We start from the raw sequence: 144,179 nt of genomic DNA on the forward strand, positions 1-144,179 counted from the left end.
TTTTTTTCCGTTGTTCAAAAATGTATCTTGCTTTATCAAAAGTAAATCACAACTAAAATAATTGTATTCTGTACTACAAAAACAAATCAGATAGTTCGCTAAATCGTTTTTCCCCGAGAACAATTATTATTACTTTTTTTCTCTTAAACTTATTTAAATCTTGATTGCAAGTTCAGAAAGTCTCACTGTGGCCGGATTTGCGGGTACTAGTACCCCATTACCTGTCCTCTTTGGTTGCGGTAAAGTTATTTTGTTTATCACAAGATGCTATATTTGTGTTACCTGATCAAAGAAATAAATTCTTTCTTTTTCTTGCTTTTTGTTTTTTTAACTAATCTTGAAGTACTATTACAAAAGTACCTAAAAACAGCTTTTACTTTAGCTCACAATTCTTGTTACAGTTGAAGAGGAAAAATATCGTTTAATAGCTAAAATACAATTTGTTGTCTTTCAATTTCTTTTTAGTATTAAAAATCAGAGTATATTTTTCCGAATAATTTTGCTCAACTTTAACAAAGATGTCACTTCATTCAAAGTTGCGTACAACAAGATTTGTTCTTGATATCTGTATAAGAAGCAATAAAACTTTGACAACTTTGTTTGATGGAAACAAGAAGTTTGAAGAACCAAAATTTTTTAAAGAGTTTTTCCATCAACTGTGAAACAACAAAGAGACTTCATTTTTATCAATACAGTTTTATCAATTTGAGCTTAAAAACGTTTGAATATACAGATTAAATCAGAATATTCAAAAGTGTCCAAAAATTAATCGTTATAATGGCATATCTTGCACGACCAGAACTAGCTCTGCTATATGACAGAAGCTCGAGACTGTTGTAAAATTGCAAAATGATGTAATTGACACAATATAGTCAAAACAATAAGTTTAAATATAAAAGAAGTAAATTGTCTTTGTCAACACTGAGTTCTCGAAGCTTGGAAACGTTTACTACTTTGTTGTTCCAACCCACTTTAGTTGGGGAGGAACTATATACCCAACTGGGTTTTTTTGTTCAGACAAATTTGGCCGATTGATATAATCATCGAAGAGAGTTGTGAGTGGAAGCATAAGAAAGCCCCTCCAACGTAGAATATGGAATTAATTTTTTTTTCAATTTTTGATTTTTATGAGGAGTTATCGAGACTTAAAGTTTCGTGGATATTAGACGTAATTCAGCTGTTTTTATTCACATTTTCGGTACTTTTGACCAATGTTTCGTCGATTTTGATAAAAATATATTAAATTTGTTAACTGTAGTATTAATGGTTTCATCTCTAAAGATAGAGGAGGGTTGATGAACTGTTCGATCAGAGTTTTTGGCTAAAATGAATGCTAAATTTTTCAAAATTCAGACCTTTTCCATCAAAAGTGAAACCAAATTAACTTTCTTTAGCCCCCTGCTTTAAATTTGCTGGAAACAGACATCTTAAAACTGCGGGCAATTTCTCCTCAAGCTCACAAGAGGATTAGTTGAACTCCCGCTGGCTTTAGGAGTTTTCTGGAATTATAATTTTGATAGTTTTTTTTTTGCAAATTTCAAATCGATTATTATACAAAATGCGTAATTTATTTTCGACAAACTGAAAAACTGTGTATTAAAATGTGTATTAAAACTGTGTATACATTTCGCAATCATTTGAACAGTTGAGTGTTTTTAAACACGCAGCAATATCTGGGCTGATTCTGATCCCAACATGAATCCTTAGGATGAATGTTTTTAGATTTTAACGGGACACACTTTTTTTTTTAATATTTCCGCTATGTAAATGATTCTTATGCAAATTCCTGACAAAAATGTCAAATCAGGGCTTAAATGAAGACATATAAACTTTAATATAATCAAGGCCAACCAAGATTATATTATGGTTTCAGAGTTTAATTCATGGCTTTGACGGCTCTGACCAATTGTTCTCATAAAAATTTTGTGGACACCTTAAATTTTGCATTCATTTGTCTTTTTTTAACCCAATGACTTAGTGTCCTCAATCGAAGATCCAGTTAAGTTTTCAGGAGGTATAATGAACCTAGACAACTCTTTCAGATGGTATCTAATGTCGATTATGACTTTGAGTATATTTGTTTTAAGAAATTATCGGTGATTTTTTGAACGTTGCCACAAATTTAGCCATTTCTCTCAACTTCGAACGGATTCTCAGTAAAAAACAGGCGGAATCCAATTTCCTGTGAATTATAAATTAATGTTGGTAACGGTTTTAAATTCAATTAATGGTTTCTTTGTTTTGATACTACACGTTTTCTTTTTTAAAATTATTTTTTGAGCATACTTGCTTATTTTATGAGTTCATTTTTTTCCTTTTCGAAATATCACGTTTATGACAAGACCAATTGAAGGAAAGCATAAAATGGAAAATGCACAGCGTCGGAACAAGGCGTATCTGGAAATTTTAACTTTTTGTTGAATACTTTAAGGTTTTTGGGCTGAGACAGTTATCTCGTAAATTTTTGTGGGTTTTTTGGTTTTTGCCTATGTTTGTCTTTCTTTTTGTTGTTGTACGCCGTAAACTTGTTATTGATAAGTCGCAATTGCTCCCCCAAGAAAAATAACGAAAAACCTGGTTATATATATTTCAGCTTATAGCTGTTTGTTTTAATGTTTTTCAAATTAAAACAAAAAAAAATTTAAGTCTGTTTTCTGCTTTCCTTTTTGTCGCCATCTGACTCAATCTCAATAATAAAAAGACTCAATTAGTTTTGTTGATTCAAAGTTTTTTTAGCGTGGCTATACGATGTGACTAATTGCTTCGACCATTTAGTTTCATAAAGTTTCCCAGATTTCTATAGTGTTCATTTTTTGGGTTTCTTTTTGTTGTCATGTCTACATAGTCCTTTTATGAGGAGCACATGTTGATTTTAGGATGATTAGAGAGTGATGATTTACAGTTCTTTCAGGTAACATCTTATATTTAGTGTGCCCTGACCAGAGTGAAGTGGTAAAATTGCTTGAACTTTTGACTTTTTTATGTATTTGTTGTTATTTTTTTGGTATCGTGACTTAGTCTTATTATTAACAAGCTCAATTGGCTTACTAATGTGTTGCAACCTATTTCATCTCTTTTGTTGAAATTTTAAGTCTGACTTTTGAAATTATTTCTTTCAAAACATATTTGGGTTTTTGAGCTGCATTTTTTTAACTATTTTTTTTCGGTTCATAGCTCTAAGACCGTCACAACCCAATTTCAGTGAGCAATAGTTTCTTTTAAAAAATTTTAACTTCAAACATTTGCTTCTCGCTTTTCTTACTGCTGTTACCACGAGATTTCTTAAAATGTTTGAGGTTTTGATATGTTTGTACATTTTAAAGGATTTGTTATATTTTTTATTTATTACAATAATCGTTAGTTTCATTGGTTCTTAAATTTTGCGCAATTGAACAGTGGATAATGATATCCATTTGAGATATGAATGATTATTTTAGTATTTTCAGTGGATATCTGAGTTGATTTCAGTGGACATTAATAACTGTGAAGTTAATTGTTCTCAAAAATACACACGTCTTTTTCAACTTCTTTACTTTTCTGTCAACCTGTTAACCAGTCGCATAGAGGACAGGTCCCATATCTTTTCTAATGAAGTATAGACTAAACTGTTTTGTTTAGGTTTTTTCTGATGCGAGTTTGATTGTGTTATAATTTTTTTATTAGACATCAATTAATGTTTTTTTTTTTATTATTGTCCTTACTAGTAGTCCTATTATCAACAACTTTCATCGAACTTCTATTGTGGCATTATTGAATTCCATTGGTTGTTTTTTGAACGATATGTATGTTTTCGAAAGTTTTCTATCTCTTCATCATTTGGTAGCCAATTAAGTCAAGGATGTGGATGAGCGGGGTCAGAACATTATGTGCGTACGCGCATTACCGAGCCTCCTTATTCTGCTCTAAAATATCGGAGAAAAGGCAGCGTATAGGTTAATCATTCCTGGCAGATTGATGAAAAATAGCAAACAATGCTTCCCATGACCACAATTCGGGTCGAAACAAGAACCGAAATTAGCAATGGTCATTAGAACCGGTAACTAAGAATAATAAAAAATTCAAATACCGGGCATTTAAAACTTGTTTTATGGTTTTTTAAATAGTTTAGGTTCATCTTAAATTGTTTCACTTTCACGGTTCATTCAGGCTTTTCTGGGCGACTGAGGTTAAAAACATGTCTCAGAATGAGGGAAAACTAAAACTTACCAGCATAAGACGTAGAATAAAACAAGTCTAGAGAAATTGTTTAACACCTTTCAAGTGAACTGTTGAAAAGGCGGAAGAATTAGATATGACATTGGTTAGACAAAAAACCACAGCAGTTCAAATCCTCAGATACAAAAACATTATTGCCTATCCTGAAAAAAATTACTTGATCAATCAACAAATGACCATTGGCAGCCAAACAGACAAAAAGAATCTGGAAATTAAATAGAAATAGAATTGAAAAAACGTGCAACTGTCCAAAACTTCCAAAATATACTTGAGGTATTTGTTTCGAAGAGCAAAATTTCCCATCAGAAAGAAACGAAAGAACTCGAGAACAGAAAAAATAGCAGATATAAAATACTGCTTGACTTACCAGAAATACGCGCGCAGAAATGGTGAAAAATTGCAATGTCCAAGAAATTAAGCAAAAAATACTGAAGCGATAACGTTCTTACAGCAAATGACTACATAACTATATTTGTGTTGCGCAGTCTTCCCATCACCGCAATTTCCCGCATCAAAAAGTTACATTGGCTACTTCAATAATTTAGAGATCTTGATAGAAAACTCAAAAAAAATTGACAATTGACTTCAATTTCTTGTGTTTAAATTACCAGTGCCAAAACAGATACACAAACACACATTAACATAGCCGACAGATTGCCAGAAAACAGCCGCTATACACGCTTTTGGCCTTCCATGAATTGAAACAACTAAAGAAATAAGATAGAACAGATTGACCTCCAGTACTTTAAACACTAGACTTGAGACACTAGACTTTTTGGTTAGATTCGGACTGTAACTTTTATGAGACAAAGACACCCTATAAGGAAAAAACCCTAATTGAGCTTTTTCAAAAATTATTATTCGAAATCAAAAACTCAAGAATCTAATACTCAAGAATTACAGCATATACGTTTGCACAACTTAGATACACACTATTGACTATTCATAAAATTTAAAGTCTATCAAGCGAGTTCAGAAGTTATTTCTTCGAGTGACTTAAGTCACGCAATTGACCTTAAAGCACAACAAATGACATCACGCACACAAATTATAACTGCAAAGCAGTAAAATCACTGAAATCGAAAAAGTCAGTTCCAAGACGTCAGGTCGCAAGTATCGTATATGGGGACGGCGAATTTAAAAGATAGCCGGAAGCACTCCGGAAACGAATCGAAGTAGAAAAGTGACCATCCTCATTGACCACATAGTTACACTTAGAATTTCGAAACACCAGGAACAATATTAGTAAAGTATCTGACAAAAACTGATACACAACCTGAAAATTAAATTTTAGTGGCAACTCCAGAAAGAAACTAGTGGTAACGGGACCTGTTATACAGATAGTTTGCAACAGAATATTAACAATTGACAGAAAACCAAAAAAAAAATGGGTTTCATAAAAAGAAACTCGAAAGGGAAGGATGACGGACAAAGCCGTAAAGTAGAATTATCTAAAAACTCTAGGCAATTTCCGAACTATTAATATGAGAAAACATTAATTCCATTCTCGCGTAAATCAGTCACCCAACCAAAAATTGACTGGAGTAATAAACCACAAATTAAAATATAAGAGAAAATTAGCAACTTTGTCTGATTCAATAAAGTGATATCTTCCTTGTTTTCACAGTTCTTCTCAAACATTTTTCGGCAAACAATGTTTACAACCTTTTCTTCCAACTCAGTCACTTATCTATAATAAGGGGAGAAAAATCAATTGACTGTTTGGAAACTGCTAAGAACAAAAAAATGAAAAATTAAAATAATATATGTTTGAGAAAATTGCCATGACTAAATTTGAACTGTCCGTTCATAGTAGCAGCACCTAAAAAGTAACTCACATCTTAGAATTAAACGACAAAAGTCAGTGCAGGAAGAATAAGGTCAGAAGAATGTCAAAGACCATAAAAACATATTCAAAAATCAGCAAAAATTTGCTCCAATTTAGCAAACTTTCCTCAAATTTAAAAAACTATCATTCATAACGAATGACTCGACCACAAAACTGCTACAACTAGTTTCAACCACACGACTCCAGAAAAGTTATAAAAAATTCTAGAAAGAAAAAATGCTAGAAAAGCTTAAAATGGGCAAAATGGTAAAAATTGAATCTAAAAAAGTAATATTTACTTCAGACGGTCAAGATTGCTCCCAAACACACAGACAATTATGAAAAACACGATTGATAGGAAAATTGCAGTCTACAAAAAGGAACTGCTGTGAAAAGAGCGCACGTGATCATAAAAATTCGCTCGCTTTGCAAAACTTTTTTCACACTAATTTTTTTCGCTTTCTTTGAAAAAAAATAGTATAAACAAAAAACCTTTCTCTACATCTCTCTGCTCTTCGATTTATTCAACTGTTTGATCTAGAAACTTACTTTACTTTTCACAATGCCGCGTTGACTTTTTGATTTAAATACACTAAAATAATCGATCAAACAATAAGTGCATATTTATTTAGCAATAATGGCTGAAAACATGTAAGTTTCAAACATTAAACGCCGAAAAACAAATAAGTTTTTAATTAAACGAGACTAAAGCACTTGCTGTGCACATAAAGACTTCTCCTACTAAAAAAAGAAAAACAAAAAAACAACAAAACAAAGAAAAATTTGACGAAAATTGTAAAAAAAACGGATTAGTATGTGTTTTACAATTTTATAAAAACAAAATCCTCACGTTTAAAAGAATTGTTTAAAGCACGCATTGCCAAACGAACATTGCCATATTTTTTGATTTTTCGCAACAGTTCCCTCAAAGATTCAAAAATGAAAAAATTAACGGAAAAAATCCAAAAAACAACTAATTGAGAAATAATTGCCAATTTTAAAAAAATTGCCAATTGAAAAGAATAATAGGTTCTGCAAAACTTTCTGGCATCAATTTCAGAAAGTTAAATATTAGTGCAGCATCGATCCAAAACCATTTCTACAAAAAAACAAATTAAGACTAAAAAAACAGCCAAATGGACGAAAACCATGTTTCAAATCTGTTATCTATATTATATGCGCCGTTCTATCAAAAACATTTTTGAAAGTCATTCATTGAACGCAGCGCATGATCAAAAAACTTTTCTCGCTCAGCAAAAATCTGTTCAACATGAAAGCCTTTCTGACGTTCGCTTTTAGGTCAAAATGCCGCATGAACAACCCTACTTCCTGTAGCAAACAAAAGACCGATAGAAAACCAGTACTCCTCTTCAAGTCATAAAAAATCCACGATGTCCTCAATAATAGCCACTATCGCTTCGCGGCTATTAAAAAGAAATTCGTAGTGGCGAAAAACGACTACAAACTGATCGGTTAATGACCCATTCGTAAGAAAACGAACAAAAAATCGCGTTGGGATAACTTAAAACTCGCCTTTTATCCTTAATTTGAGGCCCGGATCTTTTTCGGTGGTCTCTCCACCAGTACAGTCCAAATTCTTTCATTGTAATAGAGGCACCATAATAGGCGGCTCAGAAGATGAATTCGACTATTAATCACTATTGGATCTTTTCCGTTTCTGCCCCCAGTACGTTATGCACGCCCCAGTTACAGATCATGTGCCATCAGATAGTAAATCATAATGTAAAAATAAGGCATATGCGTCTTGGGGGTGCAAGTATTATGCACCGACTAAGCTGTGATAGGCGGGGGGCACAAACTGAAAAGATCCCAGGGTTGAATCTGCAGCTTGCGAACTACACAAAGATAAACGCACTGACAAAACCAGCACCCATATATACTTCACTAATAAAATGTTATAGTCATTTTAATTTTCCCCAAAAACTCAGATCGGGCCTAGTTTCATAAATTAGGATACGCCGAGACTGGCCACGAGTCGGTTGCAAAAACACCACAAACATCATCGAATCTCTAAGGCTCTTAATTCATTAATTTGTTCACTCTGCAAATTATTTTAAACTCCTTTAACAACAGCGCTCCATTCGGCACTTAGAGAACTTTGAAGCTTAATTGAGTTTAGTACTTCTCTTTCATGTTATTTGATTAGTATATGCAAAGTGATAACTTCCTACAAAGAGTGGGCGATATGTTTAGCTTAGAATAAATACCCAGGTGGGTTTAAACTGCCCAGCATTCAGTGGAAAGAATTAAAGTGATATCAAAATAGTCAATTTATACTATACAAACATGCTTTTCTATTAAATATATTAAACATAAACTAGTACTTTGCAAAAGATATCAAACTACATTAGAACTCTTTCCTCAATAACCTTAAAACTTCTCATATTAACAGTCAATATTAACTAGAGAGCACAAATAGAAGAGAGATAGAGTTATAAACCAGTTAGTTAATCCAGATCTCTGAAGCAATAAATTGTCCAGTCAAAATCTTGTAGCCAGGGCTAAATTTCTATTGGGATATGAAAAGGTATTCGCTGAACTTGTTTGCGATCTGTTGTTGTCTACCATAAAAGTATTATTAGCATTTTGCATTCCAAAACCACCATTGCTCTGGTTAGGGTGTCCAAAGCCCCCTCCTTGTATGGACACAGGATTACTGTTATGACTGCTTATAGTCAAATTACGCTGGAACAGCTCCGCGTAGTCCAGAGGTTGTCCGTTAACTTGCCCGACCGGGTACAAAAGTAGCTCATTTCCGCTGGCCGAAACTGGTTTTGTCCGGTGGTAATTAACAAGGTCAAACAAGCAATTGTGACGTTTCATGTTTAGCCCAAAAAATTGATAGGTACCGTCGTGCTTGTCGATAAGGAAATGTTTGCAACGTCCATCGGATTTGTACGAGAGGGTGTAACCAAAAATTTTCTCGCTCACTCGGATTAGAAAAGAGCCGACTGGTAGGCTGGCAAGCAACTGTTCAGCTCTGTTGCGGTTGATGATACCTGAAATGCACCAGAATTAAAATATCTCATTCGAGAAGAGCAATCAAAATACGAAAATTAATTGGCGTAAAAAAAACTGCATTTCCACTCAAACGGAGGGAAGTTGGGGCCATAGACCCTACTATTGCAGTCCTCAGTGAGGTTTTGAATCAAAATAATAGTTCTAGAACTCTAACACTACTTGAACTTAGTCCTGCATACAAAACTGATTATCAATGCAAAAACATAGCCAGTTGGATAAAATCTGCAAAATTGGTTCAAATTTTACGCTTAGTTCCAAATTCAATTTCAGACACTATTGTCTTTCATGCCATATAGCCAAATAACTATCTAGCTTGGATGACCTCTATTGAACGCAAATTGAAAATCAAATTCTCAATTTAAAGAATTAATAATAGATTGTAGCGGTCAAAGCAAAGTCATGCATGCTCAAAAAAACCTCGCTCAAAAATGCTCATCACACGATTGACCTAAAAAGCCATACAAAATACAGTAACAAAAGACGTCATGCGATTACAAAAGAACTAAAAACAGCCCTTTGATCTTGAAATTAATGAATACAATACTTAGCACCTTAAACTTTCGCTGAGCTTCCGTTCGCTGAGCTTCCGTTCGACAGCGCAGGGCCAAAACGGACAATCCCCAAAAAAAGAAACCAGTTTCGAACAGTTTGCAAGGAACAAAAATTCAAAGAAATTTAGTTTCGAAGAAAACGAAACATTATCTTCTCCAAATCGATTTCTAATAAAAAGCTAATCAATTAAAAACATCTTCAGATTGGTAACAAAATTGGACTGAGTGTTTTGTTTTTGAGTCAGCTTTAATCTGAAGAATATAAAAATCACAAAAACAGTAACAGAAATGCAGTTCTTTAAAAATTTAGAGAGCCAATCCGATTCCAATGTTTAAACTCTTCAAAAAAACAAAAAGGTTAGAAGAGCGCAACAGTAATACGATACCTCATGTAGTTTCAATATGCGTCTTCGTGAATTGGCAAACACTCGTTAAAATAAGTAAATACTAAAATTGCATTCTACATGTTCCAGTCTGTTGTTTTTTTTTGGTTTTATATCAAGTGACGCATCAGTATCAAAGTTTAATAGGTTCAAATTAGGAAAAAGTGACGAACCTACAAACAGAGAAAATCCAGACAGAAGTTTTGCAGTCTAAAGTAAGTAGCAGTAAATTGAGTTCTAGGTTAAAAAGTTCAATTTGCCATCTTTTAAAGTAAGTATTTGCATTATTATTTCAAGAGGCTTATGATAAAGTTAAACATTTTTCAAGCCGAGCTTAATTTACTGCTAATAGCGGATGACTGGCAACTTCGAACTCGCCTTCTTCCGTAAGAATTTTGGTTGAAAATAATTGTTCGAAAAAGTAATGCAATCAGACGAAAAAAGTGGAATGAAAATAAAAGATCGACAGCTGGTCGAAGACACTTGAGATATGGCAGAAAGATTGTCAATTGAAAACACGACCGACTAACATCAGAATAGCTGCTCTCGAACGACTAGTGGGAGCTCGAATCTATTAAGCTATTGCAGCCTGCTTCAGTTGGGGAGAGGGAGTAACTATATTGACCAAGGGGGCTTCAAACGACGTCAGTAGAGGTTAATATATACCACTATAACCACTAACAAAAGTGAAAAAACAATACCACCAATTTCTACGCAATTTTCATTTGAGTTTCAGTAGTCAACTGATATCATGAACTCTCCGTTAACTAAAATTCCTGATTTGACGGCCGCTAAATGAAGCATTGCTTGCAATGCTCCATTACCTAAATTATAGCACCACCTATTCTTAATTTAAGTTTCCTGTTGTCACAGGCCTACAAAACACTTTCAAGAAACTCGAAATGACAAAAATACAGATATTAAGAAATGAAAAAAATATAACAGTTTAAGATGTACAACTTTCCAGTACAAAATGTTCAGCAAAGAAGCCGGAAGAACTTGCAGTAGAACGCTGAATTGACACATACCGAACTCACACATACCAATGTTACTAATTTGGAGAGTGCAATATCACATGTACTAAAAATGAAAACAAACGCAATATTTCCTTTAGATAAAAAATTGTTTTTCTTTAAAAAACAATGTGAAAAAGAGAAAAATTGACGGACAAAGTAATTTTATTCTATGTGTTAAAAACGTTCCAGTTTCTTCTGCAGTTTCGTTACACTAAATAGGGCGACGTCACCTTTTAAAATGGAGAACAATAAGCTTGAAACAGATATTTGTTAGAAGTAAACAGTTATGAACTTTGATAACTCAACTCATAAACTCTTTGGAAATTGAATCTTAGTGCCCGGGCTTAATTGGTTTATCAAATCTCTTAATTTCCTTTTTTGACCCTAACACTATTTGCATAAAACTACATCCTGCAATCCCTAAGAACAGCAAAACATTGGTATTAACAAAACAACCATTATCAGTTTTGTTTGGTAAAAAAGGGACAAAAAGGACGCCAAATGAAGGCAAGACTCAAAAACTCACCGAGACAAATTTCAAAACGGTATACACAAACATAGCCGGCAGATTGCCGGAAAATAGCCGCCGTTGATTCCAATAAGCATGAATGGGATTGGAAAAATAGATATTGAAAAAAAAAGATTTTTGTACAAAAACATTTTTTTAAGTCCGATTTATTTTGATGGCATTTCGTAATTGAACATACTTGTGTTTCTTAGAGAGAGGATACAGGGGCTACTATCAATACCAATAAGCATTAGAGATGGTAACTAAGACATAGGAACGACGTTAAAATAGCGGGCATCTAAAATTGGGCTTTATGGGTTCATCCCGTTTCTATTTCTGACTTCAATTTTTTATACTGACTCTGTTCATTTTGAATTGCTTTGCTGAGCAACTGATGTTCAAATTCACTTCTAGCAGAATGATAGAAAAGAAAAACTAGCTTAGAGAAGTCAAAAAGATTTCACGCCAAATGTCGAAAAAGCGGCAAAATGGTAAAGCGAAAAAAAGTTCGACAAAGTAAAAAAAAATAGGAGCGCTATAATAGCCGGCTGAGAAGATGAGGGCGGCTATTAATAACTAAATAACAACAACAGCCAAAAGTTGATCCCGATTCGTCGACGACAGTTACACCGACTAGAAAGCCCATGAGAACATTTGTTTTTGAGTTTAAACAAGGCCACAATAAAAGCAACAAAAACCCAAAAATCAACTAATTATTTTGAAAAAAAAAAAACAGTTTGATGTTATAAAAGCCGCTGCCATGAACTCAAGGCATTAATTAGATTCATTTATAGACTCATTTGCATGCAATTGTCAATTATGTGCAATTATCTAATCCATGCAATTGTCAATGTGAATAATAGAAAAGACTAAAAAAAAATTGGAAGACTCAAAAACATAGAACACTCAAAACGTCATAGAAAGCATTAGCTATGAACTGATTCGATTATGAACAATTGATTCAATTATTCAGTCTTCTTTAGCAACTGATGATTGATTCAATGATTAATCAGATTGGAAGATATAAAAAACTACAAAACTCACCAGCAAAATTTGCAAATAGTTTATGAAACAAAAAAGCCAAGGTGATGAAAAAGACGAACATGAATTCAGGCCGCTTATTATTGCCTCATTAGCAAAAGATGAGAACTTCTATTAATGAGACTCAGTGATAACACAATAGAAACAACAAAAATTGATCAAGACTAAAAAATAAATTTGGGAACAGATAATTTTGAAAACAAATGACAACGTAGTTAAAAATTTAGCATATCAATTGATACTGTTACATAGCTTCCATAACGCCTCATTGGAGAGCTAATCAGACGAGTCATTAATTAGACTAGGAAACGTTGCAAAAAATACAAAATAGGACAAAACAAAAAATTCACCGAAAATTTATTACTCTCTTAGTCATGTAAACCATTCACTGCCCTTTGATGATTGAAAAAATACAACTATGCATTAAAAGAGCACATGAATGAACTTTTGAAATAATTGGTCTAAAAGAATGAGCAGAAAAAACGGAAAAGAAAAGTCAAATTGAGCAAGTGAAGAAATCACGCCGCAAACCTACTCGCTTTTGGAACCCTTTACTACTTCTGCGTGATTAAAATCACCACTCTAATTTGACTTCTCAATGACACGAAAAGTCGATAAAAGAAGAACAGATCGGAAAAAAAGGCAGCATACCAATTCAATATGAATAAATTGTATAAAAGGAGAGCTCTTACTTAAATAATAGCCTTTGAGCCTGACGGCGGCTATTGATGGTACAAAACTTTTCTATGGTTAAAAAAAAACAAAACATTTCTAGCTCATACTTAATTGCAAAGAACATCTCAGTCTACATGATAGTTTCAATCTATTGCCAAGAAGTCAAAGATCAAACTAACACATTGAAAAATTCATCCAACCAAAACTTTTTCCAAAGCATCCAAAAAAAAACTCATCCAACAATAGCAAGGAGTAATGTTGTACAAAATAGTCAGATACAGAATAAAACCAGGCAGATTTCCGGAAAATAGCTGGCATTGACCCCGATAAGTTTCGAAACAAGAACAAAAAACTGATATATTTAAACATAGCCAGCAGATTGCCCGAATAGCTGCGAAATAGACGAGCGTGTCGTATAATAGATATAGAAACAGATACCGATGTAAGTTGAAAAAGTTATCGAGGCCGCTCAAAAAACAATGTAAAAATCAAAACAAAAAAGCTTGTTGAAAATGGTTGCGCAGAAGCCTTTTCCTTTTCAATAGGAGCCTTAATTACAAATATGAATTCCTTTGAACTTGAACTATATCAAATTAAACTTAAGTTTTAAAGTGCCAAAGTCAGTTTTTTGAGTGAGGTAAGATCAAAATCTTATCACACAAATGAACTAAAATGTACTAAAAATGAACTAAAAACTAAGCTTTGCTGTGTGAGCAAATGTAAATTGAAGAGCGTCAGACGACGAAACAAAAAACCAAGAGCATCGTAATATAGATCCGCTTTGCTTACAACTTCATAGCTATAAAAAATTGAGTGATATTTTGATTGATTTTGTAGTTATGCGCTCTAATTCTTAAAAGAGAGGATACAGGGAAAAGTATGAATACCAATTATCATAAGTGGCAACTAAAAGTAATAACAACAAACTACAAATTAGGGACATCTAAATCTGAGATTTTAGCATTTATCCCGGTTCTATTTTTGATTTCGTTTTTCGATATTCAATCCGTTACTTTAAGACTACGTTGCTAAGCAACTGCCGCTCAAAAGCATTTTGAGCAGAATGATCCATTCTGCTCGAAAACCAGCCTGGAGATGTCAAAAATTGTACCCAGAAATTTGAGCGAGCTGTGAAACAACATCAAGCAATACTAATTTTCGTTTGAAGAAGAACCGACTAATGTCCGGCAAATTCCTATCAAACGACACGCGATTCAATTTAATTCAAGGTCAGTAGCTTAGATAAAACTGTTTTTACGATTGCACGAAACTTTACCTAGTGGAGGGATTCGAACCCTCGACCTGAGTACTCGACTGAAGTATTAATCACTCAACTATCCATCTCTTGTGATTGCCTAAATACCCTTCGTTTTCTAATTATATTGGTCAAATTGCGCAGCTCTTATTTACAGAACGAGAAAAACAACTACTGAAACAAAAAATTGTGGCACAATAAGTAAGTTTACAGCGCTTACTCAATTGCGAAGCCCAGTTTCTTAGTCAACACAATAAGTGTCAAGACCATTATGAATCGATTGTTGTCCAAAAATATTTCTAAAGTGCGAACTACTTTTAGTTCATTTCTCATTGTTAGACATACTGTTTCGCAATGAGAGGATATAGGGGCTGATATGAATGCAAATAAACTTAGGATAAACAATAAGAGATAAAAACTAAGGCTAATAAAAACGAGGTTTCGGTAACCGGGCGTCTAAAATTGTGCTTAATGGATTTATCTTGTTTCTAATTTTAATTTTATTTTTAGACGCTGACTCTGTTGAATAAAGTTTGTTTTGCTGAGCATTTTCTGTTCACAAGCACTTTGAGCAGAATGATAGAAGAGTGAAACTAGCACAGATAAGTCAGAAAAAATTTAACGCATAATTTTTAAGCTATAAACTAATGCAAAGAAAAAAATTGTCTGACGTAAAAACTTACGAGCACTATAAAGTAAAACAATTACAAGACGTTTAAATAAACTAAAACTGCGGAAACGTGAAGAAACTTGCAGACAAAATGCGAAACCAACCAATTTTGTGAGAGATTTGTCCTCAGCAACTGAACATATCAACATAGCCGGCAGATTGCCGGAAAATAGCTGCCGTTGACGCGCTTGCTTCCCATCGGGATTGAAACAGAAAAAAAAGAAAAAAGACATCTGACCGTCTGTTTTTTTCTGTGTCAAATTTTTTAACTGGTTTTTTTTTCAGTGACAAAAAGAGTTCTACTTTGGCGTGCAGTTTCAGTAGGATTCCAAACTGTACATAACTCAGCTTCTAAACTGAAAGCTAATAAGCTTAATACCAATGTCAGCTAGCAAACACTCTAATGAACTTTGATAACCTCATTCTCAATGACTTAATGACCGGGCTTTATCGGTTTATCCTGTCTTTTGATTTTTGACTTTGACAGTATTCACCACATCGCGTAATTGAATGAGTGAAAGAATTTAAAATCCGTTCGTTTGAAACAATGAGTGAAGTGAGTCAAAAGTCAAACGTGAAAACCGTGAATTATGTAAAGTTAAAAACGTGATCAAAAGGCAAAGCATTTTTTAAAAAGGAGAGCGCCTAAATAATAGCCGTTGAGAGGCTGATGGCGGCTATTATAAAATAGCGATTAATGACTTGAGTTGAATATACGAAAACCTAAATTAATTGAATATAGTAGAAAAGTGTGGGGTCCAAAATTACCCTTCGTAAGTACAAAATTTTCCTTCATACAATGAAGTTCCACTCCGTCAGCAGCTGGGGTTAATTCTGCATTTAGAGAAAGTTTCACCTGTTAATCCCGTTTCTTTTGACAAACTCAAGCCACTCAAACGAGGAAAGAAGGATGTAACGGCTGCTCTCCTATCAAAGTCAAGGAAAACTTTGCACCGCCCAGTTCGTTTCAGCGGTTTCAAATCTGTCCGGATATTGTGTTTTTGCAGTTAACTTTTGTGAACTGTATTATCCGCTATACTGTACAATACCGTTGCATTACTTGTTGCTCTATTACTCCTGATAACTAATTGCTCAGCTTTGCTGTATAACAAACTTGTTTCTCTCAGGATAACAAATATATTCAAATTGAAACAATCGATTTTTGCTCGAATTTTGGTTAATAACTCAAGTTATAATCCGAAATTGCAGAATCCCCTATGTTCAGCTCTATGTAACTGTCCTAGCTACTGGTTAGGGCAAATAATTTCTGTCTCCGATTCCTTAATGTTTTCGGAGAGTTTTTCCCGATAATCAAATTTTTACAAAAGTAACCAAGTTCGCACTTTGTGCTTTTCAGCGCACTCGATTGCTCAATAACGCAATCAGTGAACTACACTAGGCTCCGTTAAAGCCGGTAAGAGAAACTGACTTTATGCTTTGCACAAAATTTCTCTTACTTAGGAACTTCGTTCCTCAGAAAGTTTGAGACTCTTTTCACAAGTCAAAGTAAATTTAAAACTGTACAATCACTAATATGATCTACAGAAAAAAGACACGATAACAAGTAATTTACCGATCAAAAAAGTGTGCTTCAATACGCACTGTATGTCAGTTTAATATGACCAAAATTGCAAATTTCAACTGATTTTTGGTAGTTTTTCAAGCTCCTTTTATGCTGCTAGTCACGTGGATTTACATGTCAAATTCAACTGTTGATTGGTTGTAGATAATAAGGTCGACAGAATGTGAAAACTTTTCCATAACGTCACTTTTCAGTGTAAATTTGATGTCATGGGAAATTTGTTAACCATGTAGAAGTTTTGTCGAATATTCTGTATCAATAACAGGTTGATTCGCAATCCAATCGCAAAGAATCTGATGCAATACTCTTAAGTCGTAGTATTGTTTAGCTGGTTGTTGAGGTAGTTCGAGTTTGAGTTATCGTTTGACTTCATGAATGACGATTGTGTACTAATAAAAGTTGCTAAATATAAATGTTGAAGAAATTGAACAAATCTGTATGGCTTCAGTAGAATGTAGCATTAAATTTCGCTTGTCACGCTATTCTAGCTTTAATGCTCGAAATGACCTTGAAGCGCTATTCAATTTGGTGATTGAATTAGTAAGCTCAGCCGCCACAAAGGACGAGATAAAATAGCAAAATTTCTCATAAAAAACACAAATTTTTACAATTAAAAGTTCCAAAATTTTCTCGAGAGTAATTAAAAGAAAATGTTTTAACTAAAGGAAAAGACTGCTATATAATAAGAACGTGGAATTATCCTATAAAAATCTGTCAAAATCAAGCCTTTTTAAATCGAATCTTCGATGAATTTATGCTCATGAAGCCAAAACCATCAGAAAAGGCTTGATAACCAATTCCTTTAAATGCAGGAAAAAAATAACACGGTATAAAACAGAAAATTATAATAAAACTTCTACTGACAGCTCAAATGGTTTAAAAAAATCAAAAATCACTGCTTTCAGGATTTCACATGACTAATAAACTTTGCTCACTGAGTAAAAAACTTTTCACATCTCATTGTCTTGCTCTCTCTCAAAACAGAGGCATGAATAGAATATCATTAACTCTTCTGTTTTTAAATTTTCCTCAACAATTTACTGTAAACAATTAAATTCAACGTCCAATTCCCGTTTCAAAACCACTCTACCAATATTATCAAACACAGTCGGCAGATTGCCGGACATTAGCCTCAAAAAAGACTTGCGGCACTATAAGCGAAAGATATTCTGTTTTTAATTTATCCAAAACTTCATCTTTTGAAATTAAATTTTAAACGCTAAGGTCTTTCAATTAATTTAGCCTTGCATTATAACCCTTGGATGACCCCCTATTCAATTTAACTTAGTTTTCATTCTTAATTTAGATTTTAAAACCGAGTCATTTTATTGAGTGAGGTAGGTCATGTACGCTAGGCTCAGCTCAAAATGTTTTATACATCTTTGGCCTATAAACCTATTCAGAATGCATTAAAAAATGACGTCACGCACAGAAATTGAACTGCAGAGTAGTAGAAGTCACCGAAATAAGTGGTACTTTTACTTCTTGGCGAGTGACCAAATGGTCGTAACAAAAAAACGAGCACAACAAATCAAAAATGCAGCAGGACATGTCCTGAATTGAAATCCAAAGAATTGAACTAACGACCTGAACATTAAAACCAACGAGACTTGTCACTGATCAGAATAAGTGAAAAAACAGACACAAACAAATATGCGCAAAACCTATACATGCACCTTTACGACAACACATGGCCTCAAGGTAATATAAAGGAGGAGCGAGCTATCAGCTAAAGACAAAAAATTAGCTGACACAATGCCTCATTATAAAGCCACTAGGACTCTTCATTAACAGGACTAGCTACTAAAACAGCAAAAAGAACAAAGGGTAATAATTATATAAAAATACAAAAAAAACAAATAATGTCGAAGTCAAACAAACCATTAGCTATTAACTCAAAGAATTATTTAGATTCACTTATTAGCAACTGATGAGACCTTTGTTTTACACGATTAATGATAAGATAACAAATACAATTACAAAAAAGGTGATAACTCAATAATTCACTAATAACTTATGACCACGAATACGACATTATTTGTTTCCTAGTCTCAAAAAAAGTTCTCAGTTGGTGTGTTTTAATTTTAAGTTGGATTCTCAAACTATACTTAATTCACTTTAGCTTAAAACTAATGCTAGCTAGCGAAGGAAATTAAAACATTCCCGGCAGATTTCCGGAAAATATGCGCCGTTGAGTCCCATAACAACGCTTAGGATTGAAAGCAGAGAAAAAAATAATGAAAAAAATGACATTTTTGTAGAAAAACAATATTAAAATGAGAACTATTTTAATGTCATTTTGTAGTTGAACATACTACTGTTTCATATTGAGACGATACAGGAGCTAGTATCAATACCAATAAGCATTAGAGATGGTAACTAAAACTTAACAGAACCCAGTTCGAATAAAAGGCATCTAAAAATAAAATCTATGGGTTTACCCTTTTCTATTTTGATTTCGATTTCGACGAAGCAAAAAAAATGGGAGCGCTATAATAGCCAGCTGAGGAGCTGAGGCGGCTATTAATAACCCAATGCACTATGACTTAATGACAAAAAATAGACCAAGCACGGACTGTGAATGGATTGGGAAAACAATTTAGAAAAAATTCAATCCAAAAAATTGAAAATCAAAGTGAAATTGCCGCATGTGAACAAAAAACAAGTATCGAGAAAGCGAATTTTTGTTCAAACACCGTTTTCTCACTCTACTTTGAAATTAGAGCGAAAAAAATTTTACACCGCAAAACCACTCGCTTTTTCGCTCCACTTCCTGTTTCGGCGTGACCAAAATCACTACTCCAATTTGACTTCAAAAATCATAAAAATGTGTGAACAGATCTTAAAAACAAGACAGCGCCCATATACAATTCAAATATTTTTGAATTGTAAAAAGGAGAGCGCCTAAATAATAGCCATTGAGAGGCTGACGGCGGCTATTAATAAAAAAAAATAAAAAGAAAACATAGCTGGCAGATTGCCAGAAAATAGCCGCAATAGATTCGTAGACCGGCAGTCTAAAAAAAAACAGTAAAAAGACAGACCAAAAAAATTCGTCTTTTCATTGAAGGCTGATCTGTTATATTTTGATTAAAAATCGGTATAAGTTATTGCTGCCTCTATTAGCTGATCTCAAATAACCTTCATTTAGAGTTACACACACCCATTTGACCTTATCTCTTTGAATTAAAGTAAATAAAAGTCAATTTCAAAGTGAGGAAGTCATTTTTGAGAGTGAGGTAAGTCAAGTGTGACCAAAAATTTAATCACGCGCATGAACAAAAAACTCGCTCCACTAAGAGCGAAAAATGACGTCACACATGCAATTCAGTTGAAATTACATGAACGAATGAACAAAAAGTGGCTGTGACGTCATATGGTCGTAACAAAAATCATGACGACGAAATAAAAAAAACCAAGAGAAGGCCAATAATAGCCCCAGCTATCGCTGTGCGGCTATTAATCAATAAATAGACTTTAAAGAGCAGAGACTTCATACCTACTCGAATTCTCGCTTTACTGCTCCGCCGTGACTTATATCAACTCAATTTAATTTCTCACTGACATTAAAATGTCGAAAGCTGGAGCAGTGAGAAAATAGCCAACTAACGTAGGGCAAATTGCTCTCAAACAACCGGCGAGCGGTTGGCTTCGGTAGTACCCAGCTGGGGCCTAGAGATGCTTGCATTGGGGGGGGGGGGGTTCACCCGATGGGAGCGCTGGGGGGGGGGGGGGGGGGGGCAAACTGCCAGGTGGAGGGTGGACTGGCCAGGTGGACTGAGTGACAGGGGTTGGGTTACTGAGGTGGGGGCCAAACTTTTAGGATTAAAAACCGCCCTTCACACCATGAAATTGTCTCCTAAAAAAGTTTTGGTGAATCGCATTCTTAGAGACCAGTGCGGAAGGCTCTAAGAGATCTTTACGCCCTCCGCAAGTTACCTGTTTATCCCGCTTTTGAGGACGAAAAGTCAAATGGGTCAGATGAAAAATCGGGCAAGAGAAAAATCGCATAAAGACCACAAGACTATAATTGCTAAACTTCGTTTGAGGAAAATTAAAAACCACTCTTCAGATTTTTTTAAAAAAAATTTGCTTAGACTAATAATATCCTTGCTATAGGTTCGTGGCGATTTAAAAAAGACGCTTTGCCTATACTCCTCTTCGAGTCGTAAAAATCTCCATCACATCTCCAATAAGATAGTAGCCCACCTACCTAGTAGCCCGCCTACCTTGCGAATCGAGATAAAAACACTAACCATGGAACCAGAGACAAATAGCACCTGACTCTGGGTCACATCCCGCTCTCTGGTCCAGTTCCTCTCTCTGGAACCATTGGATCACCTCCTGCCTGTTCTGCGGCCCTGTCGCCTCGTCACTCTTGTCCGAGGAGAGCAGGAAGGCACGACTCAGGGGAACGGGCCTGTAAAAATTAGGAAGCTGTTTACAATTGTGCTTTTCCATTATCCGTCATATTGTACGGTGACGTTTACGTTGACTACAAATTTTGCTCGATTTATCTCGACAGACATTGAAAAGTAGTTACCAGTATCTGGTAATTTTGTTTTCAATTATTTTATCAACCTTTTTTCCTTGACTCTAAGATTAAACTCAGTTCTGACAAGCCAGCTTTTCGAAGGCTTTAATTAAAATGTATCGTGATAAAAACAGTTGAACCATTATCTCTCACGTATGCCAAAATTTCAGATAATTTACTTTCAAGCGTTAGTTGCCAAGAAACTGGTCAGTAAGAAGTTAGCAAAAGATATAGAAAAGATTAAAATACCACTCGTTAGTAGCTGTAAACTTTGCAAGCTCTCCCTGACAAGTCTTCAGTTGTCGCAAGCAACGTCATATCGAAATCCTCCCGAAGGTTCCGATGTTAGTCAACCAGAAGTAAAGCGGTGAATAAATCTTGTAATACGGGCAGTTACATAAATGGTTAACTATCAACATCAACGCGTCGAGTCAACTCGATGTATGTTAACGATCAGAAGGTTAAAACAGACTAGCGATGTTTAAGCCAGTTACAATAGAACGATAGTTAAAATAAAATGGAGTTGATATCATCTGAGGCGACAACTGCTTTGAGGGCAAATAATCAGTTTGAAGACAGGATTTGAAGTAGCTCTAAAATAAACACACAAACACGACATGAGAATCGGTTAGTTGAAATCAGGGTTTAAATTGGTTAAAATCAGATATCAGGTGAGTCGAGAACGAGAAAGCTATCAGTTTTCCTAATCATAAGAAAAACTTCCGTTAAACGCTGTGTAAATTTAACCGTCAGCTTCTTTCCACTTCTAAGCTTTTATTAACCTTAAAGACTCGTTCGACAGTAAATGTAATTTTCAATTTGCACATAGACTGCAAAGTTTCAAATTTATTAGTTTCGAGTCAGGTAAGGGTTGCTGTTAGCTTAATGTAGAAAGCCATCTTGCTTGAAATCCATTTAAAGCGCTCAGCTGTAGTTCGAAGATAATTCTTAGATCTCAGTTATTACCAAATATGAGAAGCCAAACCACATATTTACAGATAACTCTGAGACCCCCCTAACTGAACCTACTCTCAGCGCGGCATTGCTTCACAAGATAATAGAAAAACTCGAACATACCCTTTGTTAAGAATAACTTATTTTGGGTTACCATGTAAGCATAGAATTCGAAACTTCAGAAGTTATTTTTTTTCAAAATGTAAGCCCAATAAAAGCTGTACACAAAATACAATCACTCAGAAAAGCATAACAGTATTAGAAAGTCAAGAAGCAAAAGGGCATGATTAGAAGACATTGACATTGATAGAGTTAAGAATAAAAATGAGACCGATGGTTGGGTTTTGAACTTACAGTTGTTCATTGATCACACGTCTTGCCATTTCCCGATAGCGTTCATTCTCCCGTTTCAGCTTTTCATCTTGCTGTTTAGCTTTTCGCTCTAAAATGAAATCAGAAAAATTTTACAATAACCGACACAAAGTCAAAGACGAGCTAACTCCTTGAAGATGAGCGGTGCCAGAGCCATAGTTTCCTAGGAAACATTATAGAAACATAACCAGCAGATAACCGAAATTGTTGCGAAGTAGACTAACTTATATAGATAGAAGCAAACAAAGAATTGAGTTGATGGAATTGCTTTTACAACATATACCAAACTTTTTTTTTACAAAATACATAGCTTTTTCACTTTGTTCGCTATACTTTCTCATTAACAACCTCCATTATATACAATATCTTAAATAATCTTGAGAGATATAGAGTAGTCACAATATTAGAGTTGAAAATTCATTTAGAGTGAAGAAGTCACTTGTGGTCCCTAAAACTCACGGTCAATTAGTTCGAGAAATGATCTCACGCCGATAAAAGCAAAAAGAGCATTGACAGAACGGCGTAAAAATTGTTTAACAAATATGAGTCAGGTGACGAAAAAAAAGCAAAGCACCAGAATACGTTCCGAACAAATTCAAAGAATTTTCATGGAGCAAACAAAAAGCCCTCTGAATGACTAAAAAACTTTGATCAACAAACTGGAAAACAACTGGATAAATATGTCAAATTGCCGCACGTGAATAAAAAATCAGCAAAAACAAAAGGATTCTTGATCAAAAATTTCACACCGCAAAACATATTACTTTCACGCCCAACTTCCTGATTCCGCGAGATCACAACCAGCACTCAATTAATAAACATACCCGGCAGATTGCCGGAAAATAGCCGCCGTTGATTCCAATAAGCATGACTGGGATTGAAATAACAGAAGATATTGAAAAAAAAAGATTTTCGTACAAAAACATTTTTTTAAGTCCGATTTATTTTGATGGCATTTCGTAGTTGAACATACTTCTGTTTCTTAGAGAGAGGCTACAGGGGCTACTATCAATAACAATCAGCATTAGAGAGAGGTAACTAATACTTATAGGACCGACGTTCAAATAGCGGGCATCTAAAATTGGGCTTTATGGGTTTATCCCGTTTCTATTTGTGACTTGAATTTTTTATACTGACTGTTCATTTTGAATTGCTTTGCTGAGCAACTGATGTTCAAAATCACTTTTAGCAGAATGAGAGAAGAGAGAAACTAGCCTAGAGAAGTCAAAAAGATTTCACGCAAAATTTTGAAAAGGCGGCAAAATGAGGTAAAGCGAAACATTTTTTTATTCGACGAAGTAAAAAAAAAAATAGGAGCGCTATAATAGCCGGCTGAGAAGATGAGGGCGGCTATTAATAATTAAAATATGTTCTCAATAGGTTCACAGATCTCAAAAACACAACCAACTTAGGTTGGGCGAAATGCTCTCGAACGACTGGCGAGTGGTTTACTACGGTAGTCGCTAGATTTAGCAAAACATAGCCAGCAGACATCCAGTACAGTTGCGAAACAAACTGGCGTGCCATAAAATAGATAGCAACAGATACAGAAGATGAAAAAAAAGCTATTGCCGCAACCCAAAAAACTAATTCAAATCTCTAACTCTATCACTGAGAACATTTTGAGGTGCAACGCAGATGTTCTCGCACCCCAATCCTAACGTAAGAATCAAAAGCATTAACCAATAGGCTAACAGTTCCCTTGTTACAATTCATCTTGTATTCGATTTTATTTTAGCAACAGACAAAAATATAAAAGCATGCAATATAGGTCACGCAAAAAGCAACAATCAAGCGTGACCAAAAAGAATATTCTAGAAATGTAAAACGAAAAAAACGTCAGACGACGAAACAAAAAACATAACCGGAAAACTCTTGAAATACAATACAAAGAAGTACATTAACTTATGATCTGACAATTAATTTCAACCTATTAGAAGTCCAATAAGAACTGTTAGTTTTGATATTGAGGGTAAGAAACAAATCTTCAAGATCAACAAAACAATCAAGACAAAAAATCAATCAAGACGGGGTCCCTTAATTCTCATTATCCACCTGTCATTAAATGTTATTGAAACCTGTCACCAATGATATTCATGATACCACAAATAAGAACGAATTTCTGCAAATAAATTTGCTGAAACTTTTTGAAGAAGTCTGCAAAGGCAAAATCTACAAATTGAGAGAATAACTTTGAGTAACTGAATCCTCATTGTCAACCGACGAGACGTGCAATTATTGAGATTGAGGAATAAGACAGCAATAAGTACAACAGATACCCGCAAAACTCAAAAATTCACTTAAATTTTTTAAAAACGAAAACGTGATTTAACTTTGTGACTTAACAAAGTATAAGTCATAGAAAGCAAAATCTATGAACCGAAGACTATTTGCATTAATTGAAATATTCTCAGCAAACATAGAGACCTGCCAATAATGATACTGAGCGATAAGACCCCAAAGTTGACAAAAAAAACAAACATACCTCAAAAATTCGGCAACATTTCTGGAGTACAATTAGTATCGAGATCATAGAGAGCTTAAGATTTGCAAAAACAAACTGATAAAACTAACCGCTAGTATTAATCAATGAGACCTGTTCCTAACAAGATTAAAAGATAGGAAAACAAAAAACACACTCCCAAAACTGAAAAAAACCGCTCCAAATTTTGGATAAAAAGTTATGACAAAGTCATGAAAAATTAGAGCTATGAACTCTAAACAGTAATTAGGTTCCTTTATGCCTTTTAAGCAATTTATTCAATTTTTTAAAAGTGGGCAAAGCCAAAATCAGAACAAGTTTTAGCTGCCTTTTGATTAATTCAAGCAAATACAAATAGGCGCAATTAGAACATGCATGTATCATATTAAAACCGCTCAAGGAAAAGAAAGGCTGAAAAAAGGAGTGAAATTGACGCACGTGAAAAAAATTCCCTCTCAAAAATCGAAAGTTTGTTTAAACACCAATTTCTCACTTCACTTGAAAGATAGTTGAGAGAAAAATCAAAACTTAAACCTACTCAATTTTTCGCTAACTTTACTACTTCAGCGTGACTACAATCACTACTCTAACTTGAATTCTCACTGACGTGAAAAAGCCAAAAAAAGCATGGACAGATCTTTAAAAAAGGACAGCACACCAATACAAAAAATACTTTGAATAATAAAAAACCAAGGGCACCGCAATATAGCTCCACTCAGCTTATAGCTTTTCAGCTATAATAACTTCAGGTTTGGAACCGGGGGTCAAGGTGTGACACTTTGAGCTGTAGTTTTCAATTTAACTCAAAGGGTTTTTTAGCCACGTCAATGATTTACACGGCTATCACTGCAAAGGTTTTTAATACTTGTCTAGAAAATGTATATTTCGTGAAACAAAATTTTTTCGCGTTTTATAAATAATGCTTGAAATGTTTAGAAGTAGAGTACGAGTAGTCTTTATACTCCAATAAAAAGCAGCTTCGCTAACACATCTGAGGAACGCACTGAAGTTGGAAAGCACAGAACGCACTGAAGCGGAAAGGGCCCGACTAAACTCACCACTCTAAATTGACTTCTCACTGAAGTGAAAACGCCGAAAGAAGTGTGAATAGATCCTCAAAAAAGACAGAACACCAATACAATCCAAAATACCTTGGATTGAAAAAACCAAGAGCATCACAATACAGCTCCACTCAGTTTAGAGCTTCGCAGCTATGATAACCTCAGGTTTGGAAGCGGGGGGAGGGGCAAGAAAATTTGGGAGAGGGTCAAGATAGTTTGCATGTGTGTGAGTTTAGTCGGGCCCTTTCCGCTTCAGTGCGTTCCTCAGATGTGTTAGCGCATCTGCTTTTTATTGGAGTATAAAGACTACTCTATTTCTAAACATTTAAGCATTATTTATCAAACGCGAAAAAATTCTTCGTAACAAAATATAAGATTTAAAAACCCTTGCAATGATAGCCGAGTAAATCATTGACGCGGCTAAAGAGCACTTAGTTGAGTTAAGTAGAAAAAAAACATCTCAATATGTCATTGATACCCGAGCCAAAATTATGCACTAAGTTATCGCTAAGCTAGACTGCGGGGGTGGTCAAACTTTTAAGACTAAGAACCGCCTCCTCACTCCATGAAATTGTCTCATCAAACCAGTTTCGGTGAATCGCATACTTAGAGACTAGTAAGGCTTTAAGAGAGCTGCTCGGTCACTTAATGCCCTACGAGCACTACCTGCTTATCCCATATCACTACCTGTTTATCACTACCTGTTTATCCCACTACCAGCTTCACACCGTTCACTCATAAATATTTTAATCCGCAAAATTGGAGAACTCGACTACCATATAAACATTAAGTACCTCCAAAAAAAGTGTTTCACTCACCGCTTTCTTCCCAATCTGCCTGAAGTTTGTTGGCTTGTTCTTCGTCTCTGATAATCGACTGACGCAGAAACCGTTGCACCATCACGTTCTGCTTCGCAATCTAAACAAAGAAATTCACCTCAGACAATGATCTCGTCCGTTAATTTCTTGTTCGCTATACAGATCTGTATTATCTCAAACGACAAATGATAATGCCAGAAAATTCCACGAAATGAGGAATTTTTCAATTGAAATTTGTCATGCATAAATGGTACCTTTTGTGATTCAACAAACTAGGTGTAAAACAATTTCAGAAGATTGTAATTTCCACTCATTTTTACCGATATTTCCACATAATGAACTGAACACAGAAAAACAGATTCAAAAGTGCTAAAACCTTACCAGTTGGGATACACTAGCATCCAGGTTGATGGAGGTCAGAGGAGGTGTTTCGCTTCCAGGACTGTTGGGCGAATAGTTTGGTGGGTTCAGGTGTGGATACGATTTCATGTTCCTCGGAGGCACAATCGGCTTTCCATTTGGATGCGGCACCACGGGAACCGAGTTATGGGGCGGTCGAGCGTACGGGTTTGTTTTAATTTGCCCAGTTGAACTGTTAGCGGTCCGGTTCAAGGATGAGAAATTGCTTCCTGGGTTTGAAGATCCCGTCTGGTTGAAGTCAAAGGTGGAGTTGCCGCCGCTCGAGCCATTTTGCGAGCTGTTGGAAGGCGACAAGTAGTTCCTCGGAAGAGGCGTCAGGTTGTTGGACATGTTTGAGCTGACAACCAGGTCAGGCGATTGACGATATCCTCCAGAAGCCCTCTGCTGACGTTCGTTGTTTGCTAAATTATCGCGAGGTGGTGCATAGTAAGGTCTCGTAGGGTTGTTTCCATTGTATGTTGGTCTATACATGGGAGGTTGAACCGGTGCCGGTTTGTTGTAGGCGTTAAACCTTCCGAAATTAGCCTCAAAGTTCATTTGAGGGTTGTTTACTTGATTCGGGCTCGTTACATTGTACCTCGGCGTTTCAATAGTAGTTGCGCGCGTATCAGTGACCATTGGGAAGTTGAACTCATCCGATGCAGAATCACGGTTTCCAGTTAGTGGCAACATAGGCCTGTATAGAGGAATAGCTGGAGCTTGTTGTACATTACGACTTTTGGGCTGGAACTTAGCGGAAGGGCCAAACATGCGCATTCGCTCTTGAACGGAGCCCAAATTTTCGGAAACGACAGCTTCAGAACTTGCTTGAGAACCAGAGCTGGGTTCAATGACATCAGATGATGCTGTGACGTCACTCTGGACTTCAGAGTCCAGTTGAGCAACTGGGAAAGGCATGTTCTCGTCACTGGAATCTGAGACATTTTGATTACTGACCGATTCCAACATTTCCAGATTATCATCCCGATCAACAGGAAACTTCCCATCTTCATCTTCCTCGTCGTCATCGTCAACAAAATTGAAGTCATCCTTTTCTTCAATTTGATTGGCTTCGTTTTCCAAAGTAGGAGTTAACCGACTTTCAGAGTCAAGTGTTATGTCGACACTTTGTCCTGATGAATGATTGGCATCTTGTTCAGAAAGCGTTGAAATTGAAATAGTTGAGTCTAGAGGCAAGACCTCTGGAACCATTGCAGCAGATACGCTGGTTTGGTCGATCACGTCGGGTACCCTTGGAACCGGTTCTTCGACTCCTTTTTCTGCCTCAGAATGTACTGGGATGGAAGCTTGCTCGTCAACAGGCACTATATCCAAATTTCTCATATCTGTTTCCTTCGAAGGAGCTGTTGTTTCTTCAAGACCCTTTTCAATGCTAAACAGAAAAGGCGCTCAAATTTAGTGTGCTTATTAATCATCGAAAAAGGTACGTTTTATGCAGACTCACAATCAATTTCAATCTATAACAAACAGGATCTTCATAAAAATTTTAAGCAACATGTTTAACAATGGCGGCAGCATAATTTTATAGTTAAGAAGGAGGCTCGGTAATGTGCGTTTGCATATGTTTCGACACTGCTCATCCACATTTTTAACTGACTGATTTAATTAACAAATGGGGAAAAGATAGGAAACTTTCAAGATAGGAAACTTTCATACCGCTCAAAAATACCGCGTTTAAAAAAATCGTTATAATCTCATTGTATTAAATAATGCCAGTAAATGCATTAAATAATTCCACATTAGAGGGCCGGTGAGACTACGAAAAAGACAAACAGCAAAAGACAAAGTTTGGTTTCGGTCGTAGCCAGTTGGGATTGAGAGATACTAGGGGGCGGGGGTAGTGCGTGGAGTGGAGGGGGTCAAGCTTTTTTTTTTGGGGGGGGGGGTTTAAAGTTGGTAGGGCTAGACGACGAGGGTGGTTTAAATCGCCAGCTGGAGGACGGACGGACGGGAGGCGGCATGTTGGGCAAGGGATCGGGGTTAGAGCGGGCGCGACTGAGGGAGGGTGGTCAAATTGTTAAGATTAACAACTACCCTTCACATAATGAAATTGTCTCCTCAAAACAGCTTCAGTGAATCGCATACTTAGATACTATAGCTGATGAACAGACTATCGGAATAATATATCGGATATCGAACAACTGCTCTACGTACTGTCAAGGCAAAAAAGCATATCGTAATGGCCCGGCAAATCTATGTGTATTTGATAGCAGGTATTTTGTTTGAGTCGATTTTCGGCTCAGATCGGTCACCGATACGTTTTCGAAACATAAAAATATTAGGCCTAAAAGGAGCGCAATCGATTTAGTTTATTAACAGGCTCAACGAAAACTATGTTAAACGAGCTTTTTCTGAGCTCTCTACGTATAAAGGAACGGATATAAGGCTTACATGGTTAAGAGATTACGTAATAAAACTTTCTCGCTGAGTAGACTGTTCATTTCATTAAACAGAGCGTTGCTCATTTTGCTATTTACTCGGTAACAGATACTAATAAGGGGTAAGTCTCTCAGAAAGCTGCTCAGCCACCTAATGCCCTTTGTGCTTTACCTGACTGTTTATCCCCCTTTTTGAGGATAAAGTTAATAGGGCCAGACAAACATCGTTCAAGCTCAAAGTCACATAAAAAAGACCAAAGGACCAAATTCAAAATTCCATTGTACTTTATTGTACCAAAACCAACAAAATTTCAAAAAATCATAAGACGCATAAGATTTCAATTAAAAACTACTTAAGAGTAACTCGTGTAACTGATTCAGGTGTAACTCTTTAGGAAGCCAATGACATCTGTTATTAGTGAGACTAAGTCACTAGACAACAAAACGAAAGCAAAGAGTGAAGCCACAATAAAAATCAAACAATTTATAAACAGTGTTGAAGCTAACAAAATCACAAACAATTAGCCGAAAAGATTATGCATGTTGATCTCACATGGAGGGTGACAGACTTCCAAGAACTGCTTTCCAGAAAATGAAATTGCCTCCTCAAAAGTTTCTCAGCGACTTATTTCCTTCCAGGTTTTACCTGTTTAACCTTTCTTGACAAAAAGACAGACGTTTGAGTGCAATTATTGACTCACTCAACACTCACAACTCTCTACAATGAATACATCGATCACCCAAAACTGACAACAAAAAAGCAGTTGAGCGCATAGTTTAGCCCTAACTCACTTCGAAATTCTCAAGAAAAATGACAACAAATTATGAAAAAATCAGCTGGACAAACTTCTTTTTCCGACCCACACAGATCGATATATTTGACGTATAAACAATTGACGAGTGGTACCAGAAATCAATTCGAGCGTAGCAAATTTCTTCAACATAAAGGTTTTGTGAATTCCGTCTTCTTCGAGAAGTATTCAAGCTGAAAAATTTTGTGAACATGGGCACTTGTCACAATAGTTTTCTCCTACTTCTTGGGCAATTTTTGTTGACAATGTTATTTTTGGCAACGTACACAAAAGATTTCAACTATTTTCTTAAAAAAATTTCGTCTTCTAGGAGTTCTGTAGTTTGGTAATAACCGGCTGCTAATTATAAATAAATTTCACTTTTTCCGTACTCTTCCCACAAATTTTGCTACATTTTGTTGCAATATTTCCAAAACAGAGCAGGCAGATTGCCAGAAAATAGCCGCAATACCTTTGCAGATCTGCAGTCTCAACGAAAACTGCAAAAAAGAGACAGCAAATTACTCTTTTCATTAAAGGCTGAGATGTTATATTTTGATTAAGAATCTGTATAAGTTATTGCTGCCTCTATTAGCTGCTCTCAAAAAACATTCCTTTAGAGTGACACATTCACTTGACCTTATCTCTGTGAACTAAAGTGACCTTATCTCTGTGAACTAAAGTGAACTTATCTCTGTGAACTAAAGTGAAGAAAAGTCAGGTTCAGAGCGAGGAAGTCATTTTTACGAGTGAGGTAAGCCATGTGTGACCAAAAAATTAATCACTCAAAAGAAAAAACTCGCTCTACTAGCTCAGTTGAAATTGCATGAACGATTGAACAAATAGCAGATTAGCAATGGTTGTGACATCATATCGTCGTAACAAAAATCTTGCCGATGAACTAAAAAAAAACATAGAAGGACATGTCCTGACCTATAATTCAAAGAACTTTCATTAACTAAACACAAAACCAGACATTGAATGTACTATTACTTGATCAGGAATACCGTTCAGACAAATATCCCGGCAAAAAACTAAAACACAATAAAAATCAAAGCAAAAACGCCGCATGTAATAAAAAAACCACTAGCGAGAAAGCGAATTTTTGTTCAAACACTGTTTTCTCACTCAACTATAAAATTAGAACGTAATGTCGCCACAAAACCACTCGCTTTTTCGCTCCACTTTTGCTGTTTCGTCGTGACCAAAACCACTACTCCAATTTGACTTCAAAAATCATGAAAATGTGTGAACAGATCTTAAAAAAACAGGGCCCAAATACAATTCAAATTCTTTGAATTGTAAAAAAAATAGAGCCAATAATAGCCCCAACTATCGCTGTGGGTCTATTAATTAACAAAAATTAAGTTTCTCCATTAAAATAACATAGCTGACAGATTGCCAGAAAATAACCGCAACAGCTTCGTAGATATGCAGTCTCAAAAACACCCAGACCAAAAAATCCTTTTTATTAAAAGCTGAGATGTTATATTTTTATTAAAAATTTGCTTATTCTATTACTGATTCTATTCAATACTCTCAAATTAGATTGACACACACTCACTTGACCTTATCTCTTTAAAACAAAAGTTCAGAAAAGTCAATTTTAGAGTACAGAAGTCATTTTTGAGATTGAGGTAAGTCACGTGTGACCAAAAATTTTTTTCACGCAAATGAAAAAAAAACTCGCTCCGGTAGGAGTGAAAAAGGACGTCACGCACGCAATCGCCGGAAAATAGCAGCGGTACGGGCTTGTGGCCTACCATGAATGGAAACAACTATAGAAAAAAGATTGACAGATCGACCACCAGCTTATTAATAGACCACTAGACTTTTAAGTAGTGCCAACTTTATATGCCCTAATTCTTGAGTAATAGAGTCCTGAGTTTTAATATCAATTATAAAATTTGAAAAAGCTCCATTAGGGCTTTTTCCTTGTAGAGCAAATTTGTCTTATAAAAATGACAGTCCGAATCTAAGATACATTTGCTCTACAAGGAAAAAGCCCTAATGGAGCTTTTTCAAAATTAATAATCGATATTAAAACTCAAGACTCTATTACTCAAGAATTAGGGCATATAAAGTTGGCACTACTTAGATGCACACTATTGACCTTTAATTAGTAAATGTTCATAAAATTTAAAGTTCAATAAGCCAGTTCAGAAGTCATTTTTTTGAGTGAGATAAGTCACGCAATTGAACTAAAAGCAGAAATGACGTCACGAACACAAACTTCAACTGCAAAGCAGTAGAAGTCACTGAAATCATTGAAAAAGTCAATTCCAAGCACTCAGGGTAAGACGAAACAAAAATCTGTTAGACGAAACAAAAAAACATAGCAGGACAAGTCCTGACGCACAATTCAAAGAATTTTCATTGACTAAACAGAAAAGTAGACCTAGAACGGACTATGAATGGATTGAAAAAACCATTCAAAAAAAAATCTGATCCAAAAATCGGAAAAAAAGTAAAAATCAAAGTGAAATTGCCGCATGTGAACAAAAAACCACTACCGATAAAGCGAATTTTTGTTCAAACACCCTATTCTCACTCTACTTTAAAATTATAGCGAAAAAAATTTCACGCCGCAAAACCACTCGCTTTTTCGGTCCATTTCCTGTTTCGGCGTGACCAAAATCACTACTCCAATTTGACTTCAAAAATCATGAAAATTTGTGAACAGATCTTAAAAAAAAGACAGCGCCCCAATACAATTCAAATTCTTTGAATTTTAATTAGGAGCGCAATAATAGCCGCCTTGAATTGCTGGCGCGGCTATTAAAAAAAACCAAGAGAAAGCCAATAATAGCCTCAGCTATCGCTTCGCGGTTATTAAAAAAGACGTTTGCTGAATTATTTCGTCATTTTCTTTTGCTTAAATAAAAAGGCTCAATTTAAAAACTGCTTTTTTCATTAAAATGTGCGTCAAATTCTCCTTTTTTGCCACACATCCAAATTATTATTGGTCATCTTTACAGGAAAATCGGCTAAAGTTAGCTATTTTAAATAATCTCCAAAATAAGCCCATAAGTACAACTAAGCAGATTTACAGACATAGTTTGTTCAATTTGATACAAATTTATTTTTTTTTAGCTGTTTTGTGCTACCTGTTAGCCAGAAAAGCTATTTTTTAAAATATTTTTTAAACAGATTTTATAAGCTTTTTAATTACAAAAACTGATCACCCAATGCTGTTTATCCCACGATAGCATTCAAGGCAGCATCACTTAGGTTTCATTTGGAAATATTATTCTCGGATGTTTTTTGTATATGTAAGTTAAGAGGTTAGCTATGAGAGAAGGTGACATCAAATTTAACTTTGAAATTACTCTATCTTTGCTTACCTGCCCTTGTTCACACTCGGCTCTGTACTCTGTTCACTTTCCTGTTGTGCAGGAGCCGCATTATCGGGAATCGCCACTTCAGGTTGAGTTGGGCCGACTGCGGCGAGGAACTGCTGTCTTTGTTTTTGCTGTCTTGCAACTTCCATCTCAGCATATTGAAGCGCATACTTCACCCAAATTTGATCATAATTCTCATCGCCAGGCGCATCTCCCATCACCCAAACCCACTCATTGCCATCTCTCCCTTTCAGGAAGTTAGTCTTTCCTGGAAAAAAGTTTAGTACCATACAACATAAAATTTTGGGTGCTATCGTATGGAATGTTTAAAGACTACTGGGAACTTAGCTGCTATTTAAAATATTTAACGATCTTATTAGTTAGAGGACGAAAACTTTAGGACTCTCATTTTCATAAAATTGAAGTAAACAATAAAAAAATCACTTAGAGCATTTATTCATATAAACTATTTAATTGCTAAGGTGTTCGCCAAACGTGTTTCCGAAAACGGTAACTTATTATGTTTTTTCCATCTCAGGTGAAGAACGCCAAAAAGCTCGATGAATTATTTAGAAGTCACTTTAAGCATCAAAAATAGCAGCAGTTATTTACTCAAAGCTAGCTACTCAGTCATTCAGAAGAAAAAGCTATAACAACATTTTCTGAAGAACACTCAATATATTACAAGTGCTGAACAGCAGAAATTACAATAACAAATGCAAAAAGATTCAGTAAATTAACGAAAAATTACTTGTTTCTAAAAACAAAAACTAATTTCATTGTTTATAAAAATGCGCAAATAATTCAAACATTATGACCCCCGAATACTCTAATGAATCCAATAGGGTTACAAATTTTTTCAATGTGACGACCGCCTTGGATTCAGTACTCTATCATATTATCATTAAACTTGATTTTGAAGAAAAATTTTAAGCGTTTTTCTTCTTATTTAACGGAGTGATGTATGTGTAAAATTTGATGATTCAACTCTTCGAAAACTCCGGTAACGTCTGATGTTCCTCGGTTAAGTGTCAGGATGTTCCTCATTTGTCAAGGAGGGAAAAAGTGAACAAATTGGAAAAAATTGAACATTTTTGTCAGTGGCATCGCAGTAAAAAAACCGTACAAACTATATGCCGAAATTTTTAACCAAAGCATACAATACAATTTGAGAAGTCGACAAATAACCTTTAGCATTTCTAAGGGCATGAAAAGGAACAACAGAATTTCAAATGCAGGCAACACTCACAATCACATCGGAATTTCGAAAACAAACGGTATCTGACAAACGCTAACGAAAACGTAAGCTAACAGTTGGAATCAACAAACTCACCAAAACTTTACCTCAATAGATAGTCAATAAGAAGTATTAGTTTTGAGACTAAGCGATAAGACCACAAGAAATTTAAACAAAACAAAGGACTCAAAAACAATTGTTATTTTTTTGAAAAGAATCAGCCGAAATCATAAATGATTGCTATGAACCCATGCAACTACTTATATTCACTTATCTCAATGTTTGTGCAACCAGCGAAACCTGTGATTAATAAGATTGAGTAGTAAGACAACAAAAAACCCAATACTTGCAAAAACTCAAAAATTCGTTAAAGTTTTCGAAATGAAGAATGTATAAGTCACAGAAAGCATTAGCTACGGACGGAAAAAATATTTCTTTACACATCATAACCATTATCAACCGATACAATCTGTCGTGAATAAGGGATAAAGCAATGGGTTAAAAGTACTAGACAAAGTCAAAAACCATATTTAAATAAAAGCCTATATGTCATCAAAAACAATAGCTAATGACAAACATAGCTGCCAGATTGCCAGCAAATAGCCCAAAAATCTTCGTAGATCTGCCGTCTCAAAAAGAGAGTAAAAGACAGACCAAAAAGAAACTTATCCTTTTCATTAAGGGCTAGGTGTTAAATTTTGATTAAACATCTATTTAACTTTTTGATGTTTCTATTAGCTGCTCTCAAAACAACCTTCCATTAGAGGGATATACACTCACTTGACCTTATCTCTTTGGAATAAGAAAACTGAATTTCAGAGTGAGGAAGTCAATTTTGAGAGAGGTGTCACGTATGACCAAAAACTTAATAACGCGAATGAACAAAAACTCGCTCCACTGAGAGTGAAAAATGACGTTACGCATGCAATTGAGTTGAAAATGCATGAACGAATGGACAAAAAAGCAAATTTGAAGTGACTGACGTCATATGGTCGTAAAAAACCTGACGATATAAAAAAATACAAGAGAAGGCCAATAATAGCCTCAGCTACCGCTTCGCGGCTATTAAAAACGATTGATCCGATTAATTAAGGAATCGTTAAAAACATCAAGTTTGTCATCAATGAAACTAACATAAGACAAAATGAGCAAAAACTCGTAAAACTCAACAATCCGATAAAAAATTCTTGAAAACAATTAGTTTCAAAGTTTAGAAAGAGAACGAGCTATGAACTAAAACAATGTAACCGAATAAAACAACGCCTATTAGCAACCTATTAGACCTGTCCCTGAATAGAAAAAAATAAAATCATCAAAAAAAACAGTGAAATAAATACTAGCAAATATCAAGAAATCAATTAAAATAGTGAGTACAAATAGCGTCAAGTCATGAAAAGCAACAGCTGCCTGTTGATGAATTCAAGCAAACACAATTAGGTGGAAAAGAACATTTGCACAATATTATTAGCCTTAAAGAAACACTGAAATCAGAAATCACATCGGCACAAAAGCAATAATCGTGAAAATGATCGACCAAAAGAGGAAATCTCAAAAGTCCGATATAAGACAGTATTGAAATCAAACAAAAAAACTAACTGTGGAATCAAACCATTAATTAGCTTCTTTTATATACTCATCACTAAGAAACGAGACCTGTCAATAAGTAGTAAAAATAATAAAAGCGAAAACAAACCGAATAACGTAGGATGAATTGCAATCGAACGACGGCAGGGTAGTTTAATTTAGGAGTGTAGCTAAGAAATGTATTGTGGGTGCAAAAACTGTATTAATGGTACAAACCCGGAGAGCCACTGACCTGCAGGTTGGCAGTCTAACATCTTATGCATTTAGGTAGAATGGCTTTGATTGCCTTTCGCTTACAAACGCGTCTACAAACGAGCTTTCAGATCGAGAGCAACTACAACAAAAAAATACGACAAAGAGAAAGTCACAAGGGAATATTGTTCTAGAACAAAAACACAAAAACCTTACAACAAAAAAACCCAAAAAGACAAGAACGTTTATAGTAATAGCTTCAAACTTCGTTCAAGAGCAATTTAAAAAAATACGGCCAGAAATCAAAAAAATTACTAAATAATTTGACAACAAATGGTTTCAAAGTCATAACAGCATTAGGCGCGGGGCTATGAGCGATTGCGAAAAAACCCACCTAGTGTACCTGTGTAACACGTTAAAAGGAATCGGAGAAAAACTCAGGGATTTAACGCACGTGGAAAAAAATCGCTCAAAAAGCCAAAAACATGTTGACACAAACAATCACAGCTTTAGGGAGAGAGAGAGAGAGAGAGAGAGAGAGAGAGAGAGAGCGAGAGTTAAAAAACACATTGATATTAAAAAGTCAAAAAACAAATGTGAAAAAATCTTACAAAAAAGCCGAATCTCCGGAATAAACTCAAGCTAAAACTTACATTAGTCAAAATAAACAAAAAGAAAATAATCATATTTGGCCTAACACCAAATGAACCTTACCACACACTGTACTTTTAAAAATTTTTCGTATTAACAAAATTTATCAAAAAAACTGAAAAAAACATAGCTTTGACAGAAAATAGACCCAAGAAACTCGCTCCACTAAGACTGAAAAACGACGTCACGCATGCAATTGAGTTGAAATTGCATGAACGAATGAACAAAAAGCAAATAGTCGTAAAAATATCTTGACGAATTAAAAAAAATCCAAGAAAAGGCCACCCTCAGCTATCGCTTCGCGGCTATTAAAAACGATTGATTCGATTAATTAGGTAATTGTTAGAAACATCAGGCTCTTCATCAATGAAACTAACAGATAAAACAACAAATTGAGCACAAACTCGTTTATAAAAGAGTACAAACGGCGAAAATAAAAAATCCGAGAGAAGACCAATAACAGCCTCAGCTACCGCTTCGCCGCTATTGAAAACAATTGATTCGATTAATAAAGAATCGTTAGAAACATCAGGCTTGTCATCAATGGAACTTACAGATAAGACAACAAAAAGAGCACAAACTCGTAAACCTCGACAATGCGATAAAAATTTAGACCTTTCACTGATTAGATAAAATCATTACAATAAGTGAAACAAATACTAGCAAATATCAAAAAATTCATGTAAAATAGAGTACAAATAATGTCAAAGTCATGAAAATCACTAGCCAAGTATCAAATCATCAATGAGATTAACTTAAGCCGCATTAACAATCAATGAGGCCTCTCATTAATGACAATAAGTGATAACACAACCAAACGATTAGGAAAAAATGGGTGAAAAGCAAATAATCACTAACATTTCAAAACGAATACTGTCAAAGTCATAAGAAGCAACAAATGCCTGTTGACGAATTCCAGCAAGTACAAATCGGTTGGAAAGAACATATGTACGATATTATTAGCCCTAAAGAGTCACTGAAATCAGAAGTCACATTGCCATAAAAACAATAATCGTGAAAATGATCGGATCAAAACAGCATTAGGCACGGGTTTATGGGCAATTACGAAGAAGCTCAATTAGTGTACATATGTAACACGTTAAAAGCAATCGGAGAAAAACTCAGGGACTTGCCGCATGTGGAAAATCACTCAAAAGCCAAAAACTTGTCCACACACCAAACTATCACACAGCTTTAGAGAGAGAGAGAGAGAGAGAGAGAGAGAGAGAGAGAGTTTAAAAAACACATTGACATTACAAGTCAAAAACAAGTGTGAAACATCTTAGAAAAAAAAACCGAATCTGCGGAATCAACTCAAAGCTAAAAATCACATTACTTAAAATAAATAAAATTAATTACATTTGGCTTAGCACCAATTAAACCTTACTCGCCAAACACTAAATGTATTTTTATAAATTTTTCGTATAAACAGATTTCATTAAGAATTAAAAACAGCTGACAGACAGCCAAAAAAAGCCCAAAAAAAACTTGCTCCACAAAGTCAAAAATGACGTCACGCATGCAATTGAGTTTAAACTGCATGAACATAATAAAAAAAAATCATGAGAAGGCCAACAAAAGCCTCAGCTATCGCTTCGCGGCTATTAAAAACGATTGATTCGATTAATAAAGACCTGTCAATAAGTAGTAAAAAATAGTAATAATAAAAGCGAAAACAAACCGAATAACGTAGGATAAATTGCCCTCGCACGACGGGTGGGCAGTTTAACTTAGAAGTGTAGCTTAGAAATGTATTGTGGGTGCGAAAAAACTATTAAGGGTACAAACCCGGAGAGCCACTGACCTGCAGGTTGGCAGTCTGACACCTTATGCATTCAAGTAGAATGGCTTTGATTTCCTTTCGCTCACAATCGCGTCTACAAACGAGCTCTCAAATCGAGAGCAACTACAACAAAAAAATACGACAAAAAGAAAGTCACAAGGGAATATTGTTGTAGAACAAAAACACAAAAACCTTACAACAAAAAAATACCCAAAAAGACAAGAACGTTTATAGTAATAGCTTCAAACTTCGTTCGAGAGCAATTAAAAAAATAGGGCCAGAAATCAAAAAATTTAAACAATTCTGACAAAAGGTTTCAAAGTCAAAACAGCATTAGGCACGGGTTTATGGGCAATTGCGAAGAAGCTCAATTAGTGTACATGTGTAACACGTTAAAAGCAATCGGAGAAAAACTCAGGGAATTGTCGCATGTGGAAAATCACTCAAAAGCCAAAAACTTGTTCACACACCAAACTATCACACAGCTTTAGAGAGGGGAGAGAGAGAGAGAGAGAGAGAGAGAGAGAGAGAGAGTTTAAAAAACACATTGACATTACAAGTCAAAAACAAGTGTGAAAAATCTTAGAAAAAAAACCGAATCTCCGGAATCAACTCAAAGCTAAAAATCACATTACTTAAAAGAAATAAAATTAATTACATTTGGCTTAGCACCAACTAAACCTTACTCGTCAAACACTAAATGTATTTTTATAAACTTTTCGTATAAACAGATTTCATTAAAAATTGAAAGACAGCTGACAGACAGCCAGAAAAAAGCCAGATGCATTCAAGTAGAATGGCTTTGATTTCCTTTCGCTCACAATCGCGTCTACAAACGAGCTCTCAAATCGAGAGCAACTACAACAAAAAAATACGACAAAAAGAACGTCACAAGGGAATATTGTTGTAGAACAAAAACACAAAAACCTTACAACAAAAAAATACCCAAAAAGACAAGAACGTCTATAGTAATAGCTTCAAACTTCGTTCGAGAGCAATTAAAAAAAATAGGGCCAGAAATCAAAAAATTTAAACAATTCTGACAAATGGTTTCAAAGTCAAAACAGCATTAGGCACGGGTTTATGGGCAATTGCGAAGAAGCTCAATTAGTGTACATGTGTAACACGTTAAAAGCAATCGGAGAAAAACTCAGGGAATTGTCGCATGTGGAAAATCACTCAAAAGCCAAAAATTTGTTCACACACCAAACTATCACACAGCTTTAGAGAGGGGAGAGAGAGAGAGAGTTTAAAAAACACATTGACATTACAAGTCAAAAACAAGTGTGAAAAATCTTAGAAAAAAAACCGAATCTCCGGAATCAACTCAAAGCTAAAAATCACATTACTTAAAAGAAATAAAATCAATTACATTTGGCTTAGCACCAACTAAACCTTACTCGTCAAACACTAAATGTATTTTTATAAACTTTTCGTATAAACAGATTTCATTAAAAATTGAAAGACAGCTGACAGACAGCCAGAAAAAAGCCAGAAAAAAACTCGCTCCACAAAGTCAAAAATAACGTCACGCATGCAATTGAGTTTAAACTGCATGAACGAAATAAAAAAAACCATGAGAAGGCCAACAAAAGCCTCAGCCATCGCTTCACAGCTATTAAAAACGACTGATTCGATTAATAAAGACCTGTCAATAAGTAGTAAAAAATAATAATAAAAGGGAAAACAAACCAAATAACGTAGGATGAATTGCCCTCGCACGACGGGTGGGCAGTTTAATTTAGGAGTGTAGCTTAGAAATGTATTGTGGCTGCAAAAAATCTGCATTAAGGGAACAAACCCGGAGAGCCACTGACCTGCAGGTTGGCAGTCTGACACCTTATGCATTCAGGTAGAATGGCTTTGATTTCCTTTCGCTCACAATCGCGTCTACAAACGAGCTCTCAGATCGAGAGCAACTGCGAAAAAAATTAAAAACTAAAAACAAAGTCACAAGGGAATATTTTTTTAGAACAAAACACAAAAACGCGAAAACAAAAAATTACCCAAAAAGGACGAACGTTTACAGTAATAGATTCAAACTCAGTTCAAGAGCAATTTAAAAAAACACGACCGAAAAATCAAAAAACTTACTAACAATTTAAACAAATGGTTTCAAAGTCAAAACAGCATTAGGCACGGGTTTATGGGCAATTGCGAAGAAGCTCAATTAGTGTACATGTGTAACACGTTAAAAGCAATCGGAAAAAAGCACAGGGACTTGTCGCACTTGGGAAAAAATCATTCAAAAACCAAAAATTTGTTCACACACCAAACTATCACACAGCTTGAGAGAGAGAGAGAGAGAGAGAGAGAGAGAGAGAGAGAGAGAGAGAGAGAGAGAGAGTTTAAAAAACACATTGACATTACAAGTCAAAAACAAGTGTGATAAATCTTTTAAAAAAACCGAATCTCCGGAATCAACTCAAAGCTAAAAATCACATTACTTAAGTTAAATAAAATTAATTACATCTGGCTTAGCACCAATTAAACCTTACTCGCCAAACACTAAATGTATTTTTATAAATTGTTCGTATAAACAGATTTCATCAAAAATTGAAAAAAACAGCTGACAGACAGCCAGAAAAAAGCCCGAAAAAAAAACTCGTTCCACAAAGTCAAAAATGACGTCACGCATGCAATTGAGTTTAAACAGCATGAACGAAATGAAAAATACCATGATAAGGCCAAAAAAAGCCTCAGCTATCGCTTCACGGCTATTAAAAACGATTGATTCGATTAATAAAGAATCGTTAAAGCATCAGGCTTGTCATCAATGAAAATAACAGATAAGACAACATAAAGAGCACAAACTCGTGAACCTCAACAATGCGATAAAAAACCGACTAAAACAACGCCTATTAGCAACCTATTAGACCCGTCCCCAATTAGCTAAAATCAATAAAAAACAATGAAAAAAATACTAGCAAATATCAAAAAAATTCATTTAAAATAGAGTACAAATAGTGTCAAAGTCATGAAAACCACTAGCCAGGTTTCAAATCATCAATGAGGTTAACTTGGCCCGCATTAGCAATCAATGAGGCATCTCATTAATGACACTAAGTGATAACACAACAAAACGACAAAAAATGGGTGGAAACTAAATGACAACTAGTATTTTATATCAAATAGTGTCAGTCATAAAAAACTACAGCTGCCCGTTGATGAATTCAAGCAAGAACAAAAACGTGGAAAAACACATGTACGATATTATTAGCCCTCAAGAGACACTGAAATCAGAAGTCACATTGCCACAAAAACAATATTCGTGAAAATGATCGACAAAAAGAGGAAATATCAAAACTTCGATATATGACAGTATCAAAGTCAAGCGAAAAAATTAACTGTGAAATCAAACCATTAATTAGATTCTTTTATACTCAAGACTAAGAAACCCGGAGCTCACAGCCGAGTCTACAAACGATCTCCCAGATCGAGAGCAAATACGATCACAAAAAAATACGAACTAAAAAGAAAGTCACAAGGGAATATTGTTTTAGAAAAACACAAAAACGCTACAACAAAAAATAACCCAAAAAGGACGAACGTTTACAGTAATAGATTCAAACTCCGTTCAAGAGCAATTAAAAATACGGCCAGAAATCAAAAATTTTACTAACAATATTAGCAAATGGTTTCAAAGTCAAAACAGCATTAGGCGCGGGTTTATGGGCGATTGCGAAGAAGCCCACTTAGTGCACATGTGTAACACGTTGAAAGCAATCGAAGAAAAACACAGGGATTTGTCATAATTGGAAAAAAAATCACTCAAAAGCCAAAAATTTGTTCACACACCAAACTATCACACAGCTGGAGAGAGAGAGAAGAGAGAGAGAGAGAGAGAGAGAGAGAGAGAGAGAGAGAGAGAGAGAGTTTAAAAACACGTTGACTTTAAAAGTCAAAAACAAGTGTGAAAAAATCTTAGAAAAAAAACCGAATCTCCGGAATCAACTCAAAGCAAGAAATTACATTACTTAAGTAAAACAAAATAAAATTAATTGCATTTGGCTTAGCACCAATTAAACCTTACTCGCCAAACACTAAATGTATTTTTATAAATTTTTCGTATAAAATACAGCTGACAGTCAGCCAGAAAAAAGCCCGAAAAAAACTCGCTCCACCAAGTCAAAAATGACGTCACGCATGCAATTGAGTTTAAACTGCATGAACGAAATAAAAAAACCATGAGGAGGCCAATAATAGCCTCAGCTATCGCTTCACGGCTATTAAAAACGATTGATTCGATTAATAAAGAATCGTTAGAAGCATCAGGCTTGTCATCAATGAAAATAACAGATAAGACAACATAAAGAGCACAAACTCGTGAACCTCAACAATGCGATAAAAAACTGACTAAAACAACGCCCATCAGCAACCTATTAGACCTGTCCCTAATTAGCTAAAATCAATAAAAAACAGTGAAAAAAAGACTAGCAAATATCAAAAAATTCATTTAAAATAGAGTACAAATAGTGTCAAAGTCATGAAAACCACTAGCCAGGTTTCAAATCATCAATGAGGTTAACTTGGGCCGCATTAGCAATCAATGAGGCATCTCATTAATGACACTAGGTGATAACACAACAAAACGACAAAAAATGGGTGGAAACTAAATGACAACTAGTATTTTATATCAAATAGTGTCAAAGTCATAAAAAGCAACAGCTGCCTGTTGATGAAATCAAGCAAGAAAAAAAACGTGGAAAAAACACATGTACGATATTATTAGCCCTCAAGAGACACTGAAACAACAAGTCACATTGCCACAAAAACAATATTCGTGAAAATCATCGACAAAAAGAGGAAATCTCAAAACTTCGATATAAGACAGTATCAAAGTCAAGCGAAAAAACTAACTGTGAAATCAAACCATTAATTAGATTCTTTTATACTCAAGACTTAGAAACCCGGAGCTCACAATCGAGTCTACAAACGAGCTCTCAGATCGAGAGCAAATACGATCACAAAAAAAATACGAACTAAAAAGAAAGTCACAAGGGAATATTGTTTTAGAACAAAAACACAAAAACGCTACAACAAAAAACTCCCCAAAAAGGACGAACGTTTACAGTAATAGATTCAAACTCCGTTCAAGAACAATTAAAAATACGGCCAGAAATCAAAAATTTTACAATCTTAGCAAATGGTTTCAAAGTCAAAACAGCATTAGGCGCGGGTTTATGGGCGATTGCGAAGAAGCCCACTTAGTGTACATGTGTAACACGTTAAAAGCAATCGAAGAAAAACACAGGGACTTGTCATACTTGGAAAAAAATCACTCAAAAGCCAAAAATTTGTTCACACACCAAACTATCACACAGCTGGAGAGAGAGAGAGAGAGCTTAAAAAACACATTGACATTAAAAAGTAATAAAACAAGCGTGAAAAAGTCTTAGAAAAGCCGAATCTCCGCAATCAACTCAAAGCTAAAAATTACATTGGTCAAGTCAAACCAAAAAAAATTAATTCTATTTGGCTGTGCACTAATTAAACCTTACTAGCCAAACACTAAATGTATGTTTATAAATTTTTCGTTTTCACAAATTTGGTTAAAAACTGAAAAAAACATAGCTGGCAAATTGCCAGAAAATAGCCGCCAAAAAATCGCTCCTCAAAGAGTGAAAAAGGACGTCACGCATGCAACTGATTGGAAATTGCATAAACGAATGTATAAAAAGCAAATTCGGAATGATTGTGACGTCATATCGTCGTAAAAAATCTTGACGGCGAAATTTAAAAAAAAAATCCAAGAGAAGACCAATAACAGTCTCAGCTATCGCTCAGCTGCTATTAAAAACAATTGATTCGATTATTAAAGACTCGTTAAAAACATCAGGCTTGTCATCAATGAAACTAACAGATAAGACAACAAAAAGCACAAACTCAAACCTCGACAATGCGATGAAAAAATCTTGAGAACAATTAATTTCAAAGTTTAGAGAGTGAACAAGCTATGAACTAAAACAATGTAACTGACTAAAACAATGCCTATTAGCAACCTATTAGACCTTTCACTGATTAGATAAAATCAATACAATAAGTGAAACAAATACTACCAAATATTAAAAAATTCATTTAAAATAGAGTACAAATAGTGTCAAAGTCACGAAAAACCACTAGCCAGGTTTCAAATCATCAATGAGGTTAACTTGGGCCGCATTAGCAATCAATGAGGCATCTCATTAATGACACTAAGTGATAACACAACAAAACGACAAAAAATGGGTGGAAACTAAATGACAACTAGTATTTTATATCAAATAGTGTCAAAGTCATAAAAAGCAACAGCTGCCTGTTGATGAAATCAAGCAAGAAAAAAAACGTGGAAAAAACACATGTACGATATTATTAGCCCTCAAGAGACACTGAAATCAGAAGTCAAATTGCCACAAAAACAATATTCGTGAAAATGATCGACAAAAAGAGGAAATATCAAAACTTCGATATATGACAGTATCAAAGTCAAGCGAAAAAACTAACTGTGAAATCAAACCATTAATTAGATTCTTTTATACTCAAGACTTAGAAACCCGGAGCTCACAATCGAGTCTACAAACGAGCTCTCAGATCGAGAGCAAATACGATCACAAAAAAATTACGAACTAAAAAGAAAGTCACAAGGGAATTTTGTTTTAGAACAAAAACACAAAAACGCTACAACAAAAAATTCCCCAAAAAGGACGAACGTTTACAGTAATAGACTCAAACTCCGTTCAAGAACAATTAAAAATACGGCCAGAAATCAAAAATTTTACAATCTTAGCAAATGGTTTCAAAGTCAAAACAGCATTAGGCGCGGGTTTATGGGCGATTGCGAAGAAGCCCACTTAGTGTACATGTGTAACACGTTAAAAGCAATCGAAGAAAAACACAGGGACTTGTCATACTTGGAAAAAAATCACTCAAAAGCCAAAAATTTGTTCACACACCAAACTATCACACAGCTGGAGAGAGAGAGAGAGAGCTTAAAAAACACATTGACATTAAAAAGTAATAAAACAAGCGTGAAAAAGTCTTAGAAAAGCCGAATCTCCGCAATCAACTCAAAGCTAAAAATAACATTGGTCAAGTCAAACCAAAAAAAATTAATTCTATTTGGCTGTGCACTAATTAAACCTTACTAGCCAAACACTAAATGTATGTTTATAAATTTTTCGTTTTCACAAATTTGGTTAAAAACTGAAAAAAACATAGCTGGCAAATTGCCAGAAAATAGCCGCCAAAAAATCGCTCCTCAAAGAGTGAAAAAGGACGTCACGCATGCAACTGATTGGAAATTGCATAAACGAATGTATAAAAAGCAAATTCGGAATGATTGTGACGTCATATCGTCGTAAAAAATCTTGACGGCGAAATTTTAAAAAAAAATCCAAGAGAAGACCAACAACAGTCTCAGCTATCGCTCAGCCGCTATTAAAAACAATTGATTCGATTATTAAAGACTCGTTAAAAACATCAGGCTTGTCATCAATGAAACTAACAGATAAGACAACAAAAAGCACAAACTCAAACCTCGACAATGCGATGAAAAAATCTTGAGAACAATTAATTTCAAAGTTTAGAGAGTGAACAAGCTATGAATTAAAACAATGTAACTGACTAAAACAACGCCTATTAGCAACCTATTAGACCTTTCACTGATTAGATAAAATCAATACAATAAGTGAAACAAATACTACCAAATATTAAAAAATTCATTTAAAATAGAGTACAAATAGTGTCAAAGTCATGAAAACCACTAGCCAGGTTTCAAATCATCAATGAGGTTAACTTGGGCCGCATTAGCAATCAATGAGGCATCTCATTAATGACACTAAGTGATAACACAACAAAACGACAAAAAATGGGTGGAAACTAAATGACAACTAGTATTTTATATCAAATAGTGTCAAAGTCATAAAAAGCAACAGCTGCCTGTTCATGAAATCAAGCAAGAAAAAAACGTGGAAAAAACACATGTACGATATTATTAGCCCTCAAGAGACACTGAAACAACAAGTCACATTGCCACAAAAACAATATTCGTGAAAATCATCGACAAAAAGAGGAAATCTCAAAACTTCGATATATGACAGTATCAAAGTCAAGCGAAAAAACTAACTGTGAAATCAAACCATTAATTAGATTCTTTTATACTCAAGACTTAGAAACCCGGAGCTCACAATCGAGTCTACAAACGAGCTCTCAGATCGAGAGCAAATACGATCACAAAAAAAATACGAACTAAAAAGAAAGTCACAAGGGAATATTGTTTTAGAACAAAAATACAAAAACGCTACAACAAAAAATTCCCCAAAAAGGACGAACGTTTACAGTAATAGATTCAAACTCCGTTCAAGAACAATTAAAAATACGGCCAGAAATCAAAAATTTTACAATCTTAGCAAATGGGTTCAAAGTCAAAACAGCATTAGGCGCGGGTTTATGGGCGATTGCGAAGAAGCCCACTTAGTGTACATGTGTAACACGTTAAAAGCAATCGAAGAAAAACACAGGGACTTGTCATACTTGGAAAAAAATCACTCAAAAGCCAAAAATTTGTTCACACACCAAACTATCACACAGCTGGAGAGAGAGAGAGAGAGAGCTTAAAAAACACATTGACATTAAAAAGTAATAAAACAAGCGTGAAAAAGTCTTAGAAAAGCCGAATCTCCGCAATCAACTCAAAGCTAAAAAAATACATTGGTCAAGTCAAACAAAAAAAAATTAATTCTATTTGCCTGTGCACTAATTAAACCTTACTAGCCAAACACTAAATGTATGTTTATAAATTTTTCGTTTTCACAAATTTGGTTAAAAACTGAAAAAAACATAGCTGGCAAATTGCCAGAAAATAGCCGCCAAAAAATCGCTCCTCAAAGAGTGAAAAAGGACGTCACGAATGCAACTGATTGGAAATTGCATAAACGAATGTATAAAAAGCAAATTCGGAATGATTGTGACGTCATATCGTCGTAAAAAATCTTGACGGCGAAATTTTAAAAAAAATCCAAGAGAAGACCAATAACAGTCTCAGCTATCGCTCAGCCGCTATTAAAAACAATTGATTCGATTATTAAAGACTCGTTAAAAACATCAGGCTTGTCATCAATGAAACTAACAGATAAGACAACAAAAAGCACAAACTCAAACCTCGACAATGCGATGAAAAAATCTTGAGAACAATTAATTTCAAAGTTTAGAGAGTGAACAAGCTATGAACTAAAACAATGTAACTGACTAAAACAACGCCTATTAGCAACCTATTAGACCTTTCACTGATTAGATAAAATCAATACAATAAGTGAAACAAATACTACCAAATATTAAAAAATTCATTTAAAATAGAGTACAAGTAGTGTCAAAGTCATGAAAACCACTAGCCAAGTATTCAAATTATCAATGAGGTTAACCTAAGCCTCATTAGCAATCAATGAGGCCTCTCATTAATGATAATAAGTGATAACACAACAAAACGATAAAAAATGGGTGGCAACCAAATAGTCAATAGTATTTTATATCAAATAGTGTCAAACTCATAAAAATCAGCAGCTGCCTGTTGATGAATTCAAGCGAGTAGAAGATCGTGGAAAAGAACACATGTACGATATCATTAGCCCTCAAGAGACACTGAAATCAGAAGTCACATTGCCACAAAAACAATATTCGTGATAATGATCGACCAAAAGAGGAAATCTCAAAATTTCGATAAAAGGTAGTATTGAAGTCAAGCAAGAAAAACTAACTCTGGAATCAAACCATTAGTTAGATACTTTTATACTCATGACTAAGAAATTAGACTTGTCAATAAGTAAAAAAAACAATGATACAAGCGAAAACAAACCGACTAACGTAGGATGAATTGCCCTCGACGACGGGAGGTCCGTTTAATCTGGGAGTGTAGCTTAGAAACTTATTGTGGGAGCAAAAACACTGTATTTAGGGTACAAACCCGGAGGGTCACTGACCTGCAGGTTGGCAGTCAGCCATCTTACGCATTCAGGTAGAACGGCTTTGATTTCCTTTCGCTCACAATAGAGTCTAGAAACGAGCATTCAGATCGAAAGCAACTACGATCACAAAAAACTACGAAATAAGAAAGTCACAGGGGAATACTGTTTTAGAACAAAAACACAAACACTGCATAAAAAAAATTACCCAAAAGGGACGAACGTTTACAGTAATAGATTCAAATTCCGTTCAAGAGCAATTTAGAAATTACGGAAATCAAAACCAGAAATCAAAAATTTACTAACAATTTAAACAAATGGTTTCAAAGTCAAAACAGCATTAGGCGCGGGTTTATGGGCGATTGCGAAGAAGCTCACTTAGTGTACATGTGTAACACGTTAAAAGCAATCGGAGAAGAACTCAGGGACTTGTCGCATGTGGAAAATCACTCAATAGCCAAAAATTAGTTCACACACCAAACTATCACACAGCTTTAGAGAGAGAGAGAGAGAGAGAGCGAGAGAGAGAGAGTTTAAAAAACATAGACATTAAAAAGTAATAAAAAAATGTGAAAAAGTCTTAGAAAAGCCGAATCTCCGCAATCAACTCAAAGCTAAAAATTACATTGGTCAAGTCAAACCAAAAAAAATTAATTATATTTGGCTGTGCACTAATTAAACCTTACTAGCCAAACACTAAATGTATGTTTATAATTTTTTCGTATTAATAAATTTGGTTAAAAAACGAAAAAAAAAACATAGCTGGCAAATTGCCAGAAAACAGCCCCCCAAAAATTGCTCCGCAAAGAGTGAAAAATGACGTCTCACTTTGCAATTAAATCGAAATTGCATAAACGAATGAATAAAAAGCAAATTTGGAATGATTGTGACGTCATATGGTCGTAAAAAAAATTGACGGCGAAATAAAAAAAAAATCCAAGAGAAGACCAATAACAGCCTCAAATATCGCTTCGCCGCTATTAAAAACAATTGATTCGATTAATAAAGACTCGTTAGAAACATCAGACTTGTCATCAATGAAACTAACAGATAAGACAACAAAAAGAGCACAAACTCGTAAACCTCGACAATGCGATAAAAAATTCTTGAAAACAATTAGTTTCAAAGTTTAGAGAGTGAACAAGCTATGAACTAAAACAATGTAACTGACTAAAACACCGCCTATTAGCAACCTATTAGACATTTCACTGGTTAAATAAAATCATTACAATAAGTGAAACGAAAACTAGCAAATATCAAAAACTTCATTTAAAATAGGGTACAAATAGTGTCAAAGTCATGAAAATCACTAGCCAGGTATTCAAACTATTAATAAGGTTAACTTAAGCCGCATTAACAATCAATGAGGCCTCTCATTAATGACAATAAATGATAACACAAAGCGATAAAAAATGGGTGGAAACCATTTTATATCAAATAGTGTCAAAGTCATAAAAATCAGCAGCCGCTAGTTGATGAATTCAAGCAAGTACAAAAACGTGGAAAAGAACACATGTACGATATTATTAGCCCAAAAGACACGCTGAAAGCAGAAGTCACATTGCCACAAAAACAATATTCGTGAAAATGATCGACCAAAAGAGGAAATCTCAAAATTTCGATATAAGGAAGAATCGAAGTCAAGCAAGAAAAACTAACTCTGGAATCAAACCATTAGCTAGATACTTTTATACTCATGACTAAGAAATGAGACAAGTCAATAAGTTAAAAAAACGATAAAACAAGCGAAAACAAACCGACTAACGTAGGATGAATTGCCCTCAACGACGGGAGGTCCGTTTAATCTAGGAGTGTAGCATAGAAACTTTGGGTGCAAAAAACTGTAATAAGAATACAAACCCGGAGATTCACTGACCTGCCGGTTGGCAGTCCGACATCTTATGCATTCAGGTAGAACGGCTTTGATTTCCTTTCGCTCACAATCGAGTCTACAAACGAGCTGTCAGATCGAAAGCAACTACGATCACAAAAAACTACGAACTATGAAAGTCACAGGGCAATACTGTTTTAGAACAAAAACACAAAAACGCTACAACAAAAAAAATACCCAAAAAGGACGAACGTTTGCAGTAATAGATTCAAACTCCGTTCAAGAGCAATTTAAAAAAATACGGCCAGAAATCAAAAAATTTACTAACAATTTTAACAAATGGCTTCAAAGTCAAAACAGCATTAGGTGCGGGTTTATGGGCGATTGCGAAGAAGCCCACTTAGTGTACATGTGTAACACGATAAAAGCAATCGAAAAAAAGCACAGGGATTTGTCGCACTTGGGAAAAAATCATTCAAAAACCAAAAATTTGTTCACACACCAAACTATCACACAGCTTGAGAGAGAGAGAGAGAGAGAGAGAGAGAGTTTAAAAAACACATTGACATTAAAAAGTAACAAAACAAGTGTGAAAAAGTCGTAGAAAAGCCGAATCTCCGCAATCAACTCAAAGCTAAAAATTACATTGGTCAAGTCAAACCAAAAAAAATTAATTATATTTGGCTGTGCACTAATTAAACCTTACTAGCCAAACACTAAATGTATGTTTATAAATTTTTCGTATTAACAAATTTGGTTAACAAATGAAAAGAAAAACATAGCTGGCAAATTGCCAGCAAACAGCCCCCCAAAAAATTGCTCCGCAAAGAGTGAAAAAGGACGTCTCACTTTGCAATTAATTCGAAATTGCATAAACGAATGAATAAAAACCAAATATGGAATGATTGTGACGTCATATGGTCGTAAAAAATATTGACGGCGAAATAAAAAAAAATCCAAGAGAAGACCAATAACAGCCTCAAATATCGCTTCGCCGCTATTAAAAACAATTGATTCGATTAATAAAGACTCGTTAGAAACATCAGACTTGTCATCAATGAAACTAACAGATAAGACAACAAAAAGAGCACAAACTCGTAAACCTCGACAATGCAATAAAAAATTCTTGAAAATATTTAGTTTCAAAGTTTAGAGAGTGAACCGGGCAATGAACTTAAGCAATGTAACCAGCTAAAACACTACCTATTAGCAACCTATTAGACCTGTCCCCGATTAGATAAAATCATTAAAAAAACTGAAACAAATATTACCAAATATCAAACAATTCATGTAAAATAGAGTACAAAGTGTCAAAGTCATGAAAACTACTGGCCAAATATTCAAATCATCAATGAGGTTAACTTAAGCCGCATTAGCAACTAATGAGGCCTCTCATTAATGATACTAAGTGATAACACAACGAAACTATTATTAAAAGATGGGTGAAAAGCAAATAATAACTACTATTTGAGATCAAATAGTGTCAAAGTCAAGAAGCAACAAATGCCTGTTGAAGAATTCAAGCAAGTAGAAATAGGTTGGAAAGAACATATGTACGATATTATTAGCCTTAAAGAGTCACTGAATCTCCGGAATCAACTGAAAGCTAAAAACTACATTAGTCAAGTTAAACAAAAAAAATTAATTATATTTGACTTAGCACCAAAATTGGAATGATAGTGACGTCATATAGTCGTAAAAAATTTTGACGGCGAATTTAAAAAATCCGAGAGAAGGCCAATAACAGCCTCAGCTACCGCTTCGCCGCTATTGAAAACAATTGATTCGATTAAAAAAGAATCGTTAGAAACATCAGGCTTGTCATCAATGAAACTAACAGATAAGACAACAAAAAGATCACAAACTCGTAAACCTCGACAATGCGATAAAAATATAGACCTTTCACTGATTAGATAAAATCATTACAATAAGTGAAACAAATACTAGCAAATATCAAAAAATTCATTTAAAATAGAATACAAATAGTGTCAAAGTCACGAAAACCACTAGCCAAGTATTCAAATTATCAATGAGGTTAGCTTAAGCCGCATTAGCAATCAATGAGGCCTCTCATTAATGACAATAAGTGATAACACAAAAAAGCGATAAAAAATGGGTGGAAACCAAATAATCACTACTATTTTATATCAAATAGTGTCAAAGTCATAAAAATCAGCAGCCGCTAGTTGATGAATTCAAGCAAGTACAAAAACGTGGAAAAGAACACATGTACGATATTATTAGCCCAAAAGACACGCTGAAATCAGAAGTCACATTGCCACAAAAACAATATTCGTGAAAATGATCCACCAAGAGGAAATCTCAAAATTTCGATATAAGGTAGTATCGAAGTCAAGCAAGAAAAACCAACTTTAGAATCAAACCATTAGTTAGATACTTTTATACTCATGACTAAGAAATGAGACAAGTCAATAAGTTAAAAAACAATAATACAAGCGAAAACAACCCGACTAACGTAGGATGAATTGCCCTCGACGACGGGAGGTCCGTTTAATCTAGGAGTGTAGCTTAGAAACTTATTGTGGAGCAAAAACACTGTATTTAGGGCACAAACCCGGAGGGTCACTGACCTGCAGGTTGGCAGTCCGCCATCTTAAGCATTCAGGTAGAACGGCTTTGATTTCCTTTCGCTCACAATCGAGTCAACAAACGAGCTTTCAGATCGAAAGCAACTACGATCAAAAAAAACTACGAACTAAGAAAGTCACAGGGGAATACTGTTTTAGAACAAAAACACAAAGGCTACAACAAGAAAATTACCCAAAAGGGACAAACGTTTCCAGTAATAGATTCAAACTCCGTTCAAGAGCAATTTAAAAAAAATACGACCGGAAATCAAAAAATTTACTAACAATTTAAACAAATGGTTTCAACAGCATTAGGCGCGGGTTTATGGGCGATTGCGAAGAAGCTCACTTAGTGTACATGTGTAACACGTTAAAAGCAATCGGAGAAAAACTCAGGGACTTGTCGCATGTAGAAAATCACTCAAAAGCCAAAAATTTGTTCACACATCAAACTATCACACAGCTTTAGAGAGAGAGAGAGAGAGAGAGAGAGAGAGAGCGAGAGAGCGAGAGAGAGAGAGAGAGAGAGAGAGAGAGAGTTTAAAAAACACATTGACATTACAAGTCAAAAACAAGTGTGAAAAAATCTTAGAAAACGAATCTCCTGAATCAACTCAAAGCTAAATTTTACATTAGTCGAGATAAACAAAGAAACAATTATATTTGGCTGAGCAGCAATTAAACCTTCTCGCCCGACACTAAATGTATTTTTATAAATTTTTCGTATAAACAGATTTCATTAAAAACTGAAAAAAAATAAAGCTGACAGTCAGCCAGAAAAAAAACCCAAACCAAAAAAAACCTCGCTCCACAAAGTGAAAGTGACGTCACGCATGCAATTGAGTTTAAACTGCATGAACGAAATAAAAAAAACCATGAGGAGGCCAATAATAGCCTCAGCTATCGCTTCACGGCTATTAAAAACGATTGATTCGATTAATAAAGAATCGTTAGAAGCATCAGGCTTGTCATCAATGGAACTTACAGATAAGACAACAAAAAGAGCACAAACTCGTAAACCTCGACAATGCGATAAAAATTTAGACCTTTCACTGATTAGATAAAATCATTACAATAAGTGAAACAAATACTAGCAAATATCAAAAAATTCATGTAAAATAGAGTACAAATAATGTCAAAGTCATGAAAATCACTAGCCAAGTATCAAATCATCAATGAGATTAACTTAAGCCGCATTAGCAACTAATGAGGCCTCTCATTAATGATACTAAGTGATAACACAACGAAACTATTATTAAAAGATGGGTGAAAAGCAAATAATAACTACTATTTGAGATCAAATAGTGTCAAAGTCAAGAAGCAACAAATGCATGTTGAAGAATTCAAGTAAGTAGAAATAGGTTTATTAGCCTTAAAGAGTCACTGAATCTCCGGAATCAACTGAAAGCTAAAAACTACATTAGTCAAGTTAAACAAAAAAAATTAATTATATTTGACTTAGCACCAAAATTGGAATGATTGTGACGTCACATGGTCGTAAAAAATCTTGACGGCGAAATAAAAAAATCCGAGAGAAGACCAATAACAGCCTCAGCTACCGCTTCGCCGCTATTGAAAACAATTGATTCGATTAATAAAGAATCGTTAGAAACATCAGGCTTGTCATCAAGGAAACTAACAGATAAGACAACAAAAAGAGCACAAACTCGTAAACCTCGACAATGCGATAAAAAATTAGACCTTTCACTGATTAGACAAAACCATTACAATAAGTGAAACAAATACTAGCAAATATCAAAAAATTCATGTAAAATAGAGTACAAATAATGTCAAAGTCATGAAAATCACTAGCCAAGTATTCAAACTATTAATAAGGTTAACTTAAGCCGCATTAACAATCAATGAGGCCTCTCATTAATGACAATAAGTGATAACACAAAGCGATAAAAAATGGGTGGAAACCATTTTATATCAAATAGTGTCAAAGTCATAAAAATCAGCAGCCGCTTGTTGATGAAGTCAAGCAAGTACAAAAACGTGGAAAAGAACACATGTACGATATTATTAGCCCACACGACACGCTGAAATCAGAAGTCAAATTGTCACAAAAACAATATTCGTGAAAATGATCCACCAAAAGAGGAAATCTCAAAATTTCGATATAAGGAAGAAGCGAAGTCAAGCAAGAAAAACTAACTCTGGAATCAAACCATTAGTTAGATATTTTATACTCATGACTAAGAAATGAGACAAGTCAATAAGTTAAAAAAACAATAATACAAGCGAAAACAAACCGACTAACGTAGGATGAATTGCCCTCGACGACGGGAGGTCCGTTTAATCTAGGAGTGTAGCTTAGAAACTTATTGTGGAGCAAAACCACTGTATTTAGGGTACAAACCCGGAGGGTCACTGACCTGCAGGTTGGCAGTCCGCCATCTTAAGCATTCAGGTAGAACGGCTTTGATTTCCTTTCGCTCACAATCGAGTCTACAAACGAGCTTTCAGATCGAAAGCAACTACGATCACAAAAAACTACGAACTAAGAAAGTCGCAGGGGAATACTGTTTTAGAACAAAAACACAAACGCTACAACAAAAAAATTACCCAAAAGGGACGAACGTTTACAGTAATAGATTCAAACTCAGTTCAAGAGCAATTTAAAAAAATACGACCGGAAATCAAAAAATTTACTAACAATTTAAACAAATGGTTTCAAAGTCAAAACAGCATTAGGCGCGGGTTTATGGGCAATTGCGAAGAAGCTGACTTAGTGTACAAGTGTAACACGTTAAAAGCAATCGGAGAAAAACTCAGGGGCTTTTCGCATGTGGAAAATCACTCAAAAGCCAAAAATTTGTTCACACACCAAACTATCACACAGCTTTAGAGAGAGAGAGAGAGAGAGAGAGAGAGAGTGAGAGAGAGAGAGCGAGAGAGAGAGAGAGAGAGAGAGAGAGAGTTTAAAAAACACATTGACATTACAAGTCAAAAACAAGTGTGAAAAAATCTTAGAAAAAACGAATCTCCGGAATCAACTCAAAGCTAAAAACTACATTAGTCGAGATAAACAAAGAAATAATTATATTTGACTGAGCAGCAATTAAACCTTACTCGCCCGACACCAAATGTATATTTATAAATATTTCGTATAAACAGATTTCATTAAAAACTGAAAAAAAAACAAAGCTGACAGTCAGCCAGAAAAAAACCCAAACCGAAAAAAACTCGCTCCACAAAGTGAAAATGACGTCACACATGCAATTGAGTTTAAACTGCATGAACGAATGAACAAAAAAGCAAATTTTGAAGTAATTTTGAAGTCATTTGGTCGTAAACAAATCTCGACGAAAAAAAAACCCATGAGAAGGCCAATAATAGCCTCAGCTATCGCTTCGCGGCTATTAAAAACGATTGATCAAATTAATAAAGAATCGTTAGAAGCATCAGGCCCTTCATCAATGAAACTAACAGATAAAACAACAAAATGAGCACAAACTCGTAAACCTCAACAATGCAATAAAAAATTCTTGAAAATATTTAGTTTCAATGTTTAGAGAGAGAACCAGCAATGAACTAAAGCAATGTAACCAGCTGAAACAACGCCTATTAGCAACCTATTAGACCTGTCCCTGATTAGATAAAATCATTAAAAAAACAGTGAAACAAATACTAGCAAATATCAAAAAATTCATGTAAAATAGTACAAAGTGTCAAAGTCATGAAAACTACTAGCCAAATATTCAAATCATCAATGAGGTTTACTTAAGCCGCATTAGCAACTAATGAGGCCGCTCATTAATGATACTAAGTGATAACACAACGAAAAGATTATGAAAAGATGGGTGAAAAGCAAATAATAACTAGTATTTTATATCAAATAGTGTCAAAGTAATAAAAATCAGCAGCCGCCTGTTGATGAATTCAAGCAAGTACAAAAACGTGGAAAAGAACACATGTACGATATTATTAGCCCTCAAGAGACACTGAAAGCAGAAGTCACATTGCCACAAAACCAATAATCGTAAAAATGATCGACCAAAAGAGGAAATCTCAAAGTTTCGATATAAGGCAGTATCGAAGTAAAAAAACTGTGGTACAAAAACATTAATTAGATTCTTTTATACTCATCACTAAGAAATGAGACGGGTCAATAAGTAAAAAAAATTAGTACAAGTGAAAACCAACCGACTAACGTAGGATGGATTGCCCTCGAACGACGGGAGGGCAGTTTAATTTAGGAGTGTAGCTTAGAAATGTAATGTGGGTGCAAAAAAAACTGTATTAAGTGTACAAACCCGGAGAGCCACTGACCTGCAGGTTGGCAGTCTGACATCTTATGCATTCAGGTAGAATGGCTTTGATTTCCTTTCCCTCACAATCGCGTCTACAAACAAGCGTGAAGATCAAGAGCAACTACAAAATTACAAACTAAAAAGAAAGTCACAAGGCAAAATTGTTTTAGAACAAAAACACAAAAAACGTCACAACAAAAAACTACCCAAAAACGACGACCTTTTACAGTAATCGATTCAAACTCCGTTCAAGAGCAATTAAAAATAAAAACACGGCCATAAAAAATTTACAAACAATTTTGACAACAAAGGGTTTCAAGGTCATAACAGCATTAGGCGCGTCATAACATCATTAGAGAGAGAGAGAGAGAGAGAGAGAGAGAGAGTTTAAAAAAAACATTGACACTAAATGTGAAAAAACGAGTGCAAACAAATCTTTTTAAAAATCTAAAAAATATATTAGTCACGTTAAACCAAATGAAAATAATTATATTTGGCTTAACACCAATTAAACCTTACTCGCCCAACACTAAATGTATTTTTTATAAATTTTTCGTATTAACAAATTTCATGAAGGAAAACAGTGAAAAAATAACAAAGCTAGCAATTTGCTAGAAAATAGCCTCAAAACTTGCACCACTATGAGTGATAAATGACGTCACGCATTTAATTGAGTCGAAATTGAATAAACCAATCAACAAAAATCAAATTTCAAGTGATTGTGACGTAATATGGTCGTAAAAAACAATATAATACAAAACAGGAGAAGGCCAAAAATAGTCTCAGCTATCACTCGAAGCTATTAAAGCGATTGATCCGATTAATTAAGGAATCGTTAAAAACATGAGGTTTGTCATCAATGAAACTAACATAAGACAAGAAAATGAGCAAAAACTCGTAAACCTCAACAATCCGATAATAAATTATTGAAAACAATTAGTTTCAAAGTTTAAAGAGAAAATGAGCTGTGAACTGAAACAATGTAACCGAATAAAACAACGCCTATTAGCAACCTATTAGACCTGTCCCTGATTAGATAAAATCAATCAGATAAAAAACAATGAAATAAAAACTAGCAAATATCAAAAAATTCATTTAAAATAGTGGGTACAAATAGTGTCAAAGTCATGAAAAGTAACAGCTGCTTGTTGATGAATTCAAGCAAGTACAGAAACGTGGACAAGAACACATGTACGATATTATTAGACCTCAAGAGACACTGAAATCAGCAGTCACATTGCCACAAAACCAATATTCGTGAAAATGATCGACCAAAAGAGGAAATCTCAAAACTTCGATATAAGATAGTATTGAAATCAAACAAAAAAATAACTGTGGAATCAAACTATTAATTAGCTTCTTTTATATACTCATCACTAAGAAACGAAACCTGTCAATAAGTAGTAAAAAATAATAAAACTGAAAACAAACCGAATAACGTAGGATGAAGTGCCCTCGACGACGGGAGGTCCGTTTAATCTAGGAGTGTAGCTTAGAAACTTATTGTGGGTGCAAAAAAACTGTATTAAGGGTAAAAATCCGGAGAGTCACTGACCTGCAGAATGGCAGCCCGAAATCTTATGCATTCAGTTAGAACGGCTTTGATTTCCTTTCGCTCACAAGCGAGTCTACAAACGAGCTTTCAGATCGAAAGCAACTACGATCACGAAAAACTACGAACTAAAAAGAAAGCCGCCAAAAATTAGCCAAAAAAAGACGAACGCTTACAGTAATAGATTCAAACTCCGTTCAAGAGCAATTTTTAAAAAAATACGACCAGAAATCAAAAAAATTACTAACAATTTTAACAAATGGTTTCAAAGTCAAAACATCATTAGGCGCGGGTTTATGGGCGATTGCGAAGAAGCCCACTTAGTGTACATGTGTAACAAGTTAAAAGCAATCGAAGAAAAACACAGGGATTTGTCGCGCTTGGAAAAAAATCACTCAAAAGCAGAAAATTTGTTCACACACCAAACTATCACACAGCTTGAGAGAGAGAGAGAGAGAGAGAGTTTAAAAAACAGACATTAAAAGTAAAAAAAAAGTGTGAAAAAATCTTAAAAAAACGAATCTCCGGAATCAACTCAAAGCTAAAAAACTACATTAGTCGAGATAAACAAAAAAATAATTATATTTGGCTTGGCAGCAATTAAACCTTACTCGCCAAACACTAAATGTATTTTTATAAATTTTTCGTATAACCAGATTTCATTAAAAACTGAAAAAAACATAGCTGACAGTCAGCCAGAAAAAAGCCCGAAAAAAACTCGCTCTACAAAGTGAAAGTGACGTCACGCATGCAATTGAGTTTAAACTGCATGAACAAATGAACAAAAAGCAAATTTGAAGTAATTGTGAAGTCATATGATCGTACACAAATCTTGACAAAAAACCCATGAGAAGGCCAATAATAGCCTCAGCTATCGCTTCACGGCTATTAAAAACGATTGATCAAATTAATAAAGAATCGTTGGAAGCATCAGGCCCTTCATCAATAAAACTAACAGACAAAACAACAATATGAGCACAAACTCGTAAACCTCAACAATGCAATAAAAAATTCTTGAAAATATTTAGTTTCAAAGTTTAGAGAGAGAACCAGCAATGAACTAAAGCACTGTAACCAGCTAAAACAACGCCTATTAGCAACCTATTAGACCTGTCCCTGATTAGATAAAATCATTAAAAAAACAGTGAAACAAATACTAGCAAATAGCAAAAAATTCATGTAAAATAGAGTACAAAGTGTCAAAGTCATGAAAACTACTGGCCAAATATTCAAATCATCAATGAGGTTAACTTAAGCCGCATTAGCAACTAATGAGGCCTCTCATTAATGATACTAAGTGATAACACAACGAAACGATTATGAAAAGATGGGTGAAAAGCAAATAATTACTATTTCAGATCAAATAGTATCAAAGTCAAGAAGCAGCAAATGTCTGTTGACGAATTCAAGCAAGTACAAATAGGTGGAAAAAAAACATTTGTACGATATTATCAGCCCTAAAGAGACACTAAAATCAGAAATCACATCGGCACAAAAACAATAATCGTGAAAAAGATCGACCGAAAGAGGAATAAGACAGTATTGAAATCAAAGAAAAAAACTAACTGTGGAATCAAACCACTTATTAGATTCTTTTATATTCATGACTAAGAAATGAGACCTGTCAATAATTTTAAATAATAATACAGGCGAAAACAAACCAACTAACGTAGAATGAATTGCCCTCGACGACGGGAGGTCAGTTTAATCTAAAGGAGTGTAAATTAGAAACATATTGTCGGTGCAAGCAAAAAAACTGTATTAAGAATACAAACCCAGAGAGTCACTGACCTGCAGGTTGGCATTCCGACATGTTATGCATTCAGGTAGAACGGCTTTGATTTCCTTTCGCTCACAATCGAGTCTACAAACGAGCTTTCAGATCGAGACCAACTAAGGTCACAAAGAATACGAACTAAAAAAAATTCACATGGGAATATTGTTTGAGAACAAAAACACAAAAACGCTATAAAAAAATTACACAAAAAGGATGAATGTTTACAGTAATAGATTCAAACTCCGTTCAAGAGCAATTTAAAAAAAATACGACCGGAAATCAAAAAATTTACTAACAAGTTAAACAAATGGTTTCAACAGCATTAGGCACGGGTTTATGGGCGATTGCGAAGAAGCTGACTTAGTGTACATGTGTAACACGTTAAAAGCAATGGAAGAAAAACACAGGGATTTGTCGAGCTTGGAAAAAATCACTCAAAAGCAGAAAATTTGTTCACACACCAAACTATCACACAGCTTGAGAGAGAGAGAGAGAGAGTTTAAAAAACAGACATTAAAAGTAAAAAAAAAGTGTGAAAAAATCTTAAAAAAACGAATCTCCGGAATCAACTCAAAGCTAAAAAACTACATTAGTCGAGATAAACAAAAAAATAATTATATTTGGCTTGGCAGCAATTAAACCTTACTCGCCAAACACTAAATGTATTTTTATAAATTTTTCGTATAACCAGATTTCATTAAAAACTGAAAAAAACATAGCTGACAGTCAGCCAGAAAAAAGCCCGAAAAAAACTCGCTCTACAAAGTGAAAGTGACGTCACGCATGCAATTGAGTTTAAACTGCATGAACAAATGAACAAAAAGCAAATTTGAAGTAATTGTGAAGTCATATGATCGTACACAAATCTTGACAAAAAACCCATGAGAAGGCCAATAATAGCCTCAGCTATCGCTTCACGGCTATTAAAAACGATTGATCAAATTTATAAAGAATCGTTGGAAGCATCAGGCCCTTCATCAATAAAACTAACAGACAAAACAACAATATGAGCACAAACTCGTAAACCTCAACAATGCAATAAAAAATTCTTGAAAATATTTAGTTTCAAAGTTTAGAGAGAGAACCAGCAATGAACTAAAGCACTGTAACCAGCTAAAACAACGCCTATTAGCAACCTATTAGACCTGTCCCTGATTAGATAAAATCATTAAAAAAACAGTGAAACAAATACTAGCAAATAGCAAAAAATTCATGTAAAATAGAGTACAAAGTGTCAAAGTCATGAAAACTACTGGCCAAATATTCAAATCATCAATGAGGTTAACTTAAGCCGCATTAGCAACTAATGAGGCCTCTCATTAATGATACTAAGTGATAACACAACGAAACGATTATGAAAAGATGGGTGAAAAGCAAATAATTACTATTTCAGATCAAATAGTATCAAAGTCAAGAAGCAGCAAATGTCTGTTGACGAATTCAAGCAAGTACAAATAGGTGGAAAAAAAAACATTTGTACGATATTATCAGCCCTAAAGAGACACTAAAATCAGAAATCACATCGGCACAAAAACAATAATCGTGAAAAAGATCGACCGAAAGAGGAATAAGACAGTATTGAAATCAAAGAAAAAAACTAACTGTGGAATCAAACCACTTATTAGATTCTTTTATATTCATGACTAAGAAATGAGACCTGTCAATAATTTTAAATGATAATACAGGCGAAAACAAACCAACTAACGTAGAATGAATTGCCCTCGACGACGGGAGGTCAGTTTAATCTAAAGGAGTGTAAATTAGAAACATATTGTCGGTGCAAGCAAAAAAACTGTATTAAGAATACAAACCCAGAGAGTCACTGACCTGCAGGTTGGCATTCCGACATGTTATGCATTCAGGTAGAACGGCTTTGATTTCCTTTCGCTCACAATCGAGTCTACAAACGAGCTTTCAGATCGAGACCAACTAAGGTCACAAAGAATACGAACTAAAAAAAATTCACATGGGAATATTGTTTGAGAACAAAAACACAAAAACGCTATAACAAAAAAATTACACAAAAAGGATGAATGTTTACAGTAATAGATTCAAACTCCGTTCAAGAGCAATTTAAAAAAAATACGACCGGAAATCAAAAAATTTACTAACAATTTAAACAAATGGTTTCAACAGCATTAGGCGCGGGTTTATGGGCGATTGCGAAGAAGCTGACTTAGTGTACATGTGTAACACGTTAAAAGCAATCGAAGAAAAACACAGGGATTTGTCGAGCTTGGAAAAAATCACTCAAAAGCAGAAAATTTGTTCACAAACCAAACTATCACACAGCTTGAGAGAGAGAGAGAGAGTTTAAAAAACAGACATTAAAAGTAAAAAAAAAGTGAAAATCTTAAAAGAACGAATCTCCGGAATCAACTCAAAGCTAAAAAACTACATTAGTCGAGATAAACAAAAAAATAATTCTATTTGGCTTAGCAGCAATTAAACCTTACTCGCCAAACACTAAATGTATTTTTATAAATTTTTCGTATAACCAGATTTCATTAAAAACTGAAAAAAACATAGCTGCCAGTCAGCCAGAAAAAAGCCTGAAAAAAACTCGCTCTACAAAGTGAAAGTGACGTCACGCATGCAATTGAGTTTAATCTGCATGAACAAATGAACAAAAAGCAAATTTGAAGTAATTGTGAAGTCATATGATCGTACACAAATCTTGACAAAAAACCCATGAGAAGGCCAATAATAGCCTCAGCTATCGCTTCACGGCTATTAAAAACGATTGATCAAATTAATAAAGAATTGTTGGAAGCATCAGGCCCTTCATCAATAAAACTAACAGACAAAACAACAATAAGAGCACAAACTCGTAAACCTCAACAATGCAATAAAAAATTCTTGAAAATATTTAGTTTCAAAGTTTAGAGAGAGAACCAGCAATGAACTAAAGCACTGTAACCAGCTAAAACAACGCCTATTAGCAACCTATTAGACCTGTCCCTGATTAGATAAAATCATTAAAAAAACAGTGAAACAAATACTAGCAAATATCAAAAAATTCATGTAAAATAGAGTACAAAGTGTCAAAGTCATGAAAACTACTGGCCAAACATTCAAATCATCAATGAGGTTAACTTAAGCCGCATTAGCAACTAATGAGGCGTCTCATTAATGATACTAAGTGATAACACAACGAAACGATTATGAAAAGATGGGTGAAAAGCAAATAATTACTATTTCAGATCAAATAGTATCAAAGTCAAGAAGCAGCAAATGTCTGTTGACGAATTCAAGCAAGTACAAATAGGTGGAAAAAAAACATTTGTACGATATTATCAGCCCTAAAGAGACACTAAAATCAGAAATCACATCGGCACAAAAACAATAATCGTGAAAAAGATCGACCGAAAGAGGAATAAGACAGTATTGAAATCAAAGAAAAAAACTAACTGTGGAATCAAACCACTTATTAGATTTTTTTATATTCATGACTAAGAAATGAGACCTGTCAATAATTTTAAATGATAATACAGGCGAAAACAAACCGACTAACGTAGAATGAATTGCCCTCGACGACGGGAGGTCAGTTTAATCTAAAGGAGTGTAAATTAGAAACATATTGTCGGTGCAAGCAAAAAAACTGTATTAAGAATACAAACCCAGAGAGTCACTGACCTGCAGGTTGGCATTCCGACATGTTATGCATTCAGGTAGAACGGCTTTGATTTCCTTTCGCTCACAATCGAGTCTACAAACGAGCTTTCAGATCGAGACCAACTAAGGTCACAAAGAATACGAACTAAAAAAAATTCACATGGGAATATTGTTTGAGAACAAAAACACAAAAACGCTATAACAAAAAAATTACACAAAAAGGATGAATGTTTACAGTAATAGATTCAAACTTCGTTCAAGAGCAATTAAAAATAAAAATACGGCCAGAAATAAAAAAAATTTACTAACAATTTTGACAACAAATGGCTTCAAGGTCAGAACAGCATTAGGCGCGTCATAACAGCATTAGAGAGAGACAAGAGAAAGAGAGAGAGAGAGAGAGAGAGAGAGAGAGAGAGTTTAACACACATTGACACTAAAACGTCAAAAAAAGTGAAAAAAAAAAATCTTAAAAAGCTAAAAATTAGAAAAAAGCAAAAACTCTAAAAATTACATTAGTCAAGTTAAACCAATTAAAATTAATTATATTTGGCTTAGCACCAATTAAAACCTCCTCGCCAACCACTAAATTTATTTTTATTAATTTTTCGTATTAGCAATTTTTTAAAAAGAAAAACTGAAAAAATAACTTAGCTGAATTTGCCAGAAATATTTGTAGATCTGCAGTCTAAAAGAGCCAACTAAATATTGAGATGTTAAATTTTGATTGAGAATCTGTTTCTTAGAGCTGCTGCTCTCAATAAAATTTAATTTAATGACACACATCTACTTGACTGCCTTTTTGAAGTAAAGCAAAGAGAAGACAATTTCAGAGTGGAAAATTATTTTTTAGAGCGAGGTAAGTCAAGTGTGACCAAAAACTGATTCATGCGAATGAACAAAAAAACTCTCTCCACTAAGAGTGAAAGATTACGTCACGTACGCAATTTCGTTTGAATTGCATGAACGTAAATTGATTGTGAGGCCTTCTGCTCTTAACAAAAATCTTGACAAAATAAAAAACTAAAATTCAAATGATAGCCCCAGCTATCACTTTGTGGCAGTTAAAAACAAAGAGCACAATCTGACAACTTTTTCCAAAAACTCTTCCCCAAATGCAAATCCAAACTACTTGTTCACAAAAAGGATGAATGTTTACAGTAATAGATTCAAACTTCGTTCAAGAGCAATTAAAAATAAAAATACGGCCAGAAATAAAAAAAAATTACTAACAATTTTGACAACAAATGGCTTCAAGGTCAGAACAGCATTAGGCGCGTCATAACAGCATTAGAGAGAGACAAGAGAAAGAGAGAGAGAGAGAGAGAGAGAGAGAGAGAGTTTAACACACATTGACACTAAAACGTCAAAAAAAGTGAAAAAAAATCTTAAAAAGCTAAAAATTAGAAAAAAGCAAAAACTCTAAAAATTACATTAGTCAAGTTAAACCAATTAAAATTAATTATATTTGGCTTAACACCAATTAAAACCTCCTCGCCAACCACTAAATTTATTTTTATTAATTTTTCGTATTAGCAATTTTTTAAAAAGAAAAACTGAAAAAATAACTTAGCTGAATTTGCCAGAAATATTTGTAGATCTGCAGTCTAAAAGAGCCAACTAAATATTGAGATGTTAAATTTTGATTGAGAATCTGTTTCTTAGAGCTGCTGCTCTCAATAAAATTTAATTTAATGACACACATCTACTTGACTGCCTTTTTGAAGTAAAGCAAAGAGAAGACAATTTCAGAGTGGAAAATTATTTTTTAGAGCGAGGTAAGTCAAGTGTGACCAAAAACTGATTCATGCGAATGAACAAAAAAACTCTCTCCACTAAGAGTGAAAGATTACGTCACGTACGCAATTTCGTTTGAATTGCATGAACGTAAATTGATTGTGAGGCCTTCTGCTCTTAACAAAAATCTTGACAAAATAAAAAACTAAAATTCAAATGATAGCCCCAGCTATCACTTTGTGGCAGTTAAAAACAAAGAGCACAATCTGACAACTTTTTCCAAAAACTCTTCCCCAAATGCAAATCCAAACTACTTGTTCACAAAAAGGATGAATGTTTACAGTAATAGATTCAAACTTCGTTCAAGAGCAATTAAAAATAAAAATACGGCCAGAAATAAAAAAAATTTACTAACAATTTTGACAACAAATGGCTTCAAGGTCAGAACAGCATTAGGCGCGTCATAACAGCATTAGAGAGAGACAAGAGAAAGAGAGAGAGAGAGAGAGAGAGAGAGAGTTTAACACACATTGACACTAAAACGTCAAAAAAAGTGAAAAAAAATCTTAAAAAGCTAAAAATTAGAAAAAAGCAAAAACTCTAAAAATTACATTAGTCAAGTTAAACCAATTAAAATTAATTATATTTGGCTTAACACCAATTAAAACCTCCTCGCCAACCACTAAATTTATTTTTATTAATTTTTCGTATTAGCAATTTTTTAAAAAGAAAAACTGAAAAAATAACTTAGCTGAATTTGCCAGAAATATTTGTAGATCTGCAGTCTAAAAGAGCCAACTAAATATTGAGATGTTAAATTTTGATTGAGAATCTGTTTCTTAGAGCTGCTGCTCTCAATAAAATTTAATTAAATGACACACATCTACTTGACTGCCTTTTTGAAGTAAAGCAAAGAGAAGACAATTTCAGAGTGGAAAATTATTTTTTAGAGCGAGGTAAGTCAAGTGTGACCAAAAACTGATTCATGCGAATGAACAAAAAAACTCTCTCCACTAAGAGTGAAAGATTACGTCACGTACGCAATTTCGTTTGAATTGCATGAACGTAAATTGATTGTGAGGCCTTCTGCTTTTAACAAAAATCTTGACAAAATAAAAAACTAAAATTCAAATGATAGCCCCAGCTATCACTTTGTGGCAGTTAAAAACAAAGAGCACAATCTGACAACTTTTTCCAAAAACTCTTCCCCAAATGCAAATCCAAACTACTTGTTCACAAAAAGGATGAATGTTTACAGTAATAGATTCAAACTTCGTTCAAGAGCAATTAAAAATAAAAATACGGCCAGAAATAAAAAAAATTTACTAACAATTTTGACAACAAATGGCTTCAAGGTCAGAACAGCATTAGGCGCGTCATAACAGCATTAGAGAGAGACAAGAGAAAGAGAGAGAGAGAGAGAGAGAGAGAGAGAGTTTAACACACATTGACACTAAAACGTCAAAAAAAGTGAAAAAAAATCTTAAAAAGCTAAAAATTAGAAAAAAGCAAAAACTCTAAAAATTACATTAGTCAAGTTAAACCAATTAAAATTAATTATATTTGGCTTAACACCAATTAAAACCTCCTCGCCAACCACTAAATTTATTTTTATTAATTTTTCGTATTAGCAATTTTTTAAAAAGAAAAACTGAAAAAATAACTTAGCTGAATTTGCCAGAAATATTTGTAGATCTGCAGTCTAAAAGAGCCAACTAAATATTGAGATGTTAAATTTTGATTGAGAATCTGTTTCTTAGAGCTGCTGCTCTCAATAAAATTTAATTAAATGACACACATCTACTTGACTGCCTTTTTGAAGTAAAGCAAAGAGAAGACAATTTCAGAGTGGAAAATTATTTTTTAGAGCGAGGTAAGTCAAGTGTGACCAAAAACTGATTCATGCGAATGAACAAAAAAACTCTCTCCACTAAGAGTGAAAGATTACGTCACGTACGCAATTTCGTTTGAATTGCATGAACGTAAATTGATTGTGAGGCCTTCTGCTTTTAACAAAAATCTTGACAAAATAAAAAACTAAAATTCAAATGATAGCCCCAGCTATCACTTTGTGGCAGTTAAAAACAAAGAGCACAATCTGACAACTTTTTCCAAAAACTCTTCCCCAAATGCAAATCCAAACTACTTGTTCTCAACAATCTCTTATTAGTCTCTGTATGTGATCACATGATGAATAATAGGAGATCGAAATTATCAATGCTAACCTAAAAAACTGGAAAAGGAATGCAAAAGAGAACTAATAAATCCGATACCTGATTACAATTTTTTGCTTAAAACACTGTACAAGTTGTGATATCCCAAAGATTATAGCGCTATTACCACTTGTTCAATCATTGACTACCTACACACCTATTTAACATCACAACAGCCAGAAGGGTCAAAAACCAAAAATCAATAGAGCCCATAGAAGAGTTCCAAATAAGCAGAAGACAAATAATACAACCCAAAAAGTATTTCCAGAAAGCATAAAAACCAGATATTTAGGCAAAAAATGAAAAAAAGCAAAGATTTGATTTTTGTTTACCAAAAACAAATCAAAATTGAATTGATAGCAATTAGTTGTAATAAGAAACTAGAGTGTCTAAAACGGCAAAAAAACAAAAACAAAAAGCTATATATTAGGCAAAAACAACAATAATAAACTGTAATAAGAAACTTAAAAAAGCCAAGATTCCACTTTTCTTTACCAAAAACAAATCAAAATTGATAGCAATTAACTGTAATAAAAAACTAAAGTGCCTAAAACGGCAAAATAACAAAAATAGCAAAAATGCATGTAATATTTACTTCCAATGTTCGAAAGCATTAGCGTTGCGATGAGATCAAAAATTCTGATCAAAAAAATCGCTTCAATGGAGCAATTTTACACATCTACTTTCCCGCTCATCTTTCGAGCAACGGTACGAACAAAGCCACCTCTCTCTTCTCTTCGCTCTTCAATATCGTTCCACATCAAACGAAAATCAAAGTTTAAACACTGGCAGCATTTAAAAAACATTATAAATTCTATTTTCAAATCTAAGGACATGGACATGTTATTGCTATTAATACAAACAAATCACTTAGATTTTAGAGATCAGAAAACGTATGTAGCCCAGTCGAGTGATATCTTGAATCAGTTTTCATCAGCAATTATTAGTGACCTGTTACAAGCAGTTAAGAAAAAATTCTAGTCGAAACGAATCATAGAAAAAAAATATACAACCCACATATAACGAGACAGTATGACGAAAAACTATGGGTAACCAAATAGAAATTCGAAAGCAAGTCAGCATTACCTTATACCTAATTTTTAACGCTGAAAAAAAAACAGTTTATTCTGGAATTTTTTAATCTCTATTTGTTTTGTGCGTAATTAGGTTCAAGTTTTAGCATTGCATTTAAAAACTTCCTGAACCGGACACTTATTGATCTAGCGCTATTTCCAGTTTTGTTATTAGAATGTTTTATTGATTTAGCGTTATTTCTCATTTTAGACAGAAGCTGAGTTTCAGCAGGCATGATTAATAAATTTAATTCTTTTAAATGACTTTCACGTCTGAAGATCTTTACTAGTAGTTTCAAAACTTCCTTTCAATGAAGCTCTTTCACTGTTAGAAAAAAAAATTTTCTCTTAGATTACTAACAGAATTATACCTTTTCCATCCAAACAAAATTCTCAGCAAATGCTTCAATTTTAAATCAAGCAGGTCCAAACAGTTTTACCAGCAGTGCCGTATATTAAAACATCGTATTGAATAATTGGCTTTACATAACTTTTGCCACATAAGAGTGATTGTTGGCCAGTCAGTATCTTCCTCAGTCAGTAAAAAGAGCTTATGAAAGAATTCATTTTGTTGATTAAGTATGAAAAGTGTTCAGTGAATTTTTATTCTCTGTCAAGAACTATGCCAAGATATTTGACTTCTCTTTTTCGTTCAATAGTTGTTTTTGGAAAAAGGTTCTGGAAAAAGAGCAATCAACGTTTTTGTTTTTGCTTAAAAGAACTTGAAAAGTTTCGTTGCAATTGATCGACAATTTTCTGTTGTTCAACCACGCAACAACGTCATTAACACAATTCAGAAGTCACTTTGGTCAGTAGATTGGTTTTGAATAAGTACCGTATCGTCAGCAAACATCATCAAATCTAATTGCCTTGAAGAATTTGTTAAAACATTGAGGTAAAGAAAAAAAGGACCCAGTACTGAGCCTTCTGGTACTCCGAAGTGAATAGGTTTTGGTTTAGAGAAATTCCCCGTTTTTGGTTTAGAGAAGCGAAGTAGTTCTGAGGTTACTGGAGTTTTCTGTATCACCACGTTTATGAATTGGAACAGCCGTGGCATGTTTTAGACACTCGGAAAAAATGCGCTTTTCGATACAGTCATTAAAAAGTTTAGTTAGGTCAGGAGCAAGAGAAAATGATAGTTTTTTGAAAAGTGCATTGCTTGCTTAAACTAAACTCAACTTCTGATTTTTTATTGGGCATAGAACTTATTATTCTCCCCGCTGTTGTTTCCTTTACGTAACTTAAAACCAATGAGAATTTGGATCCATTGGTCTTTAAGTTTAGATATGCAAGAGCGCAACAAGAGGCAGGCTGGGCTCCCGAGATGCAAAAACTAATTAAAGCTTTCAACAGAGTTTTCATCGACATTAGTTGTAGCTTCATTTTTCTTCTATATCGTACTGCTTGGAATAAAAGTTTGTATTCCAATTAGCGCTAAAATCAAATTGCTTTTGATAGAAAGGGCGTTTTTTTTTCAATTAATTTCTTCAGTCCAATTCTAATTTTTTTTTATTTCAGTTTTTTCTCGCAAAAACTTATGATAGAGAATTTTTGAGTACAGCCAAGTTTATAACTTCATTGTCAACCCATTTATCACGTTTTTTGTGATGGACAATTTTTGCGGGAATGAAGTCGTTAATTATCTAGTTCACTATGGGTGAAACTCTAAAAAATTACAATTGATATTGTTTTTGTTTCGCTTTTCAATAAACTTGGACTTGATTTGAAATCCAATTTTGATGCAATAAACAGGTCATCAAGATTTTTCCATAATTTGATTTGAAAGACTGATTCAACTTCTTTGTCAGTTTACTGTCTATTTTCAAGTCATGTAGAATTGCATAATGGTCACTGGTGGTTGTTCAAAGAATTGAATTTCAACATGACTGCGATCGCCGACATCGATGCAACTCAAACTCTTTGAAGTCTCCCTGGTATAACCAAATTGCTTGCAAAAGAACAAGTCAAAAGCCTCAAGTTCATTTTTTAGAGCTTTTTCTCTGTTATTGGGTTTGCTATGATCAATATTGAGATCTCCACAGAGATAATGGCAATCTTTGGATCTGGGTTGGATAATGTCTAAAGTCTTGTATGTTCTCCGAAAGGTTCATAATTGAGGTGTTCGGTTTTTAAAAAAATAGTTGTGACTAATACGCTAATATCATTCAACTTAAACAAACCGTCAACGCTTGACAGTGACTGTCGCTAAACATGGAAATAAGGTGCCATCTTATATATTGTTTTTAACAAAAAATGACATATCCCCTCACTCTGTTCTTCTGTCAAAAAGTTTCAATTTTTGATCACTGGGTAATTGGTAGCAGTCAGTATCTCCATCGTCAGCTAGCCATGTAAGACAAATTATTGATGACTAAGTGGCTGAACCATCTATTAATAAATTAAATGCGTCAAAGTTTCTTGTTGTAATTGATCTACTGTTTTTCAAAAGAATGAAATTTTTGCTCAAGATCTTGATAAGAGTTTTGAAGATAAGATTTTTGAAGATGAAAATCTGTTTTGAAAAACAATGTTGAGCTGTTATTTTTGGTTTAGAATAAAATCAATGGAGTTTTTTACCTTTACCCTGCAACTTCCTGAAAGCTTTGCAGAATTTCGGAACGAGCGAGCCGTTTTAACAAACACAACTGGAACAGTAAACTGTTGTTTGAGAAAAAGTGAAAAAGGGTGCTGTAAAAAATAATAATAATAGGTCATATTTGTTTCCACTTGTTCCAAAAAGCTATGACTATTGCATGCTTTTTGGAAATAAATGTTCTGTTACCTTAGTGCAACACAGAAAACTTATTTTCCTACGGATATCGCATGGAGACAAAAAAGAATCTGCGAAGCATAGAACTTAGCTTTTCGAAAAATTATGAAGGTCAAAATAAAAGGTCGATGTAATAGTAAAAACGATATGGCAATCAGAGCTGCCGATATTGCATGCCCGATTATCCAAAGTAATTTAAAAAACAATAAATGAACTTAACATTAGAAAGAGGATTCAAATAAAGTGTCTTATTGCTCTTAGTATACTTGAACATGGTTGCGGTTAATGAACAAACCAGCTAATAAATAAAACTGTTTCAAGGCTTCACAGTATAGTACAACTTAAATCACTATTTTTAGAGCATTATAAAGTTAAAATAACAGAAATGATTAAGTTCGTTATGAGTCTTTATTACCAAAGCTTGTTCATTTTTTCGCACCTGGCGACTTGTTACAACTAGCCGTGAGTCCATCAGATTCGTTACCATAAAGCACAATAACACCATCGACATTGCCATAAATCCTCATCCTGTCGTAGACAGCGCACAAATACAATCCAAATCTTTGGATTGCTAAAAGGAGAGCGCCTGAATAATACTCCCTGAGAGGTTGACGGATAAAGTGCAAACAGATGAACAATTTATTGCAAAAAAAACGTAGAGGTCAGTCAACTATCTCATACGTCATGGTATAATCGATTTCATTATGCCTATGACGCGTTTTAAAATTCCTATTTGATTATTATATATAGTAAACTGCTAAGTTTCAAAATGCAAGATTCGTTATGTTTTTACATTAAATGTCATTGTAAGTACTGTAGATCTTAGTGTTTTTGTCCATCATCATTTTATCCTTAGAGCTCTGCAAATGAGCTCTAAGGATGTCTTTTACTTCTAGTACTCTACTACTACTTTTATAGCATGTGAGAAGGAATTGACAAGGATCAATGGAGTAGTTATTTGCAATAACTTGATGGATAAAAAATCATTCTGCAATTTATTGGTCAAGGAACTATTAATCATTATTGATTTTGAATTATCAAAAACAATTGAGACAAAACCTAAAAATAAATCTCAAGAAACTATCCAGTTCCACGAAAACGGATTCCGTTTAGTGAGAGAGAGAGAGAGCGAGAGAGAGTTTAGGCTTCTCTGTCATTCACAAGGTTTTGCACCCATAATTGAAGAGTGGATCACTTACTGAAATGTATTGCAGTTGCCTCAATTGCAGAGCAGGGTCCAGGAACAGGTAGCAACTTGAGTAGCAACTTTCGAAGCAATTCCAGTAATGTTTGTTGTAAACTGTTTATCAATGTCCTTTACTTCAATATTTGTGCATTTTCTGATAATATTTAGTAGTCTGCTGGATCTCACCCAAAAATTCTAATCGGTCTTTTTCGTGCGAGATTTATCGGTTGCTATGAGCCAATTCATTGCATTTTCACATAACTTATTTGGTAATTCGATGTTGTTACTGCGCTGCAATAGGGTTATAAGCGTTAGTAGGTCATGGAGTTCAAAGTAGTACGACAACGGCAGAAATTTGAGTTCTGATAGCCTCTTCTTGTAATTCACTTCCCAACCACTTAAAATGCAAGCAGTGGTTTTCTTTTTTATACGTTCTATCTCTTTGATTTAAGTTTCACTTACAAAGGCAACCATTGAGGTACAGCTTATAACTGGTATGACATTCCACATAAGCATTAAGTTTTGCTCTCAAGTTCGCTAAAACAGAAACTTTGCGTATAAGAAAGTAGAACGCGTTTGGCTATTTGCTTTCCAGGAGAGTTTGGTAGACATTATCAAGTCCAGATATTTCTGCTCATTTTTGCTCTCGCGGATTTTGAATTTAATTTAAAATGATGCTGGCCGGTCTGTTGTTGTTTTACTGGCAAAATACAGAATTTCTTTCCATTACAATTTGTTTTCCTCGCCCCAGCATTTTATGGCTTCATGACCCGATTGGATATTTGCTGGCTGTGTTGTCACTAACTTAAGGTTATCAGCATATCCAAAAGCTTTGCACACTTTCACTCGCTTTGGTAAATCGTTCACATATATAATGAAAAACAGAGGACCCAATAGTGAGCATTGCGGAACCACTGCTAACTGGGACAATTTCTGATTTTCATTCATTTACTTAAACTTATTGTTTTCTTTCGATGAGGCAGCTTTTGATTACTTTCAGAAAGTTACCACTGATACGCAGCTTCTCAACTTTTGCGAGAAATTTATCGTGTGGCACACCGTCGAGCGCTTTTTGAAATGTAAGTATAGCACAAATAATTCATTTTTTCATAAGTTATTTGTATGAAAGATCAAGGAAAAGCAGTAGCTGTGTCACCAACGACCTGTATCTCCTAAAGCCATGCTGCGAGTTATCGAGAGATGACTTAACGATTTCGTAGAATTTAATGAAAACTAACTTCTCTAAAACCTTTGAGACTTTACAAAGTCAGCTGCTTGCTCTGTAGTTCTCAGTCATTGCTCGGTTTTCGTCTTTGAGAAATGAGGGGAAATACCTTTTGTTAAAGCGGCTTGGAATACCATAAGCAGTGATTTTGAAAGCCGTCAGGTTTTTTAAGACCTTATTACCAATTTTTCAGGTCCACAAGCTTTATTGGTCGCGTTTGGCCAGTATCACTGACTTTTTTTCATCACTTCGCTATATTTTAATTTTTCGCAACACGTTTTCATCGTGATTGTATAACCTTTTCGAAACGCACTGGAGAAAAAATCACTAAAGTATTTGCACCTCAATCTCTCTTCACTTGTTTTGTTATTCTGGTAAGACAGTGCTTCCCGATATCTATTACATTTGAAGACCGATTTCAGGTATTTTTGTAGCTCAGAGAATCCCCGACATCAAAAAAATTTTTCAAAGTCTGCTTGATCTTGTTTTAGCTGATCTCGCAACTTATTTGCTGCTTTTTGCTGAGGTTCGGATTTTTGTTTTTCTTTTTAGGGTAGATTTAACTTTCATGAGAAGGGAGGATTCAGTTTTGACTCATGGGGGTTAAATCCATGCAGTGTGGTTTTGGGAATATTTTTGGTTGTTAAAACAACGGGTTAAAACAACTCACATCAGTTATTTTGGAACGAACGCATCAGATTACCGCGACTCAAAAAGTCCAAAACAAAGAAAAGAACGGCGACATTGACTATTGAACCTAACGCTCTCATATAATATGAGAGTAGAATATGGCGTCAATTTGTTTCTAATACTTATTTTGATCTGAGCTAGCTTGAACTAATGGCTTTAACTCAGAGGACTTTTTTATACATTGTAATTTGAAAACATTTTCAAACTGAAAAACTTAACAACTAGAGGCGTAGTTTTTAAACGGTTGAATTCAAATGTCTTCTTTTTATTGGAGAAAAGGTTACTGGAATACTTACTTATTTGTTTGCTTTCATCTGAAATATCGTTGTAGTGCTTGTCCCATCTCTTGATTTGTTCCTGTCTTATTTTGTAAAACAAAACAACTTTCTGTTCATCCGACAGTTCTACCAGCAATTCCTCTTCAACTTCCCCCTTTGCTAGAATATCCTCAAGCACAGTCATGATAACCTAAAAAAAGTTGCTGTGAAGTATATATTTCCGAATCACGAACCAGGTATTTAACCTGGGTTCTCCCAGACAGTTTCTCAACCTATTTGAGGGCCCCTGTGCAATAGTAGTAGTACAATCCTTCGTGTTCTTTGCACGGTGTCTGCGCCATTGATTCACTGCCAGATCGGAGTTTCAGATACCAATTGCAGCTCCCACATGACAAATTTACAAGTGGTAAATATGTATAGTTTCATAGTGGTGGTTCACTGTTCTATCCATTGGTGATATGGATATCACCCTTTTATTGATATGATATTGTTGTTGTTGTTGGGGATTTACAGTTTTCACTGAGGGGATTTTCGTCCCAGTCGTCGTCTTAGAAAATTGTCCTATTATTTCTGCAGATCTGACAGTCACAGCATAGATGCCAGCTACAGATGTTATTTTCGTCGAATCGCTCGTTTACAAACTTCCACATGAAATTTAAAACTCGATTGAAATTTAAAACTCGATTTAAAACTCGATAGAGGGTTTTTCACGATGACACAGAAAAGTCCAGGAACAGCTAGATGTGTAACCCTTTCGTAAAGAAAACTCCAACAAAATTCTTTTCAGTTTTCTTTTCTAAGAGAGAGAGAGAGAGAGAGAGAGAGAGAGAGAGAGAGAGAGAGAGAGAGAGTTTAGGCTTCTGTGGGTCTTTCCACATGGGTTTGCACCCTTCATATAACGACTGAGCTGAGCTTCTGCACCGGGTTACAATGTCCACAGCTGCAGTTGAAAGCCCAGGAACATAAGTTGACTTCCGAATAACTTTTGAAGTAGTTCCAGTATATTTTTGTTAAATATTTCTTATCAATTTGATCGAGATCGACGTTCCCTACTTTTCGTATTATATTTAGTAAATAACTGGTTCTTTTCCAAAGTTTTCATCAGCCTTCCTTGTTCTTGTTTTATTAATTGTTATTAGCTCGTTTTGACGTGTGCTTAACAACCCTTCATTATTGTTTGTTTTAATGGGTGTTTTAGGACATTTAGAACTATGTTTTTGGTCAAATATTCTCATACAGCTGTTTCTTTTCTTCTTAGATTTTATATTTCCTGTGTAAGATAGAAATAATTAATAGTTTCATGTATGAAATAGTTTCGTGTATTAAATAGTTTCATGTTTTGATAAATAGTTCCGTGGTGATGCTCACTCCTTCACTCTCTTCGGTGTACTGCTGAATAGTGAACACAAAATTAGAGATTTAGGAATCCTAGTGACCTCAGACCTAACCTGGAACACTCACATCAACAAACGGATAGCCAAAGCAAACAGCGTCCTTTATTCACTTCTAAGAAACATCGCCTACAATGTGAGCATGAGAGTCAAAACTTGCCTCTACAAACCGCTGATACGAAAAAAAGACTCGAAAAATCTCGCGGCGAACTCTTTTTTCGCACCCAAAGGATAGCCAACAGACTTCATCACAGCATTGACTTCGGAAATCAACACGGCCTAAAGCACAGAATTCTAAAGCAAATGTGGAATGATATCATGATGCGGTACAAACCAGAAAACGTATGCACGTGGCAGATCTGTTGTGACTGTCAACACTGCAGAGAGACATGGACTAATTTTCTATAATTGTTTTGATCGGGAGAAATCCCTTCTGTAAAGAAAATCCCCAACAACAACAACAACAACTGCCAATTCTACTTTATGGCATCCAATGCATATATTTTACAAAGTCGAACCTTTCGAGCTTGGAAACGTTTCAAAAGCAGTGAATTGGATCTCTGGAACTGGCTCATACATTCAACAGATCACAACGCTGAATATACGGGTCTTTCCCATTATAGAACCCCCATGAAATAATAGCCACCACATTATGGTATACTTACCAAGATTAGGGGGAGGGAGCTACAGGTTATCTGAACACTAAGGTGGTTGGACTGTAATGGGAAAGACCCGAATTTACTCCCCCTACCGATGTATATACAGTCGCTAAACTTGTTGCTAACTTCAAAACTCTCAAACGAACCGCAAAACAGCATCGAGCTACTACATACACAGGATTTGTCATCACGATCGAATGATTTGTTCAAATTGCCAATCACTAGGACAGAAAAATGTGAAAAGAATTTGTCTTCCGCACATCTCAACTTGCCAACTAAGTAAACCACTTGATTGATTTCAGCTCAGAGGCTGGACTCAAGAAACGATTTATACCTTTCCTCTGTAAATTCGTGGAGTCGAAATTCAACGAAAACATCTGCACCTAGCAGCCTGCATGCGACTACCATAACTGCAGAGAAAAGTGGACAATTTTCTAAACTGAATGTATGGTATAAATGCTTTTGCTTTCCCTTTATCTCCATTCTTCTCTCATTATACGGCAAATTTATAAAAAGGACCGTGTACACCTCCGGCAACGATGAATGTAGGTCAGAAAATAAGGGATGATGAGTAGCATTTAGACGGAGGCCACACTTCAAGCTGTTCCTCTCCAGTCAGTGTAAAGACGGCCCAGTCAAAAAATTAACTAACAAGTGGAGAAAGCACCTATAAGGATATATACATATATATATATATATATAATTATATATATATATATATATATGTATATATATGTATATATATATATATATATATATATATATATATATATATATACATATATATATATATATATATATATATATATATATATGTGTGTGTGTATATATATACATATATATATTTATATTTATATATATATACATATTTATTTATATATATATATATAAATATAGTACACATAGGGAAATGGTATGGAAGGATTAAAATAAAATGGAATATCAAGGAATAAGCAAAGGAATAAAGTTAAGCAGCCAAACACTCAGTACAGCCTTCCCTCCTTCCCAACGGCGCTAACCGAAGTCTCACTGAGATTATGTATAATGCGTTTTTGGCATCAATTAGTAGAATTGCTTCGTTTTCGGGACCATCAAAATTGTGGCTAAGCGAGTGTATGGCATGTTCTATGCTGCATTTCTGGCACAGGAACAGCTGCATGTTTCCACAAAGGGATGTTAGATCTCGCCTGATGCATTCAACGATTATGCGTTCTGTGATGAGACTCAGTACTTCACCAATACCAATAGGTCTTACACCTGGACGTTTATCCAGAGTCGCTAGTCGACAACTATTGTATGCAATCAAATCATCTGCTGGTATTGTGGATGTGGCCAGCCTCTTAGCAAACCTGGCAACATGTTTGCAGAGGTTCGTGGAGGTTTGCCCGAAAGCAGAAAGTAGTCTACGCCAGTCATCGGCATCGAGACCTGACGGCCATGTCATGAGTCTTCATTACATATATATATATATATATATATATATATATATATATGTAATGAAGACATAGGAAAATGGTATGGAAGTATTAAAATAAAAATGGAATATCAAGGAATAAGCAAAGGAATAAAGTTAAGCAGCCAAACACTCAGTACAGCTTTCCCTCCTCCCCAACGGCGCTAACCGAAGTCTCACTGAGAACACGAGGTTTGAGGGCGCGACATCCCCTGAAGCAGATATCACCGTTCCACAGAAGTGCAAAGCTGATTTTTGTTCAGATGTAGCTTATAGTGTCGGCGTACGGCTCTCCGCGTTTTTCGCTGATCTTGGTTGCGAGTTGTTTCATAACGCGCGATGCTGATGGCCCAGCAAGGTCCGAGCAAGCAAAAAAAAACAGTGCGTTGAAGCTGCTGTGTTTGGTTTTGCGGATTCGCTCATATTACATATTTCGCTTTATGCTCTCGTGATATTTGTTTGCATTTCTTATGATCTTATGGCAGCTCTTCGCGTGAGGGTTGAAAATCTTCACATCATGCGACTAAAACAGGAGCCCCTCAGACCGTTTGCTTTGATGTCCAGTCGAGCGTCATCAACAGTATTGGTGGAATTTTTCTATTTGGACAACGTGGCAAACACCATCCATCAGGTTTGCAAACACGTCTCTAATTTCGTTGTGTCCTGAGTGCCTATACCGGACTTGGGCGCAATGTAGGCCATGGGTGTGGCTAAAATCTTTCACGCATGGGAATATGGTTGGCGTTTTCTTATCTTCCCAGGTGTAGCGAAGTGCTATTCCATCACGGAATTCAATCTTCGTGAGGTCAAAACCATGTTTTGATAACGGAAGCGCGTTAAGCTAGCTAGATGCTCCTTTTTCCAAGGCCAGCTGGTTGGCATACTTCATTTCTGGTAGATTGTTTTCAATTCTGGATTTTCTCAAGATGAGTTCACGATGCATGTCTGTTTTCTGTCTGAGACTTATCTTGGTTTGTTCTATTCACATTGTTGAATTTTGAATGAATCATTTTTGAATGACGCCAATGGATTTGAGAGTTCCATTGGTTGCTCAAGATTTTAATGAAGATCTTGCGGGAAGCCGATGTTAAGGGCATAATGTTTTCACGTTCTCTAATGCTGTTTGTCCATTGAGTACGTTTAATGCGTTTTTGGCATTAATTAGTAGAATTGCTTCGTTTTCGGGATCATCAAAAGTGTGGCTAAAAGAATGTATGGCATGTTTTATGCTGCATTTCTGGCACAGGAACAGCTGCATGTTTCCACAAAGGGATGTTAGATCTCGCCTGATGCATTCAACGATTATGCGTTCTGTGATGAGACTCAGTACTTCACCACTACCAATAGGTCTTACACCTGGACGTTTATCCAAAGTCGCTAGTTGACAACTATTGTATGCAATCAAATCATCTGCTGGTGCTATGGACGTGGTCAGCCTCTTAGCAAACTTGGCAACATGATTGCACAGGTTCGTAGAGGTTTGCCCATAAGCAGAAAGTAGTCTACGCCAGTCATCGGCATCGAGACCTGACGGCCAGGCAATGTCATGAGTCTTCATTACATACTTTCGGACGAGCCTGGCACTGATTTTGTCGAAAACAGTGGGGTGGTAGAGAAGCGTGCGTGGATGTTCGCTCTGAATTCAGTTGGGATTCAAGGGCTGCCCTTCAGGATGTTTGACGCGTAAAATCTCGAGAACCGGTCTATCCTCTATGAGATTGGTAGGTGCAAGCACGCCGCCTTTATGCTCATCCGAAAGAACGCGAATAGCAACACTGATCTTAACACGAGACATGAAATCGTTGATCATCTTGAGAACAGAGCTTTTTGTTCCTTGAGTTCATTCTCATTTCGATTGCCTTCGCTTGAAAGAACAGTTCTGAGAATTTGCTGCTGTGACAAACCTTCAGTCTACGCTTTATAACACAATTTTTTGCAATTTTTTTTTACTTGCAACTTGCAACTTGTTCAAAATTTTTTGGTTTTTTTTATCAGTTTTTATTTTTCTCAAGCCTCAAGAGCCACGTACCCTCTTCTAGGGCTTGATTATAGGTTACTGCAAAGGTTCTAGATGTAAAGGAATGTATTACAGGATTTTAATATCAGCAAATTTTGTATAATATTTGCTAAATGTTTATTGAATCTTTTTAAGGTTGCAACAGTTTATTGAATCTTTATTAGGTTCAGTTTTCTCATTTTCTTAAAACTTTTTTGTGGTTATTCAAGTTGTTTCATCCTCATGGATCAGATAACGTCTTTGGGAAACGGATGTCCAGTGACCGAAATTTTTTTTATGGGCCATGGGATAGTTTTTGATTTTTTTCAAAAGGATTTTATAATTTTTTTGATAAAATTTGCAGTTTTCAACTTCTTCGAAACTTTTTGTCATTTTTTATGTTTCTTCAGACTGAGGAGACACAAAACCTATTCTGTTTTGATAATAAGTTACTGCATAGTTTCTAGATGTAGTTGAAGGTTTTTGAAGATTGTAATATCACGAAATTAAGCAGTTTTTTATAAAAATGTTTCAATTTTCAAATTTCTGAACTTTTTAATCTTAAAATTTTTTTCTGGCACCAGTGTCATAGGGACCTCCTCCAAATTTTGATTATAAGCTACTGCATAGTCCCTGGAGTTAATGGAATTGATATCATTATTTTTATGACTCCAGCCTCAGAAAAATTTTGATAAGTACTGAAAGGTTTGATAATAACTTACTGCAAAAAAAATATTCCCCATGGAATAGCTTTCAGTTTTATAATATGACAATTTTTAGCAATTTGTTTTACAACTCTCAACTTGTTCAAAATTTTTTGATGTTTTTATCAGTTTTTTTAGTTTTCTCAAGCCTCAAGAGCCACGTAACCTCCTCTAGGTCTTGATTATAGGTTACTGCATAGCTTCTAGATGTAGAGGAATGTGTTACATAATTTTATTATCAGCAAATATTATATAATACTCGCAAAAAGTTTATTGAATGTTTTTAAGGTTTCAACAGTTTATTGAATCCTTATAAGGTTCATTTTTTTAAACTTTTTTTTGTGATTATGTTTTAAAACTTTTTTGTTCAATTTTTCAAAACTTTTTGTGATTATTTAGGTTATTTCAGCCTCATGGATCATATAAAACTCTTTGATGAATGGATGTCAAGTGACCGAAATTTTTTTTATGGGCCATGGGATACTTTTTGATTTTTTTAAAAAAAAAATGAATAATTTTTATAAAATTTGCAGTTTTCAACTTCTTCGAAAATTTTTGTCATTATTTACGTTTCTTCAGACTGAGGAGACACAAAACCTATTCTAGTGTTTGATAATAATTTACTGCATAGTATCTAGATGTAGTGGAAGGCTTTTCACGATTGTAAAATCACAAATTTAAGCAGTTTTGTAAAACAAATAGTTTAGTTTCAATTATTTTAAACTTTTATTGATTTTTATTTTTCGGCAGCATTGCCATAGGATCTCATTTTAGTTTTGATTATAAGCTACTGCATAGTTTCTAGAGTTAATGGAATGGATATCATTAATTTGATGACTCCAGCTTTAGAAATTTCTTGATAAGTACTGAAGAGTTTAATAATTAAATGAAAAAAAAATTCATTTCCCATGCAATAGCTTTCATTTTTATAATACAAATTTTAGCAATTTTTTATACAATTTGCAACTTGTTCAAATTTTTCGGAAGTTTTTTAATCAGTTTTTAGGTTTATTAATCCTCAAGTGCCACGTAACCTCCTGTAGGGTTTGATTATTGGTTACTGCATAGCTTCTAGATGTAATGGAATATATTGCAAGATTTTAATATCAGAAAATTTTAAATATTTTTTGCAAAAACATATATTGAATCTTTTTAACAGGCTCCTAGGGACCTTCTCAAAGGTTTGATGATAAGCTGTTTTTTTCAAATCAGACTGTCTAGAAAGTATTATAAGGACTGCCAGGCACTCCAGTCAGTCAAAACGGCCTGTCATCATAAAAACCCGGGCATGCTCAACAGTTCTAAAGAAAATGTTCAAAAACAGAGAAGGAATTCATCGATAACAAAGACAGATGGAGCGACAGGAGAAAAGCCAAATAAAATTAAAAAAAAACATCTGCAGGACATACATCAGCTGCAAACACATTTGCAGAAAAAGATTACAAACAAAAAATTTCGTCTAATGTCGTTTTGTTGTTAGCAGTACCCAATTCACAAGCGGCATTAGCTGTTTGGATTGCAAGGGGGATTCTCTGTTTCAAAAAACTACCAGCTATAGGCTCATTGTTCATAATACAAAGGAGTTTGCACAGATCTTTCAAAAACTCCCCCGTGGACGGCCCCGAAGAACCTTGAATTTCAAACGCTAAAGGCTGATAAATAACTTTTTTCAACAAGGCCTCCAATTTTATTACCACAAACACATAAGTGAGGCTCGCAAAGTTTTGCACCCAAGCGAAGCCCTACAAAGATTCTCTACTTTTGATTTGACAACTTAAGATTAATTTTTCTGCAAGGTATAACATTTAGCCATTGTGACGCAAATTTATCTTGATAGGCGTTTAACCGTTTCACTCCGTCCTCGCCTAACTTAGAATTGTTTCTGAAAATTATTATCTTTTTCCAAGTTTATGGATCTCAATGGACCATTGAAACTCTCTAAAGCTTGAATTAGGGATACTGGATAGTCTCTTGATTCAATGTAACGGTTTTGAAGATATTAATATCTTGAGGTTTAGCAATATTTTGTTATAGTTTGCAATTGTTTTCAAAATTTTTGCATATTTTTGTGAGTTTTACGATCATTCCTGGTCGATGAAACTTTTTTTGTCTTGCAGATGGGTGACATGACAAAACTCCAGCAACAGAAAATGGTTTTGAACCTTTTTTGACTACAAAAATCTGCATACTTTTTAAAATTTTGCAATGTTTTGAAAATTTTTTTATCAGATTTTATCAGTTTTTCTTATTTGATTTTTTACTAACAAGGCTGGAAAACTAAAATTTGCAGGGTCGAATCAAGCTAAAGCTAGCTTCCCTAAACCATGGCTAGCTACTGGCGAAGCCAACCGGTCGTTTGAGAGCAATTAGCCCGAACTTTGTCGGTCGTTTTTTTTTAAATTTGGATAAACATGAAGTACGTTTCCCAAATGGGCACGATTGTTAATTTGTTTGATGCACCTTGCTAATTGTTCTAGTATTTAAGTGGTAATTCTCAGCTTTTGTTTTTTTCGCGCTTGTTTGGCTTGCACAGACTTCTACGCACGGCTTCCAGTGTCATGAGTGTTTCTGCTTCATGGCATTGATCTATGGCTCTGTTTTTAAAAAAAAGATTGTCAATTTAAAACTTACGAACGTTTTCGAACTCTGAGTTCATCGTCAGGTTTTAAACAATACAGAATGCTGAATGAAAAGCCAGAAAATAAAGTGCGAATCACTAAAATCAATCATTCAAGGAAATTTAAAACGAATTTTTACATATCTACAATCGTATCTACAAAATATTTGTCAGATATTTTACATATCTACAATCGTATCTACAAAATAAGTGTCTATAGCTCTGTATTTGAAGGAGTCTTTCGAGCCATCGCACAGCCAAATCTTGTCTCACTAGGGAATTTTTCTATTGATGCTCATTAATTCTCGTGATTAAGTGTCTTCAAGAGAAATAATGCAAGTTTCAAGTGGTCCTCGGTGCCACTTACCTGAGACCTTTTACCCAGGTCCACATTAATGCCTGAATCAGCTAGATTTCCCCTTGCATCAATTTTCGGATCTTTTTTGTTTCGGCCCCCAGCTTAGTGAGCATAAATTTTTTATGACCCCCAGACGCCCGTGCTATTCTCTTACATAGTAATGTGCTATATAACAACATATAATTTGTAACGGGGGGTCATAAAAACTCTGGGGGGGGGGGGGGGCAGAATAGATCCCAAAATTCCATTGTGAGCTCTAGTTCTGATATAAAGCGTTAATTTTTTTCCTTAAATCAGCTACGTATCTTAGAAAGTAATTTTCTTTCTGTATAATCCATTTTGCTAGCTTACTCGCATTTACAAACATACATCTTTTCTTTCGGTCTATTGTTAGCGGTCAATGCACTGGCTTTTTAAAATCAGTTTTATCATTTCCTGCACCTGACACCCTTTCCCTCTAAAGTGACTTTAACATTAGGAAAATGTAATCTTGGACGTTATTCGCTGCCAGCAGTCTGGCAACAATATGCTAGTAATGACGTTAAGTTTGGCTGTGGAGAGATTAGTTAAAAATACTCTGAGAAGAACTGTTTATCAAAATGTTCTTTCGTTTTCAGTTTAATGTCATCAGCTTTTCACGTTGTGACAAGATGCATAGGAGCAAATAAACGAAGATGGTTTGTTTGTCACATCGCTGGCCGCATCTTGAGGCAGAGTCTCTTGATGCGGTTTCTGATTGCATTTCTTACTGTAATGTTCTGTATTATAGTATCAATTTATCATATGCTAACCGACAACCCCCTCCAGCTTAACAACGATATATCTATGAACACTGATCTCAGCTGGAACGTGCCGAAATGTAATGTGTTTTTTGGAAAGCGATCAGTTTTGCTTGGATCTTTGCGACCATGTAAGGATTTTCCATCTGACAAAGACGCTTTGAATATTTACGTTAGTATACATAGCACGCCCAAGGAATTTTCGGCCCGAGACAATCTCAGACGCTTATTCCGGGAAACTGAACTTGTTGCTAAAGATATGAATATAAAATTGTCACTTAGGCATCAATTTGTCCTTGGTCGCACAAGTCACGACTACCTTTCCGCAATTGAAAAAGAATTTATACAATTTGGCGACGTTTTAATTGGTGACTTCAAAGACAGCTATCGCAATTTAACTTTGAAAATGATGTTCGGAATTTTATATGCCTATGAATTTTGCCAAAACGCTCATTATGTGCTAAAGTTGGATGATGATACGTTTTATAATCCAGTCAATTTAATTGCGCTACTCAGGGAAAGCCCAAGAGAACGAATGTACATGGGTATGTCTAATGCAAACCGATTGCCTAGAAGAAATGAACGGAATAAATTCTACATTTCACCCAAAGTGTATCCGGGTAAACTGTTCCCTCCGTTCGTTTTTGGGGGCTCAACCATTTTAACAATGGACTCCATCAAACATCTTAATTCATCACATTTTCGGGTTCCTTGTCTTCCCTTAGAGGACACTTATATGGGTCTATTAATGGAGGGTTATGCTGATGTTACGTGGATTGCAATGTGGAGTAGAACTGAGACTATGACTCGGCCACTGACCGATTGTGAACTAAGCTCAACAGTGTTTGTAGAATCTAAGAAGTATCTCCAATACTACGTAGAAAACAAAATGCGACTTCAAAAACCCACAAATTGCCATCTGCTTACACGTGTTTGGGATAATTTAGTTTAACTGTTTTTGCTGTCAAGTAGGTACTTACCTAATAGAGGACCAAGGCCTTCCATCTATATGCTCAATATGTGTTAAAAACCTTTTTTTTATCGTTCTGTAACCACGAAATTTTAATAAATTTATTCTGGTTTTTTTTCTACATTTATACAAAGTTCATTATAGTAATGCAATGACTATTTTCAATTTATTTATAGTTGTCATTTTGATGTGTTTTACGTTAATCCAAAGTGCTGTTTTGTTTTAATGGGAGTTTTCGGAATAAAATATACCGTTTGATGAAGCTATTTTTATCCTACATAGTCGTTTGCCCAAATTATCGCTTTTTTATTTTATTGTGCTAAATATTGTGCTATCGAAAACAATCTCGATTACGAGTCGTCAGTTTTTCTCATTAAAGGTCCGAATATTATTTCTGATTGAATTTCAAGTATTAATAAAACGTCAATTCAAATCTGAAAATTAGTGTGGATGTTCGAAATATTCAGGAAAAAATGACGCATTGAAGTGCTTGAAAAAGCTAGTTTATATTGTTTAGTATCAATATTTTATTCAGCTATAAGAAAACGTTTTCTTATTTGTCTTATTATATCAATGCAATTTCCTGTGATTTTTCCTGCTTCTGTCAGACCTTATTTTCGTAGTTTCAAATTAATTTTGTAAAGAGTTTACTAATTGATGCCGAACTTATTGATATTGATAATTTTAAATTTTGGTTGTTCTGAAAATTTATTGCTCCTCCTTTTGTTTTCCCTTCAAGGTTTTTTGAAATTTTGACCAGGAATTGTTAGAGAAAAAATTTCAAATTGAAAAATATAAATAGAGTTATGTGCGCGCGAGTTTTACGTTTTACTGAAGACAGAAAAAAATGGGTCAAATTTTGGATGACTCCTTTTGACTTATAACATGTGGCAAACTTATAATAACAATTTACTTTTATGTTGCAATTTTAGTTGTTCCGAATTCTGACTAGGACCAAAAATTGTAAAAAAAAATTACTCCATCTTAATTGTAGAAAATATGCGGGTTAATAAGATAAAATATCGGACGCACTAGTGAGACTAGTAAAATCTATCAATTATTGTTTGTGCACTAACAAGCATGAGAAGCTCTTTAGGATTCAGGATAATTTCAGTGCTTTTGAGATTCGAAAATTGTTTTTTGGAATTTTTGAATATTAATTGCGCCTTTTTTAAAACAAAAGTTCTGTAAAATGATCAATTTGTTGTCCTTGTCAAATGGATATTACTTTGGTCATAAACAAGAGAGTTACAAAAATCACAAAAGCTTTATCAGTAATTTTGGTAGATACTTAGTAAAACTTATCTGCTTGCTTACTATTTTTTTCCAAATAAAATCATTGTTTAAAAATTAGAGTATTGTTTGATTTTATCGCCTCAAATAATAATAATATATAAAATAAAGCGTTATTCTGGTGCATAAAACTTATCTAAAAAATTAATTCAATACACCGAAATTCAACCCAATTTAGATATTTGGAAACTGTCCTGAAAAAACTTCAGAACGGATTTTCAGAGCCCATGGAGCAAGGAATAATCTGGAAAATGAATTAGTGGGTTAGAACGTGCCCACTATTGAAAATAAAAGAGTTGTTTTTATATATTGCAAGTTGTATCAATTCCTCTTGAACGGAGATTCAAGAAAATATCGTAGTCGTCTTTTCTAATGCAACGGCCATTTTTTGCTCCATGTTTGTTCTAGAATGTTTTCGCTCGCTTGAAGCTTTAGGTTTTGCTGAGAACTCGATTAACAGATAGACTGAGTGCACCAGGCCTCTATGTCGTTCTCTTAGAGGCTCCAAGTGTACGGATCATCGAAGCTGCTAAGGAAGTAGAATTTACTTAGAAAGCAATATTGTACTTTGGTAGGCTTGAAAGGCTTTTATACTTTTAATGATTAGCTCGAGATTTATGGGTTATATGTTGGGTTTTTCCAAAATGCGTGAAGTGTTAATTTTTGACTGCATTTCAGTGTTTCTGATTCTCGAAGTTGAGCAGGATATTGAACAAAAATTTTTCCAAATTCCTATTCGTTTAACGGATCTTTTTAATTGCTCTCAAACGAACTTTGTAGCAATTATATTAGTCCTGTCGGTCTTTTTATGCGATTTTTTGCTTGACCGAGTTTTCGTCTGTCTAACGTTTTTTGACTTTTCGTCCTCAAAAACGCTATAAACAGGTAGCGCCCAGCGGGCATTAAGCGCTCGTAGAGCCTTTCAGCTCTGTTTCAGCTCAAACTGTTTCGGAGGCTTATACTTATGGTGTGAAGAGCGGTTCTTAGAGGTTGAAGGCACCCCCAGTGTTGACCCCCTTTACTGCCCCCACCCCTACCGCTTAGCTGTGCCCCCCATCCACTGTTGCCCACCCCCCTCCGTCCCCATCAGCCCTCCAGTCGCTAAAAACGCAATTTTTTTAATATTCAATTTTTTCCAAGCTTTTTGAATTTTTTTGTGTTCTTTCAGCCATAGATGTCAATTAACCTCCTCTAGGTTGTAATAATAGGTTACTGCATAGTTTCTAGTGGTAGTGCAATGGTTTCAACATATTAACATCACGAATTTTAGCATTTTTTTGACAAATTGTACAAATACTTTCAATTTTTTTGACATTTATTTTTCATTATTCACGTTTTTCGAGACGCAGAGGATAGAAAACTTCCTTAGGGGTTTGTTAATAAGTAAATGAAAAAAATTTTGCCATGGAATAGATTTTTAATTTTTTAATTTGATTAATTTCAGCAATTTTTTTTTTATAAAACTTGTATTTTCAGGTTTTTGAGAATTTTTGCCGGATTTTAGGTTTCTCCAGCCACAAGAACCGACGAACCTGTGTGCCTTTTTTGAATGCAAATTTTTCGCTTGACAATTTTGACTTTTCGAGTGACTTTTGCGCCCTTGACTTTTTGCGTTTCGCGTGATCTAAAATTCTCTCTCAATCACAATTTCAGGCAGCTGAACTCAATTGGCGGCAATTTAATACTAAAAGTCAAATGAAAAGTGCGCCGAAACTGGTGCCATTGTTTACTTTAAACCTTAATAGTGGTATATATTGACCTCTAATGTGGTTATTTGAAGCCCACTATTGAACTTCTTAGTCCCATTTAAGCTCCCCTCCCTCTCCCCCGATTATTTTTTCCTCTATTATTTTTTCCATCTATTATTAGGTTTCTCCAGCCTCAAGAGCCGACGAACCTCCTTTAGGATTTGACAGTAGGTTACTGTATAGTTTCTAAATCTAATGGAATGTTTTCAAGATCTCAACACCACGAATTTCAGCATTTTTTTTTTAAAACTTGCAATTTTTCTGAGTTTTTTGGCATTGTCATTATTCAGAATTTTGCGCCTAATTGAAAATCTCTGATAGGTCTTGAGAAGTTACTGGAAAATCTTTTTTGGCCATGGATTAGTTTCAAACTAATCACAAATTTTATCATTTTTATGCAACTTTCAGATTTTTTCACGTTTTTTGAAGATTTTTTCATTTTTTTAGGTTTCTCTGGCCTCCAGAGCCACATAACCCTCCTTTAGGTTTTGATTATAGGTTACTGCATAGCTTCTAGATGTAATGTTTTCCAAGATTTTAATATCAGCAATTTTTAGAAGTATTCGCAATTTCAAGTTTTTTAACATTTTTTAAGATAATAAGAGTTTTTTTCTCATTTTTCGGGCACGAGGGTCTTAGGGACCTTCTCCTGGGTTTAATATTCCCGGAAACTCAGCGAGCAGATCTTTTCAATTGAATTTGCCATTTCATCAAAAGAGTATAACAAAAACAGCTGCTTTTCTGTTGCAGAAATCACTACTAATTATTGCTAATAATTAGCTACTAAAATTCAGTAGCTTGTCGATTTATCCTACAATGAATTGTTTATCAATAGCTGCGAATGCGGGCTTTTAGTGGCCTTCTCTTAGTTTTTTTACAGTCCAAAGAATTAGAATTGTATTGGTGCGCTGTCTGTTTTTGGAGATCTGCTGTTTTACTCCCAATTTTATTAGCACTTTTTTTTTTTACCAAACTTGCAATTTTTCTTGAATTTTTTTGGCATTGTCATTATTCAGAGTTTTCAGCCTAATTGAAAATCTCCGATAGGTCTTGATAAGGTACTGGAAAATGTTTTTTGGCCATGGATTAGTTTTAAACTTTTATTTTCACAAATTTTGTCACTTTGTAACTTTCAGATTTTTTCAAGTTTTTTGAAGTTTTTCATATTTTAGGTTTCTCTAGCCTGAAGAGCCACATAAGCCTCATCTAGGTTTTAGTTATAGGTTACTGCATAGCTTCTAGATGTAATGTTTTCCAAGGTTTTAATATCAGCATTTTTTAGAAGTATTCGCAATTTCAAGTTTTTTTTGAAAATTTTTCGAGTTTCCCATTTTTTCCGGCACGAGGGTCCTAGGGACTTCCTCTGGAGTTTAATGTTCCCGGAAACTCATTGAGCAGATCTTTTCAATTGAATTTGTCATTTTGTTATCAAAAGAAGAGGATAACAAAAGCAGCTACTTTTGTGTTGCAGAAATCACTACTAATTATTGCTATTAATTAGCTACTAAAATTCAGTAGCTTGTCGATTTATCCTACAATGAATTGTTTATCAATAGCTGCGAATGCGGGCTTTTAGTGGCCTTCTCTTAGTTTTTTTACAGTCCAAAGAATTAGAATTGTATTTGTGCGCTGTCTGTTTTTGGAGATCTGCTGTTTTATTCCCAATTTTATTAGGGGCGTGCCTCACTACCTCTCTAGTGAAACTTAAAGAGTATTCACTGGTTTCGATTCATATCGAACGTTGTGAGCAAATTTTATCTTTTCAAAAAACAGTGATTTTTGAGAGTTTCGTAAATAACTGGTTTTCTCGGCTCTAATGAGGAAAAACAAGTTCGATTGAAATTTTTTTTCATATATATCACTATTCTCACTACAGCAGTTAAAACAGCTTAAACGTCTTCGACGCCATTTTGTTAGGGTAAAAGTAACGTTTTATTTTTGCATGGTGGTTGTTCTTGTTTTTGTCTTTTTTCTAGCCTCAGTAATGACAGGAAAGTTAAGAGTTTAGTCAGTGGTTTTTTATTGTTGACTGCATTTGTGTTTAGTTTTGCTACATATTCTATGTTCGTATCCAAAAAATGTTTTTATTCTTTAGTTTTATATCCTATAAGCATTGGTTTAATAATCTAACCATGGGAAATTTAAGTAACGTATTTTTTATGCCACTTGTTTTCAAAGATTTGGGTTCAATTCGAATCTGCAAATTTGCTAGCTGATGCCGTTCTACTTTCACTCTGATTTGTTTTTTACAAAAGGGGCCCCTTTTAGGTATGTGTTATATTGACTTTTAAAGGTTGTTCTTCGAATAAGGCTGACTACCAGGTGTTTAGTTTTTTAGTAATCGTCAGTTGTTTAGTAATCGTCAAGTTTTTCTGCCACGACCATATGACACGCTCACTTCAAATCTGCTTTTTGTGCATTCATTCATTCATTTTTGATTAAATTGGGTGCCCGTGACTCACCTCACACGTGACTTACCTCACTCTCAGAAATGATTTCCTCACTCGAAATTGTTTTTTCCTTACATAAATTCAAAGAGATAAGGTTATTTGAAAGCAGCTAATGGAAGAAGCAATAAGTTTCTTAATCAGGTGGTTTCTTAATCAGAATGTATATAATAGCAGTTAATAAAAGTGAAAAGTTTCTTTTTCGGTCTGTTTGTTTTTCCTTATCTTCTTCGAGACAACATCCACGAAGCAATGGTAGCTTCTTTCTGGCAATCTGTCTGCTCTGTTTTTTTGTTCAGCACTGTTAACAATTATAGGGGTTGAATCTGCTCTTCAAAATTTGACTTGTCGCTTTGTTTGGAAAGAGCACTTGATAAGCGTGGCACAAATTACAACCCAAAGCTAGTTTGGACTGTTCTCTTAACGATATCCCACAAGATAATAAAAAGGAGAAATTAAGAAAAATGAAATAACCTTTTTTAAACGCTCATGTAAAATTTCTAGAATTTACCTGAGAAGTCTAGTCTTTGCCTTGCTTCAATAATACTGCATTTCGGCAGAAAATTGCTGAAAATGCGATCTCGAAATTATAATTCGGACAAATTGCGTACCTTTGTGCAAATTATGTGCGGTTTGTACGATTATTTAAAAAAGCGAACACTGAATTCACTGACATGTTGAAAAACACAATTTGTTAATGTAGGAACTTAACAATTATAAAGCGCCAATTAATACATCAATAAATATCAACCCCAAAAGATTATGTAAACTAACAGAAGGACACAAGCAATGCACAAAAAAATTATGGATTTGGATGTTAATTATACGTAAGATTTTCATGAAGTCTTGAAGTAAAGTTACTTATAAATTAATAAATTTGTTTTCTAAAGTTTTTTGAAAGTTTGTTCTCTGTTGGAAGACGTAATTCATGATCTAACATAACATCAAGATAAATTACTTTTTCCTCTATTATTTTTTTCATCTATTATTAGGTTTCTCCATTCTCAAGAGCCGACGAACCTCCTTTAGGGTTTGACAATAGGTTACTGTATAGTTTCTAAATCTAATGGAATGTTTTTAAGACCTCAACACAACGAATTTCAGCACTTTTTTTTAACCAAACTTGCAATTTTTCTTGAATTTTTTTGGCATTGTCATTATTCAGAGTTTTCAGCCTAATTGAAAATCTCCGATAGGTCTTGATAAGGTACTGGAAAATGTTTTTTGGCCATGGATTAGTTTTAAACTTTTATTTTGACAAATTTTGTCACTTTGTAACTTTCAGATTTTTTCAAGTTTTTTGAAGTTTTTCATATTTTAGGTTTCTCTAGCCTCAAGAGCCACATAAGCCTCATCTAGGTTTTAGTTATAGGTTACTGCATAGCTTCTAGATGTAATGTTTTCCAAGGTTTTAATATCAGCATTTTTTAGAAGTATTCGCAATTTCAAGTTTTTTTGAAAATTTTTCGAGTTTCCCATTTTTTCCGGCACGAGGGTCCTAGGGACTTCCTCTGGAGTTTAATGTTCCCGGAAACTCATTGAGCAGATCTTTTCAATTGAATTTGTCATTTTGTTATCAAAAGAAGAGGATAACAAAAGCAGCTACTTTTCTGTTGCAGAAATCACTACTAATTATTGCTATTAATTAGCTACTAAAATTCAGTAGCTTGTCGATTTATCCTACAATGAATTGTTTATCAATAGCTGCGAATGCGGGCTTTTAGTGGCCTTCTCTTAGTTTTTTTACAGTCCAAAGAATTAGAATTGTATTGGTGCGCTGTCTGTTTTTGGAGATCTGCTGTTTTACTCCCAATTTTATTAGGGGCGTTCCTCACTACCTCTCTAGTGAAACTTAAAGAGTATTCACTGGTTTCGATTCATATCGAACGTTGTGAGCAAATTTTATCTTTTCAAAAAACAGTGATTTTTGAGAGTTTCGTAAATAACTGGTTTTCTCGGCTCTAATGAGGAAAAACAAGTTCGATTGAACTTTTTTTTTCATATATATCACTATTCTCACTACAGCAGTTAAAACAGCTTAAACGTCTTCGACGCCATTTTGTTAGGGTAAAAGTAACGTTTTAGTTTTGCATGGTGGTTGTTCTTGTTTTTGTCTTTTTTCTAGCCTCAGTAATGACAGGAAAGTTTCAGTGGTTTTTTATTGTTGACTGCATTTGTGTTTAGTTTTGCTACATATTCTATGTTCGTATCCAAAAATTGTTTTTATTCTTTAGGTTTATATCCTATAAATTGTTTATATCCTATAAGCATTGGTTTAATAATCTGTCTATTGGAAAATTAAGTAACGTATTTTTTTTGCCACTTGTTTTCAAAGATTTTGGTTCAATTGGAATCTGCAAATTTGCTAGCTGATGTCGTTATACTTTCACTCTGATTTGTTTTCTACAAAAGGGGCCCCTTTTAGGTATGTGTTATATTGACTTTTAAAGGTTGTTTTTCGAATAAGGCTGACTACCAGGTGTTAAGTTTTGAAGTTCGTTGGATTTTAATTTAGGACGTGTCCTGCTATGTTTTTGTAATCTTCAAGATTTTCTGCCACGAGCATATGACACGCTCACTTCAAATCTGCTTTTTGTGCATTCATTCATGCATTTTTGATTAAATTGGGTGCCCGTGACTCACCTCACACGTGACTTACCTCACTCTCAGAAATGATTTCCTCACTCGAAATTGACTTTTCCTTACATAAATTCAAAGAGATAAGGTTATTTGAAAGCAGCTAATAGAAGCAGCAATAAGTTTCTTAATCAGGTGGTTTCTTAATCAGAATTTATATAATGGCAATTAATAAAAGTAAAAAGTTTCTTTTTGGGTCTGTTTGTTTTTCATTATCTTTTTCGAGACAACATCCACGAAACAATCGTAGCTTCTTTCTGGCAATCTGTCTGCTCTGTTTTTATCGTTCAGCACTGTTGGTAACAATTATAGGGATTGAATCTGCTCTTCAAATTTTGACTTCTCGCTTTGTTTGGAAAGAACACTTGATAAACGTGGCACAAATTACAACCCAAAGCTAGTTTGAACTGTTCTCTTAACGATTTCCCACAAGATAATAAAAAGGAGAAATTAAGAAAAATGAAATAAACTTTATTAGTCGCGCATGTAAGTTTTCTAGAATTTACCTGAGAAGTCTAGTCTTTGCCTTGCTTCAATAATACTGCATTTCGGAAGAAAATGCAATCTCGAAATTGCGTACCTTTGTGCAAATTATGTGCGGTTTGTACGATTATTTAAAAAGCGAACACTGAATTTACTGAAATGTTGAAACAAACCATTAGGCAGTGTAGGAACTTAACAATTATAAAGCGCCAATTAATACATCAATAAATATCAACCCCAAAAGATTATGTAAACTAACAGAAGGACACAAGCAATGCACAAAAAAATTGTGGATTTGGATGTTAATTATACGTAAGATTTTCATGAAGTCTTGAAGTAAAGTTACTTATAACTTAATAAATTTGTTTTCTAAAGTTTTTTGAAAGTTTATGTTCTCTGTTGGAAGACGTGATTCATGATCTAACATAACATCAAGATAATTTACTTTTTCCTGTATTATTTTTGCTTAAATCAAGTTCTTCCTTTATAAACGATGTGTTTTTAATTGATCTTGAACGAAGTTCCAAGCAATTATTGTAAACGTGTGTGTCTTTTTTATGCTAATTTTTCGCTTGACAATTTTGACTTTTCGAGTGACTTTTACGCCCTTGACTTTTTACGTTTCGCGTGCTCTAAAATTCTCTCTCAATCACAATTTCAATTAGGTGAACTCAATTGGCGGCAATTTAATACTAAAAGTCAAATGAAAAGTGCACCGAAACTGGTGCCATTTTTTTACTTTAAATCTTAATAGTGGTATATGTTAACCTCTAATGTGGTTGTTTGAAGCCCACTATTGAACTTCTTAGTCCCATTTAAGCTCCCCTCCCTCCCTCTCCCCCGACTGAAGCAGGCTGCAATTCATTACAGCTCCCACCAGTCGTTCGAGAGCAATTCTTCCGACGTTTAGTCGGTTATGTTCCTTGATTCGCATTTTAAGCGACTGCGAAGAAATATGAGCACTTCTTCAATCGAATTTTCACTGTTTTTTACAGCCTCTAAGCTTCTGATTATTGATTTTACGGTCTCAGCAGTATTTCGAACATTTGTACAGTTTCCAACTTCTAGTGTTTTTTACACGTAAATTAAATACACAAACATGGATTAACTATTGCACCTTGTGGAATTTCCTGATATAAAGCAGTACGAATTGATGTTTCTTTTTTCACAACTCCTGCCTGTTTGAACTCCGCACCTGGGAAACCGGGTGATTAAGTTGACTGAAGAGATAGAAAACCCAACAATCGATTTTTTTGTAACCGGTCTTGATTTATTGTATCAAACTCCTTTGATCAATGAACAAGTGGTATAAATGTCTTCGTTTGTTTGTTTGCTATTTTCTTGGTTGAGTACACTAACGAGTCTTTCCGCAAATACATACTTAATAGGTTTCATTAAGGATATATTTTCTGAAATTGCATTCTGTAATTAATAATTTCTGTGGTTCATGAGAAATCTTGTCAGGAGCGGGAGTCATTGACGTTTTTCTGTAGTTTATTGTCTGAACGTGACCTTTGTTTTACAATTTAATAGTTTTTATTAAGTTAAGTGTGAGGAGTTTTTGAGACAAATTTGCTTTAAAAAATTAGATTGATCTTATAGATCCCAGAAGGGAGATAGATTAAAGGAGATAGATTAACAAGTAGGTAGATTTGAGAGGCTCATGGGCTCCTATTTAATGTGACTTTTGAAATTGTTTAAGACTCAGGCTTTTTCACCGGAATTGAAGACCTTTTCTAAACTGTTGATAGATTGAAATAGTTGTTAGAACAGGCGGATGATCTACAATCCTATCGAAACACTTTTGTTTACAGCTTGCAAGGTTCTGACTTTCGATATTATGGCGGCAGCAGCTTTTTAAATATTTGTGCAGTTTCCAAGGTCTAGGTCTTTTACGCAGAAATTATTGAAAAACGTGGATCAAACAATGTACCCTTTGGAAGGCCCTGGGATTATCAATACGAATCAATGTTTCCTTTTTGAACTCAGCTTTCCTGTTTGACCTCAGCACCTGGGAAAAATGGTTTTTTGACCGAAGAGTTAGAGAACCCAGCAATCCAGTTTTCTGGTAACAGATCTTGATTAATTGTATCAAAAGCCTTTCGACGAACAAGTGGTATAATTGCATTTGCTTATGTTTGTTTGCAATGGTCTCGGTTGAATCCACTAAGGCGTCTTTTGGCAAATACATTTTTATGAAAAGGGTTTCATTTACTAAATGAGTTCTGAAAGGGTATTTTTTCATTAATAATTTGTTTGGGGAGTGGGAGTCATTGACGTATTTCTGCAGTTTACTTTTTCTTCAACGTCACCTTTGTTGTACACTTGGATAATTTTTAACAGGTTTAGGTGTGTTTTTCGAACTTCTTGCAAGCGGAATTGGAAACTTTTTTTGGCTGTGGATAAATTGAAATAGTTTTTAGAGCAGGCGGATGATACACCACCCAGTGTGCAAATATTATAGTTCCAAAAGTTGGTCTTTTCTTATTTGTAGTCTTATTTGTAATTTGTTTTATTTGTAATTTAGTTCTTGTTTGTAATTTATTTGTAAAGTTGGTCTTTTCTTATTTGTAACTTATTGGTAATTTGTACAAGATAATAAAAAGGAGAAATTAAGAAAAATGAAATAGCCTTTATTAGTCGCGCATGTAAGTTTTCTAGAAATTACCTGAGAAGTCTAGTCTTTGCCTTGCTTCAATAATACTGCATTTCGGCAGAAAATTGATGAAAATGCAATCTCGAAATATAATGCGGACAAATTGCGTACCTTTTTGCAAATTATGTGCGGTTTGTACGATTATTTAAAAAAGCGAACACTGAATTTACTGAAATGTTGAAACCAACAATTTGGCAATGTGGGAACTTAACAATTTTAAAGCGCGAATTAATACATCAATGAATATCAACCCCAAAAGATTATGTAAACTAACTGAAGGACACAAGCAATGCACAAAAAATTGTAGATTTGGATGTTAGTTATACGTAAGATTTTCATGAAGACTTGAAGCAGAGTTACTTATAACTTAACTGGAATTTTCTGTTAGAAATGAGTACGAAACGATGTTTTTTTTTCAAAACTCCTGCCTGTTTGAACTCAGCACCTGGGAAACCAGGGATTGTTGACTGAAGAAATAGAGAACCCAGTCATCCATTTTTTATTGTAACAGGTCTTGATTAATTGTATCAAACTCCTTTGATCAATGAACAAGTGGTATAAAGGTCTTCGTACTCCTTTGATCAATGAACAAGTGGTATAAATGTCTTCGTTTTTGTCTGTTTGCTATTTTCTTGGTTGAATACACTAACGAGTCTTTCGGCAAATACATACTGAAAAGGTTTCATTCAGGAGATAGTTTCTCAAAGTGCATTCTGCAATTAATAATTTTTGTGGTTCATCAGAAAATTCTTCAGGAGCGGGAGTCATTGCTGTTTTTCTGTAGTTTATTGTCTGAACGTCACCTTCGTTTTACAATTGAATAATTTGTAACAAGTTAAGTGTGAGGAGTTTTTTTAGACAAATTTGCTGTAAAAAATAAGATTGATCTTATACATCCCAGAAGGGAGATAGATTTAAGGAGATTGATTAACAAGTAGGTAGATTTGAGAGGCTCATGGGCTCCTATTTAATGTGATTTTTTAAATTACTCAAGACTCAGGCTTTTTCACCGGAATTGAAAACCTTTTCTAAACTGTTGATAGTTTGAAATAGTTGTATTTACCGGCTCATCAAAGATAAAATCAAGATCATTTACTTCTTTTTTGTTATTTTTTGTGTTTAATTTTGTTTTTGATCAGGTTCTTTAGTTATAAACAATGTGTTCTGTTTTGTTCGCTTTTGATTTAAGCAGCTGTGAAGTAAAATATCTGAATTGTTCTTTAAGTGAATCTTCACGGTTTTGTTTACAGCTTTCATGGTTCTGATACGAAAACATGGATCAAGTAATGTACCCTGTGGTATTCCCTCTTATGACCAATACGAATAGATCTTTCGATTTTCGAACTCAGCTTTCCTGTTTGAACTGAGCACCTGAGAAAAATATTTTCTATGTTGACTGAAGAGTTAGAGAACTCAGCGATCCAGGTTTCTGGCAACAGGTCTTGATTTTTTGTATCAGAAGCCTTTGATCGATGAACAATTTATAATTCTCTTCGTTTATGTTTGTTTGAAATAGTCTCGGCGAATACACTAAGTCATCTTTTGGCAAATACATAGTTTTTAGACAAGGAGTTTTTTTACGAAATTGTTCATGAAAGGGTATTCTGCAATTAATAATTTGTGTGGTTCATCAGCAAATTCTTCAGGAGCTGGAGTCATTGACGTATTTCTGTAGTTTTTTGTCTGAACGTCGCCTTTATTCTACAATTGAATAATTTAAGTTTAATTTTGTTAGGATATTTTCAGACAAATCGGCTTTTAATAAAAGATTGATCTTATAGATCCCAGCAGGGAAGTAGATTTGTGAGGCCCATGGGCTTCTATTTGATGTGATTTTTAAAATTACTTAATACTCAGGCTTTTTCAACCGGGAGTGAAAAGCTTTTTCGACTCGATAGATTGAAATAGTTGTTAGATCAGGCGGATGATCCACAGCATTACCCAGTGTGCTGATATTGTAGTTCTGAAAGTTGATCGGTTCTTATTTGTAATTTTGTCGTCAAACGAATTTTTCAGCGATTTATCATGCGTCGTTTTTCTACGGAAATTTCTGATCTCATTAATATGGCTACTCGTCCTACGATCACTTGTCTCAATAAGTTCTTTTTTAAGGTTTCGTTTCGTTAGAACCATAGTTGATGTAATCAGAATGCCTCGTCTAATTGTTTATTTTGGGATTGGCGGCACACAAGTTTGTGCCCCGGAGGCTAGTTTCTTACTTTTAACAAAGTTTAATTTTAGCATTTCTATAACACGAGAATCAATTTTTCAAACTAAATATTTTCTGTCAATTCGCTGATGATTAAAATGAGTCTTTTGGTTTGCCAAACTCGTATTGATTTGCAAATTTGTAGCTTTTGTTTTTGTGCTAGTCTTCATAGAGTTTGGCATTGCGAGTTAACTCGGGTGGGAGTGTCTTAGTTGAATGATATGAAATCGTATGGGTTTAATATTATTTTAAGCTTTTCCCATTCACGTTTTGTCAAAATATAGTCGGCAACCTAATGAATTCTGTTCATAAGTTGTCTTCAATTCTGGAGTCCGCGCTAAATCGAAGCTGATACAGAAAAGATTGAAACATTGAAGCTTGAAGTTTTAATTAGTTTCTATTTGTGTTGTGCGAAGACTTCAAAATCGAAACGTTATTTATAAAAGGTGCCGCGAAATAACTTTTTCAAAGATAGATTTTGTCTCTAACCGACGGTATTCTGGGTTTAATTATATTGGACTTTACTTATAATAATATGGTAACTTTGTGAAATTTAAAGTATGGTACGCAAAATCAGCTTCAAGCTTTTCTGTAGCTCAATACTCTGCCTCGGTGGCTCGCGGAGAACCCTTGTAGAAGAGGGGTGGTTTTTGCATAAACGGAAAATGGGAACATCTACTTGCACACCTTTCACTGGTTCTCCTTGTTATGTATGATAGAGAATAAACTAGCGTTTCACAGAGAATATACGAGTGTTTCGGTGTACTATCTTCTGAGATCTGGTTGATTTTAAGGTTTGTCATGTGTGGAATTTGGGCCGTGTTCGGCTGTGGAGGTCAGTGCAACAAGAAATGCCTGTCCAAGATAGTCCCAGACATGTTCAAAATACGGCACAGGGGACCGGACGCTTTTAGCATGTTGAGTGTGGGACCTTACGAGAACTGTGCTCTTGGCTTCGTCAGACTGTCAATTGTAGACCCACAGCATGGAATGCAGCCTTTGAAGTTGAAACAGCATGAGCATCTTTTTATGGTTTTCAATGGCGAGATTTACAATTACAAACAGTTGCGAAAACAGTTTGGCTTCAAGTTCGAGACTAACTGTGACACGGAGATTATTCTGCATTTGTATGCCAAAGGTAACTATTGAGTTAAGTGTCGGAATATGTGGAACACGACAATATATTATTGATGCAGACTACAATAATGTTACCGCAGGGTTATTATCGCCATCGAGAAATTACCAATTTCGGTGGGAAGCCAAGTTGAAACTTCAAGTGGCCGATAGAACTTTGTGCTTTTTGATCAACTTGATGAGATTAAAGCAGTAACATAAAATACGACAGGCGATCAAACTCGGAATCGAGCGAGAGTAATAACAACCGTGTGGTAATGTTTTAAATTAACCTTCTTTGCGATTGCAAGTAATGTAACTTAGCCGCTGTGTTGTTAATTAGACTGCATAATGCGCCACTCTTCAGATAGTAACAATGGAGAGAAAAAGCTTTGTTTCAGATTTGCCTAGTTTTCTTGGCAAAGAGTTATTTTATCGATGTGATGCAACTGTTGTTCTTGAGAATGATTATAATGACGTAAAATGATAATTTTAGGCGGAATTGATTTCTGTGTCAAGCATCTCTACGGTGTGTTTGCATTCGTCCTGGCTGATGTTCAAAACAACAAAGTGTTCTACGCCCGCGACACATTTGGTGTGCGACCTCTATTCACCCTAGAACATTTGCCTTCTTCGGAGAATACGGGTTTTGGGGCTGTGGCATCAGAGGTGAAGGCCTTGATGTCGGCCTTGGCTTCTTGTCCACCTGGAACTGCGACCATTAAACCCCACATGCCTGGTCACTTCACTGAATTTGACTTAACTGAGAAGGGAGCCCTCAGGTTTATCAGGTAAATTGCATTTTTATTAATTTTTTGGTGTGACTTTTCTAAAGCACTCCAGCATTTTCACCAAGTGTAACCTTAATTTGCCAATAAACTTGTCATGCTTATTTAACGATGAGAGTTTAAAACAGACCGGCCGTGGAGAGTAGATTGTATAAGAGTCTCCTATAAGTTTGGATAAGAGGGCAGGCTCTGCAAGTTGTATGAACAAACACAATGTTAAAACAAGTTTTCAATATTGCATTCTGAAATAATTGAAATCTTATTTCTGTTCGGAAATAGTTTCCCAATGAATGATGAAAGGTTTGATCTGAGTGATTTAAAAACAACTGACATTTTAATATCTGTAAAAAATTAAATATCAGAAACAAAACTCTGTATGTCGTCGTCTTAACTTCGTCGCAGCGATTTTGAGGGATGCTTTCCGACTAACAATTGTTAATAACTTGTCGCTCGATAGTCTTAATATAGTAGAGTTATAAAAACGATATCAATTCTGGCTAGTTTTGTGGTAATTTTTTTGTTCTATGAATTAAAGTGACGGATTTGTTATTTCAGACGTGAGCGTTTCCATCAAATAGGCGTGAAACCAGTATACGAAGTGAACGAACCCGCTCCCTCTGTAGAAGCTATGGGCAGAGTGAAACACGCACTGACCAATGCGGTGGACATGCGAATGATAGCAGACTGCAAGATAGGCTGTATGTTGTCTGGAGGTCTGGACTCTAGTCTGGTGTGTGCTCTTGTGAAACAGCAGATGCCAAAATGGGGATACAATTATCAGTTGGAGACTTTTGCGATTGGTGAGTGAAGCTAAAATTGAGCTAATATTGGTTTGGCTTTGCTCAAATATGGAATTTTTTGAGGTTACCCCCTGAAATTTGATGTTTACTCAGATGCTGGTCTTATGTACAGCATTTTTATGGTAATTGAAGTATAAATTGACACTTCCCTTGTTCTGCTCATTCATTTATGAGCGATTTAATGAGTAATTTTGAGTAAATTAGAAATTTATGTTAAGTTAAAGATATGCAATAGCAGTGTGCAAAAGGTCTCAAAACGATGCGATGATGTGATGCAAATAGGTTTTCGGCACTGGTAACTTGCATTTTCAGGCCTTGATAAGAATAGCACAGATCTGGTTGCGGCGCAGAAAGTAGCCGACCATATTGGCACGAAGCACCACTCAATAATAAAGACTACCGAGGACTTCCTCTCTGCCGTGGACGACGTAATCACGCAGATCGAGTCCTATGACGTCACGACTGTGAGAGCCAGTGTGGGAATGTACCTGGTATCCGAGTATATCAAAGCTAACAGTGAATGCAAAATCATTTTCTCAGGTTAGAACAGTCGATCCCTGTTTTGTATACGAGTGTTGTCTATCCCTGAATTGCTCTTACTCAAAAGTACATCAATTGGCTGTTGAATTCATTCAAGTATCAAAACAAAATCGACTGTATGTGAGGTTTCTTTTATGGTGATTGTTGATTAATGCGATTTACCTAACGGCCTTGCTTCAATACATCGTCCATCTAAAACAATGATTTAGTTAATGCCAAGAACTTAATTGATTTCGAGAGAATCGAGAGAATTAGATGAAAATTCCTGAAAAACCGACAATCATTTCTCTAAAGGCTAGCAGAGAAGACTACCAGTTCTCTGGTTTGTGGAAGAAAATAGTAAGGTTTGAATTAGAAAAAACAACCTTTTAAATTTTCAGCATTGGCATAATTGTTCCGAGCATAGGTTCCTAGACGGAGTTCCGCTGAATAAATTGTTAAATTTTTGCATGAATTTGCGTTCCTTCGATTTTTATTCCCAATTTTTCCATTTTCTGTCAAATTTTTTCTATCTTTGGAGTGTAATCACACAATTATAGCTCGAAGCTGGAATCGTCAAATGCAGAAACGATGGGGCCAAAATATTTTTGAACAAGGCAAAGAATAAATGTTTTATTCTTTAGAAGTTCTATTTAGTAAGAAACTGAATGAAGCGTTCAGCTATCATTAGTTTCCAATTATCGAAGACTTGCAGACTACATTTCTATGAATACAAAAGAATGGAAGTTTATTTATTTAAAAACTGTAAATTCTTAAATCGAAGCGAGCAATGTGTTCCATCTTAACTAAATTATCAGTTTTTAAATGACAAAATTTTCAACTGAAATGGGATTCCTAAATAAATACAGAGATCAATTCTTTTTAGAAAAATCAGAATTTCAATGTTTGAACTTCAATTGTTTTCAGTTTTGTAAGACATATTAAAAAAGACGAGTATTTGATGGAAAAATATACAAGAGGGAGTTATTGGAAAAAGGGATTACAAAATAGCAGATATCGCGTTTTTTAAGACATAGAAAAGCTTTCCGTGTTGCTCTGATCGTCCGGTTGGATTCCTTAATTTTTTCGAAGAGAGAAATTCAAAATAAGATCTCAACGTGTGAAATAGTTTTGTCAATCCTGTCGCAGTCTTCCTAGGTCTAATTTTTTGCTGTTTGTTCTATGAAATTTCATTTGCTTCCATGTTTTTTAATTCGTCGTCTTCGTCGTTTTTTTTTTGTTAATGCCATTCGATCACGTGCCAAGAAATCAAAGAGCAGAATAATTTGTGTACGTGACATTTTTTGTTCTCTTTGTGAGTTTTGGTGTCAATCGACTGATCAAGTTTCTGTACTATTTAAAGTCTTCTTGACATTGATTGGAGATTACCCAAAACTACATTTATTCAAATCCAGTAATTTTTAGCTCAATTTTTTGTGCTACCGATGCTTCGTCTGTGAGCTTTTTTTGTCTAACCATTTGACTTTTATTACTCAAGAATTGTATAAACAGGTGAAAACCAGCGCCATTAATTTTTTGAGAAGCTCTTAGAATTGTACTGGTTTCTAAGTATAAAATTGACCGTAAGTGCTGAGAAGACGATAATATCAGGAAGCCATCACTATCCCCACTGCAACTAATTCCAGGCCTAATCCCGCAAAATTGACCCCGTTTCAGATCCCCTCTCCACTCGGCAATTATTTGAGAGCTTTTCCCCCTAGGTTGGTCTTTTATGTTAACTCATTACTCATGAATAAAGTTTTCAAGTTATCGACGGTATTTAACTTAACGTCAAAAATGTATTGATGTATACCATTTAGAAGTTAAATAATGTATTACGTTGAGAAGTTTAAGAGTAGCTGTTTTTGTGGAGCTTTTGAGGGAATGTGTCTGGCTCATTTTTATCAAAATTTTCAAAAAATTTTTCATCAAAACTAGTACGAAATAAGCTTCCTTTGATTAACTTTGCCGGAAGTATAGACCCAGAAATTACTAACACAGTCTTTGTAAGCTACAAGGGGAACTAGTCCTACTTTCATACTACCATTGACAGTGCTCTGCAATTAAAAGTTTTTCCCGTTTGCTAACTGTATTATTATCAAAAACGCAGCAGTTGTATAATTTTTTAACTAAATTTTCTATATCAATAACATTCGAAAAAAATTAAGTGTTTCTAATGGACTAACAGCATTAGCAAGACTAGCTTAGGACTTGTCGACCAATCTTGGACTGAATCAAAAAATAAGATCGTCAACATCATCATCATCTGGTTTTATTTTAACACTTCTGGTACTCAGAAGCGAGTTCGTAGCTGCAGTTAAAATTGTTGCACATCTGAATAATTCGTTTGTTGATATCGTTAACACGTTCGCACGTACATCGTTCCCAGTAAATTAAAAATTACGCCGGCTCTAAAATGAGCTCGGTATATTGATGCATCACAAGTATCAAATTCCGCCGACTCAAAGATGTGCTCGGAAAAATTGACGCGAAGACAGCAAGTGAGTAAAGGAGACCAGCTCTGAAATGAGCTTGGGTAAAAAGAAGCTGACAGAACAAGTGGTTTAGAATTTTTTTAAAATACATTACAACTTGGTTAGAAATTCTACAAAGTGTTAGAAGTCCTTGGCGAGTTCTCGGAATCGTTCAAAGAGGGGTGCAACACTCAGATGCGATGTGAGCTCTGTGTTGGAACTTCTTGGTTCTGAACAAATTGATACCTGATTTTTGGCCAACTGTTGGTATAACTTTTTCAAATGACTTATCACCTCGTACTCTCCCTCTCGTCTAATTAATCTCATCAAAGCAATATTATAACCAAATTCAAGATAAAAAGATGAGTAATTCACGCATTTCTTCTCTAACTTGTGTAGGGTGCATAATTTGGGGGCCTTAACGATCAAACAGATTATGTGTTCCTCCCATAACTATTTTTTGGTCGGATTGTACCACCAGATATGTACAACCTCCGGAGAACTCTTGGTGGTGATTCCACAACCCTTTACAAGAGATTGTAACAGTTCCGTCGACAAAGATACCAGAACTAGAGAAGAGCCAAAAATAATATTATGATAAGATGCATTTCGTCTCATCTTAATAATTTTCCTTCGTGGATCATAGCATTCACGAATAACGACTCGTCTTTTGCGAAGATTAGAATAGATTTGCTGAGTTTGACTTTTTTTGGCAAAATTTCTTCTTCGATACAAGTTAGGCTTTTGACTTCATAATTCAAACTGAAAGTTTTGCCCTACTATAATAAGAACTGAAATAATGAATCTCGTGCTTTTTCAATCGATTTCAAGTCTCGTGGTAAAGAATTCCAAAGTTGTGCTCCAGTAAATTTCAGGCTGCATTTAAATTTGATCCGGCTTTGGGAATAATTAAATCGATAAGAAGAGTACTCTTGTTTAATTCAATTAAGGATCCTATATACAAAGGCACAGAGAAAGGTTCGTAAATAACACGATGTACATAGCATAAAACTTTAAATTGAATCCGATATGAAATAGGAAGCCAATGTAGATCATTTAAATACGTATTGATTCTCCAACGCTGGCGCAGACCAAAAGTAAATCAACAAACAGCATTTTGCACTCTTTGTAATTTATTTATCAACTTCTTGTTTAGGGAAATATCGTCTATTGCAATAATCGAACCTCGATAAGATAAGTGTCCTCACTAGAACTTTTTTCCCCGAAACAGATAATGAGAGAAGCTGTACTGTTTGCGTATTGGAAGTATCATGATTTACATTTAAAAAGGCAGATTTTCGTCTTGCTGGCATTTAAAGATGAGCCAAATCCTTTAAACCGGTCAATAATCAGCAGTTACGTCCAGCGACGAAAATAGGTCTAAGTGTCAATTGTCAAGATACTGTAAAATAGCATTGAGCATGCCTGTCAATGCCGTCTCCGTGGAATGGTGTTTTCGATAAGCTGATTGAAGAGGGTTGTTTAGTTGATGCTTTTCAAAATGTTTGATTAGTTGAACGACTATAATGCGCTCCATAACTTAGGCAAGAGAAGTAGTATTCGTGATAGGTCGGTAAGGATCTAATTTATTTGGGTCTAGTTTCACTTTTTTAAGTTGTGGGATTAAAATCGATTTCATGAACACGGGGGAAAACTATCCCGAAACAAGTTTTTATAAGGTCGCAGAAAAATATCGGCCAATTCTTACACAATAATTTTTGATATTCTGTTTTAAAGCAATCATCTGGAGGGGTTGACTCGGTGACGTAGTTTGCAACCTCAATGACATCATTAATCGTTATTTTTATGAAGTTATATATCAGTACTTGTTCATAATTTTGAGTAACACCCTTAATGAGTTCTTTAGCCCATTCGAAATAAGCATGGTCTTGGCGCCTAGTTAGTTTATCTACTTCGTCAAGAAAGAAAGCATTGAAATCTTCAGCAAGTTCATATTCGAACTTAGTAGTTTGTAGCAGTTTCAATTTTATTTCTCACAAGTAAATCTTTCAAGGCACAGAGATAAGGTCAAGTGAATGTGTGCCACTTTGAATGAAGGTTATTTGGGAGCAGTTTATAGAGGCAGCATTAACTTTTACAGGTTTAAATCAATATAACATCAGACTTCAAGGAACAGACAAATTTTTGTCTGTCTTTTTTACTGTTTTTATTTAGAATGCAGATCTACGAAGCTATTGCGGCTGTTTTCTGGCAATCTGCCAGCAATATTGGTAAGTTTTCAAAATATTGAGCTTTTTTGAAGCAAAGGCCAGCTTAGAATCGACTATTTTTTCACGGTAATTTAATCGGTTCGTGGAATTCGGATAATTCCTATAAGGTGTGTTCAGCTTTTCGTAAACGACTATCAGAAAACGTGCCTTCAATAAAATATTTGTAGCCTGTGGAAAATTTCCATCAGTAAATTGGCCCAGTAAATCTTCTAGAAATTCTGACTTCAATTCAAGATCAATAATATGATCGTTTACGCTTAATGTCAGGGTCAAATCATTGGCTAAAATTTCCCATAAAACCTTGGCATAGGTTCTAAAAATGTTCAGCTTTCTCTTGTTGTAGATAACAATTGATTCAAGTGAACAAGTAGTGAAAAAATGGTCGCTAGTTTTTTCATCAATATGGACATATTTCAAAATGGCAGAAGTGTTACTGGTCATAAGATCCAGAATTTTGCCCTTATTGTGTGTTGTTTGAAAGACATTTTGTACTAAATCCAACACAAATGAAATATCTTTTACAGGTTTTGCTGATGACGCAGTTTCATCATTCACATGTACATTGAACTCATCTAATATAACTATGGGCTCATCAAGGCAATCAGAAAGCACATCATCAATTAAAGTTTCGTGTAAATCTTTTAAATTTCCCTTTTGGTGGTCTATAAACAGCAGCAACAAGAAAAGTAATTTTGAAATAATTAAACCTCTGTAAATGTAATCACAGTCTGCAGTAACGCAAAAATAAAGTAACTCTGTTGAAAAAAGTTTTAACAAGACGGCAACTCCGCCATCTGTGGCGTATTTCAGTTAAAAAAATCTAAAACTAAAATTTTTGCACCTGTTTGTTAGCAGGTTCGATGCAACAAGAACAAATCGTCAAACCATTTGAGCCATATCTCAGTAATTACTAGAATATAGGTGTAAATAAATCAATGTACTAATTTTCTTGGTTTTTTGGTAAACACATCTGCAATTGAAAAAATTCAACTTTGGATGGAATAGCTTTGGTCGTGAGTTTTTAGCTGAAGGTCGCTCTAGCTGCTCTTTCAGCCAATCTCGTGTCTCCTGATTTAAGAAATACTTTGCCAAAGTAACATTTATAGGCCAGAATTCCGTATCATTTATGTTGGTTGAATCACTATCCACGAAAACTGAATAAAAGCTTTGCATTTTTGAGTCGTCGTTCGTTACTTCGGGGGATAGAATAGGTGCTGCACCATTGTTGTCGCACCAATCAATAACATTTTCGATTTTCGACTTTGAGAATCGACTAACGAATAAACGCTGACGCTTAGTGGTTTTTTGTTGCTGCATTTTTGTTATTGCCAGTTTGCGATCTGATCATAACTTGTTTTTTTTTTTGGTTCTGAGTCTACTATCCTCAGCAGGCGATTGGTCTCGTATCTTCGAATTTCGTCGCTGCCGTTGCGGACCACGAATTAAAGTGCTTCTAGCATCGTGTTGTTTTACTGCATTGCTACTCGAATTCAATAATGCAATTTTGTAAGGCGTCGTTTTAGGATTCACTGTCGTTCAGTTTTCAGGATTCACAGTTTTCATCTGATTCACGTTTATGTACACACCCCGGCGATTATTCGAGGTTTCTGAACTTTTCTTCCAACACCGCTATACGAGTATCAAAAGTAACTAATTTTGTTATGCATCTTTGCAGCTCCATAGAATCTTTCCACACTTGACAGTACCGGTGATACCAAGACATGATTTGTGCACTGCATTGGGACACCACTGACGGTCCAGTACGTCATTGTCCGCTCATTCTAAAGCTTCTTCATAAAGTCCACAATAAGAAGCCATCTGGTTCATATGTGGGACTCTAAATTCCTCTTAGACGAGGCTACTCTATTGAGAAATGCCCCTTATTTAATTGCAACCAGTAATCTATAATACTAACTTATTAAATAGCAGGGTGTACTATTTAATATGTTCATCTCAACAATAATAAATTGATAGATCTTTTATAAAAATCGATCTTTTTAATATTAATTAAATAACAGAACAATTGAAATCAGAGCTCGCTGGTGAAAGATACAATTGGCTTCCTAAGCATCTCGAAATCAATGACTTTGTAAAACAATTGACTTTTAAATAAGCAACGGCTTACTGAACTGCGCCATTTTTTTCTTAATATGGTCAACTTTTAGCTTAGTGTTGAATTAAAATTTAATTTTATTGCGTTTTCACGCCTTAAGTTATGATTTTCTGGCTTTGATGCAACCGGATTTCACAATTTTTTTGCTTTAGGCATTTGCCCATTTTTCGCGTTTTTTCTCGTTTTACCAAATTATCTGGAATTTCATGGACGAATAGATGGGCCTATATTCTGATTTCAGTAGCTAGCTGATGGCTTTCATCACTTTGAAAACAGTTATTTTGAAAAAAACACTTCAACTTTGCATTTGTTTCATGACTTGAAAATATTTTTTTTCCAAAAATAAAATTTTACTTAATTTTGCCCTTTTTTGTCTAGTTTTTACCTAGTCTCATTAATGAGAGGTCACATACCACATTATCGGCGTTCGAAGAAGGCGCAATCGAACAATCGACAGCGTTTTCTCGCGTTTTAATTGAATTTTTGTCTTTTTGTTGGTTCTTTTTGTAACCGCATATAATTTTGAATAATGACACGTCTTAATGCCCTCCTATGGAGGTATCGGTTATCATGGATCTGTTGGATGTTTTCAGTTGATATCTATTGCTTTTCGTTACTTTTAAATATATTGTTTTCAAAAATATAAGCGATTTTTTTTTAACTTTACTGTTTTGGTGTTTTGTCTAATTGTTACCGGGCCTTATTAGAGACTGGTCCCATATCTTTTCTAGTAAGTTATTTTGTTTAATTTCAATTTTATTTGACGCTATTTTGACTTTTTAAAGTTTTTTTTAAATGGACGTAATCTTTTGGATGTAATTAATGTTGTTGTTGTTTGATTTTGCTGTTCATCTTGACTTCCTCTCTTAATAATTGCAGATCTCATCAATATGATGCGGAATTTTTTTTACTCCATTAAGGTTTTTGCTTTGGAGGCGATCTTTGTTTTCACGCTACAATTTTATTTTTGAAAAATACTTGAATTTTGGGGTTTTCTATCTGTTCCTCATTTGGTAGACAATTATGCCAAAATTGTGGATGAGCGGGGTGGGAACATTATGTGCTATCGCACATTACTGAGCCTCCTTGTGGGAAGATAGTTTTACAGTAAGCAAATCAGAATTAATTGAGGAGACCTTCAAAAGCTTTTTTTCGAATTTTTTGGTCTCATTTTAAGAGATTCTTCAGAAAGAAACTAACTGTGCTTAGTTGTCTTAAGATAATCCGATGAAAACTTCGCTGACCGCAAATATTACTGTTTTGACAAGCTTGCTTGGTATTTTGGAAGATTCTGTTTTGCGCACAGACCCGCTGGATACGTGTTTTTTGGGCTTGATAGCTGGTAATTTGTCATAAAAGTCGTAAGTTTTCTATTAAAATCGATTATTGCAATTTTTCTTTAATTATTCATTTTAAATTGTTGTTTTGAGATTTTGGTATTGAGTACGAGATCTTCTCAATTAGAAAACAGCGTCAAGTTTATTAAGACAGGCCTTTGTAAGTCAATGACCATTTCCTCATAAATGTTTCAACTGATTTGAAGCTAATTAGGTCTGTAGCAAACATTTGATTGTGTAATAACTACTGATTCAAATTTTTCATTCAAGAAAGGTATATGCTTCGGCACGTTTTTTTGGCATGGTATATTAAATTTTTATTCTGATGTTGTTGATTCCCTATCCGAATTAAGTGGAAAGAATCGAGATTTTTAATAAAGGTGTGTCTTATGAATAAAGAGGTGGCATTGTGAAGTATAAGGTTGCGAGATGTCAAATAGAAAGATTTGCCGATTAAGGTCATTGAACGAGATTGTTTGCTCTTATTCGCAAAGGGATCGAAGTCCTAATCAACCGTCTTCGTAATTCTAAGAAAGAATTTGCATGTACAAAATGGTCGATCTAACTCTTTTATTCCAAAGAAATTTATTCATGACTCGGTTGATCTATGATAACATCAATAAAGCTGTATAGATTTTTTCTATAGTTTACGTTTCTTTTGAAGTCACTGAATGTTTGGCACCATCTCGAAATAGTATCAAGAAATACATTACGACTCGAGGGTCAGAATTTTGAAGTGTTTTTCGGCTCATTAAACCTTGCTTGAAACGAATTTTGCACGTTATTCGTTGGCAAGATTTCTGGAAATTTATAGTAGAATGCTGCCATCAAAAATTCTGGCAGTGGTGATTTTGAGAGTTTTAATATTTGCAGATGTGTGCTTTAAGTATAGGGTACACGACTGTGCTTAAGTTTTATCGAGAACCACAAAGTCGCGTAATTTTGCTTAAAATGCAATTTAGATGTTTTAAAGGGTCGAAAGTCAATGTAAGTCAACTTTTGACTTAGTATATAGCAACTTCTCTTGTTGCTCATCATAAATGTTTCTTAGTAACCATACAAAGTCATATATGATTTGTATGAAATCTTGACAATCATACTAAGATCATTAAAGAAGCGGACTTTTGGAATTTTATAAAGTGCACGTGCGTTTCAATTTGAATTTTGAGTATATAGGATTATCACCGATATCGTGCATTGCTTGAATATGAAATTTCTATCGACTTCAATATTTCACCAACTATGGACGTCGAAGATTCCAGGAGATAGTTGTTTCATCTGTGTTGAATGCTCAATTATGATGGATCGCAAAAATTAAACTATCCATATGGTAGGATTACGGTAATGTGGGCATAAAAGCCGATCTATAACCGCATTCCAACGGATGTTGACATCGTAAGTCTTATAACTCAAATGGAAATAAGAAAAGGCAATTCTAGATGTGAAATACAAACTGTTTCCTTTTTCACCTTATACAACTTTTTAAGTTTTAATAAGGCTCTGTTTTCATTAGACCATTATAAAGGTTTAAAATTGTCGCTATTAGATGATACTTCATGCTCGAGGGAGCTGTACAGAACTGGTGAAGGGGTTTAGCAACTTTGTGTTGATGCAATTTAATTGTTATTTTTTAGGTGAAGGAGCAGATGAATTGTGTCAAGGCTATATCTACTTCCACAAAGCACCCTCACCGCAGGAGGCAGCCGAGGAGTCTCTTCGTCTCATGGACGACCTTTACCTTTATGATGTTCTGAGGGCTGACAGGACTACGGCAGGACATGGTCTTGAGTTGCGAGTGCCCTTCTTGGACCACTATTTTGTCCATACATACATGTCATTGTCTGACGAGGAAAAACAACCTATCAAGTAGGAATTCTAAAGATTTCAATCTATGATTATAGAATCAGTAGCACGAAAAAATGTAAGAATTTCTTGTGTTCAATTTCCTTAAATTCCTGCCAAAGTTATTAAAATCAGCATTGATCTGAAATTAAGACAGAGTTTTACTTTTGTTTTCGGACCTACTAGGGTTTAAATAAAAATAAACCTAAATACCTAAAAATAATTTTCTTAAACCAATTGAGGAAAAGCTAGCGTACTCAGATAACAGGCTCAATGAAAATTGCCGAACTCGAAGTGTTATGCTGTGAGCTTGATTTGCAAAAATTTTCACCATTAATTCAGAGTGGTTTTACCTTGACAGCAATAAGTTAAACTGTAACTCTTCCAAAAAATGTACTAAGAACCTAATTTGTTGCCACTGTGACTGTTGAGATTTCTTCTGTCTGTCCCACCACACAGTGTTGGGTTCTAATGATGGAGCCGTGATTTAACTTCAGGGCTAGCTATTCTTTTCAATTTTTAATAGCTGAAAAGCAGTAGTGGGGCTATTATTGGTTTGGGTCTAAGAAATATACCCACATGGAAAAAAACCCACGGAAATAAACCCCCATTTTAAAATTGAATTTCGGTCGTTTCATTGTATTTTTACAATTCAACGAATTTGAATTGTGTTGGGGCGCGCTGTCTGTAGTTAAGATAGGTAATTTTACAACTTTCTTGTTCTGCTACAGTCGAAGTGGTTGTTACTTCGGACGTACAATTTTAGCTCAGATTTGAACTTAATTGCAACAAAAAAAATTGAAAAAATGTTATGTGCAGAAAGACGGTAAATGTCCGACTTTTTGCAAAAAACGCAATTAAAGCGCAAGTCGCATCAAAATTTTTCTGTAAATACTTATGCATTTATTTGTGTTGTTAGCAAAGTGGAGAAATACACACTGCGTAAGTCCTTTGACAACACTGGTCTACTTCCGGATGAGATTCTGTGGAGACCCAAAGAGGCATTCAGTGATGGCCGTGTCGTCAATTGAGAGACCCTGGTTCGCAATCCTTCAGGATCACATAGAGACAATTATAAGCGATGAGGAATTGGCAGAAGCAATTAAAACATACAGTCACAATGCTCCGAAGACTAAAGAGGCGTTGTACTATCGTAGGAAGTTTGAACAACTCTACCCGGATTTGGACAGGCTGATTCCGTACACTTGGTTACCAAAATGGTGCGGCGAACAGGTGAACCCATCAGCTAGGGTCCTGTCACATTTTCAAGCCTAAGACTTAAGACTATAGTGAGAACATTGAGCTCTTTCCTTTTCCTTTGTTCATTTATGTCATGGGTATAAAATCTAATCGGTACCCAATTCTCAAATTGAATATTGCTATAACTTGAGAGATTTGAGGGAATATCGGATCTCTGTGCCTCACACATTGAAAGATAGTTAAAACTGAATTTTTATAGGCTTGGTCGAAGGAAAAGGAAAATATTGACAAATCAGATGTGAAAATTGTGTGGGAATAAAAAGCTATGTCATTGACATATAAAAGCTATTTGACATTTAACTATAGATGACGAGCTGATTTGTTGGATGATGTTAACTTCTATCTGGGTGTGTAAAGTATGTAAAGGTCTCATTTGTTTGTCATCAACGTTGTTTTTGAATGCTGATCTTTTCATTTTAGTGTTTGGTGGTCATCTATTAACTGAAACGTCCTGAGAGAATTGGCAAAAAAATTGATACAAAATTGATTGTTGTAATGTTCACTCAGTCCAAATAACTGAATCAGGAAATGTTTCCTTTTCTCGCTAAAATTTAAAAATAGTTTGAACAGTGGTTTGATTTGTATTTTGTTTAAAAGTCAAAGAGGAGTAGGGTGGGTGTATGTGCGTGGTAAAATATGCGCTTCGAGACGGAAAGAGTTCCTTGGAAATATTTTCTGAACATGTTGAATTGATATTAATTCAGTTTGAATGAGAATTTGTTCTTAAAATGCGTGTTAATCGATAGTTTTACTTGAATAGTCACAACTCTTTAAACGTGCTATTATTGATGTCGACAGATATGATCTGTGTTTGGTCACAAAACTGTTCTATGTTGTTGCTAATCTGACGTGGTTTGTTAATTTGTAATTAATTGTACAGATGCGCTTCTTATAAAGAAAGCAGTCAACATTGTGTTGTGGTTTGAGAGCATTGTTACCACTCGATGTTATTAATAAACAATACTTCTTAAATTGCTTCATAAAAATTTTGAATTTTCATGCTTCATTTTGGTGCAACTGTTGAGATCGTGAGATATGACTTGTTTTCAAGAAAGGAAAGTTTACAGCCCGCAATCATAACAATCGAGTAATATTACAAAATTGGAGCTGTAATTAAACAAGGAAATTCACGTGTGGCATCAGAGAAAATTGTGGAGCTGCAGTTTGATGTTTTCAAATAGCCATTTGCACACGTTTAAATGCACATTCTTTTTTAACATTGGATATTCTGTGTATTTTCAGCACTGTTCGTACAGCATTCTGATCTTAATTTGACTCCTTCGAAAATATAATAAGCATTGTTTTTGAAGTTGACCGCGAGTTTGCTTTTAATAGCTACAGCTCTTAACTGTTTTTTGACACACCCTAACTTATTCTACTACACCTGAGTTGGGTTGTTCAGTTGCAGATCAAGGTGGCGTGGTCCGTATGCATCAAAGAGTATAATAACTATCTGAAACCTGCCCCGAGTATAGATTTCCAAGAAAATTTCTCTATTAAAAATTTTGCAAATTGTGTTTTGATATTACTCATTTTGCCGACCATTGCTGCTTAAATTGTAAACGCTTCGCCTCAATTTATTCGATCAGAAAATGGGAAAGAAATTTAGTAACGCAGTCAAGAAAAACTTTGCTACTTAAAGTTGTAAAGGATAGAGGTTCTGGTTATACCCATTTGTTACTGCGTCCCTCAACTCGTTAAGGTTGTGCCGATCCTCCCAACCTCTTCCGGGCCGGAGGATGTTACTGCGTTGAGCAAGGCGTCATTAATCCATCCAGCAATAAATTTAGTATAATGAGTCTTTTCTCAAACTATCAGATTCGAGTGTTTAAAATGCGCATAAAATCCATTCTTTTTACCTACAAAGCTTGGAAAAAGTTCAAAAGAACATAATTTTCATTACACTTTCTCTTTCTAAGCTAAATAATTTTAGGTTTCAAAAATGCATCGGTAACCGATCCGCGACGAAATTTGGCTCAGACACGATGCAAGTTTGTTGTTTTTCCTTTGTGCTTTTTCAATACGGTTTGCTTTAGCGTTGTCCTTGATTCACCAGCTTTCTTTTTCTGAATACACATTCCAGTTTTATCACCTTTATTTTGGAGTACAACTTCTTGTGTTATGCTTGCGCAATTCTGTTGCATATAGAGGAGTTTTACTGCTGAGATTTTTGATAAAAACAAGGAGGCTCAGTAATGTGCGTTCGCACATTAAGTTCCGACCCCGCTCATCTACATTTTTCACTTAATTGTCTACCAAATGAAGAGGTAAAAAAATTAACATATGAACATATCGTTCAACAAACTACTAAAAGAAAAAAACAATCCACTCTAGAGGTCCTATGAGAACTGTGGTTACCGTAATATGACTACCAGAAAAGACGGCAATAAAAATCAAATAGTTTCAAATTTTAATTACGACCAAAACTCCTTGTCCATTTCTTGAGAACCACTAATAACCAAATCAAAATGGCATCAGATGGCATCAGTTCTCATATTAACCGACACTTTTATGGAACAAAATGTGGGACTTTTCCTCAATGCGACTTGGCAACAAGTCAACTAGAAATGAGCAAAAGTAACAAAGTTTATTAAAACATTGTTTTTTTTTGAAAAAAAGAATTAAATTCGAACTGATTAGAAACTTAGCGCATCAAATGAAATCTTTGAGAGAGTCCTTTATACCTCAATAGAGAGCGACTGAAGCTTTTCATTATCCAGGATGTGTCATACGACTCCAAAAAGAACGGCAAATACAGGCAAAAACTAAAAATTTGCACGAAGAATTATGCACGAAAAGGATGCCCCACCAATCAAGTAATTATTAAGCTGATCACTAAAAACAATAGAAATATTTGTTTGCATTTTTTGAAGGTAACAACATTTGTAAATCAAATGACGCCCTTTATTCTGATACTCTGAAAAGAAAAAAAACCTACAAAAAAGGGGCAAATTAAGCAAAAATCACGATAATTGGTTTTATGAAAACTGGTTGTTCTAAGACGAAAGACCATTTGAGGAAAAGAAAACCGTTATGAAGAGCAAATTGTATGTCAACAGATAAATGATGCGAATTGTATATAGAGATGCTTAGCTACAATCTAACCAACTTAAAATTAGAAGATCTCAAAATTCTATCTTTTTTTATTAAAAAAAATATTTTCAAAATTCATAGCCAACAAAAGCATTCGATCAAAAAGAGTAGACAGTTTGTCTTGCAACTACTCAGAAATCTAATTGCGACTGTTATTAATGAGACAAATCATAGGACTATAAAATAACATTAAATACAAGCTGAACTATTAAGTTTCACAGCCAACTTTACGAAACCACAGTTTTAAAGCTATTAAATTTATAAAATATTAAATGCGAGATCATAACATTTTCATTTGCGTCTCCGTTGACCATCATAACTTCTTTTTGTAAAACGACTATCAAAAAATGACAACAAAAAGAACCACAAAAACTGAAAAGTGTCTAAACTTCACAAAATTCTTGTGAAACAAATTGTCTAAGCCCTGAAAACATCATTTAAAACGTTTAAACAACAAAAAATCCACTCTAGAGGTCCTATGAGAACTGTGGTTACCGTAATATGACTACCAGAAAAGACGGCAATAAAAATCAAATAGTTTCAAATTTTAATTACGACCAAAACTCCTTGTCCATTTCTTGAGAACCACTAATAACCAAATCAAAATGGCATCAGATGGCATCAGTTCTCATATTAACCGACACTTTTATGGAACAAAATGTGGGACTTTTCCTCAATGCGACTTGGCAACAAGTCAACTAGAAATGAGCAAAAGTAACAAAGTTTATTAAAACATTGTTTTTTTTAAAAAAAGAATTAAATTCGAACTGATTAGAAACTTAGCGCATCAAATGAAATCTTTGAGAGAGTCCTTTATACCTCAATAGAGAGCGACTGAAGCTTTTCATTATCCAGGATGTGTCATACGACTCCAAAAAGAACGGCAAATACAGGAAAAAACTAAAAATTTGCACGAAGAATTATGCACGAAAAGGATGCCCCCCCAATCAAGTAATTATTAAGCTGATCACTAAAAACAATAGAAATATTTGTTTGCATTTTTTGAAGGTAACAACATTTGTAAATCAAATGACGCCCTTTATTCTGATACTCTGAAAAGAAAAAAAAACCTACAAAAAAGGGGCAAATTAAGCAAAAATCACGATAATTGGTTTTATGAAAACTGGTTGTTCTAAGACGAAAGACCATTTGAGGAAAAGAAAACCGTTATGAAGAGCAAATTGTATGTCAACAGATAAATGATGCGAATTGTATATAGAGATGCTTAGCTACAATCTAACCAAATTAAAATTGGAAGATCTCAAAATTCTATCTTTTTTTATCAAAAACAAATATTTTCAAAATTCATAGCCAACAAAAGCATTCGATCAAAAAGAGTAGACAGTTTGTCTTGCAACTACTCAGAAATCTAATTGCGACTGTTATTAATGAGACAAATCATAGGACTATAAAATAACATTAAATACAAGCTGAACTATTAAGTTTCACAGCCAACTTTACGAAACCACAGTTTTAAAGCTATTAAATTTATAAAATATTAAACGCCAGATCATAACATTTTCATTTGCGTCTCCGTTGACCATCATAACTTCTTTTTGTAAAACGACTATCAAAAAATGACAACAAAAAGAACCACAAAAACTGAAAAGTGTCTAAACTTCACAAAATTCTGGTGAAACAAATTGTCTAAGCCCTGAAAACATCATTTAAAACGTTTAAACAACAAAAAATTATTGTTTGATTCAACAAAAAATAAAAAGAGCTCTATATAATGAGGTTAATTTAAGGTATAAAAAGGAATAAAATGAATACTATTACTCTTTTTTAGAAATTCAATTCGAAATCCAAAACAGCCATCAGCTATTTACCGATATCAGTTATTAAGTTCTTTTTTTATCTATAGTTGGCCACTGAGAACTTTAATTACACAATATTTGTCATGTGACAACAAAAATTAACAACAAAAAAAGGGCAAAAATAAAAAAAAAACTACCAATTTCAGCAATAGTACGGTGTCGCAGCCCTTCAAACCATATGTTATGAAAAAAAATTCTTCAGTTTCAATTGCTGTAAAGCTATTTTCAGTTATATTGTTAAATAATATTACAATTTACAGAAGAAACAAAGACAACGTAAAAAATGGGAAATTAAGCAAAAAAATTTTATATGAAAACTTGTAGTACCTAAAGCAGGAAAAACCTCTGATAAAACAATCGGCCACAAAATTAGTTTGTTTTCAACACGGAAGAAAGGTTGACTTTTACATACTGAGAATAAGCAAAAAGTTGACTGAAATAATAAAAAATTTGACAATTTCAAAAAAGCACAGAAATTTTCTTAAAACAAATACATTCAATAACATGAGAGACATTTGGTAACCACCGAATGAATAGAAAAGGTTCACTTGCACCTCTTGAGAAAGAAATTGAGATCTTTGAGTGCTAAATTTCAAAATCAGACTGCCAAAAGAATAAAAATTAAAGGCAAAAGACAAGACTTTAGTTTAGAATACTAAAAATCTTCCTCAAAGCCATAAAAACTTTGATTCTCTGAAAACAAACTCTACCTACATTCGGCCTCCAATTTATGTACATGGGAGCTGTCATTAACGGAGCTTTGAAAAGATATTGTCAGTAATTAACATTAAAAAAACAAAACCAAAATATTTTGAAAAAAGGCAGACTCAAAATACAAAACCAAAAAGTATCTAATTCTAAGAATCCATGATTTTGTCGAACCTCTACCTGATTTTGTACCGCGCCCAGAAAACCGACCAAATGTTCCAAGTGTTTGCGAATTGAACCAATTGTTGCGTTGACTTCTTCAAATATTAAAAAAAAACGATGTATTTTGTGTAATTATCGTGTTAAATCTGCAAGAGACGGCAAAGTTTTATTTCCAGAAGACTTTCATACGGCGCCTAATTGAAACTAGCTCTCCTTTTGAGATTAGGGAGTCTGTTTTAAGGTTTCTAGGTTACTAAGTCTGGCAAACTTTAACAAAGTGGACTAAAAAAACATAATTGTGCCATTTTTGATGAAAAAAGTTTGAATTTTGAAAATTTTATCAAATATTTTAGCCCAATTAAACTCCAATCAAACAATTCAGCAACATTCATCTATCTCTAAATGTAACAACAACACTGTGCCGTTAAAAATTTTGACTTATTTTAAGTTATATTAGCGAAATTGTGCCAAATTTTAGCAAAAATTACTGAAAATGTGAACAAAAACAGTCGACTGTTCACAAAACTTTGAACCTCGATAACTCCCTGTAAAAATCGAAAATCAAAAAAACATTTTTAGTTCCGTATTCTACGCTGGACGGGATTTTCAATGATACGACTCACAATTTTCTACGATGAATATTATGATCGGCCAAAATTGACTGAACAAAAAAAACCAGTTGAGTATATAGCTCCTCCCTCCCCACTAAAGTGGGGGGTCGGAACAATTAAGTTATTGTTCGTTTCCTTTTGTATCTGTTTGGTACTATTTTCGAAAGGTTCACTCTTAAATTGATCTTTATTGGTGGTTAATGATTGGTTTATTCTGTAACAATTATTAATTGCTCTCAAACGAAGTTTGTAGAAGTTACATTAGTCCTGTTGGTCTTTTTAATGCAATTTTTCGTCTGACCCATTCAACTTTTCTCAAAAACGGGATAAACAGGTAGCGCCCAGCGGGCGTTAAGTTCTCTTAGAGCATTTCAGCTCACTAGTCTGCAAGTGTGCGATTCACAGAAACCTTTTTGCAGACTTGTACTTATGGTGTGAAGGGCGGTTGACCCCAACAGAAGTTGACCCCTAACCCCCCTTCCCAAGCACACAACGCCCCCCCCCCCACCCACCCCGCATAAACCCCATCACATCACCCCCAATCTCCACCCCTGCCATCGTTCAGGTCGTAAACCGTGCAGCCAAACAGCCCCCTTTCCCACCGTTCCCGAACTGTTCCCGAAATGATCAATGATTGTGGGTCGACAGTTACATTTACCGTTCACGAACCAACGATGTCTACCCATGTTAACGACTCAATATTTCACCTCAAAGCCACAAATACGGACAGAGAGGGAACGTCACCAGAAATTCCAGTAGAAGTAATGCCTTAAATAGCGGCCCAGAATTAGAGAAGTTTATCCAGTGTACCTGTTGCAAGCAGACCATCTCTAAAAGAGCATGCTGAGAAGTTTGAAACCCTCATCGTCAATTTCCACATAGCATGTCAAAGCGAATGGAATCTTTCAGAGTGGGAAGTATAGTGTTCCAGCAAAGCGATGTACGACGTAGAAAACTTGAGGGACTGAACCAAAAAAAGACTTCGTGTTGATGTAATTTAATAAATAAAAAACGATCACAGTACTATATTGTAAAGTTATTAAGTGTCTTTGATTTCAAATCTACTAATCTAATCTTTAATTGACCCGTAGAGCTAAGAATTCCCAAAAAGATATCAATTTAAAATTATAATATGGTTTTGCATGTTTGCTTTTTTGAATATTTTAAGTGAAAGATTTAAGTGAATGAATTCAATGAAGTATATTTGGGTTATCTCGATTATATTTGTACACGACAATTCGTCTTCTTGTCCAGAAAAATTGCTATTCCCGAATGATCTGGATGGTTTATCAGCTGGAGTCTGCCTCTCGCTCTGGTTCTAATTGGGAGTCGAGGAGATACCGCGAGTCTTAGAGGAGCACCAACAAGCATCTAGGTCAACTTAGGTCAATCATGTCTCATTTTTTAAACAAAATTTATTTGTCAATAGTGATAAAATCAGTTTATTTGACCAGGCCAACTGCAGTGAACGTTGGACGGTTATCTCGCAAGATTCTTGCAAGAATCTTACAAAATCTTGCAAGATGACCGTCCGATTTGCAAGAGTTTCAAGATAAAGTCCATCTTGTAGGACTCCTGCAAGATAACCGTCTTGCAAGATGCGCCGGAATCACGTGTTCGCTACTACATGGGCCTTATTAACTTGACGACTAGAATAGGATTGGATCTATTCTCAAAAGAAGAGGCCCAAAATTTACTAAGGCTTACTCATGTAAATAGGAACAACATCAAATTGCGCAAGGGGGTCACGGAAAGGGTTTAAGTGCCACAAAGGGGAAAGCAAGAACATAAATAAAAACACATGCAAGTCGGTAAAACACATGTAAGAGAAGTGCCACATGAAACAATTGCTTAGAGTGCGTTTGATTGCTCTTGAACGAGTGTAAACGTGTGTGTCTTTTATGCAAATTTTTCGCTTGACAATTTTGCGCTTCTAGAAAATTCTTTGACTTCTCACGTGACTTTTTCACGCTTTCGTTCTTCATTTTTGAGTGATCTCTATTGCCCCGAAGTAAAGAGTGTTGCTAATATAAATTCGGTTGCAGAATAGCAGAATTAAGTGATTCATAGCGCAGTGGTTCGTGCGTGTGTTGGATCGCGAGGTCAGTTGTTCGAATCCAGGTGGGTTTTTTGCACCTATAAAGAAAAATTGATCTAGGTTACAGCCCCTGAATTAAATTGCCTCGCCTATCGTTCAAGAGCAGTTGTTCTAACATTTGTCGGTTTATGTTAATCGTTAAAACTTGTTATTCAATTGGTTTTTTAAAACCTATTTTGATGGGATTCATTATTGAAATTTAAAACGGTCTGTCAATTTATAGAAAACTGTCTTGTCCACTGCTCCCTCAATTTGCATCTCTTTTTGCCGATTTGTGGATCCTGATGTTTCTTTTGAAGAGTTTAATGAACTGAGTCTCAAAATCAGGCAAAGCCTTCTCCAATCTAGTAAATTGGAAGCTCGATTTATTCAACCTAACCAACTAATATAATTGAACAACTTTGCTCTTCCAATTAAGAAAAATTTTTCGTTGTCAATTTATAAAAAAAATATTGGTCATATTTTGTGCTATTAACGAGGTAAAATTTAAGAGAGCTGTTTTGCAATGCTATATGAGACTTAAAGAAAAAATATGACCTATAACGTGCAAGATCTTTCACGAAGTTTTCAAGATAAGAGTTCGTATCTTGCATCTTGTAAGATAAACTAATTCTCAAGATTTTAACACGAATTTGCAAGACAGCCTGAGAGTTCGATTGGGAAACTGTTCATCGCAAAAAACAGATAATTGGAAACTCTCGTTATCTGCGAAGAGTTCAGGTTAAGTGATGTCAATTGATATATTGGTACAACCTTGTTTCGTAACCTACACATAGGGCCCCCTGAGTAACTGCCGCTATATCAGTTAGTGGAATTTAGCTAAGCGGAAGTCTCAGGATTGAGCCCTAAACAAGCCACCTTTGACTTTAAACAAATAAGTTCTGAAGAAGTTCTCGCCAGTCCGATTCGCACATCAGCGGAGGCAAGAGCCTGAGATGCGCAGTGTGGAGGCAGAGCATTGAATTAGTGCCCTTGAAAGAATGAAATAGTGTGGTTGTCAGTGAAACCCTGTTAATATGGCTATTGCAGTCATGTCTCCTGACCTCTCACTGTGGAATTGTCTCCAATGAACGAAAGATGGTCTACTGATTCGAAAGTCAGCAAAGTAACGAAATTGAAATAGAGACAAGTAGATGATGACTGTTTATTAGTGATTTGGCTAGGCTCCAAATGATTGCTACACGATATAATTTAAGGATGGTTGGTATTGGATCTGAAAACTTTGTGATCCCTGCGCATTGTGAGTAACTGGAGGGAAAGCCATCTGGTAAGAAAAACTTTAGGGTCCAGATAAGATAGATGTATTGATAGGAACAGGATGAACATCAAAGAGTAGTGTTGCAACTCTGATTGCAAAGCTGAAACGATAAAGAGTGACCAAACTACACGTCTGGTCCGGACAACACTTGCTCTACTTGTCCCCAAAGATAATTGGGATATTGAGCCTTGAGGCTCTCGGGGCACAAAACCTCAAATGACTCCAGATTGTCTTCGCACCTATAGATGCACTAGTCATTTCTGGCTTAAACTTCACTCCTCTTAAGCTCAGTAGACTAAATACCCAAGGTTCCGGCCAAACGGAAGGTGTACAACAATAATAATCTGGAAATAATTTGATATTTCAGATATTCAGAAACAGGCTTTGCTCATCGAGCAACTGAACTCAAGAATTGGTTCTTGAAGTTTATTGCCTAAGCACTGAAAAACTTCTGACAAAATGGTCTAATTGGTAATAATCAGATTACTCAAAAATTCTGTTGAAGTCTCTGACAGACAGTTTGTCGAGTCTTACTCGTGCAAATTTTCATTCAGCTTCTACTAATTTTACTGAAAATGTTCAGAGGAACCAATGCGCCTCTTGTATGTCCTCAGATGCTATCCAACAGCTAACAAAAATTTACAAAAAGCAAAGAAAATTTCACAAATCAGTGAACAACTATCCACTCTGAACTATGAGCAAAAAGTGGTCAACAAACAAATCATAAGAATTGATGAGGCAAAAAACGAAACAACCAGCTGTGCCTGTGAAAAAAGTGTATATGAAAAACAGTGCTTTTGGATACGAGAGCAATGCAGAAGCAAATTTTCGAAAATTGTTTTGCTTCTGTTTTTGTGCAAGACAATTAAGAACTTATTCTATAAATCAGAAACCCGAAAAAACTGACGACATTCAGTTTACTAAAGCGTCTCTAAGCAAGGAATTCAAAAAACGTACAATGTAATGCTGACTGTTTTGTTGAAAATTGCCCAAAGTTTCTTGAGTCTTCTTTACTGTACATCTCAAACCACAATTTATTTGTTTTTCCGTGTTAGCCAATGTGATTTTCCCAGTTTTTTTAGAAAAGAAGCGTATTTGCGAGCAGATCTCAAAACAGTAAGTTAAACACCAAGAATTAAAGACCAATAGCCATGCTTAGCTCATTGCCACTACTTTTTGAGCGCATGATGTAAAAAATAATTTCCGACGCTTCTTTAACAAAAATTTTGCGTAGAGCAAGACAGTTTTAGGAAAAATATTTCAACCATCAATGTTGCTTTTCTACTGAAATAGGTTTTCTATTGAAACAGATTATCTTACCCAAACGAGATGCTAGTGACAGTGTGTCTCGACGTAGTAAAATTCTTTGATAACTTCAAATTCAATGTTATTTTAAAAAATAATGCCAAATAGAGTTTGATAATGTTTCATTGAGAAATTTTGCGTCATATTTGACTGACAGACGGCAGCGATTTGTAACATTTTGGGGGAAAATCTGACTAATGACCCAAAAGTCAGCTATAAAGCTCTTGGATCAATTGTTGCAGTGTTTCAATTCTCCGTTTATGTAAACGACCTACCCAAAATATTTGTCAATAAATCCTACATATACGCGCAAGACACAAAAGCATCAGCACTGTGTACAAAGAAGGCATCTGCCGAAAAATATTGAAAATGCGTATGTTTGGAACAAGACTAATTGTTAAAATTTAAATTTGGTGAGTTTAAAAACGTGCATTTTCCGTCAGGAAAAATCAAAATTTAGCGAATTTTTCTTCTTACCATTGAAGCCATCTCGCAGGAAAAACTTCAAAAGCCTTGACATATCTTCAGGAATTTTGTTGTTGCTTTATCACTTGAATATTGTTATACAAGACATAATCAGAAGCTTGCACATCTAATGATCCATTCCAAGTGAAACAATAAGGTTAGTAAAAGGCAATTGTCAAAACTTAGTCTTGATTTAAGGTTCTATTGTTTGGTACGCCGGTGAAACTGCTCAAACAAATGGAGAATTCTAGCGAAAAAAATAAAATCGGCAGGTTCAAGCAGTCGTATTGATGATAAAGAATGTAATGATTGTCTTCATTGTCTTCGATCAGCAATTTCACTGCCAATCTCAAATCAAATTGTCTTTATGGACCGTGTGGTTTGAATAAAAGAACGTGTCAGGTAAATTAACACGTGGGGCAAAGAAATTTTTGGGAAGTAATAATGGACATTTTAAAACGATCTAACGATAAAATGTGTTTATACTCAAAAAAATGGAATTGCCCGCGTTGCCGATGTATTTTTTCTCTAAAGTAACAGGCCACAACATTTCAATGTCATTGGGGCTTGATTTCCCTATTTTTAACCCCTATTCATTGGAAATTTCAGTCCTCTTTTTCCACTTATAAACTCGAAGTTTAAAAATAGAGTGTACTTTCCGCCGCAATACTTAGTGGAATCTTTTTCTGCAAAATTGCCCTTTATAAATTTCCCTTAATTTGAGAGCGCATATTGCGTTATCAAGGTCTGGAAGCCGAAATTAATTTTAAAAGCATCTTAAATCGTTTTTATGTGAATTACTAGACTTTTCAAAATAGCACCACAACTCCGAAAAACATCGAAAAATAAAAGTTTAAGATTTGAAAATAATGAGGGATTATTCTGCACTTAATTACAACTGTTTATTTCAGAAAAAAGGAGGGATTTTTCTACAATTCATGAGGAAAATTCAATATTGTTCTTTTTTCGGGAAACTGATCAATCAGCCCCTGAACTGTGGTCAATTAAAGTATTAAGATGACTTCTAAATCTGAGAGACATGTAGACGGGGAAAATACTTCCATTTTGTTGCTTTAATATTACTGGAGTGCGAAATATATTTCATTCACTCTTTGCAAAAAGTATTTCCACTAAAGTTTAGCTGGCTTATCTTACTTGTCCAAATTTGCTTCATTTCCAAAAAAAATTGGTGAATTGCCTTTACCTTCGAATGTAACAATTAATGACATCTCTTTGGATGATCTATCATCATTCGGTTTCCGCATTGGGCGTCAAGGCAAAAAAATTGCCTGTCGCATTCATTGTAACTAGTTTTTGGTACCGGTAGACGCTAGTAATGCTTAATCCGGTGGATGATATTAGCTTGAAAACATATTTTAAGGCCCTCATAATTTTTTCCCCATTTTTGAGTTTTGTAACATGAGCATAATTGCATTTTTTTAATCGATTTACTCCTTCATACAGCCATTTGGATTTTGGATGTGTTACCAGTAATTGCCTAGTGGCTTTAATGATGGCTCTCTAAAATTATTGTAATTCATCTATTTAATCTTAATCAGTTTTTCTGGCTTATTGTTGAGCGAAAATGTCTTATTTAATTTAGAACAAAAATGAGGGACTTTGCTTCAATTCACGAAGATTCATTATTTTTCTTTTTTTTCTTCAGAAAACTGATTTATCAGCCGCTGTACTGATGTCAATTAAAGTTTTTAGATGAATTCTGAATTTGAAAGAGATGTAAATGTGGAAAACACTTTCTTTATTGGTACTTAAGTATGTGTTCTAGAATGCGAGATATAGTATCTCATGCTCTCTTGCCGAAAAATTTTTCCACCAAAGTGTAGTCGGCTTATCTTAATTGTCCAAATTCGCTTAGTTTCATAAATGATTAATTTTTTTAATTGCCCTAACTTCCGGTCGTAACTAATAATACCACTTCTTTGGATGCATTTTCCGTTTTTTTTTTGTAGGTCATTGTTGAGCGAGCAACCAGATATTATTTTGATATCCCCTTCTTCACCCCCAGCTCAACCCCTGAACTTTCTGCAAGCCCGTTTCAAAAGCAAGCTTTTGTATAAAAACCATTGTGTAGAAATCAAATTGTAGCGCGAAAAATCATTCGGATTAAAGTGGGGGTTTGCAAATAGTACGCGCGAACAATTCGCAAAAGGTTCCAACGCAATATCTAAAAATTCTCAAGCTTGAGTTGCTCTAAAATATCATACGCTCGAGAACCTTAGGGTCAAAATTATCAACTGAGTTTGATAACATCGTTTCAATTCATCATTTTAAGCCTGTTTTTTGTCGCTTCGATCATCATCTTCAGCTGTAGTTAAAGGTAATTTGATTTATTTTAAACGGGTAATGGTAACAGGGATGTTGGATAACGCAGTTTCCCCACAACCAAAAATTTTGTTTTAGGTTCTCTGATATCTTACCTGATCCAGTGCTCTTCTCATCTATACTTATACTGGAAATACCCAGACAGAAATTGATACAGATACCCTTCTAGAATCACGGGATCTGTCATCAACATGACCATGCTTCTCATAACATACGCATGTATTATCAAACAGGGTGTGAAAAGCATAATATACCTCTACTCTGTCATAGCTGGGATGATATTTCTTGGAGACGGGATGTTGTATCACTATGCCAAGGTGATGTGGACGAGGAGATCAAAGAGAGAGCTATTATTAAATAGGTTTGTGAGTAATTTCAGCGAAGCAACGTCAGGCTTTTAGTCTGTAGTGCATTAACAGTAGCTTGTTCTCTTCTGTCTTTTATCGATTACATGACAATTAGACCAATTTCATTTTACCCAATGCCATTTTACCCAATGCCAACTTACCCAATCCCAAAGTAACCAATGTCGAGAATTACCCAATATCTTCGATCTGATTGTAGTTAATGGTTTTCTCAAGTTTAAACCGAATTGCGCTTGTTCACTCAGTCTGACCATCACAATAAGAAAAATTACTCAAAATTAGGGAAGCCAATTGGACTAGTCAATAGAAGATAACGATGAAACAACTACTCGTACCCATCTTCTTTACTGTCAAAAACTGAGACCTCTAGCTCTTCTATTTTTTGAGATTAGCTTTTTTAAAAACTATATTGACAAATACAACTGAAAAGAGCATGAAAAAGGCAATGAAGGCTATGAATGGGTATGATAGACCAAAGATCGCCGCTAAGAAGTTATATTATCAGTTTTGAAATTGTTTACAGTGTTTTTAGCGTTTTAATTTATCACTCGATACCTTTTGTGGCTTCTGTTCTCATTTTCACTTGTCGTTTTAATGATATTGAACTTCTGGTTTGTATCGTCAAGCAATATTTTTCGAGAAAGGTTCTGAGGCAGGTATGATTGCCTTGAAAACATATTAGAATGGATTGTGATCTGTTCAGGCTCTTTTCTTCAATTTGCCTTGCTTCACTTGCTTCGTTTCAACGTGCACAGGAAAAACTTCTTGGTTGTCTTTGTTTTTTCAAGGATAATTGCTCGATAGCGTTATTTGCTGTCCTTTTGCTTTTGATTGATTTTTGTTGAATACTTACAATGCGTTGTCGTTTTTGTTTCTAATTTCTTGTGAAAAGTATTACCGTCATTTATCAAAGTCACTCTATCTTGCTGGAATGTACCTCAAGTACTTGAACTCATGCTATGCCTAAAACTTCTGTCCAACTTTTGATCAGAAAATACCTCAAAAAGGTTTAATTCATCCACTTTATCATGTATATGTGGTTTTTAATTTCATAGCCAAGATGCCAAACTTCTACGGCGTTTGTTGTCCTCTCTAAGCCCTCAGCTGCGTCTGTGCTATATGATTCCGGCGCTGCAAGGGGTATTTCTCTTCTTTAAGCTGTCTGAAAATAATAAGTAAGATCGTTGATCATTTGTAAAGATTCTTATTCTAATTGGAGAACCTCCGAAACTTCTTGTATCCCTTCGATCAACAAGAGGTTCAAACCATATAATCGGAACAAAGTTTTGAGCTGGTATTCGCAGGGCAAGTGCGAGATCTGCGTTGTTTTCGAAAAATTTTTGGAGGCTGATTTGAGATACTTTGCTATTGAAACTTTGACGAAGGTGAAAATAGCTACCTTTGAATTCGCTTGTAGGATACTGTTCAGGAAACATAATAATATGTATTGTGATCTGTTCAGGCTGTTTCTTTTTCATTTTGCCTCGCTTCACTTGCTTCGCTTCAAAGTGCACAGGAATAATTTCATGGCTGTCCTTTTGCATCTGCGTGAGTTTTTTTTGAATACTTACAAAGCGTTGTCGTTTTTGTTTCTAATTCCATGTGAAAAGCTTTGCCGTCAATGATCAAAGTAATCTATCTCTCTGGGACGTACCCCAGGTAATTGAACTCATTCTATGCCTAAAACGTTTGTTCAACTTTTGTTCAGAAAATGCCTCAAAAAGGTTTAATTAATCCACTTTAGTATGTATATGTGGTTTTTGCGTCCTGATTAAATTAAACTCAATCGATTACCTTGTATCTTGTTAATTTTTTACTGGTATCTAAAGGATAGCATGATTGTGTTCGAATAAAGTGCAGTGGTTTTTTAGTACCGTTTCATTTTTTGACCGGTACCTAATTATTCAGATAATACTAATTATTGGATAATACTAATTCGGGTAATTTGGTATTGGGTAAAATGGCATTACGTAAAATGCCTTGGGGTAAAATGGCATTGGGTAGAATGGCAGGTTGTGTAAAATGGCATTGGGTAAAATGGCTTTGGGTGAAATGGCATTGGGTATAATCACAGTTCGGGTAAATATTTGTCAAAAATGCAAGCAAGAATTCTTGAGACGGATAATTTTAAGTTCTTTGAGGACGTCCCAAAAAATGCATTTCTGGTATCATTTTAAAGATATTTGGGTCCAGAATTCTACTACAAGGAGCGGTTTTAGGAATTTTGCATTTTTGGAAAGGTTTTGGAAACTGTTTTAACCCCCACAATTTAGCCTAATTTGTAATCACATTTAGTTAAACTTTGAAACCAAGGTTGAGTTCGTTCTAAAAAATTTCGAAGCTCAAAAATTACCAAGATATTTCATTAAAACTGAAAAATTAAGGAAATTTACACATTTTAGCGAATGCATGCAAAATTTAACTGGACAGCGACCAACAATGACGCGTTCTGTTTTGCAACTTTTTTGGGTGAATCTGAGAAATGAAGAGCCATCACACTTTTCTGAGCTTTTAAATTTTAGTTTATGTTTTTTGACATTTTTAAAAATTTTTCTTCATATTTGTGTCCTTTATTAAAACAACAACAACTAGCTATTTTTACGGGCACTTTGATGTACTCGGTCAGCTATTATCGATTTTCCATGATTTTGAGGTCAATTGAAAAACAATTTGAGTCGTGATTTAGAAAACACTGGCTAAAATTAGGTAGCAAAACAATTAACTTTGGTTATTTCTCTAGCATGAGAAAATTATTATTCTGGAGTATTTATTGATCTGCGTTTCTTTGACCACCACTTTATTGTTATCGCCTTTTTTATGTTCAGATTTTTTACAAGTAATTTTTGAAAGTAGGAAATCAGTTCTAATGTTTTATAGCTTCAAGTCTGCGACGCTTTTATTCCGATAAATGTTTTGCCTGAAAATACTTTTTTGAATAACTGTTGGACATTTTGAGCTCCATTTCTCGTACTTGTATTTTTTTGTTTGTTTACCTGCTCATCACTATTGATGACAATTAGTGTTGTGAGAACGCAGGTTTTCATTTGTTCATTGGTTGAATTTATGTTCATTGAATTTATCTCCTTAGAAGCAATAGTTTTTTCGAAATTGTTTTTTTATCGAGTAATTTAACCCTCTTTTACTCTACTCTCTTCTTCCTTTGTTTTGAGGTGTGACAACGCTTTTTCAATTTTATTAATAACTATTTGAAATAAGGTTGACTTCAATTTACCCATCTTGTTAAGTCTTCCAATAAAAATTACGTTGGTTTTCACAGGAATCAAGTTTAAAACCTTATTTAAAAAAGTTTTAATTTTTGACTTCCTTGCTTATGAAAAATTTGTCCCTCTGTCCGAAAGAGAAGTAATTCACAGTTTTGTATTGTTTCTTAAAATAAATCATCTTCGTTTTGATAAATTTTGTAAGTAGTTTAAGGTTCTATCAAATTATTTGCTATTTTTCGCAGAAATTTTTGCAAACTTTTTAGGTTTGCTGCTCATATAATAATAGGAATTCTCGCCATGAATGTTAAAGCTAAAATTACACTATAAAACTACTACAGTCACTGACTCGCACGCTATAAGCCATCTTAAATTTCTGATTAATTCCGTGTTGTGACCAAGAACAATATTTTTCGAGATGTGAAGATGGTAATTGAGGTCTTTATTTTTTATTACGAATGCCACAAGGAACTGTTTTAGGACCACTCATTTTTCTTTTATATGTGAACGATTTCTTATCTAATATAAGCACAACGGAAAAGGTAATTCAATTCGCAGATGACACAAGTATTGTCTGTTGTGGACAGAAAGGTAGCTTACATGGAAGAAGTCACGGAAATTTTACAAAAAACAGAAGAATATGTAGAGATGAACAAACTATCTTTGAATACAAAAAAAACCGAATTAATCTTTTTCTCGCGCGATAATTCAGATTTCGGATCTATTTTTTACAAAAACGAAGTTCTCACAACACAAAAGTTGCAGATATCTTGATATTCAAATTGACAGGAATCTTAGTTTTGAGGAGCAGCTGAATAAAACCTTGAAAAAGATGGCTCATGCTTTAACATCAATTTACCTTATAAGACATCAAGTTCCCCTGAATGCGCGAATTCTTCTTCTAAAATCACTTGTGCTTTCACACTTATCATTTTCGGCAATCTTTTTTCAAAATTTATCTGCAAAAAACCTAAAACGCCTTAACCGACAGATTAACTGGGGTATAAAGGTGTTCTTTCTACGCAAAAAGTATGACAAAGCGAGAGATCTGCTAATCCAGACAAAGACCCTACCAGCTGAGCTAATAATAGCAAAAATGTCGCTAATCAAATTTCGTTATGATATCGCTAGGCCAGAAAATTCTAAAAACTTTTACGGGTATCTGAGTCTTCATCAAAATGCTCGAACAAAACAATTCAAAATTAGACAAAATGCCAAAACCAGCTTTGGAATTAATTCGATTGTTCGTCAATGCGTACAAAAATGGAATAAATTACCACATTGGCTTCGGTTGGCAAAAAATGAAAACGTTTTTAAGAAAACGTTGAATGATTTCTTGCTCTCACAACATGAAAAAAATTCCTTTGAATAGTAACGTAGGAGCTTTTAAAAGTATTTTTTATTTTTAGGAAGAAAACAATCAAAAGAAAATTTTAAAATGTGATTCTTTAAGAAATTTGTTGATGTTTATTATATTATTATTGTTTGAATGATTTGAAATATTTTTTGTTTCAGGTATATTTAACCGTATGGTTATAATTTTAATTTACTTGTTGCAAAAAAAAGAATACTTTCACTGATACTTCTTTCGCAAATTATTTCCACACTTCCTTTAGAATTCTTTCTATTTCCTTTTTCCAAAGCTTTTCTAAGAGATTTCAATATTCACCGGTTTTTCAAAAAAGGATACGTCACTTGAAAAGCAAGTCAAATCGAGCTTGCTAATTTTCTCCTCATTTTAATTACTGATATCTTGTGTAATAAGTATTTTTGTAATTTTTTTGTGTGCTTAATTGGGGTGCTAAATCTGTTTCCTTACTTGTATTTTGATTTATTTGATACCTCATGCGGTTTGAATTACAAAATTTATTAGACCTTCATTCCCATTCTTAATCTCATTTGTTTTATTGTAAACAAAACACATCGAATATAATGAAATCAACCATGGAAATCAACCATTTCTCCGTCGTTTGTTTTTTAAATTGCATTCCAAGAACTCTGGTTCTACTGTTTCTCAATCTCTCAAACAGATTGATTCCTTGTACCTGATTTTCCTCCTTTTTCAAGATAACTGCCTGAATGGATTTAAGCTAATATTAATTCTGAAAGATTGGTTGAGTTATTCGCAATTTGGCCTATTTTGAATAACTAATTCTCTCTGCCTCAAATAACCAGTTTTAGCATTTGATTCCGGCTCTGCGGTGATATTTTTGTTCAAAGAATGCCATTAAAGTAGATAAAAATTACATGAAGCTCAAATTATTGGCAATTTAAAGCCATGACAGGTCCAAATGCCGCAAAAATCATATTAAGAATTTCACCACTAATAGCTTAAATTTAAAAAGACTTTTACATACATTAAATTATTCAAATAATTCATTGTTACTCTTCTTCATTGTTCTAATTGTCTAATTCATTGTTACTGTTCTTCATATATTATTGTTTGTTTCGTAACTCATGTCGCTGTGTCACATTTTGGATGTGGTACAAGCAATGCTTGAAAACCCCCTTTTTTTTTCCAAAAATAACCAACCCTCGTTCTTTTGATCACATGAATTGACAGATTGTTCAGGATTAACAGAGTGGCAAATTGTCAGGGTTGACCGCTGGGTTGTATTGATGTTGCATGCAGACATAAGGGGTGTTGGTACACGGCAGACACTACAACAAATAATCTGTTTCATATTAATTAGTATCTGGGTGAGGTGGTCAAACATGAACCCGTTGATCCAAGCAAACATTGGCAATACCAAATTGATCCAGACGTAAATTTTGCTCTGAGGCGTATAAGCTTAAACTAGCGCGAAATACAACTAAATAGACACACAAAGCGCGTTGATGTTTTACCCTTGCAGGACTATGCAAAGTTTTTCGATAATGCATCGACAATTAGACTACTCTAAACCCTCCAAATATAATCAAGTCATGTGATCCGGAACAAAATGGGCCATGATTTGATTCAGACAAGAAGTTGCTATGATTCGAAACTGCAAACATATGTTCGAAATAGTGAAAAATATTTGAAATTGTGCAATTTAGGATCACACGGAGTAGACAACGAAAAAAGCATGACTATGATTCTTAATAATAATAATTAATAGTAATATTTTTGGTTTCTGCGTAATCGCAGCGGAACAGCATTAGGCGACTTCGGCCTGTTCTCAGCTGCCCTTTTTCTTACTACTCCCCACATTTCAGACTGTTCTTTTATGAGCAGCATTGCTCTTTTTTGGTGACTATGGCCACTGTTTTTTGCGTCTGAACCTTTCACGTGGTACCATCATTGCAGCCCACATTGGTCAGGCTATGGTCAACCAACTGGTCAGGCTATTGTCAGGCTATGATTCAACGATAGACAGTGAGAAGTTGCGCTACTAAGATAAGACAAAGTATTATTATATGTCGAAGTTTTTCTTTAAATATAATTTAGTATTTCTTGTCACATCTTCCACAAGAACTAAGGAAAATAGGAACGGGGCAAAAATTTCTGTATAAATTAACAAAGATAACTGATGAAACGTCAAACAAAGAAGTAAAACTATATTTGATTCTCTACTTATTAAATTTGTAGAAATTATAAAATCTATCGCAATATTTCTTTATTATTCTCAAAAAGTTAAGAGAATTTAGCTAGTGAGCCTCAAATGACTATCCGTTACCTACAACATTAAAGACACCAAAGATCAAACTGCGTCAAAAAAAACTTTTCAACGATAATCAAAACTTTAGGATCTTACAGATGTTACAAAAAACAACTTATGTTACCAACCGCCATAAAGTTATCACTCATGAGTTGAATCATAACAACGATTGCCAAAAATTTCATGTTTATCATTTGTATCTTTTCTTTAATGTGTTCTAATTTAATAAGTTTCTTGAACAAGACCGAGCTTTGAATGTTAAATATAAGAAACCGCTTAAACGATGGTTAAGAATTTGCCAGTTGGATTCTTAGAGATATAATAATCATCCGCTAGGGCAGGTTTTTGTATAATAAGATTTTGTAAGTAAAGAGGATTAGATGAGAAAACTGTCTTTAAGAACACGGTTCAATTTTATTGATAGCAATTAAAACTAATATAAATTGATTCCAAACTGGATCTATCCGTGACTGCTACCCCGGTTAGGAAAACCTCAAATTGGACGAAGAAGAGACATATCTTCTAATTGTATTCTGCGGTTGTTGTATGTAGTTCCTTGTTTTCATTGGATGTAACTTGAATCAATAATTTTTCTCTGTTTTCAAATGTTCAGTTTAAAACTTTTGATAATAAATAAATTCTCCATAGCTTAGGCAAGGGTAAGTCATTATCAACAAAAGTATTTTAAGTCATCGATTAGTAAACAGGAGAACTATTATATAATTAATCAATTGCGTTTATTTCTATTTTCTGCCTAAGTAATCAGATATGTGCATTCGGAAAGTGTTTATATAGGGCCACATCCAATAGATTTTAATTTGAAATTTATTGATGCTGTTGCTGATGTTATATCTCATGCATTAGTTTTAACTAAAACGATCATTTTGTTAGCAATGGTTGTAATAAAATGGATGATATAGTCTGGTAGAAATTAATAATCGAAGGTTTATAGTGTCATAGACATGACTTTACTGATAGTCTCTTAAAGATCAGTGAGTCTGCTTTGCAGATAAAACCATAGTTTTATTTTGTTGTAGATGTTAATAACAAATGACTTATCACCTCTATGATATTATTGGTTGAAGGCTTGTTAGTAAAAGTATTTCCTAAAGACTTTACATAAAAGATTATTTAAAAAGTTAAAGGAATTAATATATTGAATGATAGAATGAATCGTTCTAGTGTTTCAAACTTATCTTCAAACTTAAGTATGGTAAGTATAAAATTTCTCTAATACTGTTTTTAGCTACTTCAGTAAGATTACCAGCATTCTCTGCCTATTTTTCCTTGTTTTTCAGAAAATGTATCTATAAATCTTATCTACATCCAACTAATTTGAAATAGACAATGTGGCGGCTGAGCTTACTAACTCAATTACCAAAGTAAATAGCGCTTCAAGGTCATTTCAAGCAATAAAGCTAGAATAGCATGAAGAATGAAAATTTAATGCTACATTCTATTGAAGTCATACGGATTTGTTCATTTTGTTCAACATTTATATTTAGCAACTATTATTAGTACACAATCGCCATTCATGAAGTAAAACTCAAACTCGAACTACCTCAACCACCAGCAAAACAATACTACGACTTAACAGTATTGCATCAGATTCTTTGCGATTGGATTGCGAATCAACCTGTTATTGATACAGAATATTTGACAAAAGTTCTACATGGTTAACAAATTTCCCATGACATCAAATTTACACTGAAAAAGTGACGTTATGGAAAAGTGTTCACATTCTGTCGATATTATTGTCTACAACCAATCAACAGTTGAATTTGACATGTAAATCCACGTGACTAGCAGCATAAAAGGAGCTTGAAAAACTACCAAAAATCGAAGAAACCTGTGATTTTTGTCTTATTAAACTGACATTCAGTGCGTATTGAAGCACACTTTCTTGAGCGGTAAATTACTTGTTATCGTGTCTTGTTTTTGTTGATCATATTAGTGATTGTACAGTTTTAACCTTACTTTGACTTATGAAAGAGAATTAACTTTGATATTCTCAAAACTTTCTTTCTGAGGAACAGAGTTCCTAAGTAAGAGAAACTGTGTGCAAAGCACATAATCAGTTGCTATTACTCGCTTCAACAAAGCCCAGCCTAGTTCGAAATTGGTGTTATTGAGACCAATTGAGAAACAAAAGGTGTTCATTAAATTAACTCAGAATGTTCAAATCTGAGGTGAAACTTGTTGTGTTATTTCTCGAAGACAATTCTGCCGGATCCGTTCATTTCTTTTTCGTTTGATTACTTGTATGACAGTGTTGTGCACTGCCAAGTTTGCCCAATTTTTAATCATTACTTACAGAGTTATTCAACATTGAAATCTTGGCCCATGAATTACGATTGGGTATAAAATATAAAAGGTAACCCCACCAACGCGGTTTACCCAGCGTTGTTTATTTTTACATCAGATAGTAGGCCCACTTAACGTTCTTAACCCTGTTAAATTTCATCTCATTAGCTTTTATGGTTAAGGAGATATCATTGAAAAACCTCTAATTTGGGACTAATTGGTTATTTGAAATTTTGGATTTTTGCTAAGTTAAAGCAAAGTTTTTTGTTATTCAGCAAAGCTGAACAGTTAGTTATTTGAAATTATTGAATATCAAGTAATGCAACGGCATTCGAGAGTATAGCTGATAATACAAATTACAAAAGTTAACTGCAAAACACAATATCCGGACAGATTTGAAACCGCTGAAACGAACTGGGCGGTGTAAAGTTTTCCTTGACTTTGATGGGAGAGCAGCCGTTTCATTTGGTCCACCGACCCGGACAGTGGAAGGCAAACTGCTGTCCAATCTGATGAAGAAAGTGCCGAAGGCACCCCCCAAAGAGAATCAAACAAATCAACAGGCCAGCGAGGCGAACAGAAGAGTCCAATTCAATAAAGAAATTGAAGTGCGAACCCTGCTCAAAGAAAACCAACAAAGCAAAAGTGAACAGCAACCAGGCAAGTCAAGCACAACCAGCAGAGAGGAGCTTCAATGAACAGCTCACAGGTACGATAAGAAGCTTCAAGAGTTAGTGGAAGAAGTTAACACTAAAAGAAGTCTTGGCTACAAAATAATTGATGATTCAGGTCGACCCAACAAATTAAAGGTCCTCTATCAACAGACTGTCCACCTCCTAGAGGAAGAAATACCCAAGCAACTGCAGCGTCAAAACAAGCTTGTGCCCTACCAAGCAGATTTCGTTGAAGAACATCTGAAAGAAGCTAGGAAGCGCAAAGCAAATTTGGACTATCATTGGCTTTCATATATAAGCAAAGGCACGCAAACAGAAATGAATGCAGAGCAAAACAACGCAACCCGAGCTGTGAATGACAGCGAGAGCCACAACAACTACCCAACGGACAGCCCAGTTGCTCAAGCAGTGCAAAATGGAGCAACAGCAAGTGGCCAAGAAACGGAGAATGTTTCGGAAACATCGTCAGCAAAGCAAAGGCGAGAGGAAAGGATGAAGAAATTTGATATCGAATTCGAAACCAAAATGCGACTGGAACAAGCACGGTTTGAGCGGAGGAGGCTAGAGCTAGAAATGCAAATGAAGGAACTTGAAACCAAGCATCAACTGCTGGAGGAAGAGCTTGAGCTAGAGCGCAAAGTGAAGAGAACAGCCTTAGAGAACGATGATGCTCGTTCCCAATCAACTGGTGCTCGAGACAAATCACCCATCAACTGGACCGCAAATAAGAGAGATGTTTCAGACTGGGCCAGCAGGATCGACAACCTTCTAACACCAGAACGGCCAACAGATCGCTTCGAAGCCACCCCTGAATTGAACAGGTATAGTCACTTCTCACGATATCGCAGTTGACGAGACCGATCCTCAAGTGCTGAAGACCAAGACGTTTCCCCCAGAGCTGGTCTACTACGATACAACAGTGGGTACGCAGGTAGTAGTAGCCTACCAAAGCTGAAGTTGAACAACTTTGATGGAAACCCTCTCGAATGGCCGGAGTGGTCTAGTATGTCCACTGCTACAGTGAATCAACGACCAATGCCAGACTCATAGAAGATGAGCCATCTGAAGGCTCTACTCATAGGCAAGGCAAGATCAGCAATCTCTGGAATGGGCTATTCTGGACAGTTCTATGGTGCTGCATGGACCATTCTGGAGAAGAAATTTGGAAAGCCTCATGTGATCATTGATGCACAACTGGAGAGCCTTCGCAAAGCAAGTCAGGTGAAACCACACGACTCAACAGGTCTGATCAGTTTCTCAGCTATTGTTTCGAACTTTGTGAATGTGCTCAAAGAGTACAAACAGATTGGTGATCTGCAATCAAGCTCGACATTGTATATGGCAATAGATAAACTACCCCAAGTTCTCAAAGAGAAGTTGTGGTTCTATGTTGATGATAAACATGAAGATTGGCCTGATCTGATTATGTTTGAAAAATGGCTATCAAGGATAGCATTTGTGCACGAAGGGTTTTCAGCTTTCAAGGGAGAGCGAAGAGAAGAAGACCGAAGAAGCACAAATAGAGACAAACGGTTCTCGAAAACGTCGAACTTCAGTGCAAGTTCCAACGTGAAAGAAACGAAGCAAACGCAAAGTGATCACTGTCCGCTAGCTGATGGCACTCATAAAATATGGAATTGTCCACTATTCAGGAACATGAGTGTGAATGATCGGTACGCAACAGTGAGAAAGCAACGCTTATGTTACGGATGTCTAGGCAAAGGACATGCAATCAAAGATTGTAAAGTCAATTCGTGCGGCATCAAGGAATGCATCAAGAAGCCCAACCGATTGCTACATTCAGGAAACCAAATGGACGAGGGCAATCATGCAGTCAACGTAAGCGCAGAAACAATCAACCAGAGTAACGAAGTTACTAGCTTTCTTCAGATAGTTCCTGTCTCAATACAGAGCGGTGGCAACAGGCTGAACACATATGCTTTCCTCGATAGTGGATCAACGGTTTCATTCATCGATCAAAGTGTGCAAGAGAAGTTACGGGCCCAAGGCACCGATGTGACGCTCAACATAGCTGGCATACACGGAACGAAGGATCTGAAGACAGAAAGGGTTCCTCTCAAAATAAGGGGACTACATTCAAAGGTGCATTCAATCGAAGCCTTTGCACACCCGTCAATCTCCTTGGGAAATACAAACTACAACTACAACAAGCTGAAGCAAAGCTTCAATCACTTGAGTGTACTACCCAACAAAAGCTTCAACTTGATGGAAGTTGGCATCATCCTTGGTCAAGATGCTTATGAGCTACAACGCCCATTGGACTATAAGATAGGAACACAAAGTGAACCTTTCGCCGTACTAACAGAGCTAATATGGGTAGTCAGTGGACCCATGACGGGCAAAAGAAAACAAAATGTTTGTCATTTCGCCTTCACTGAAGATGTGAAAGTGGCAGAGAATATCCAAACCTGGTGGGACATAGAAACCTATGCTTCCAAAATCAACGTCGTCAGCCAATCAAAGAAGGAACTGCAGGCACAGAAGATGCTAGAGAATACGACAAAGTTCACAGGCGAGCGGTACGAAGTGGGAATGCTGTGGAGTGAACCAGAGCCAAACCTACCGAACAACTACAGCTCACTGGAGCGAAGATTCCAAAGGGACACAAACTTGAAGAGTTTTTATCAACAGTCAATAGATACAGATGTAGAAAAAGAATTCGTAAAGATATTGGACGAGTCTGAAATGAAAGGCACCTTCGGGAAAGAATGGTATTTGCCACATCATCCAGTGTTAAACCCGAACAAGCCTGGCAAAGTAAGACGTGTTTGCAATGCCGCATCAAAGTACAAAGACATATGCCTAAATGATAAGCTACTAGCAGGACCTGATCTGCTACATGGCATGATTGGAACAATTTTCAGATTCCGTGAAGGACCAATAGCCCTGACAGCTGACATCGAATCGATGTTTCTACAAGTGCAAGTTCCCGAACAGGATAGAAGTTGCTTGAGGTTCTTATGGCGTTCAAGAACTAACGGACCTGTTCAGATAAACGAATATCAGCGTCACGTATTTAGAGCTAAGAGTTCTCCAATTTGTGCAAACTACGCTCTCAAGCAAGTTGGACTGGACAACGAAGAAGAGTATCCAATGGCAACAAAGGCAATACAAAACAACTTCTACATGGACAATTTAATCAAATCGGTAGAAACCCCTGAAGAAGCAAATCAAGTCTTCAATCAACTACAACCTCTTCTCTCACGACTTGGATTTGAACTGAAGAAGTGGATAAGCAACAACGATGCAGTTACCAAAGCAATCCCAGAAGACTTGAAGTCAATCAGCAACACAAAGCAAGTCGAAGTGGAACCCAATACGGAGGGATCCTCAGTGCTAGGACTACAATGGACCGTTACTGATGACAGTCTTCAAGTATGCAGAGGTACAAACAAGGAAGTTGAAGCATCTATAACCCAGAGGAAGATTCTGTCACTGGTATCTTCAGTATTCGACCCGATCGGATTGTTTGCTCCTTTCAGTGTTCATATGAGACGACTTCTGAAAGGCATCTGGACTAAGAATGGACAACATTGGGACAACGAAGTGGAGCCTAGTGAAGAAGATGAATTCCTGAGGTGGAAAGAACAACTTCCAATAGTGGCTGAAACAAGCATCGATAGAAGGTACTTCAAAGGAGAGAAGGATAAACCCGAACTTCTTTTGTTTGCTGACGCATCTGAAGACACGATGTGTGCAGTGGCCTATCTACGTTCACAACCAAAGGAACACTCAGCTGACTTAGCATTTGTCATCGGAAAATCCAGAGTGGCACCGATGAGGCATCTTTCAATACCGCGATTGGAATTACAAGCGGCACTCATGGCAGTGAGGTTTAAAGAACAGATAGTCAAGGAACATGAATTGAAGATAAATAGTTGAAGTTTTTGGTCAGACTCAACTACGGTATTGCAGTGGATACACAGTTCTCATCGTAAACAACAAGTCTTTGTGGCCAATCGAGTGGCTCAGATACTAGATACAACCGATGTTTCACAGTGGAAACATGTGAGCGGTATCAACAACCCAGCGGACATTGGCACCAGAGCAATCAACATTGAAGAACTCAAGAGAAGTGAGTGGCTCACTGTGCCGGCCTGGTTGAAGCGACTAGAAAGTGAATGGCCAGAGCAAAAGAACCTAATCTTTGCATCAGATGAAGAGAAAATACCCTCATCAGTCTTCATGATACAAGCTGAAGAAAAGAAAGCTGTTACTCAGTGGGAACGATTCAGTAATTTTAACAGACTAGTAAATACAGTGGCATACGTACAGCGAGCATTGAACAAACACAAACCAGCAACTGTCGTAGTCAGCATTGAAGGAAGAGAAAAAGCAAAAGCAACAATCTTCAAACTACTACAGCAAGAACAGTTTGGTGAAGAGATGAAATCTCTCAAAATTGAAAAGGAAATTCCAAAAGGGAGCAAAATCCTACAATTCTCACCCTTCATTGATGAAGAAGGACTTATTCGAGCCAAAGGCAGAATAGGCAAAAGTCAGTTGGATTTCAATGCAAAGCATCCAATATTGCTACATTGGAAACATCACGCGGTTGAATTATTCTTGCGAAACGAGCAAAAGGACAATCAACACGAAGGCACTGAGCATGTGAGAAACATTGTTCAGCAGAAGATGTGGATACTAGGCATACGGAACGCCTTGAGATCAATCAAGAACAAGTGTGTTTTTTGCAGAAAAGGCAGAGCACAAACGATAGCACCAGTGGTGGCAGATCTACCCGAAGAGCGGTTAGATGCTTCAACCGCCTTTACAAATGTTGGAGTTGACTACTTTGGCCCTTTCATTGTGAAGATTGGGCGCAGAAACGAAAAGCGATGGTTTTGTCTCTTTACTTGTCTAACTCTGAGAGCGGTGCATATAGAAGTGGTACCCAAGTTGGACACTGATAGTTGTCTCAATGCAATAATGAGATTTATTGCTCGAAGGGGCAAACCGAATACGATCCTCAGCGACAACGGAACAAATTTTGTTGGAGCTGAAAGAGAGTTTGCAGAGTACGTTGCGGCATTGAACAAAGAAGGGATCGAAGAGCATCTAATTCAACGAGGGATCAGATGGAAGTTCAACCAACCCGCAGCACCCAACTTTGGAGGAGTATGGGA

At 35.0% G+C, this 144,179-nt stretch overlaps 2 protein-coding genes across 2 annotated transcripts; one reads left to right on the forward strand and one right to left on the reverse strand.

The window, feature by feature from the left end:
• Nucleotides 1–8,316: 8,316 nt before the first annotated feature.
• Nucleotides 8,317–76,318, reverse strand: LOC142337755 (uncharacterized). Its single transcript, XM_075387251.1, has 7 exons — nt 76,109–76,318; nt 33,921–34,185; nt 27,369–28,779; nt 26,988–27,087; nt 22,609–22,696; nt 21,023–21,186; nt 8,317–9,063 (listed from the first exon to the last, which is right to left on the reverse strand). Exons 1-7 carry the CDS (start codon nt 76,272–76,274, stop codon nt 8,546–8,548), a joined length of 2,712 nt encoding a protein of 903 aa, XP_075243366.1. The 5' UTR covers nt 76,275–76,318; the 3' UTR covers nt 8,317–8,545.
• A 24,945-nt stretch (nt 76,319–101,263) lies between these two features.
• Nucleotides 101,264–115,973, forward strand: LOC142337756 (asparagine synthetase [glutamine-hydrolyzing]-like). The gene is given in 7 exon segments (XM_075387252.1): nt 101,264–101,628; nt 102,100–102,394; nt 102,947–103,191; nt 103,504–103,731; nt 113,500–113,731; nt 114,627–114,723; nt 114,725–115,973. Coding segments are annotated over 7 exon segments (1,692 nt in total). The 5' UTR covers nt 101,264–101,291; the 3' UTR covers nt 114,983–115,973.
• The last annotated feature ends 28,206 nt before the right edge of the window (nt 115,974–144,179 follow it).

Source organism: Convolutriloba macropyga, chromosome 4 (assembly GCF_964194025.1).
Source record: "Convolutriloba macropyga chromosome 4, txConMacr16.3, whole genome shotgun sequence".
NCBI lineage: Eukaryota > Metazoa > Xenacoelomorpha > Acoela > Convolutidae > Convolutriloba > Convolutriloba macropyga.

What these genes read in the sequence shown, in the direction of transcription:
- LOC142337755 (XM_075387251.1), bottom strand. Translation starts at nt 76,274, where the DNA reads ATGACTGTGCTTGAGGATATTCTAGCAAAGGGGGAAGTTGAAGAGGAA. An exon ending in AGATGAAAGCAAACAAATAA is followed by an intron (nt 34,186 to 76,108) that starts GTAAGTATTCCA and finishes ACTTTTTTCCAG; the next exon opens with GAAAGACTAACTTCCTGAAA. An exon ending in GGCAGATTGGGAAGAAAGCG is followed by an intron (nt 22,697 to 26,987) that starts GTGAGTGAAACA and finishes ATTTCATTTTAG; the next exon opens with AGCGAAAAGCTAAACAGCAA.